General features: G+C 41.0%; 6 protein-coding genes and 1 long non-coding RNA gene across 14 annotated transcripts in view; 4 read left to right on the forward strand and 3 right to left on the reverse strand.

Moving 5' to 3' along the window:
- The window catches only part of nipbla (NIPBL cohesin loading factor a), a 35220-nt gene extending 24810 nt beyond the window's left edge, over positions 1–10410 (reverse strand). For both annotated transcript variants that reach the window (XM_050050552.1, XM_050050551.1), the window contains exons 1-9: positions 10030–10410; positions 8407–8478; positions 6583–6732; positions 6177–6342; positions 4256–4356; positions 4033–4144; positions 3622–3782; positions 1850–1998; positions 160–250 (exon numbers count right to left, since the gene is read on the reverse strand). In XM_050050552.1, coding sequence (XP_049906509.1) covers positions 160–250; positions 1850–1998; positions 3622–3782; positions 4033–4144; positions 4256–4356; positions 6177–6342; positions 6583–6646 — 844 coding nt within the window. In that variant the 5' untranslated portion in view covers positions 6647–6732; positions 8407–8478; positions 10030–10410. The remainder of the gene's footprint in view (positions 1–159; positions 251–1849; positions 1999–3621; positions 3783–4032; positions 4145–4255; positions 4357–6176; positions 6343–6582; positions 6733–8406; positions 8479–10029) is intronic.
- A 6503-nt stretch (positions 10411–16913) lies between these two features.
- On the reverse strand, positions 16914–36737 carry slc1a3a (solute carrier family 1 member 3a). Of its 2 annotated transcripts, none has more exons than XM_050050577.1 (10): positions 36580–36737; positions 35753–36084; positions 34540–34677; positions 25560–25764; positions 25349–25391; positions 23393–23661; positions 23061–23294; positions 22483–22677; positions 21917–22051; positions 16914–19444 (listed from the first exon to the last, which is right to left on the reverse strand). In XM_050050577.1, exons 2-10 carry the CDS (start codon positions 35934–35936, stop codon positions 19240–19242), a joined length of 1608 nt encoding a protein of 535 aa, XP_049906534.1. In that variant the 5' UTR covers positions 35937–36084; positions 36580–36737; the 3' UTR covers positions 16914–19239. The 2 variants fall into 2 exon arrangements, with proteins under 2 accessions (XP_049906534.1, XP_049906535.1); XM_050050578.1 differs by having other exon boundaries at positions 35753–36079; positions 36580–36733.
- Positions 36738–47757: 11020 nt separating this feature from the next.
- Positions 47758–49251, forward strand: LOC126394037 (uncharacterized). The gene is made up of 2 exons (XR_007570327.1): positions 47758–48344; positions 48650–49251. It is a non-coding gene; the product is annotated as an uncharacterized LOC126394037 (long non-coding RNA).
- Positions 49252–50736: 1485 nt separating this feature from the next.
- Positions 50737–61951, forward strand: LOC126394029 (G-protein coupled receptor-associated protein LMBRD2B-like). Of its 2 annotated transcripts, XM_050050569.1 has the most exons (18): positions 50737–50860; positions 52904–53121; positions 53384–53493; positions 54583–54681; positions 54823–54990; positions 55113–55323; positions 55412–55486; positions 56287–56391; positions 56495–56678; positions 57577–57758; positions 57980–58113; positions 58315–58420; positions 58539–58636; positions 59232–59335; positions 59682–59728; positions 60802–60910; positions 61120–61213; positions 61304–61951. In XM_050050569.1, the coding sequence occupies exons 2-18, from the start codon at positions 52948–52950 to the stop codon at positions 61365–61367; spliced, it is 2064 nt and encodes a 687-aa protein (XP_049906526.1). In that variant the 5' UTR covers positions 50737–50860; positions 52904–52947; the 3' UTR covers positions 61368–61951. The 2 variants fall into 2 exon arrangements, with proteins under 2 accessions (XP_049906526.1, XP_049906527.1); XM_050050570.1 differs by lacking the exons at positions 59682–59728; positions 61304–61951.
- A 2307-nt stretch (positions 61952–64258) lies between these two features.
- golm1 (golgi membrane protein 1) lies at positions 64259–74779 on the forward strand. 2 transcript variants are annotated; one of them, XM_050050579.1, is made up of 11 exons: positions 64259–64443; positions 65908–66049; positions 66676–66855; positions 67058–67112; positions 67207–67309; positions 67483–67606; positions 68870–69032; positions 69238–69465; positions 69582–69746; positions 69921–70019; positions 71477–74779. In XM_050050579.1, the coding sequence occupies exons 2-10, from the start codon at positions 65921–65923 to the stop codon at positions 70016–70018; spliced, it is 1245 nt and encodes a 414-aa protein (XP_049906536.1). In that variant the 5' UTR covers positions 64259–64443; positions 65908–65920; the 3' UTR covers position 70019; positions 71477–74779. The 2 variants fall into 2 exon arrangements, with proteins under 2 accessions (XP_049906536.1, XP_049906537.1); XM_050050580.1 differs by having other exon boundaries at positions 68873–69032.
- A 207-nt stretch (positions 74780–74986) lies between these two features.
- Positions 74987–86763, reverse strand: naa35 (N-alpha-acetyltransferase 35, NatC auxiliary subunit). Its single transcript, XM_050050568.1, has 23 exons — positions 86506–86763; positions 84719–84847; positions 84575–84608; positions 84038–84152; positions 83820–83894; positions 83103–83270; positions 82812–82878; positions 82642–82685; positions 82477–82527; positions 81860–81943; positions 81530–81644; positions 80696–80874; positions 80506–80565; positions 80202–80308; positions 79980–80046; positions 79560–79658; positions 79209–79387; positions 78803–78939; positions 78612–78679; positions 78378–78518; positions 78039–78161; positions 77607–77687; positions 74987–76464 (listed from the first exon to the last, which is right to left on the reverse strand). Exons 2-23 carry the CDS (start codon positions 84837–84839, stop codon positions 76405–76407), a joined length of 2175 nt encoding a protein of 724 aa, XP_049906525.1. The 5' UTR covers positions 84840–84847; positions 86506–86763; the 3' UTR covers positions 74987–76404.
- A 65-nt stretch (positions 86764–86828) lies between these two features.
- Positions 86829–121547, forward strand: agtpbp1 (ATP/GTP binding carboxypeptidase 1). Of its 4 annotated transcripts, none has more exons than XM_050050554.1 (27): positions 86829–86943; positions 88342–88400; positions 90045–90175; positions 96089–96156; positions 96505–96568; positions 96940–97086; positions 98588–98719; positions 98845–98938; positions 99059–99096; positions 99381–99589; positions 99708–99885; positions 100126–100167; positions 101264–101364; positions 102013–102129; positions 103078–103853; positions 104515–104598; positions 104768–104857; positions 105055–105203; positions 105409–105496; positions 106622–106766; positions 107348–107498; positions 108974–109154; positions 109364–109493; positions 110351–110482; positions 111426–111602; positions 112918–113069; positions 119265–121547. In XM_050050554.1, exons 2-27 carry the CDS (start codon positions 88369–88371, stop codon positions 119434–119436), a joined length of 3780 nt encoding a protein of 1259 aa, XP_049906511.1. In that variant the 5' UTR covers positions 86829–86943; positions 88342–88368; the 3' UTR covers positions 119437–121547. The 4 variants fall into 4 exon arrangements, with proteins under 4 accessions (XP_049906511.1, XP_049906512.1, XP_049906513.1 ...); XM_050050555.1 differs by having other exon boundaries at positions 119268–121547; XM_050050556.1 differs by lacking the exon at positions 100126–100167.
- Positions 121548–129989: the final 8442 nt, after the last annotated feature.

The raw sequence follows: 129989 nt of genomic DNA on the forward strand, positions 1-129989 counted from the left end.
TAATGTGCAACGCTATATACAAAGATGGTCCCTAAGACTGAGATGAAAATCGTGGCTTTGTATCTCTTTGAGGGATAATGGTTGCTGTTAGATTGTATTTATGAGCCAGAGACGGCTTTTTCCTAAATGTATGCACTGTTCCTCTTCCAGTGTCCTTACGTTTGGGCGTTCCCTCACTCCCTGCTGGTGAGCAGCCAGACTGAGGAGACCTCAGGGCGAAAGAAGGATTCCTCATGGCGGAGTCACCCTCCTGGACAACACACAGACAAGACAGGTGTAAGCAACCAGATATGAGGTTTACATTAGACTTTCAACCAAGTTTTTGTCCAACTGTTGACACTAAAGCCAGGCCTATCAAGACAACTACTGTTGGCAATAAATTTTCCCAGAAAAAAAATGCAATTAACAATATCATTGTCATTGTAAGATCATTTTATGCCACTTATGTAATGATAGTAGCATAATAATGCAAGTACACCAGAGCTGGAAATTGGCACCTGCCACCAGCCAAATGGTAGTAAAATATTCAAATGGCTGCTAAATTTGGTTCACCCACAGCCTACAGTACAAAGGTAATCTATTGCAGTAGCAGGTGGACAAAAAAGTTAATTTCCAACCATGACGTACACCCTTTAAAAGAGCAATGAAATTTTAATTCCTAAAAATATTCAGACAACATAAATAAATGTGTGTGCATGTGTGTGTGTGTGTGTGTGTGTGTGTGTAGGAGCTGAGCCAAGCCTAAGGGGAAACTCCGACAGATAGCAGAGAAGAGGACAGAAGCAAGGCAACCAGCAACGACAGGAAAACATGTCTCAGCATAGTATTTTCTCTGTTCTTTCGGCTCAGGAGGTGCGAAAAAAAAAACTTAGACTCTACGTCAAAGTCTTGTAATTGTAAGGAAAGCTGTGCTGTTTATTCTGGTATCATGTTGGCTAAATTTTGGCGACATTATTATGTAAGTAAGTGCAAATACAGAAGGGTGATATCATATGATACATGGATATGACCTCAATCATTTTTGCTAATCTTGATTAAGTCAACATCATATTATTGTGACAGGCTTAAATAAAGCTTCTCTAATGAGAAAGCACTGACTCCACTGTACAGGTTCATTATATTTACACAACTAATTTTGCAACCAAAATAACCAGAATTCGGCACGATTATTTCTCACAATTCAGAACCATAATGCTGATTTAATTTAATACAAACACTGCAGCAGTGTACATATTATTCAGCATCTGTTACACGTTTTCCTTAATATCTTCTGGACATCAAATAAACCAAAAAAGATTTCACCTCAAAACCAGTGTCAATTTGGAAACTTGCAAATTGAAAATATTTAAAGAAATTGAATGCCCGTAGCCATTTAAGACTGACTTATTAAAACCTTATTAAAACAAACACACAAATATAACCACACATATGTGGCTCGACAGGTTTAATGCAGAAACCCATGTGCCTGGTTGGTTAACATTACGTAACCACTCATTAGTACCTAAGAAATACGTGTCTTCTCTTTAGCCTTAGGCATTTTGTGAAATCTTGCACCTGAATTCTTTCCAAATCTGCTCTACTGCACAGCAGAAATTTATAATTTAGCTATTTCCATGTTTTTTCCCTGATGTGCACGCTCACTGTTGCCTGTTTACTACCCGAGCAGTGACAGTGGGGACTTTCATGTACAGTGACATCAAATAAACTACATGCTGCTTGAAGAAAATGTCTTTTTACTCATATAACAAAACTTCCAAACCTCATGCAAAGAAATTTTACGATTTAAAAAATAAAATTATTCAACACCCTGACTTTGTTGCTTATGAATGCCTGCCTTGGTCAGTCGTACCTCATTGCTCAGTCGGTGTACAATATTCATGTAGTCCTCAGTGCCATGTCTGTCTGAGTGGTGGTTGGCAGCGTTGGCCATCTGCCCCGCTACTTTGCCCTCATGGATATTCCGTATGCCACCTGGAACCATGGGACTGGCCACAGACACTGGCGGGTAAAAGACGACAAAGAAAAAGATTTATTTTAAATGATCCATTAGTGAGGTAATTACAACCACTGATCATGACAGAAAAAAATCTCTTAAAAATGTGTTCAAAAATTGCTGATAAAAATAATAAGTACTTTGCGAACCACTGATTTTAATAGAAATGTTTTTGGTTTAACTGCGTAAATTTGGCTTCAGTTCTTCCACGAGTCCCACAGAGGTTTCAGGTTGAAACAAACCTGTTCCTCCTGATGTTGGTTCCAGTGAACTGGGAGTGTATGATCGATTGCATCTGAGGAGGCACTCTAAATGCAAAGCTCTGGAATTTCCAACCAATTACATGTAATTGCAGAAGCCACAGTTTTTATAAAATTAAACGTGCATTCGATTTATACTTGGAGGGCATGAATGTTCTAGCCACAGCGACCCAATGCGTAAATCCATAACACAAAATTTTTATCATTATAGATGACAGTAACAATAAACACAACAGTAACTCAGGATTTTAACTCTATAAAATACATTTCTATATATATATATAACACTGATAAAATTAAGTTAAAATATACATTAACAAACAGCATAACAAACATTTGCTGCACTGCATTTCTTTTTGCACATCTGCCAACATATACAACAATGACAATATAGCGATAAGCCAAAACTGACTAATAGCATCGACTCTACTGACCGCCTGGGCTAAAATCAAAACTGACCAAATATATCTAATTAATAAACAGCAAACTATATAATTTTATAATTTTATACTTGAATTAAGAGTTAGAGATAGTTACTTTCACTTGTTATTTCAAATGTGTTACTTTCAATAACACTAGGAAATCTAAAACAAAAGTATTTTAAAGCAATAAAGCGATGAGGCAACACCTGTGAGGCAACTAAAGGAAGTGATAGGTTTGAACCAAAAGTGGCTTAACAAGGAAGGAACCAAATTCTGTCCACAAAACCACAGCTGCTAATCATGTGCAACAAACAGACACCAGCACATGCAGTGCATTTAGAAGACAAAAGTCAAAAATTGGACATTCAAATGTACTCTGTAGGCATGCACCCATTTATTGGCTGAACATCGGTATTGGCCGATATTTAATTTGTTGACTGCCATCGGCCTATCGGCACATAAATTGACATTCACCAACAGCAGTGGTGAATGTCATGGTATCAGTCAAGTGTTATCTTTTTTTTTTTTTTAAGATAGAGAGAGGGAGAGACATGCAGCAAAGGGCCACAGGCTGGAGTCGAACCCGGGCCGCTGCAGCAACAGCCTTGTACATGGGGCGCCTGCTCTATCCGCTAAGCCACCGACGCCCCGGTCAAGTGTTATTTTAAAAATTGGTATCGGCCAAGAATTTTCACAGTTGGTGCAACCCTGGTACTTTCCATTGCAATTAATATGTAGCTGATAAAATCTAGAGGGGGAATGTCAGAAAGCAATAATTAAGTTTACCAGTTTAACATGAATATCTAAAATAATCATACGAAATAGCAGACTTCACACAAAACCTTACTAAATGGGGATCTTTGGCTGCATGCACACTTTTTAGGAGACTCCATCAACCCCACACTTTTACAGTATACTTGCATACAACACACACATACACTCCTACCTTGTTGTATCTGTTGGTGTTGGTTATAGCTGGGTGGTTGTTGGTGGGGATACTGCTGTATATATCCAGGGGCAGGGCTCTGAGGAGTGTAGGGGCTGGGCACTGGACTGTTCTGGCCCATGTACCGACTACTGGAGCCAGTCTGGGGCGCCACAAACCGGCTGGAAAACAAGAGGAGAGAACATGGATAGAGAAAGTGAGCAAGCACATAGAAGGAAGCTACATGCCTAACAGTAAAATATTATAACTTGAATAATTCAAATAATCCATGAAACTAGATAATAACACCAAATGTAGTGATGCAACTGGGATAATAATTAGAGAAAGAAAATATGTTAATAACAACTACATGGTTATGTTTTATAGTGTTATGACACATCAGAATCCACTACATTTTCCAACTTGACTCACCTTGGTGGATTGGGAGAAATCGCAGCCGGCTGGAAGTTTGCAGGCTGGGCAGGGCTATGCATGGAATTTTGGGTGATCTTGTATGGTGGTACCATCGGCTGCTGCATAACATCTGTTCAGAAAAGAAAATACAGAATATTTTCATATGAATATCAAAATGTAACTGGTCTTTATGATTGTATGCTTTTGTGTCATAATGTGCAACAGGTATTTATCTCCATACTTTTCTCCCTGAAGATGCCAGGGTTCCTGGCCAGCATCGTCTGCAGCAGCAGTGGTGCATCTCCCTCTGGCTCATCGCTACCCAGGTTGTCCTTCAGCTCTCTGAGAACACACACAGAAATCAAGTTCAGTCACATTATAGGATGAGAGTAAGACAAGTGGCAGCATAATTATGAGTAGTAAGCAAAAATTCATTACTGAATAATGTTTAAAATCTAAGCATGTATGAATGCAAATATTCATTGCATTAAACATACACAGGACTAATTATGTGTTTATATTTCATGAGATGGTAGCTGTCATTTTAATATATTTTGTTGTATTCTCGAGTATTGATTTGTCGGGTATATATTTCAGTGGATTTACATGAATAAACATAAGTCAATGTCTCGATATAAAATGACATAAAACACGATAAAATTTAGCCTCATTGCACATTGCTAATACATCTAAAAAATTTCCCTGCGGGTAAAGCATTAAAGAAAATGTCTGCAACTTTTTCACCTTTCAATAACAGCTTAAAAATCCTTTCGATAGTGCACTGTAATAGTGAGAACAGCGCCTCTTTCATTCCCACTCCTCGCCTGAAAAGCCTATTCTTGCACTATGTAACTTTGTTGAGCAGGCTGGATCTCCCAAGAGGAGTTTGTAACACTTTACAGCACTATCTAGCTGGCTGTTAAGCAAAGCTTTACGTTTTGTTTTCTCAATGCTTCATCTGTATGTGCGTGATTCTGATATTTTCTTTTGATATGTCTGACGAAAGTTTGAAATTTAGATCTGATTTGTGTCATATCTTACAGGAAAAAACAGCAGAGTGTACATTTCTGCCAATGATATCTATGAAAGATTGCGACAAAGGTTGTAACTTATCAGTATCATCCCTGTCACGTAGAGGTTTGTAGTTCTTCTAAACACCACCAAAGTCACATTCAAACGCTGAGTTAACTATGTATATGGGCTGAAAATGCTAGCAGTATTTCAGCCAAACTAAAATTTTCTATCATTCTTTTTGCTTTCTTAGCATTCATCTCTGATTACACAATTAATAAAACTATACAGAGCCACATTTGTGTAAAATCCTGTAATATTATCCTCTCAGCCGACAAAATTCTTTGGCTTCTAATGTTTTATTCGCTGGTCTCAGATCTTTCAGCTTGTCAACAAATGCACGTGTACAGCTGTCCATGAGACTCCATGAAACAGGCATGACACCAACAAGGTTTCAGGCTTCTTAGCAATTTTTCATAAATAAAATTAGTAGGGATGTAAACTCTGCTGCAGGATTGTCGCTATTTTCCCATTAGCCATGATAAAAAAATTTGAATGATAAAATATAAATAAAAAAATCAACAAGCATGTAAATTTATGAAAAAAATCCTGAAAAAATAAGCATTCTCTGGTCTGAAATGCTGAGAGTATGTCCACTGACGGCGCTGAAACTAAGAACGAGTGAACGAGTGTGGCCACACAGCAACAGGCTCTCGTTCAGCAGCTAACACAGCAGCACAAAGCAAAAACCCACAGCAGTGAGCAGGAACAACCAGGCCAGGTCGCCAATTAGGACTGAAAGGTGCATTCGTGACAGCTAGTTTGCTTGTGTTTATATGATTGTGGCATTTAACAGAGTTGTTTATTCATGCATTTATTGGACTGAAAGAGCTAAGACCTCGCCGCTTACTCACAGGGGGTTAACGAAACAAACCAGGTTACTTGAGTAACAGCGTAACAGTCTAATAACTCCGCAAATCCAGTAGTATATATTTCAAAAAATATTTTCACATTATCAGACATTATTTTCCAACATGTAGAAAAAGCCATCCATTTTCAGGCAAATGTGTTGCCTCAAATCTTCAGGTAGGGTCTGTCTCTATGTGAAGGACACCATTTTGCCATATACACACTTTCACTTTAACACTCACATGTGCTCTGTGGAGACCTGGTTGAGGCCATGGGCTAGCTGGGAGGCCAGATTCTCATCCCGACAGCCCAGTAGGCAGGTAACTTCCTCTGCGATCCTCCCATTGTATAGGAGGCTCTTAGTGGTGGTGGCCGGGAGAGGGGAAGGGAGGGGCAGCTGGTTCAACACTAGAGAGATAATGTAAAGGACAGAGGTGGGAGGGTAAAGAAATAAAGATGAGACAGAAGCAGACAGTGTGAGAACCAAGCATGAGCAACACAGGACATTGAAAAGTAAAGAGAAGAAAAAAAGACAAGGCAAGAGACAGAATACCCAATCACAATTGCAAATTTTCATTTGTTCAATATTTCAGAGGAGACAACACAAACTGTGACAGTGTGTTCGGAGCATGGCTGTGTGTCACTCACAGTCTGTGAGGCTAGCGATCCCAGCGAGAGTGGTGATGGGAACATGAGGCATATCCCCATTCATGCTGAAGGTGAGGGTGGGGGAGTGTGTTGATACACAGGTAGATCAGGGGGTCGATGGACGACACCCGTCCTCACATCTCCTGACTCCTAAGAGAGACGGAGATCAGTCAGAGAGAGAGAGAGAGAAGGACAAAAAACAGCATGAGTGATAGACAGGAGAAGAAGTGGAGGAGAAAAGGCGTACATTTGTAAAATGAGTAAAAGAGGCAGAGAATAGACGGGATTGAAAAGAGATGAACAAAAATTAATATAATAAAACAATCAATATTATTCAGACAAATCCGAAACGTGGAATCAAACACCTTGAATGAGGAAAAAATTGTTGACTATACTGCTATATCTGTCCTGATGCTGATATATTTTGTAGGGGGGGACATTGTGTCTCCTGCATTATCTGTAAGCCACAAATAAAAGTGTCTTCACAGCAATCAAGACAAACTGAGATGGATCTCTCCCTTTTCATATCTAGAATATCATTATTTACATACGTTACTGATTCTCCAGGGGGGAATCCTCAGTGCTCTCTCCCTAGGTTACAGGGACACCGAATCAGGAATGTCATGCCACTACCACGAGTGCAGGTTAGGTGTCTTTCTCAAGAAATGCTCAACAGATACAAATGCACAGAGGACTGAGACCAGGCCGTACCGTTAGAGAACAAGGTCATTAAATATTAGACCATCCTGCTGCTAAGTCGTGATATGTTATTACACTGGTACATACTTTAAGAAGTGTCAAGTCAACGATAAATTATCCAAGGCCAATATACAGAGAAATAAAATCTTTACATGCTTGTTATATTTTGTTACACCTTGATGAGCAAGTCTGAGTTCAGCCTCAGTATAGTGACTGATGCTTATTATGAGTCATTTAAATGTCATGTCAGATTACTTAGATCTCCCCTAGTAGCAGATACGCAATGTACAAACATATTGGTGTCTTCTAGAGAAGTGGAAACCAACATGTTATCTGCATGGAAAATATATTGAAAAAAAAAAAAAAAAAAAGTTGTAAACACAATTGTGCATCATTAACGTTACTGTGTGGCTTATTAGGTTAAATGGCAGAAAGGGGCTTTGTAGATTGGAAAAGCATGACCATAGTTATGTATCATGCTGCAGCAAGTATACTTAGTGAATAATATACTGCCTCTGTGATAATGTACTTCATTAAATAAGTACTTTGGTAACACAGTAGATATTGTGCCGTGCATTTCAGTATAGATAACATTCCTCTATCATTACACTTAATATGGCCAGTACTATGAAACTCAATAAGTAGTTAACTGATGTAAATCTTTGTTCACAAATTTCAAACCAGCTCTGCTATGGTGGCTCTGCACAAAGTAGGACCCTGTGTCGCACTTAATTTGTCTTAAATCCTTTTGCTTGTTGGGTGTCCTTGACCTCTCAAGTAAGATCGCACAGGAGGTCAAGAAAAAGCAGAGGAAAAGCCAGCTGCAATTTTCAGAATATCAGCCCATGCTTCATGGATAAACCTGGTTGCGACAACAAGCCGATGAAAGGCCATTACGGGGCTCTCTTGTTATCCACATTTACTCTCCATGACACAAAATTATGATGAATGTGTTTACATATTATAGACTCTGAAATTAAGGACATTGATTGCATGAGCCTCAAATACACCATAAACACATTACCAACATTCTCAGTTGCCTCAATTAAGAATAAATGGACATTACTATTGATGATAATGACAAGTCAGTGAAACGATAAATGACTGAAAGCATTATAATAGTACCTTTTTGAAGAATTCTGTGCAGTCTCGGGTGGACTCACTGACATTTCAGATAAAAAGTCCTACTCCTTCAATCTGTTGAAAGAGAACACGGCTCTGCATCAGACTTTGTGACACATAACTGCATGTTATTCTTCTCTGGGGACACTAGAAACTAACCCAAAACAGCAAAGTAAGTCCAGCTGCAGCATCACAATATTGACTATCACACATGCTTTTTATTCTTGCAAAGCCCATGCACAATCTTCAAACCCAGATGCAACAGTGAGCAGCACTGACCGACCTTGTAAGAAATCTTTTTGATGACTGCTAAGAAAATGCAACATGTACAGTAACTTCTGCAGGACACTATTTTCCCTTAAATGTGTAAACACAATGTTACAACCAGACCTCGGTGCAAGCTTACCACTGAGGTCAAGTAGTAAATACGTGCAACAGCTCCTGCACGACATAGCTGTTACAGTAGCTCAACAGATGGATATTGTAAACATTACATTAGCTAGCTGCAACGTTAGCATGCCTCGTCTATGTGCTCTTCCTCAGTACGCAGGGGCTTGGCTGACAGCTGTGAGACTGACAGGCAGGAGGCAGCACAAAGGAACAGATGCACTGTGATGGTGGCGGCAGTAGTGGGGGGCTGCATCCTCCAGTAGCCGACAGCCACCGTGCGCATTCTGCACACTGGCTAACTGCAGAAAGCAATCAAACTGTGCCTGTTGTAGCCAAGAAGCAAAAATGTGCAAGACCCCGCTAACATTTACATGTCCACCAAACTCCGATAGTTGAGTAAGTGCAGCTGAGGCAACGGAGCTTGTACCCAGGCTGTAACGTTAGGCACTCAAAACATTTCAAAACAGGATAGCAACCAAAACCAACATTAGCTCCAGCAACTAACGGACAGCGTTAGAAGTAAAATTACACAAGACAATAACAACCCAACAATTAGCTAACATACAGTTGACGTTAGCATTCATTTAACTGTTTACCTTAGTTAGCTGAGATGCCAGCTGCAGCCCGCTAACGTTACATGCGAACAAAATCATCAACGCTACACTGCCAAGAAGTTGGCTGCCTGGGTCTTCCGAGCTAACCGCGAAGCTAGTGTTACCACTTATGATAGCAGCTAAGATCACTAACGCTAGCTGCCTAACATTCGCTAACAACAATAGTCGTGTTTTAATAGCTAGCTAGTTATGCTAACTAGCCCCTAACTGTTGTTGGTTAGCTTCTAATGCTGTTTCCCCGTTCAAATAAAGGGACGGCAATTCAAATAATACAAGGAAGCGCTTGTCGGGGTTGATGAATGTTCGTCAATTTCCCGTGAGCTCGGGAAAATGCGATGTGTTGGTGTGAGTAGATGTAAAAGCAACGGGTCGGAATTCAATTCCGTGGCAACGGCCCAATCCTCGGGCTCGACAAATGACATCCAGTTGAGGCCGTGCGCCTTGGCGGAGCAAAAACACACCTAGCTAGCTTGGCTGGCTAGTTCGCTAGCTTCCGTTACCTCCCGGTCAACGATTAACGACGCCGTAGGTGGTCTTGCAGCAGAACATTCATTACTGTTATAATTAATAATCGCAATTTAAAAAGTTTGTTGCATAAAGATAGATAGGTGATTATATTTACCTTCGGATGTTGCGTTCAAAGGGAGGGGAATGTTTTAGCTTGGTTTGTGTCCGTGTCCGTATCTCTAGCTCCCCCTTTCTTCTCTCTCGCAGCTCCTCCAGAAGGAACTCGATTGGCTTGCCAGCTAGCTGGTTAGCTAGCTTGCTAGCTATCAACAATAATCCGGGTCGGACTGATTCGTTCTTTTTCCGTCACTCAAGGGTGAATGTTTCAACGTACATTCATGGGGAAACATTCGTTCTTCGGAGTTTCAGTCGGTCTGCGCCGACATAAACAATGAGTGCAGCCAATTTCGACAGTAAATGAGAAATATGACGATTGTTGCGATCATCAAGAGGCTCTCCTCTCGTAGAACAAAATGCCGACCGGAAGTTCTGCCGTCTGACTGACCAAAGATCTCAGGAGTGACTCCCTCCATCGGCGCCAAACAAAATGCCATGCAACGTTTCGTGTTTCAGCCGCAAGGCAGCGCTGTAACACAACCTAAACTCCTCTAGTACAGAATATTTACTTTTAGTTTTAAATAAATAAATATATAAAGAATTAATTTATTTTTCTGGTGATTAAATAAGCCATGGAATTACCAAAAATATCAATTAAATCACTATAAATATCTTAAACTTTCTTCTTGCATACACTAACATACAGTACAAATATTTGTAAGATAAATTATGCTTTTTTATTATTATTATTATTTGTTATTATACACACTCATATCCAAGTATTTTCTGTTATGTGTGCTGTGGTGGAGGAAATACTCAGGTAGGCTACTTAAATAGGTCTAACTGTGAAATAAAACTGAACGTGAAATTGAAAGTGTATGTTAAACAAAATTTTTAGGTGTAATTATAGATTATAAACTATGTTGGAAGCCACACATTGAACAGATTAAATGGAAATTATTTAAATTTATTGCTGTTCTTTATAAGACAAGGGAGTTGTTTAAATAGAAATGTTTATATTATATTGTTCACATGTAATGCCGAACCTTAGAAAACAGCCCTTAGAATAACACATAAAGCAAGTTATTGTGAATTTACTAATCAACTGTTCAAAGCATCCTGCACCTTAAAACTTCCGGACATTGTGTATTTAAAAACACTGGAAATACTTTTTCGAGTTGTGAACAAAAGCCTTCTTGTCTTTATTCAAAAATGTTTCAAATTAAGAGAGGGTATTATAATTTAAGAGGTTAGTTTACATGTTAAGTGAGAACCATGTAAAATACAGATGTGTTTCAGTTTTGAGAGTCAAGTTATAATGGACTCAGTGCTGGTTTGAAACTGTGTTGCTCTCTGGTGAGTTTTTAAAAAGCCTTGAAATGTAAAATGATTACGGATTATGATGCAATGTAATTTATTTATTTCCTTTCTTTGGTATTGTTGTCATTCTGGGTTATCCTATGGGTGATATAGGATAAGCAAAAATAAACCTGGGGCTTCGGCCTATTCCTTTTTTGGTTATTGAGTGTGAGAAAATTTGTGTGAAATAAATATGTAACTGAAATTGAAATTATTCATTCATTCATTTAAGTGAAGTACCACTGCTATTTACAACCCCAGTTCCAAAATAATTGGGACAGTGTGTGTAAAACGTAAATAAAAACAGAATACAATCATTTGCAAATCCTTCTTGACCTATATACAGTCCAAAGACAAGATATTTCATGCTCTTACTCATAAAAGGTATTTATTTTTTCAGTAAAAATACACTCAGTCTGAATTTGATGCCTGCAATATGTTTTAAAGAAGCTGGGACAGGGACATGTTTACCACTGGGTTGCATCACCTTTCCTTTTAACACTCAGTAAACGTTTGGCAACTGAGGACACTGTTGAAGTTTTGAAAATAAAATTCTTTCCCCCTCTTGCTTTATATGCCACTTCAGTGCTCAACAGTTCAGGGTCTCCACTGTCGTATTTTGTGCTTCATAATATGTCACACATTTTTAATGGAAGACAGGTCTGTACTGCAAACAGGCCGGTCTAGTACTTGCACTCTAACTATGAAGCTACGCTATTGTAACAAATGCAGAATGTGACTCATTGTCTCGTTAGAAAAGATGTCGTCTGGATGGCAGCATATGTTGCTCTTAAACCTGTACGTGCCTTTCAGCATTAACAGAGCCTTCACAGATGTGCAAGATGCCATGGGCATTAACACACCCCCATACCATCATGGATGCTGGCTTCTGAACTTTGGGTTGGTAACAATCTGGATGGTCCTTTTCCTCTTGATTACCATCCAGTCCATCTCAGACGAGCTCAGGCCCAGAGAAGTCGGAACAGTTTCTGGATGCTGTTGATTATGGCTTTCACTTTGCATGGTGGAGTCTTAACTTGCATTTGTAGCTGTGTTTATCAGCAATGGTTTTCCAAAGTGTTTCTGAGCCCATGCAGTAATATCCTTTATACAGTCATGTTGGTTTTTAATGCAGTGCTGCCTGGGAGGTCAAAGGTCACAGCCAGTCAGTGCTGGTTTTCTGCCTTGCCAGATTTCTTCAGATTCTCTAAATCTTTTGATATCATGAATTGTAGATGGTTAAATCTCTAAATTACTTGCAATTGTGCATTGAGGTTGTTTTCAAACAGTTGGACTGTTTGCCCACACAGTTTTTCACAAGTGACCATCCTCCCTTGTGAACAGCTGAGCCTTAGGAGAATGCCTCTTTCAAACCCAGTAATGATACTTTCATTTGTTACCAATTAACCTGTCTACCTGTGGAATGTTCCAAACAGGTGTCTTTTGAGCATTCCACAACTTTCCCAGTCATTTGTTGCTTCTGTCCCAACTTTTTGGGAATGTGTTGCCAGCATCAAATTCAGAATGAGGGTATATTTTACAAAGATCAATCATGTTTATCAGTTTGAACATTAAATATCTTGTTTTTGTAATTCAGTTGGTGAAAATGGATTAGCAAATTATTGCATTCTGTTGCATCCCAACTTTTTTGGAATTGGCATTGTAAATAAACATACTCAATTACCAGTAAAAGTCGCTAATAATGCATAGTATTTTAAAGGCTGTTCTTACCATTAAATCTTGATCTGCAAAGTAACTAGTAACACACTGTCATATAGAGGAGTTATACTTATAATATGAAATGTAGTGGAGTAGAAACATAAGGACCATTCTTGGGTAAAGGTACTACATACCACATCTATCTATCTATCTATCTATCTATCTATCTATCTATCCTGACTGTTTATGGTAAATGCACTCTGCAAAAGTTTTTATATTTGCCAAATTTACAAGCTATTTTTTCCAGGAAGTGTGAAGCATGGTGTTTTGAAGGAGATCTCTGTTTGACCTCAAGGTGTCAGCATCTGCATTTGTTAAACATGATGGTGATTGGTTTTCTGAGATATACCCACTGAAGCTACTTCAAAAGTAAACTACAACTCTGCAAGCTATTACTTCACACTGGAAGAAGCTGAACTACGGCCCAGGGAGACATTTAATTTGGTTAACTAAAGCTATGTACAAAACAAACAACTTTGTGACTGTTTACATGTGATTTGAAATTCTAACAAAAATGCCACTCAATTGAGTTTTTGTGGAAAATGCCCACTTTTTTACAGGTCATACATAAGCTAGAAAATAAGAAATAAAAAATACCCACTACACATGGGAACGTGTAAGGAATCCAGGAGTCCAGATGAGCACCAAGCAGGATTAACCAGTTCACTAAGTAACTTCTAGCAACAGCATGCAGCAATTAATAAAGTTAGTGCAATAATTAATACTTCTGAATAACTGACAACTAATAAAGAAAATCATTCCTGATTTTTTTATGGCCCCAAAATCTTTGTAATTTCAGTAACCTGCCCAAAAAATGAGTTAAAAACTCTTTAAGTGCTTGAATCACTCTGCAGATATTAATTTAGTTGAACTATCAGCAAGTTACTGCAAAATGTAAATAACCTACCATCTTAAATACATTTATTTCACTACTCTCCAACTATGCTGCTGTGTTATCCTGTTTTATTTTGTGTTTCTTTAACACTACATTTCTACATATCATATGAGACCATATGGATGTTCTCAGAATATCATATAAACCAGAGAAGAGAAGACTATAAAGACTCCTCTGCTAAAACAAGGCGTTAAAAAAAAGCCAAATAAAATGAATTGCCATGACTGAATTTTATGTCTTCTTAAGCCCTATTATGTACTTTTGAAAAACATCAGAAACTGTTTTCTCACAATCTGAATTTAAATCTCCCAAAGCTTGGATTTATCAAATTACAAAAGAATATCTAATTGTAGAAACTACACAGATGTATTGTTGCTCTACTTACTGAGTGTGTTTTCTACAGATCTCTGATAGAAACAAAGATTTAGCTGCACAATAGCGTTGTAGATAAATAAGTTTTCTGAAATGTTAAAAATCTTTCTTCTACATATATATATAGACATATATATTACACAGTTAGTATTACACTGTTAGTACTACTAAAACCATTACCAATATAGATATAGTATGTAGCTCAGCAGCTGACTGACTCCTGTCAGTGGAGTGCTGCTGCCACCACGTGTTTTATGGTAAGTCCTGCACACAGAAGTAGATGATTAAGCTGCTAATCTGCTTGTAAAGGTTCACAGTGTACAGTGTTTGGGAAGCTACTCTGAACACAAAGTTCTGCAGGCTACCAATAACCTCACACTGGAAGAAGCTGAACTACAGCAAAGCTCCCCTAATGGAGAAATGCAGTTCGGCTAACTAAAGCTACTTAGAGAAAGTAGTTCAGACTATTTTGTAAAAACTATAATCAAATTGGCAGTGTATATGTGATATGAAATCATAACAAAACATGTTTAAAAAAATTACCTGTCAGCAAAAAATGCCACTCAAATACCCCACTACTGGGGAAGTGTAAGGAATGTGAGCTTTGGTTTTGTATACAGTGTTCATAAGTCAGACACCTGCCTTCCAGAAAATAGTGTCCAGGTGGGGGTATCACACCAAGCGGGATTACTCAGTTAGACATGTAACTTCTAAAATAGCATGATAGCAAGCAAAAGGCAAGCAACGTCTGTCAACATTTGTTCAACAACCAAAACATATGCCTAATGGTTATAGCAATATCAACATTTAAATGAAAAAAAAAATCATTCCTGTCCTTTTATGGACCAAAATTGGTTGCAACTACAAAAACAGGGCAATCAACTACTGGAATCACTATGCAAATATTAATATAGTTAAGCTACTAGTTTTATTACATGTCCTACTCCCCAGCACTGGAAATAGTGCAGTGTTTGTTACAGAAGCAACAGTCTGACAGAAGACAGACTGCAGATAAGAGGACTTGGTTTGAAAAACCAATTCCAGCCATCAGGGTTGGTGAAGGAAATCAAGAACTGCCTTCAGTACCAACAACCACTAATGTTACCTTAAAGCAACCTCCTGCCTCCACCCACACTCACTGCCAGGTATCGGTACATTACATCCATCTGGGCAGCTCTTTGGTATGAATATGGGTAGTTCACAGGCCGCTCCTCCTTATGCCTGGAAACAGGTATGGGCGGATAATGAGACAAATGGCCCCTGGGCACAGATATGGAAAAGGCCCCACAACCTCTCCTACACAGGAGCAGGACACACAGATTTTGTGGTGGTTTTGTCATTTTGGTTGTGTGTCACCTTGAGGTAGTGTTGTGCCTCTTTTTTGGTCATTATGTGTCTGTTTGAGGTGATTTTGTGTATTTTTTGGTTGTTTTGTGTCTGCCTAAGGTAGTGTTGTGCCTTTTTTTGGTCATTTTGGGTCTCTTTGTTGTAGTTTTGTGTCTGTCGGAGGTGATTTTGTGTTTTTTTTAGTTGTTTTTTGTCTTTTTGAGGTTACTTTGTGTATTTTTTGGTTGTTTTGTGTCTTTTTGAGGCAATTTTGTGTCTGTTTTAGTCGTTTTGTGTCTTTTTGAGGTAACTTTGTATTTTTTTAGTCGTTTTGTGTCTTTTTGAGGTAACTCTGTGTCTGTTTTGGTCATTTTGTGTCTGCTTTAGGTCACTTTGTGTCTGTTTTGGTCATTTTGTGTCTGCTGTAGGTCACTTTGTGTCTGTTTTGGTCGTTTTGCGTCTTTTTGAGGTAACTGTGTATTTTTTGGTTGTTTTATGTCCGCTTGACGTCATTTTGTGTCTGTTTTTGGTCTTTTTGTGTCTGCTTGAGGTAATTTTGTATTTCCTTTAGTCATTTTGTGTCTTTTTGAGGTAACTTTGAGTATTTTTTGGTCATTTTGTGCCTGCTTGAGGTAATTTTGTGTCTGTTTTGGTTGTTTTGTGTCTGCTTGAGGTAAGTTTGTGTATATTTTGGTCGTTTTATGTCTGTTTGAGGTAATTTTGTATCTCTTTGTGTTAGTTTTGCCCCTTTTGTAGTTATTTTGTGTCTATTTGCAGTTCCTTTGCATCTCTTTGTGGTCTTTTCGTGTCTCTCTGTGGTCATTTTGAGTCTCTTCCTGGTCGGTACTTGTCCATGTTGGTGACATATTGTAGGTAAGGCCGGGGGGAGTGGAATGTGACACTTTGGGCCCCTGGGCCTGTGCCTAGTAAGCCCGTTCAGTAATCTATCCATGCTTAAGGGGCTTTACAATTTGTACAACATGCTACATCCTCTTTCCTTCGACCCCTTCACAAAGAGCAAAAGAGGAGGGATCCCTCTCCCTGGACAACCAGACCAACAAAATAAAACTACAGACAATCAGGATGACAGAATTATGGAGAGAATGTAAATATATAAGAATATAGATCTGGGAAGATGTCAAACAACAATTAAATGAGAATTTAAGACATTTAAGGACATCTGTTCATCAACACATGGTGGCTTAGTTTAGAATCCACATATTATACATTTGGTCTTTCAGATGTTCATAATAAAACAATAACTACACAACAACTGATTTCATTTTTTATTCATAAAAATCCATGCAAGATAAAACTACAACTATTGTTCACTCATGTGTGTGTGTTTGTGTGTGCGTGTGTGTGCAGTCTCATGTGAATTGACGAGAGAAACAGTCATATTAAGAGAGACACCAGCAACTGTAAACAAAGGAACTATTCCATTTCCTCAAGTGTGTAAAGAAAAAAAACAACATTTGGTCCTTTAAATCAGACAGTTTTGTGTTCGTAAGAGGAACTAGAGGGATTGTTAGTTTGGTCTTCAGGTTTGATAAGAGCATGGCTACAACATCTTTACATATGCAATCCTCAAGTAACCCTTTACAGTTTCAATCTACAATTAATGTACACATTTATCTACAGTTCTCTATACAAGTACAGTATATTCAGAGGAATCTTCTATACAAAGCCACTTGTGTTATATAATTTATTAAATCAAGCACAAGCTAGTGAAACTAAAAGACAGGGAGTTAACCGAAATTTGTTGCAAAACATATCTGTATTAAATCAAATGAAATAAACATTACAGTTTATTACCTATAGAAAGCTAAATTGACAATTTGAAATTATATATCCAACCTACTGACTATCATTTTACTAATTCAATATCAAACAAATATTTCATACAGACATGTGAATCTTTCAACCAAGTAATTTGTAGTTACAAGCCCATATCAGAGGGCTTATGTGAAGGAACAACTCACAATCATTAGAATGTATCAAAAATAAAATCATGATTTTTTTTTCCTATTGAAGCATCACTGTATTACTGTTAGCGAGTTAGCGAGTTGTTTGGGCATTGGTGGGGAAAGTTTTAAAGGAACACTTCACCCACAAAATAATAATTTGTCGTGCTTAATTCGTAACAAAAGCTTTTTTTCTCGTATGAGCACTGAAAATGGTTACCATATTGATTTACTGATTGACTGGGAAACACATGTAACAACAGCAGAACTCATCAAAACATCAGTTAACAAACTCTTGTTAACAACTTGTGCAGTATAATCCAAGTCTCATTTATCCTGTCGTAGGCTCAGTACTTCCCAAACTCAAGCATTTTCACTAAAACCTTACTTTTCAGAACCGAACTGAAACTGAAACTTATCTATGCTTTCTTCAAAGACAGACTCCAACACTGAGGTTTTGTTTTTTAGCAAAATATACATGTGTTTTGGAAGCACTGAGCATACGACTGGATAAATGAGACTTGGATTATACTGCGAGAGTTGTGTCAGAGTTTCTAAGTGGATGTTTTATTTGTTTGTTGACGTTAAATGTGGACCCCAATCAATCAATAAATCATTTTTTGTGGTGATTTTCCGTGGAGGCATGCAAAAAACCCCCAAAGTTTTCTTCACAAATTCAAGGTAACACAGCACGACTAACTGATTTATGAATTGTCATTTACTGGGTGAAGTGCTCCTTTAATTAAATTGTAGAGAAATTTAGACAATATTTTTGGTGTTTTTGTTTTTGGTTGAAATATATAATAGCTTAAATTTCTGATTTGATTAAGGTTCAGATTCTCAGCTGGGCAAATTTACGGGTAAAAACATGGCTGAGGGATTTTGGTTACTCAGGCTTAAAGATTGTTATGATTGGTTTGAGGAACTTATGTAACAAAAACAAAAGGTTTGATATTTGCCAAGTTATTCTGTCAGCTTCGAATAGCACTTCCTGGTTTGGACAGTTAGGGGACAAAGGTAAATGACATCATTCATTCGTTTAGTTGTTGAAGTCTGTGTACTAATGCAGAAGCGTTTGTAAATAAACAGCCCTTTTTTCCCCAAAGAGGTCAGCCTGGTCAAACCAGTGTATGTGCATGATATCCAACACTTTCCCCATCCATCTCCAAAGTGACTGTTACAATCATATCACTCACATTTTTTACATACAGTACCACTCAAACAATAGCAACAACTTTAAAGCCAGAAAAAGTCTTTGTAAGTATAGCCTGTAACTTGCTGTGGTAGTAAGACTCACAGCAATACTGGCCTCTAGTGGGTGAGATTAGTCATCACAGTTCTGAGAGAAGGTGAGTATGGCATACAGGCCATTGACTGCTGGGCTCTAGAGATGTTCATTCTGAATAGTAAACAGCTGCCACCTTATGGTGGATACATCATAGTGCTCTTAGGAAGCATCATAGCACAAACTCAAAAACAATACAAAAACGAACCATTTCAAGTCTACAGTGTGTCAGGAACGCCCACACAAGACCTCACACATTAGTGGAACTCATCTTGGCTGAAATATATTCTAGCTGTAGATCAATTTAATTTGGACCCTCCAAACTCGCAACCTCGGACAAAAAAAAATCTACATCTTGGTCTCGCTGTCCGCAGGCCTCTCATTCTCGTACTCGTTCTCCTGGCAGATGAGCTGGTACGGCTTCTTGTCTGCCTCCTCCACCACTGAGTTGCCCACCTCGGGGTCCTTCTGTAACTCGTGGCGAGACAGGTGTTCCACTATGCCCGCGCCGATGGAGTCTCCGAGGACATTGGTGGTGGTGCGCAATCGGTCCCTGAAGAAAGACAGAGGACAAGTGAGGACGAGGTGACAAGACAGGACAAGATGAAACAAGATAAAAAAGACAAACAAGAGACGGCAAAACAAAATTAGAGAAGATTTAAAGACTAAGATTAGGTACATCTCCAGTGAAATGCAATCAATTTAAATGCAATATTAAAATCACTGCATGAAACTTGTGCATTACAATTTAGTCCCTCTCTGCCTCTTTGTAGGCTCCTGTTTTATAATTGCTCATGTTTCCAGTCTGCAGCCCAAAGTTGCAGGCTGCAGTGCACGCATTCATGGCACCCTGGATGGTTCTGGTAATAACAGTTTCATTAAAGACATTAAAAATTAATTCAACATGGACTGTTTGTAAATGTGCGTTAATAAAAAAAAATAGCACGAGAATACTGGAAGCATAGTTTTAATCGCCGCAGGCTATCTTCAAAGCACAAGAAACACAGCCAGCAGATAATGAGGAAGTTGGGCTTCATGCTGGCTTTGGACACCGACGGAATAAAAACCAGATGGACTGAGGGACAAGGAATGTGCAGGGAGTGTCTCTGGAAGCTGTCCTATAATCCACTCAAGAGCGTGCAGCACACCAAATTGATCTCTTTTAACCTCTTAAAATCCCCCTGGGTGAAGCCTAATTGAATTCATACCACACTACAGTTGTACTACTATGATGTAACAATATCTCCTCATGATTTAACCCTTGTTATTTGTCTCTAAAGAAAAAGAAGAGGAAGGAGAAGAATAATCACCTTTATGTCCAAGTTTGTGTTCACATGCAAGGAATCTGATTCTGATTTTTTTTTTATTTCTCTCAGTGTACAATAGAGAGGATTATATGTTCTGTAACATGCCAGGCCGGGGCAAAGTGCCTGTTGTGTTTCTTCCCCCTGCTTTTCTTCCTCTCTCCTTCCTGTTTTTTTCTCAAGGTGCCAACAACCTGACGGACTTCCATCTGTGCAGTTCAGTCAGTATGCTCTCCTACCTCGCCTGTCATCATTCAGGGTCCTCAATAAAAGGAGCACACCTAAATTTGAGCCTGAGTACAGCTAAAAACCTGAATTTCCATTGTTAAAAATAAATAAATAAATACAGAGATAACAGAGATGTGTGACACAGGATGCATTTGTAAATAGTCACTCAGAGTGCACCACACTCTCAGAGCGGCAGAGCGTACTCTGGGCATTCTGTTCGGCCTGGAGCCAGGTCCAGCCCTCATGATGCTCTCTGCTACCTTTTTTTCCATTATCATTTCCTGTTAGCCTATATCTTGGGCCATCACAAGCTGATAACGAACACCACCAACTGGGATCTGTTTGGTCTCAGAGGGGCCAAACCCCCTTTTTCTCTGACATGGCTAAATGATGTAAATGCAAATATTAGGGCACTACGATGGCATGAATAGTCATACAAGTATGACATTTGGCAACGAGTATCCTGACACAAAGGGGAAAGTAGCAAAATGAGATTCTGGGGCTTGCTCCCATTTTGTTTCAAAATATCACACACAAAAAGACAAACAAAAAACATGACTGTCCGTTTGACAAATTCTCACCAAAAATGATTATTTTTAATCAATTCTTGTTTAATTTTATTGCTTCACTTGTATGTACAAAGCTTCCCTTTTAAATAAGCTTCAATTTGAGCCTAGGTTGACCTTTCTATCATGAAAATTACACTTGCTTTGGCCTAAATTCATCACTATACCTCAAATCTGAATAGATAGACTGGCAGAGTGCCAAGTGCGGTAAAAGTGAACCTTAACAGTTGAAAATAAATCATTTTCATTTTTCACTTTTCCAATCAGACACAGGGTTGTCAATGTAAAATATTTCTTTGCTATGAATTTTAAAATCTAAATACTTTTGTTTCTGTTTTGTCAACATGTACACAAGTATGTGCAAGAATAGGTGTTCATATAAATATTGTATGAATATAAATAAAGCACAAATGACCAACAATAAAAAAATAAATAAAAACAAAAATGTATATACACTCAAAGTTTTCTGTAAGCTGTAAATGATATGAATAGTGCAAGAAATTTGAATGGATATTCATAGATTTATAGGATTTATAAAACCATAATTTTCCATCATTTATCAGAGTGCTGGTGCAACTTGAGGAAAAGTCTTCACGTTTTTCAAAATCAGGTTTTTCATGTTTTTTTTTTTAAATAATATTATCATATATTAAGTTTTTCAAAGATGTTGCATAGTCAATATTTAATGGAGACACACACATATGGTGACTTGCACCGATGGTGACTTTATGATGAATATTTTATACCTAATATTCACAAATACAATTTCTGTCTAGTCATTTTATTAACATTTAGTGTATAGTATGGAATTGTTTGTTTTTATGATCTATGGATACATTGCTGCTTTTTTTTTTTAACTGTGTCTAGTAGGGTGTCCTTGAGTGCTTTGAAATAAAATGCATAATTATTATTAATATTAATACTTACAGAAACCAATCAACTGCAATGATGAGTGTGATGTCATCAGTGGGCAGGCCTACAGACGTTAGCACTATCACCATGGTGACCAATCCTGCCTGAGGGATTCCAGCTGCTCCGATACTGGCTGCCGTGGCCGTGATACTGAGGGGGAAAAGTGCACATCTAATCATTCACCGCAGTGTGACACTGACAGACGCGTCCTTGTTATGACCTTTCAGTCATTCCTTGGTAATAGCTTTGAGGAGGGTCTCTTCAAATTCATAACCCTGGCTGGAATACATCTATCCTTAGTCACAAAGCGAGTCTGGTGGTTAGAGAGTCATTTATAAATCTGCAACCAGTGGTTTTGAGGCTTGGAGATACTTTGTTTGGGTTAAACAGCATTTCCTGCCATGATGAAAGACAAATGTGATAGAAATATTTTCCAGTACATCCACAATTGATTCAACTCTCTCAGAGCAGGCGAGGTTTACAGAATCAAATCCTTTTGGGTCCTTTAAAGTCATAGAATTACTTTATAATGGATTTTTTAAGAGCAAACATTGTAAAGCAAGTGTCTGTGTGTCACATACCTGATGGTGAGAATCTGTCCAAAGTTAAGGTCATAATCGTTGACCTGAGCGATAAAGATGGCAGCCAGGGCTTCATACAGAGCAGTGCCATCCATGTTGATAGTGGCTCCGACAGGGAGCACGAAACGGGTCACGCGCTTGTCCAATTTGTTGTTTTCCTCCAGGCATTTGAAAGTGATGGGCAATGTGGCAGAACTGAGAGACGACAGACGGAGACGGAGGGTGGAAAAAAAAACAGCAAAACACAGACATAGGGAAAAATCAGCCCAGACTCCTACAATCATTATCTTATTGTGTTTTGTGCCTGTTTCTTTTTTGTGTGTTTGTTTCTAAGAGACTTTATTCATCCTGAGGGAAGTTTATCTTGGAAATAAAGGCTGCCACAAAAAAATACATATTGCAGAAACAGACATAAAGTGCACTCAAATACATGCAACACTGCCCTAAGTTTCGTTTCCCTTAACTGTTTCTTAAACACTGAAGCAAAGTCATTTAATTTCCCTGTACGCTGAGTGCTGTACCTTCACCTTCCTTATCAGTCTGTGAGATTTTGAGTTAGACATAACGCAAACACAAACCTTGAGGACGTTCCCAGGGCCGTGATGAGTGCCTGCAAAATCCCAGCAATGAAAACGAAGGGGTTCTTCCTGGTGATGACGAAGTAGAGCGTTGGCAGGACGAAGATGGCGTGGATGAGCAGGCCACAAATGACTGTTACTGTGTACATTCCCAGCTGGCCCCCCATGGCTGTGATGTCATCCATCTCCACGATCTTACCAGCAATCAGGAACAGAATACCGATAGGAGCATACCTGGGGATCCATGAGTGTGAGTATATAATCCAGATCCAACACTTTATTCTGTCCTCACTCTATCCATCAATCCTTAATCTATCCCTCCTGGTTCTTACCACATGATAATGGCGACCAGCCTCATGATGGCTTCGTTGAGACAGTCGAAGAAGTCCTTGAGGGGCAGCCCCTGCTCCCCCATGCTCCCAATAATCAGACCGAAGCAAATGGAGAACACCACCAGGCCGAGAGCGTTGATTCCATTAACCGCCCCTGGCACTGGGATCATCTCCTCCCGGGTGATCTCCTGGCTACCATTGAGTGTGAATATGGATTCATTCACTGTCATCGTCACATGGACTACTTTCTTGGCGTACTGCGTCTTGAACTGAATTCAGAAAAGGGAAAGAGGATGGGTTAAATAAGGATTAAAGCCCAGGGCAATGATATTTTTTTTATAAATACTTCCATTCAAGAATAACACCTGAGATTCAGGGTCACTGAAGAGTCTAGCAAGAATATGTTGCTTGTTGAACGTGAAAAAAATGTGTCCCCAACATTCAGAAATTCGCAGGCGAACATGTCAAACACAAAAATGTACATTTGGCTCAAAACTCAGTTGTTTGTGCTGTCAACTCCGTATATAACCATCTGGTACACAAAAATAAGTCACATCCCACCAGAGTACCCATCTGTCCAAAATGAGTTGGAATGAGGAAGTGAAAGTGACACTGAGACAAGGGCCTCAGTTAAAAACTTTGCTGTGTCAGGCATAAGCATCTGCTGTGTTTTTATATAGGCATGGCATATTTAGATTTAATTGCTGAGGAATTTCATTTCCAGTCAGTAGTAAAATGTCCACAGGAATGACAATTGCAATACGAGCATAAAAAAACAGAATCATAGCCTCATGGTTATATGCCTCTGGGAACCAGACAAGTTGTAGTTACAGTTTACAGTCCTGTCCATCCAGACTCATACAGTATGTGGCCAGTGCTTTAAATATGGATGTTGCTGCAAAGAAGGTAAAAAATTCTAAAACTGGTTCACACACGTATGTTCAATACAGCAGCGCAGAAGATCTGAACAACTGGCACAGTTTCAAGACAGAAGATAGACTTGATTTTAAAGTTGTTTTACTTGTTTATAAAGCTTTAATTTTGCATTTTTTTTTAGCTTTCTGTCATTTTATGTTCCAGCCAGATCACTAAGGTCCTCCACTGCTTTACTTTTAAATGTTCCTCATGTGTCCCATGTTAGTCCTGGTGAGAGCGCTTTCTGTTTTCATGGCCCTAAACTGTGGAATTCACTACCTCTGGATATTAGGATGCCTCTCTCTATATCTTTAAACGTGAATTAAAGACCTATCTTTTTAATCCTGCTTTTAATCTGGCGGAACATTACAGTCTTGATTTTTAAGTTTTAACCATTGGTTTTTACCTGTTTGTTTTTTTTTTCTATTGGATTCATTTATTTACTGTCTTTTTATTCCATTGAGTTTTACTCATATTTTTTGTTAGTTTGTTCTGTTTTGGTTGGTTTGCCTTTTTAATATTTTATGTGTCATTCCAATTTTGCCATATGAAGCACTTTGGGCTGCATGTTTGTATAAAATGTGCTATATAAATAAAGTTGAGTTGAGTCACCAGTGCAGTATCTGGCCAAATGTCTCCCCTTGTGTTCCTGAGGTATGACGTTGAATTATGGCCAGAAAAGTGTTTTTACAGAACATTGTGATGCCAAAGTGAAGCTGACCTTTGACCTTTTGAAAAGTCATCACTTCATGATTTAATCCTATCAGACATTTGTGTGAAATGTTGTCAAAATTAGCATAAGTATACTTAAGTGGTGGCCAAAAACATGTTTTGTGAGATCACAGTAAACTTAACCTTTGGACACCAAATTCTTATCAGTTTATCCTTGAGTAAAAGTGAATGTTCGCACCAAAGTTGAAGAAATTCCCTCAAGGTGTTCTTGAGGGAAAAATGTTCACTTGGGTACATATGCTCAAGTCAAAAGAACATGTCACATAGCTGCAGCACAAAGAAAGAGGCAGGATGTGGTGGCAGAGTTACCTGTTTGGTGCACGCCTCCACAAGGTTAGGAGGAAACATGTTTCTAGGAAACAACAAAAGAAACACACTTTTGTCACAAATGACTGCAAATTACAAACACACATCGCTTAAAAACAGCCAAGCAATGAATAAAATATTCAGAATCAGTGTGCTGGAGTGCTCATGTGAGTGTATGTGGATACTGAAGCTGCGTACATGTGTGTTTAGGTACCTGATAAGGTCCAGGAAGGCATCAGCGGGGCTGACCTGCTCTATCTGCGGCTGCTTGGAGAACTCATCCTTCGATCCTTTTCCAGGATGAATTATAAGCACCATGACGATACCGATGAACACAGCAATGACGGTGGTGGTGGTGTAGTAGATCACTGCCCTCATTCCCATTTTACCAGAGGCACGGCTGTCCAGAGCGGCCATACCTGGAAAGGACATGTTCATAAATGTAGGTGTTTCCTCCAAAGAGTTTCTTATTAGTATTTATCCACTGGTATTAACAGAAACATGGATCAACTTTCAGTCCCAAGCAGCTCCTGTAGAGGGAGCAGCAGTGTAGCAACAGTGCTGTACACAGCTTCATCTGGCATCCTGTACCAGTCACTGAGCAGTGTTTCATTCAATTGCTTTACAATTACACACAACTGGCTTTCAGTCACATGCACAAAACCAAACGTTGCCTCATATAGTTGCATCAAGAGAATAAAAATAACAGGCTGCAATAGTATCAGAATTAAATGAATAAGAAATACTGTGTCTTTGCTGCTGTTTCTGTGCATGGAAAAACACATCCCTTTCATGTTTTGTCATGCTACCCCGTGACCTTACAGTCTGCATTGATGTGCCACTAACTTCTGTTCCTATGAGCATACAGTTAGCCTGGGAAAAGGTGCTGTAATTATAGGTGGAATACACCCATCTGGATTATCTGACTAACTATCTGTAACAACAAAGAGCAGCAGGAAACACAATCTGACTCTGACCTTTGCTGGTGGGAAAGCAACACCTACTGTACAGCAGCAAGGGGCAGATCTAACAACAAAACCTGTTTATGCACTGTATATTCATATACAGATAGTAAATGTTAAATTATGTCTGCAGGAAGAAACTAAAAAACAGGGAGCAAAAAGTTTCACCCCACAGTATACATCATTGTGTCAGATTTGGTCATACGACAGTGCTGCATGTCCTAAGTGCGACATTTGTTTGTTGTGAACACACAGAGCAGATAGAGTGTCAGTTACAGATTAACAGTCTGACCTCAGTTGAATATTTGTGCGAATAACCTGAGAAAATACAAAGAGTGGCGATTTAAACAGGAAAAAAATGTGTTGCAGCACGATTCAGAAGAAAACAGACGATGGTTTCTTACAAAGAAAATGCTCCCTGCTACGTCTGGCAATCACTCCTGCAACGAACCCTGAATGCTATCTAATTATACAGTACACACAACCTTGAATATGTGGTGAGTTTTATTTTACAGGCCTACTGGAAAGCCACAAATCAATTTCAGGTTTTGTGAGAAATAGTTTTGAGAAAGCTGGTTCTCGGTTAAGAAATGATAAACCACTGCTGGGGGAGGGAAAATGTTTTATATGAGAGTTTGAGGGCGTCACAGAGCCTGGAGGCTAAACTGTCCTCCACCGCTCTAATAGCATTAAACAGACTTTGTCAGGATAATGGTAGCAAAAAGAAATACAGCCATTGAGAGAACTGGATTTGGAAACAGACATGCTGCCTCAATAGACGTGAGAGTGACGTTGTATTTTCAAAGTGTCAGCTCCTATTATGGCCATTATCTTCATTCAGAGCTGTACAAGGCAAAGCAGGCTTTGTGTGATGGGAGATGTATGTGTTCCTTTCATAGGTGGCACTTTGGGACTGTGTGTGTGTGCCTATGTGTGTGTGTATGTACCCTCTGCCCCTGCTTTGGCCCTCTCTGTTCCTCTTGTCTCAACATGCCCAGGACTTAAGCTTTTATCCAGTTCTTTTTGATCCTCTTCCTCCCCTCCTCATCCTTCCCTCCCTCATTCTCTTCACCCAAATTCTTCACCTCCTCTCTCCACCACCCCTCCATCCCCACCTCTTGTTTCAGGGTGCCCCCTTGTGCCCCTTCCCCTGCTCTTCCTCCTCTCCCACCCCCCACATCTTTGCCTCCCTCCTCTCTTTTTCTTGTACGCTGATCTTATTGCTGCAATCCTCTTTCACTGCCACCCTTTTCCTCCCAACCCCCTGTTACTTCTCCTGCTCTCCTCCTATTCCTTTTCTGACAGCCCTGGGAAAACTTGTTGACTTAGTCAGCCCCGCACGCACACAATGATCCCCAGCCTGTTGTCCAGGCAACAACGGACGCAGCCTCACCAATTCCATCCTTTCAAAAGAACGAAAGGACCAAGATTGAAGGAAAGCAGGGAGAATGACTTTCTTTCTCATAAGGGGAATGTTCATCAAACACAAAAGTAGGCCTACTTCAGGGGGCGGGGGGTGAGTTGAAGCGCAGGACACAGCTATTGCAAGAGGTCTGACCAGAGGGCAATTAACATCCACGGATGCTGAGCAAAGATTGACTTCATGGTTCTAGCAAGAGTTTACCTGCAGTCAGAAATATCTCAACACGTCAGTCTGTGGAGTTTAAAAGTTTAGAGTTGAATAGATCTAACAGAAAATGAGTTGCTTCTGATGATTGATTTTTATTGGTTTCACCCTCCTAAATTGTTTCATTTGGTTCTTTTCTTTGTCTCATGTGATACTACGCTGAATAGCTTGGATTTTGAAGAGCTGGTTGGACCAAACAGGCACTTTGAACATCTAACCTTAGATAACTAAGATTAGTTATGTTGGCACTGGAGGCCAGGGCAATGCCATCTAGAGCAGTGGTTCCCAACTGGTCCAGCCATGCGGTTCAGATTTATCCATGGCCATTTGTTGAAGGTCCACACAGTTTAATACATTCAGCATCATACTTGCTTCAGCCATGTCGTCAAGACAGTTTGCTGTCATTTTTAAGTAGCTGTCTGTTATTCACTCACTCTACAGCAGGAAACCACACTTCAAAACAAAAGCTCTGTGCCAGATATTCACTGTACTTCAAAATAAAGTGTGATTTTTTTGACAAATTTGGCACGTTTATGAGTCACTTGCGGTCCATTCAGAATGGACCTGCGACCCACTTTTGGACCGCGACCCACCAGTTGGGAACCACTGACCTAGAGTGACTTTATCTTTAGATAATGTGTTTCAGAGGTGTTTGAGGCCAAGTACAATACCACTTTTGCCAGTGTTTAACATCAGGAAATTGCAGGTCATCCTGGTTTTATGTACTTAAAGGCCCAGACACACCAAACTGACATCAAAGAACTGGCAGGGGTGAAGGCTGACTGTTGTATCACCTCACATTGCCTGTGTCTTTGCCAAAAAGTTGCACTTAAACACACTGTAAGACTAAAGCCAACAGTCAACTAGCACCTGCGTTCTGCAACTGCGTGAAAGGAAATAACTCTCCACACCAGTAGGGGGCAGTAGTCTGTATTCGTCATTCAAAAAGAGAAACCAGTCAGCCAGTTAGCACATTAACAACACAACCTGGTGTTGAAAGAACAAAGGATATTCACCATGCACTAGTGAACAATGACATGAACATTTACAAACCGTTTCTGCAAAAGAACTCAAGTACCTTATATAACAAGTTTGTTTTGATCTCACACTATCTTGACTTTAGTTGTTTGTTTACTTTCCTCACTTCCATTTCTCTTCTCTTACACTGATCTGAACTGCCAATCAAAGTGATTTCTCTCACCGACAGGCTCCGCCACCTCTGACACCAATTCAATATGCTGAATCAGCCGACAAAAAACCAACAGTGGTTGCAACGGTGCAGGACAAACTGCAAAAACTAGGGTGACAGGCACTAACCAAAAGCCCAGCACTGACCTATAGCCAACCATCAGCTGGGTGTGGCAGGCCTTGGGGCATGCTTGAAGTTTAGCTAAATGATTGGCTTTATTTAGCTTGATCGACAGATATAACTGGGTATCATCTGTATAACAATAAATTGAATTGATTAACCAAGAAATGTCTATAAAGTGAATTATTGTTAGATGCAGCAGTACAATAGCTACAGCATAGCACAGATACTGGGTAAGACGAGGATTTAAACAATGATCCTTTTGAAATAAATATATATATTGCACATTGTAACGACACAAACTTGTGTGTAGTCTGTGCTAAAATGCACACAAGACTAAGCTACACTGGACTCATAAAGATGATGAACATTTCTCTCTGAAGGCTATACTTGATTTTAGACACTGACTGATGTTTAAATAAGGTTTTACATGAAATACATATCATAAAATCATGGTAATGTAACACTGCAAGGGACTTTTTCACCGAGGGAGAACATATGCTTTACATTTTTCTTCATGTTTCTTACATACTTTTACATATTCTAAGTGAAATACTCAATTCATCAGTTGACATTTATCAGACAGTTCTTGTGACTTCTTCAATCATTTATACCATTACATTCCTGCTTTTATTCAACGAACTTACAAAGAATCCGTCCAGTTATTTACTACAAGAGCTGCCCCCATCCTCCTCTCCATTCGTGTCCTGTCTTTACTCCTTGTCCTTGGCTTCCCCTTGACTCCCTCCCCCTTCTACATTTAAGCTCCCCTTCCAGCAACCTCCTCTGTGATCATCCTCCTTTTCCTCTTTTTACTGCCCACATCCCCTCTCTCTGTCCAACCCCTGTCTTGGCTCTGTTAATACTCTGTGGTGGACTCCCAGGTTCCCCGAATGAAATGCCTGGAGACAATATGGATTTTTGGACCACATGTCGAGTGGTTTGTTCGAAGTCTCTCATAATTTCTGATCCTTGGTTCTCCTGACTGTCTGTCCACTAGTCTTGCTTTCCTTCATTTCCTACCTTCCAGGGCGCCTCAGGACACTGCTCAAACTGATTCCCAATTCAACCTCGCTTTTAGACAGGATCAAAATTCAGAGGCAGGTCCCTTTCTGGGACAACCCCTTTCACATAGAGGCACAATTCAGCATTAGGAGCATGACAGCCCGTTTACTGAGGGGCCTCGTGTTTGCAGAAAAGAAGTCATATGATCATAGCTCTGGATCCTCTTACTCTCAAAGTCGTGCTCCAAGTCATGAATGTAAAGATATCACTGCTCTAGAAATAGAGTTTAGTTACATTCATGCAGTGATTCTTATGGGGAAGTAGGTGAATCCAGCCTGTGCTATGGGGTAGAAATGCAGCCAAACATACAGCTAAAGTGTGTCAAGACATTCTGTAAGATCAAGAGAAGCTGTTGTCCTCTAAAGTTACCTAAGACCATGACTGAGGTCATAGTTTCCGCAAAAATCTGAAAAGTTATGGGAGAAAAGAGGGACTTTCAATGATGAGTCAAACTTTTCATAAACTTGAGAGCTGTGCTGCAGGGTTTCAAACACGTATATCATAACCTTTTCTTTCCCAGTGAATAAAGCTAATCTAATAATCTATTGATTCTCCTGTTTTATTGCTTTGAAAGTCAAAATTCTTTCAAGACCGCGAGTTTAAGAGTCACCATTTGAGGGTGTGTGTATTTGTGAGTTATTTCTTTCAGCCACAGTAGTTGCTCTGACCCCTGACCTCAGTCTACTCTATTAAATCTTTAAAAGCTAGCTGATGATATCTCCATAGGAGCTGTAAAATCACTTGTACATTTTAGCGCTGTAATAATTCTATCAAGGAGGAGTTTGTTTGCATTCAGTGTGCTTACATTCCTGCAGGGTGGAACCAGATCACCTCAACCCAAAAGCACATGCTGTGTGCTCTGTTTTGCTGTGGCAAACTGACATGACTCAAGCATCATTAGCAAAAGAACTTTTGCTTGCTTTTGACCTGACCGTTGAAAAGAAACTTAATCACCAACTGTTTTGATAACTGACTGATTGTTTCAGTCATTTTTCAAGCAAAAATGTCAAAAATTTGCTGATTCCAGCTTCTTAACTGTGAGAATTTGTTGCTTTTCTTTGTCATTTTTGATAGTAAATGAAGAGTCTTTGGGTTTTAGACTTTTGGTTGTACATAAGAAGCAATTTGATTACATCACTTGGGCTCTCTGTAACTGTGGCAAACATTTTTCACAACTTCTTGACATCTTAAAGTCTAAATGATAATCAATTAATCGGGAAAATAATTGGCAGATTAATCAACACTATAATAATATAATGATAACAATATTTATTTGTATAGCACTTATCTAAATAAGCTACAAAGTGCTTCACATGGGGCATAGAAATAAGAAAGCAAAACAATCCAAAGGAAATAAAACACAAAAGTTACAAATCACAAAAGTACAAATCAGGCATTAAAAGGAAAAGCTTTCCTATCAAAACACGTTTTAAGCAATGATTTAAAAACAGGTAATTCCCTCAGACAGGCAGAGAATTCCAGAGCCTTAGGGCCTTGCTGGCAAAAGCCTGGTCACCTTTCCTTACCAGCCTTGACCTAGGGATGACTGGTGAGGGCAGGCTTGAGGATCTCAGGTCACGACTTGGAGCATAGGTAGTATTAAAAGAATTCTAATTTTTTGGAAGAGTTTGTGTTTATACAAAACAATGAAGTATGGAATGTGTTGTATTCAGACCCTTGCTCACGCAATAAAAATAATTATATAAAAAAAATATAAGTTATTAAAAGAATCTTAAAATCAATTCTAATATAGATAATGGTTGCAGTCCTAATGCGGTGTGGACTTTTTAAGTGGCACAACCAAACTACCACTCCATAACAACACAAAATAAACATGACATTCCCTGCAATAGATGGTTTCAAGTCTCTTCCTGGCAACAACAGTGTGTTGCTTGTGACTTATTTGTTGTCCCATAGCAGATGACTTTCTAGTGTAATGATTATCAGCTTGGCATCTGATAACTTCATAACTTGGCTAAAAGCACACACACAAACGAGAGCCATGTGCTGGATGACTTGGCTACAGAACAGCCCTCTTTGTTGGTTTCCACATGTTGTGGCTGCGGTCATGTGACATGATGTCAGAGGATGCTGATGTTACGCCCCACTGCAGCACAAAGCAGGTTATTATCGTACAGCGTGGCTCTGTCATCCCTTCGGGAGACGGGCCTCTTCCCCTGTCGATCACTGCTCAGGGACTGGACATTTGGTCTCAGTATGCCCCGCCTGCCTTTGTCAGTCAGTGCTGCTGACCAGTGTTTTTGGAAACTCACATGTTCCATGACTCTATCTATACCTCTACCTCAATAACAAGTGGAGGCTCTACTCAGTAATAAACCTACACGCCTCTGCCCCTGGAAGAAAACATCCCTACGTGTCTGACTGGGTTTATGAAGCATATCAACAGTGACGAATGAACATCCCTGGATTAGGACTGAAAATCTCAGTGTCATATGTTTGTGATTGTCCTCAAACACAGCCCCAAATACATGTGAGCTGCAGAGGGTACAAGACGTACTGAAAGCACAAAGTGATCCACTCCATAAATATCTGAATTGCTTGTACAATTAAAACACAATAAAGCTGAGATTGCGTTGGGCGTATTGTATCAAGATCAAAACCATTACAACACAGGTCAAATATGTGAATGAGACCAGCAGTGTAAGTTCAAAACATATCTCTCTTTCTCTGTCTCTCTGTCTCTCTATCTCGCTCATGAGGTCATCCTTACCCTGTCCGCCACTTGGCCCAAAACCAACAACCAGTGTCGACTGAACAAACAGCTGGCTCACTCTGCCACTCATGATGTACATGTCGGTCATTGGAGCCACAAAACAACAAACAACACTATCAACACATGCTGCGTGCAAAACATGTAACTAAAATCTCAAACAGTGTCAGAGAGTGGTCCCACTTTCCCATATGTGCACACTGATGCTGTGCTATACTTTCACTTCAGGCCAGGAGAGACACAATATCAGGGGGCACAGTGGTAAAAGGTGGATGGGTTTTTGTCTGGTGTATTTTTATAGTGACTGCCAGAAAGTTGTGGAGCCATTCTGAACACAGAGGCTTACAAACATGTTGCAGATGTGCTGATACAAGAAAATATTCAGGGTTTTTCTGGTATTAGGAGATACAGTAGTGAGCTGTGGGTGGTGACTAAGTTACATATTTAGAACAAAACAGTGTCATACAGGCTTGAACCGTAAGTGTTATCTGAGGAACATTTGAACTAAAAATAGCTGACACATTTTACAGTAACCACTGATACAACCACATAGGAGTGCGGTGTGTAAGCCTTGGGTATGCAATGTTGCCATATCTATTTTGTTAAAGGGACAGTTCACCCCAAAGTCAGAAACACACATTTTCTCTCTTACCCATAGCACTATATATCAGTCTAGATTGTTTTGGTGTGAGTTGTCAAGTGTTGAAGATATCAGCCCTGGAGATGTCTGCTTTCTCTCCAATATAATGGAACTATGTGGCACTCGGCTTGTGGTGCTCAAAGTGCTTAAAAAATAAATTTGAGAAACCCAGCAGCAATGTCGCTTTTCAGAAATCATGACCTGGTTACTCAAGATAATCCACAGACCTTGTTGTGACTGTGAGCAGTTTCATGTAGGAGCTATGCACTACATCCACCAACTGTATCGCTAAAGACAACATGCATCTACTGCTAGCTCACCTAGCACCACTGAGCTAGCTAACGTTACCACTCAGCTGAGGAGGATTTATTAATGTTTACATTCCACACTGTCACGGGCATGAGGCTTTCATGCTAGAGTAGATGCATCCTTTCTTCTGCATGGTGATAGAGTTGGCAGGTGTAGTTCGGCAGAAAAAAAATAGTTCCGACATGAAACTGCTCACAACAAGGTCTGTGGATTATCTTGAGTAACCGGATCATGATTTCTGGAAAGATACATTGCTGTTGAGTTTTTCAAATGTATGTTTTTGATGCTAGTTTCAATATATTCAAGAGATGGCAGACATCTCTATACGCTATATCTCCAGTACTCCACTACAAGCATGAGAAATATTTGAGTTTGATTATGAGTGACGGAAAATAAATGGTTTCGGCCTTTAGAAAAGTAGGAATATTATAATGTCTGTGTGGCTGGATAGAAGGATACAAGAGTAAGAGGTAAAATCAACTGATTGAATGAACTAACATTTGGGGGGGATGTCCCGATGGAACTGAAATGACCTGACGCTCAGCTCATACCTGTGATGAGGCTGGAAACCAGCAGGGGCAGCACCAGCATCTGAAGCATTCTCATCAGCAGCTCTCCGGGGAAAGAGAAGAACTTCACCTCCCGGTAAGACATGTTATATGGCCGCAAGGCAAATCCCAGGATAATGCCTGCAATGGGGATCAGATGTGGAGGCAAAGTCAAAACTTTATTAGAACATTTAAACTTTTGTTGTGTCAACATGACCAGACCTTAAGAGAGTCCCAGATTTGACACCTATACTTGGATATAATCATGTTCAAGCAAAATTTATGAATGGATATCAACAAAAGTCTCAAAGATGACTGCACTGTAGACTCTTGAGTAAGTACACTAGTACTGTTTACTTACATGTCCCAAAATAAAACACACTGGGCTGATGGTTATTAGTAAAGATGCAGGAGAGGTGTGACTACACCGATAAAGATTAAAGGCAGGGAGGTTAAAGAATGTGGTGACATCATCATTGCTGGGAAGACTTATTGTGCAATGATATTCATGGTAGGCATTAGCATTTACTGGTATTTTGAGGGAGGAGGTGTAGTTTATAGACTCCTCAAAATACCACTGATTGTGCAATGATTGTCACTTCTGCTGTGGTCATTTTTCTAACTTGATTTAATTGTGAAAATGTGTGCAAAAGTTCTTTGCTTCAGTGTCGGGGGAGTCTATTCTCTCGACAAGCAGTTTGTCCACTGCAGCACTAATCCACCAACAGGGCCCAGGTGGCTGACCCAGCAGCCTGAAGTGAACAATATCCTGAATTCAACAATCAGTCAAATGTGTTTGTCATGGCATGGTGTAATTCTAGCCAGGCTGCAGATGTGCAGGCAGTGGGTGGGCCTGGCTCACTTCCTACTGGGCCAGTTTCAAAGGTTAATGGCAACAGGTCAGGGGTCAGCTACAGGGTCAGATAAAGGCCTGTCCGCTAAGTTCATCCAAGGTCCCTCTCATCCGGTGAGTTTGTTTCAGTTCTTTTCCTTCTTCCTTCCCGCTGCGGGGGTGTTGATCACACCAGATTGATGGACTGTTGGGTTAAGGCAGAAAATCTGCTGCCCTTTTCTTTACAAGCTTGAAAAGAGGAGGGGTCAAGATGGAGAGGAGCAAAGTCTTCTCCAATAATCATCAGTTTTAAATCAGCTAAATCACCGATAAAGTGCGGTGTTTGACAGTGTCATGTGTGATAAAGAGCAAGTTCCCACTCACCAATAATGACAGCAGCGATGGTTAAGATCACAAAGGCATTTCTTAAGAAGAACTTTTTCATATCATCCTTCGTGATGCTCTGCACTCTCTTCTTGGCCTGCAGAGATCGAGACTGGATCCCAGCACGGATCTGGTGGAGACCACTCCGGCTCCTCTGCGGGTTTTCCCCGTTGCTCTGAGTCATGGCGTTTCTTGGAATCTTCAAAGTTGCTTTTAACGTGCAGGAACTTGATCTCCAGGTAAATGTTGAGGTAACACCTTAATCGTGCTGCTAAGCCACTTATTACCTGTTGCTCCGTGTCCTCTCTGTCACACCTCTCCAGACAACTGTCCTGAATGAAAGGGAAGGACATATCATGAGAGTTAGATAGATACTTGAGCGCAAAAAGACAACTGATGAAAGGTAGGCAACTACTCTGTCGCACTCTTAGTTCAGTCTGATGATAAAGGTTTGTTGTGCTGGACTCCACAGCTACTGTCATGTAAAACCTCTACATATAATGTGCAGCACATGCAGAGTAGACGATGAAATAATCAAGCAACCTCCCAAAATGCATTATAAAACATAAAATACATCAACTCTTTTATCAATGAAATGCGGTGAAGAGCACATGTGTTGCACTAACAAGGCACGCAGACTTCCTCATACGTACACTGGAGTAACTACAACGCCACATGTGTGGTTCTACTGTCACTGATTACAGCCTCACACTCATATGCATGCAGACATACACAGACACACACAGACATAGTCAATGCTGAAATGGTAAAATGCATTTTGAGACGTATCAAATGGTAAAATACCGAGATAGAAGTTGTTTCTGTACCTTTACACTTGAGCAATAACTTCTTCTGGAGTAATGTCTCAGTTATTTTGGGAAAAAGTTGTGGTTTAAAGCCCGATCGGTGTGAGAGGGACAGAGGAGCTCTTTGGCTGTGAGCTGGTTGGTGTGAGCAACCAGCAATGAAGGGAAAGAGCAGAAAAAGAGGAGAGGGCGGAGGAGAAAAGAAAGGAGGGAGCAGTGGCGGGGATGAGGGAATAAAAGAGCCAGTGAGAGAATGGAGGCGGTGCCATAGTAGAAGAAAAACTAGAGTTAGTCCCTCACACAGCGTGGGCTTGTGGGGAGGTGAGGCGGGAACTAAAAAAGTGAAGTAATTTAGAGAAGGTGGGGGCGAGGGGGTGCTTTTCAGACAGAAGGGAGCGGGAGGAATAATGAGCTTTCCAAGCAGGAAAAAGAGAAAGGACCTTCTTGTTTTCTTCTGTCCCTCTCAGCCTGCCTTTCAAATAGTTCTTCACGCTTGATAAGTTCAGCCTGATTGGAGATGCCTGTGGAGAGTGAGTCAACAGAAAAATGGAAGTCCTCCATCCATCAAAACATATATGGAAGTGGATTAGCCATTCATACATTTATTTTGGCACATCTTCAATAGACACACTCACCAATCCATCAATCAGTGTTAGTTTACTACATATTTACACCAGACAAAGGAAGTCTTTTTTTCTTCATGAAAAAACTGTGCAGTCTTTAGTTGGCTAAGCTAAACAGAGTAGGTAAATGTTTACCAAGTGCCAGTGGTGCAACTGGGACTCCGCAACTTTTGGTGTTGAAACAAACAATTTGCGCAAATAGTGACGCATGTTTTAAATCTAGAGGTTTATGGCAAACTGCCTACTATGCTACTTGGACAGTCAGCTATATCTGGGCCATTTAAAAGTAGTGAGCGTTAGCACAAGAGACACAGTGGTTAGGAGGCAAAACGCTTCCAGTGAGGATGATGCGAACACAAGCAGGCCGATGACCGCGAGTTTAGTTTGGCAGCAGAGCTCAGGAATTCACAGCGTGGCATGTGCGATGTGATGAGGGCAAGGGTATGTGCGGAAATGTGCGCGTGTGAATGTGTCTGGGAGAAAAGTGGAGGAGAGAAGTAGAGCTGAAGGCACCCTTTCTGTCTCATACTAGGGGAATCCGTGTTTGGCAGGGATATTGTCCATACACACAGACATTCACACACACTCACAGTTCTTCATGCTGCATATGACCTCAGTAAAATTATATAACCCCAGATTCTGGCATGGGTCTTATATGCAGATAAATCTGAAGGATGACTCCGCCAAAGAGTTTTAAAGGTTTTAACAGTAGCTGCACTGGCATGTGTGTAAGGGAACTCAAAGAGGCAATGAAACATTTTTAGCTTACGTCATTTAAAGCTTCAACTCAGCAGTAACATAATGACAATGTTACTCACAATAGTCCACAGACCTTGTCATGGACTGCTCTTTCACTTTGTGTCAAGATAAATAGTGCAATACTTTAATGCAGTATAACGATGTTCTCGATGAAGGAATTCAAAAGGTCTGTGGGTTATTGTTTGTAAATGCGCCAGTCTGTTTGGAAAGAGAATTTGCTGTTGAGCTTAGTGCTTTGATCACTGCAGACCCAATGCAACTGAGGTCCAGGTTTATGCAAGTTAAAGTGAAACTATCATAACGGAAAGACAAGTTAAAAGAAAAAATGTAAAAGATATGAAACTAGCATTCGTGAGCTCACGCTGCAGGTCAACATGTTTGCAATCAGGGAGCAAATATTTTCAGACTGTAATCACTTTTCATAACATAACGGAGCAGCAAAGGAAAGCAAAGAGTTGTCTGTGAAATCATCGTTCCTCTGAGATGCTTGAATAACCATCATTAGCTCTGAACAAACAGGCAATTACTGTCTGAATTGCAGGGAGAGAGAATATGTACAGTGTTATCTTCCTCTGTCATCCCCTGGGCCTCAGAGACACTGAACAGTTTCTCTCAACACTTCAGTCTGAGGAGTTTAGACTGAGTTGCTAACTTATTAGTGCACAGACCGGCTATCATTGTCAGCGGTGGCAAATCCCCCTACACAACTACTGTTACAACTTTTATTCAGAAGATGCAAAGAGGCTGGACATCCATGTTGGCTCAGCCTGGCAACTTACTATCAGAGTTGTTTGATATATGATACCGTTATAATAGAGAATAACAGATGTAATATTCAATGCTGCTCATGCAGCAAGTAAATATTCTTGCTTCAGTGTAAGAATCCTGTGGGTGTGGTGAAATCTGGAAGATCATTTAATTGAATAACTGATATATTAGGCCGAATTAAGAAAATGTGCACAGCCTGGCCACTTTATTACAATGAATGCAATCCAATTCAACAGATCTGCAACAAATTCTACATTTAGGAAGATTATAATGTTCAGTTATTGCTGACACTGGCAGAAAGGACACTTTACTGTGGTTATTATTAAGGTTGTAGCTAGAGGTGATGCTACATATGTCTGTATCAGGCCAGTGATTCCCAGCGAGGGCTACTTGTTCCCTATGGGGTAACGTTACTGCAACAGTTACTGGGGTATACATAGAAACATAAAAAATTCAAATACTAAATGGATTTAAAATTTTTATATATGTTATTTCAACTGTAACTTAAGCACAATTATGTTACAACTAAAATTGCAAGAAATGTAGCATCTGAGCACAGAGGTCTAAACTGTCAGCTAAAATTAATATGAAAATACAGAAAAGTAGCTAAAATAATGAATGTACAGTTCATATAGTTAGCTAACTAAAATAAATGGATAAATGGCTGAAAGAGTTCACTAAAAATAATAATAATGCAGCTGAAATAGTTAGATAAAAGTAGTAGCTAAATGGTCGAAATAGCTCGATGTCCAGCCTCTGCCGCTAGTAACGTTAGCTAGGTAGCTAACGCTACATTAACAGGCTAACTACACAGTTAACAACAAGCATACAGCGCGCACAGTGATAAAAGCACAACACTCACCTTCAACATTCAGCATCTGGCCGAGAAATTGGCTTCCCGTCTTTGTTGCGATAGTTTCTAAATGACATATAATACAGGTCATGATAGACAGAAGCTAAAGGAGCGCCAGTGACGACGCCAGCACCTTTTTGAAAAGTTCACAGGTTTTCAACTAACGTTAGCGCTCAGAGTGACCACACAAATAAGCTAGGGTGTTGTGAAAAAAGATGTGCGGTGCATGTTGTCGCATATTACAAAAGACATTTGAGCTCAGAATAAAAAGCTATGTGGACTCAGGCTTTGAAGGGGTAGCCTACTATCCGGAAAATGAAAAATAGATGGACCTGGTACCAAAACTGAGTCGATCCAAGCTGAGTCGTGCAGTGGAAATGAGGCAAAAGAGATGGACGGCCTTGACAGTGGAGATCAGCAGGGCAGGAATTCAGGTGAGTAGCCTGGGGACTGAACAGCAGAGATGAAGGAGACATCAGGTGGGGGGTGCAGCTAGCTCAGGTACAGGCTGCAGAATAGCAGGCCCAACACTAGCAAGCAGAGAGAGCTAGCTGGCGAACTGTCTGGCTTCTTCGGGGATGTGCTAGGAGGTCCCAGGGATGCGTGTGAGACATGTGAGTTCGCCAAGCAGGATCTGGAAGATGCAGGGGATACTGGAGTGATGGTAAAGTTCTCTGCCAATCCATGTAGCTTCACCAAAACAAGGCTTGGAAGACACAAGGTCCCAGCCAACAGTTGTATGTGGGGCCCATGTTGGTACTACATGGGCTGAAAAATGGGCCCTATATGGGACTTATTGGGTTCCATATTGACCCCGTGCCAATTGCCCACATGGGTGGGTTTACCCAAGTGCGCTATAGGTGGGTTATACAAGGGTTACCTGGGTATGGGTCCAAAATGGGCACCTTATGTGGGGCTCACTTAGGTAAACCCACCCTTGTGGTTAATTGGCATGGGGCCATTATGGAACCCATCAACAATCCCATATAGGTTTTCAGCCCATTTACTACTCATATGGGCCCTACATACAAATGTTGGCTGGGGTGGAGCACCAATGAAAGAGCTGCGTCCTTCTGCTCTATACTGGAGGTATTTTGGCAGTAGATTTGATAGTAGAGGAGGAGGATAGTAGACATAGGACCATTTTTTTTTCGGTTTGTACTGTCATTGAGGTCAAATGTAGACACTAAGGCAGAACTGGTGGGGAAAAAAAAGGCTGACAGGCAGATTATAAACAGGCAGCAGATCCAAAACATGGGTGGCAGGTAAATCAATGATTGAACCATGATTTGGGAATGTGAACAGATGGAGCAGGTGGATGCATGGATGTGGGAGTCAGGTGATCCAGGATTGGAGGGAAAGTTCGAGGGCATCTGGTGGACAGGTGGAGAATGGCAGGTCTAGAAAGTTCACCAGAAATGTATAAGCATGCGGAAATTGAGAAATACCTGGAGGCAGAGACATCTCCCCTCTGAGATGCAGAAACACTCACTGGCTCTTCTCATCAGTTGATGTGAAATGGCTAATAACGCTGTACAAATAGCGTATATCATAGCTCTCCTGTGTACCAGTAACAGTATTATTTCAGCAGTAAATAATCTACAAGTCATCAATTTCACTAACCTTTTCTTTTCATACTGTAATTTGGTCAGAGGACATTGGTCCATATGTGTGTGTTTTTCAGGAATAACTGATATAAAAATATTGATTCGTCACCACAGCCTTAAAGCTGATGATGCCTTGCAATGAATTTCCAGAAAAATATTGCAAAATCATCCCTAAACATTGTGTGTGTGGTGCGAGACTACTACTGACAACCTAAATCCCTGTCTTTCCAACATTAAACCTCAGCTCATCTGGATAGCTTTAAATCACCATTCCTCACCCTCACCGCAGCGACCCACATGGCATCCATCGCACAGCCATCCCAACAAGCAACAACAGACAACAGCCTCCTTTGTCCCGCTGTCCCTGTGCGAAGCAAGGGATCGGCTGATGGGGTCAGCTGAAGAGCAGAACTTGTAAACTGAAGAAAGGCAAAGAGAGTCAGGCATCCTGCCGTAAACTGTACAGAAACAACAGAGAAACACGTGAATGGGACACATCGCCATGGACGCTGGGTAGAAAATGTGACGCCTTTAGACTGTGTTTGTGTGTGTACTTGTGTTAATCACACTGTGGGGACAAAAATCAGTTCATCATGGGGACCCACCTCACATTTGTGGACAAAAAGCTGTTAGTCCCCACATGGTTAAAGTCCCCCTGCAATCAGGAATGTGTTTGACTATTGGGTGACATCAGAGTGCTGTTTTCACATTCATCTGTTCAGTTTCTCTGGGCTCACCATAGTTTGACATTTTGGGAGACATGTTCATGCACTTTCCTGCTGCAACTTAGATGAGAAGATTGAAACCACTTTCATATGTGTATGTTGATTATGAAACTACAGCACTGATGGATGCTGTATACAAAACCAAAGCTGACATTCCTGCACTTTCCTACTATAGTGGGGTATTTTACTGGTTTATGTATGACCTGAAAACAAGTTTTAATTTTAATTTACTTTACTAATCCCCAAGAAATTATACATTTTTACACTCTGTTGTCATATACATATACACACAGGCCCGAAATACACACACATGCACAAACAGGACCTATACATGCATTAAATGGAGAGATGTCAGAGTGAGGGGGCTGCCCATGGACAGGCGTCCCAAGCAGTTGGGGTTTGGTGCCTTGCTCCAGGGCACCTCAGCAGTGCCCAGGAGGTGAACTGGCACCTCTCCAGCTACCAGTTCGGACTGGAACTTGAACTGGCAACCTTCCGGTTCCCAACCCAAGTCTCTAAGGACTGAGCTACTCCCGCAAGTGAGCAATCTTTGCAATAAACTTGACTGAATGGAATTTTTGCTGGCATGTGAGTGTTTTGTATCATATTAGTAGTTCAACTTCTTCCAGTGCAAAGCTTTGCTTTCAAAGTCATTTCCCCAACACTGCTAATATACATAACATCAATCCATCTATCCATACATCCATACATCCATACATTTTCATCCGATTATCTGCGGCCGGGTCATGGGGGCAGCAGGCCAAGCAAAGCACCCCAGACGTCCCTCTCCAGAGCAATGCTTTCCAGCTCCTCCTGGGGGACCCCGAGGTGTTCCCGGGCCAGATGAGATATGTAGTTCCTCCAGTGAGTTCTGGGTCTGCCCTGGGGGCCTCCTACCAGTTAGACGTCCTCAGAACACCTCTAACGGGAGGCGCCCAGGAGTCATCCTGATCAGATGCTCGAAGCACCTCAACTGACCCCTTTTGACGTAAAAGGAGCAGCAGCTCTACTCCGAGCTTCCTCCGAATGTCCAAGCTCCTTACCCTATCTCTAAGGCTGAGCTTAGAGATAGGATGACTCCTCCTAGAACTGCCACCCTAACGTGGTGGTGGGGTTTGGATGTCCATGTGAACCTGGGAGCTAATAGCTCCTGAGCTAATAGCCCCTGGTAGGGTCTTCCAAGGCAAAGTGGTCCCAGGGGAGGGGCTAGACTAAGAACGATTCAAGAAGACCTTGATTAAACAGCCTATTCAGACTTTGAGGACATCGCCCGGTATGGGGACACTGGGACCCCGCCTGGAGCCAGACTTGAGGGGGGAACCTGGCCCAGCCCGAAAAGATTAACATGGAGCCGCCGCCCTGTGGGCACATCACCTGCAGGGACAGGTTTCGGCAGGCAGGGTGGGGCCCTGGGCATGCTGATACCTGGTGTCGCGGACTATTCATAACATAATAAACATATTACATTTTGTTTGTTTAATCTGTACAGAGACCAAAGTGTAAAAACAAGGAAGAGGGAACAGATGCTAAGTATTTAAACTTATTACAGCATAAACTGTGTCCGACAGAATTTATTATTCAGAGAAGAGTCTTAAAATGTGTCTGGATAAGTTCTTTAATGATTCATTTCGAGGTCATGACTGGTAAGGGCTTGCAGAGATGGCATGTGGTGGTTATGGTTAAAGCAGTAGGAAGTCTCCAAGAAATTACACTAAAAACAATGGATTATCCTCCTAATCTCTTCACTGATCCCTTTGTTAGTGGTCACAGCGACTATATAGATAACATTTTATGTCTTTCTGTTTCAAATAAAACAATTTTTTTTTGTGTTTCTCACAAGTTTTACTGCAACGTTGTCCTCCTCTTATCCACCCAACCATAGATCAAACAACTTCTCTGCTCTGAGAATCTGTGAGTTTAAAAGACCACATACTTGAGTTAGAAGGCTGGTCTCAGTTCTGTTAAATAGATTACAGAAGGAATGTGGAACTAAATGGGTTTCTGTTTTTCCATCCTGATATGACAGTCTGTTTGTTCATTGTTGAGGGTAGTAGCCATGTGTCTTTAATGGTATCACGTTGTATTGGGATTTACTGCAAAGGGATCAAAGAGGAGAATCGGATCATGAGAGACATGCAGGCAAAGACATTAAATCCAGTGTTTGGACTTTTGTTTGTTTTAGCTTCCCTGAATGAGGAAATAATCATTGCTTGTTGTTGCTCTCTCATCACATTACATAAACATTTGGAACGAGACATCCAGGAACTTCTCTTTTGCTAGCAAATGAAGAAAAGAGGCTGATACTTTGGCAACTTCATCACCTCATCAGCTGGTTTGGTATAAGACCCAGTGTCAGAAATGCACATAAACAAATACACACAGGCAATACCCTAAATCTCAGCACCGAGTGTGTGCAAGCTGGCCCAGGCTGCTCTACCAGGCCAGTCGTTTCAGATGGGAGTGGTCCAATCCCAGGGGAGTGATGTATCCAGGACAGGTTATAAGATCTGCAGTCTACAGTGGCCCTCTGGGGACACACAGAACTGGGGCCACATTGTTCACAGGCATCATTGTGCATGAGGGTTTCCCATGCGATCAAATGTTACAGACTTCAAACCCAGGGGTCTCAGCGCACCCGTAGCTGTTGTTCAATGGGCACGATGGGAGACGAGGCTGTTCACACACCGTTTCTCACTGATCTGAATAAGGCCACACTGGACGGTGTCCCAGCGGCTCGTCGTCTGGATGTGGAGAATGAGGAGAGTGATGGCGGTGGGGAGTGAGGGGGTAGACAGGGAGATGCTAGACACATGGATAAGTGCTTGTGCTTAAGTGTGAGGAGAAAGAGAGTGAGTGAAGGCAGCGGAAGAGACAGAGGAATTCTAGACGCTCAGTAACAGTAGCAGACTGGGCTCAGAGGCAGAGTTTACCACACAGGAAAACAAACTTCCCCTCCTCATCAACAAGGAATCCCCCCTTCTCCACACCAATGTGGCACAGCAAAATGAGACACCTTTAAAAAGACAGAGAATCAAGGGATAATCATCTCTAGAGTTCAAACACATGACGTGTTTTTATGGATGAGAACATTTGGTACTCACTTGGTTCACACATTTTAATAGTTAACTCTCCTGCTGCATTCACATGCTCCTTGGATGGTCCCATTTCCCAAGGTGGGAAGTCCCTCTTCATGTTCATGAGCTTTAAGTTGTAATGTGGAAACAACATGGACACTACAAAGAAGATGTTGTATTTTACTGCTCAGAGCATTTAAACAACATGTTGATTACAGTTATCACAAAGTGATTTTGTCCCAGACTTGTTGCTGCACAAGTACATGCCCTAAACCTTTTAAAACAGTAGTTTCCAACTGGTTCAGCCACAGGGTCCAGATTACTCCTTGAACATTAGTTCAAGGTCCACACAGTTTAATTCATTCAGTGTCATACTTGTATTTGAACATGTTCGCGAGTCAATTGTGGTCCATTTAGAAAGGACCTGTGACCCACTTTTGGACCGTGACCCACCAGTTGGAAACCACTGTTATAAAATATTGCTTTCCCTGTCTAATGTTAATAAATCACTTTTTTTAAACTTACGTAGATCACTCTATGTGGACAGCAACTAACTGTAACAACCTAGTACCATGTTAAAAAATTACTCGTGAGCAAATCATTGACATACAATATGTGAACTCTTGAAGTTTAACATCAACCAAACGCTGGCTTTTGTCCATCAATTTTTCTGTATACAGGACTACAACTCAGCAACTTGTCTTTCAAAACTTTGGCCAATATTATAAGTTGCTGTTCTGACTTGAGGGGGTGTTCACATAACTAAGCAGATGTTGCTAATACAGAATACACAATAAGCGTATACGACCAGAACTCTTGCATGCTGAGAACATGCATCAGCAACATTCCGAAGTCGTCGAAATCTGGCACTTGGGCAGTGACTTGCGGCATCAGACACTGATGAAAAAGTCATCCCTAAACCTTGGCATGATGAGCGTCCGGTTGCTGTTATAGTTTAACAGTGCTCTGCAGCATCAGGGGGAAACGCAGTGAGACAAGAACAACAATTAGGGCGGCGAAAGTCTGTATAGAGCAGGCGGGAGAGATGGTGGATGGGTCCTGTAAGGTTCTAAAACCAAACCCTGTACTTTTTTCCTAAACCAAACCATGTGCGTTAGTTGTTGGAGGAAAAACTACATCAATTCGTGTTGTACTGACGTAGTGCGTTGGAACAGGCAGAACTTGACACCAGAACTTGTGCCAGAACATCAACAACCAACGCACCAAGGGTATCTTTCATGTCGTTCGGAACGTGGAAGGTCCATGACCAAACATCAATATGTGACAAGGTCGGAGTGAGAATGTGTTGGCACCAGTGCACCCTCAGACCTATATCATCTTTAATACCTGCCCTTTAAACCTTTCCAATAAATTGAAGCTGACTTGGTTGGTAAATATGTGATTGTCTTGCCACATCCAGTGTTAATCATCTTAATCAGGTTCACCTGTGTCTAATAAGTGACATTTGTACTGCAGAGTGGAGACACTGCTGAAGGCTGGATGGCTGACAAGACAAACAGTTTGTTGTCTTGTCTGCTGTGTCTTCTCACCATTGAACTCTGCTCTCTCCTATTAGCATTGAGTCTTAGACAGCAGAAGGCTTTGGTACAAGGTTTGAGTTTCCCAAATAATCATTACCCAACAGTGCCAAGGGGAGTGACCAGAAACCTGACCGAGTCTTTGTTGAAGATGTGTTTGAAGCTGTCAGAGATTTAAATATGACACCCTTCTTTTTCGTTTCATAAACAACTGGCCAAAGAGGCCCATCTCTCTGTAAATAAAGGATAACAGTGATTAATGACAGTAGAATAAAAAAGAGGAGACAATAGCATGAGGACAAGACAGCCAGTGTCGCGCCTATCACAGATCGGTTTCAGTCTCACCTCTAAACTCTCCTTGTGCTTTTTTTTTCTTCTTTTTTTCACTTTTTGTTGTGTTTTTCCCTTAATGATGTCAATCATGCCTTTATAGTACCACAACTGCATGAACTCCTCCTTTGAATTCTGAGTATCAGAACCAGAATGAGCACCATAACCATAATCAGCAATTTGATTTTAGTTAGTTATTTAAACTGATATTTATCCAGATGGTTAATTATTTAGTTAGTTAATTAGTTAATATCTAAAAACATGAACTTTTTTCTATACATATTGTAAAGACGGTGTTGCGTTTGTGAATGTTCTTGCTGAGCTGTCTGATGCTGATGATGTTTAAGGACAAATTCATTACCTCCATCTAGTGGTGGGAGTGTAAAAAACAACAACAAAAAAGTAAAAAATAAATTCAGTGTAATTATTGCTGTTTAAAATAATCTACTGGATAAATTCATTTAAACAGTAAAAAACAAAAACAGTGCTGGATCAGATGAACAGAATGGTTCCTTCCACATTCAGATTCAGATAAATGGAGATTATAGTTTCCAGTATGTATGAACATGAGTGTACCTGCCTATCTGTGTGTAAGGAACGAGAATGTGTGAATGAGAAGTGTAATCCACAGAGATTAAGACAAGGCTAAATTCAGTACTGAAGCAGAGTAATTATCTAAGAAAACAGGATTAGTATATATACTACAATAAATAAGGGACAAACCTATCTCACACAGGTTTATCAGTGAGAATGGTGAGGATAAAATTTGGGTAATAGGGTCTGAAACAGCATATAACACTAATCCAAGAGAGAGAAAGACAGAGAGACGGAGAGTGAAGGGGTTAAGGTGAGAATGTAGGCTGACAGATGGCCTCACTAAGCTGCTGGTGCTGCCAGGTTTTTATCTGCACTGTAACTGTTTGGATCAGGGCAATTAGCCTCGCACCGCAGGAACACGACAGAAGCAGAGCAAGAAGAAAACAGAGAGGAGTAATGTGACAGAGCAACACCGTCACCAGGAATGGACAACTGATCTACACTGGTCTTAATTAAACAGATTCATGACCCTCATGGAGCTGGACAATCCTCTAGAAGACTGGCCAGAGTCTCTGGACATTTTTGGGTCAGCTTGGCTGGATGCGCTCGGCATGTCCAGAGCAGGAAATAACTGGTCTGTTTGTCTGAATCTTGTAGAACATCTGTGTCTGGATCTGGTGAGCCAGATGGACTTTTTACTGGAGCACCGAGCCGTGTGTGTCAACGTGCTGGGCCCTCTGTACGCTGATGACCCATATGTCTGGATGTTCCTTCACAACTGAAACGGACTGAAGAGGTTTTTCTTCATTTGTTGCTTTTTCAGCTTTGTCAACTGGGAAACATTTGGACCACGGGGTAACTCAAAAGTCTCCATCACAACAGATGCATCTTCTGGAGTGCAGAGTGTCCACTTTACACTTTTAAGTTGCCTCTGGTTTAATGAGCAATGGACATTATAGAATGACAGCAAAGGTGACAGCACTGGCATCAGAACATCTCCACATTTTGATTCATTTTGGGGAAAATGTGAGCTAAATCAGCTCGTCTCCTTTGATCATTTTGGCAAATTTATCCAATGGATGTTTTAAATTGAAGGATTGTTAGTATTTACATCTGCAGCCAGCAATCACAGACTAAATATTGTATTTAAAAATGCAGAGGTAGCTGAAGAGAGATGTTATAAATATAAATAATTTAAAAAACTATGTACAAGATCAGTTATTTTCATTGTATAAAAATTAATCTGGAACATGACTTAATTGTATTTGGATTTACAGGACTGAATGTTCATCTCACATGGCAGAAGCAGAAGACAATCATCTGTCAAGATTCATGCATCTTTGGCCGCTAATGACAACTGGAAGCAGATCAGTTTAGCTGTTTATCTGAACTTAATGCCAGTTTGGAGCCTCACAGGATGTGTAATGTACTGTATGTTTAACTGTGTGATGTAATTCAATATGTGTGAATCTGAACGAGATGAGAAACTGAAACAATAGTTTGCACCACTGCGATGAAATATCACAATGTGATGAAATCTGAAAAACGTATTGTGTTTGAACATAATCGACTACATCCTCATTTCACAAATGTCAGTGTTCACTTCATTACCATGCAGGGCTTTAATCTTTATCTTATCTTATCATCATATCTTGCAACAATCTACACACAATATTCTTTTCACCGTTATTCGAAATGTCAGATTTCTACCTCGTCTCCTTCTCATTTATTGTTACCAATTTTACATACAGTGGCTTCAGGAAGTATTCAGACCCCTTCACTTTTTACACTTTATTGTGTTGAATATGTCATTTTTAAATGGATAAAATTGCCATCTTTACCAATCTACACTAAATAAACCATAATGTCAAAGTGAAAATGTGCTTTTTGCAATATTTTACAAATATATTAAATATGAAAAACTGAAGTCTCTCATTTACCTCTCATTTCAAGTATTCAGACCATTCAGACCTGTTGCTGTGGCACTCCAAATTGCGGTCAGGTGCATCCTGTTTCCTTTGATCGACCTTGAGAAGTGTCTACAGCTTGACTGGAGTCCACCTGTGGTAAATTACATTGATTGTACATAGTTTAGAAAGTAACAAATCACATCAGCATTATTACCAACATTTGTAACGACACTATTAAAAATCACAAAGAATAACGTCCAGGGCTGAATTAACCCTCTGTTTGATCATGGGGTAAAAAATAAGATGTGGGCCTCTATTAGCTGCCGGCGTCCTTCTGGTCCCCACAAACCACTGACTGTAGGCTCTGACACCAAATACTGTTCCTAGATGTGAATACTGCCTTTCCTCGTGTTTGATTTGTGATAACATGAGTACCATAAAACTTCAACTAAAAGCCTAGTCCCAATTAAACTCATAGTCCCTTCCACTAGCCTGGTGTGGCTACACATTTTGACAAATAATAACCTGCCTCAACCAGACGCCTGGTCTGATTGCCAGGCAATTCCTTTTTTTCTCTTTTTTCTTTTACAGAGGTTCTTTGGATGTAAAAAAAAAAAATGGGTTGTTGGCTATACCTCAAATATATGTGTCCATTCCTCAATTACCCTGTAAATTATTCCTTTAGTCTGTAAGAGTCCTCAGATTAAATTAATCAAAAGGGTTTTTCCATTAGAATTAATCCAAGTTGTGAATATTGTTTTAACAGGATAAGGTGGTGTTGTGTCGGTACACCGGGTGCCATAACTCTCTCTGTCTCTGATGTGCTGTCTGTTGGAGCAAGATCAAATGAATGATTCATAATTGATATGTTATCTAGAGCATCATTTTTATACAGGTGTACTGAGCAACAGTTTTGTGTGACAGGAATTAAAGGCCTGTCACAGAAAGACTTCTGACCCAAATATACATTCAAGCAAATAATAGCCCAGGCTATTAATTGAAGTTCATTATATCAAATAAATATAATGGGTATCAATTAAATTAAATTAATACATCATGGTGTATTTGTTGATTATATTTTGTAGCATTAATCTGAATTTGGAAAGTAGCATGACTTATCAAAAAAATTCAGTGATGTTAAAAAAGTACAATATTTGCCTCTGAATTGTATAGTGCAGTAAAAAGTAAAATGTGAGCAGAAAATAAAAAAATAAAGTGGTTACATGACAATAAGGAGACTATACATGTCCCTCAAAATCTGAGCAAGATGCACTAACCTTCCATCAGTGAAGGAGCTGAAAGTTACACTGAGACAATATTTAGCAATATGTTTGTGAAATAGCACGGTGCCAGTGAGGGTCCCCGTGCCTGGTTTCCTGTTTGAGACGTCATGACTTGCCTACGTTACCCAGAACTCCTCGCTGCGCAGAGAGAGCGCACGCCGTGTGGATATTACGTAATGTAGTTTCAAAGGTTGTGTACAGTTGTCGACTCCACGTCTGAGGAACACGATGTGACAGAAGATTCAGACAGTTTTTCTGCTTCACAAGCTTCAGTGTGAGAGGATAAACTTATCAGGTAAGAGCTGCTGCCTGTGGATAATGTAGTCTGAGACTGTTTGTTTACCGAGTGGATCTGAACACACGAGCTGAACAAGAATGAGAGCGTCCTGCTTTGTTAGTAGGAATTAAACATGACCACAGGGCATGGATGACAGAAATTATGAAAAATATTTAGCAGTTACCTCAATTCAGCTCTTGAATGTAAAAATAAATGAGATGGTTACTAGAAAAAAAAGCACAATAATATAGAGTCGACATTTGTAGGAACATTTTGAACCACACCTTTTTTATTATCACTGAATTAATGTCATTTTCTATCACTGTGTGACCACACTGTTTGTTTTCATTGTTTGAACGTCCAGGTACTAGATTACAAAGGAACTGCCCCACCTGTGTGTTTGCAAAGATTGGGCTGTCTTTTTTTATGTAGCATGCTTTTCAGTTTTAGAATTGTGGAAATACATTTCTGATCATTACAGACGCATCTTGATAATAGTTTATTTTTTTTCCTCATGAAAATTGATAACACTGCTTCAGCTTTGTACTTCAATACAGTCTGCATCAGTTGTTGTTACACAGTTACATTATTGTTGTTTGGCACTGAACTTTAAAATGCTAATTTAAAAAGCTTGCATGACATTAAGGATCCAGTGTGAAGGGCTTATGAAGATATTTTGGCAGAAATTGAATGTAATATAGTAAGTGTATTTTCGTTAGTGTCTAATCACCTAAAATAAGAATTGTTGTGTTTTCCTACCTCGGAATGAGCTGTTTATGTCTAACCCAGAGTGGACAAAGCCAAACACTGGCTCCAGATTGGGCCATCCACCTTTTCCCGTTTGCTGTCATAGTTAGAGGCCCATCTGCAATGAGCAGCGTTGAAAAAACATCGATTTGTGACATGAAACTTTGTTTTATTCAGTGTTTTTACCAGTGTAAATCACTAGTCTGTTTTGGAGAAGAGGAGACCTCTGCGGATAACTCAGCTCCTGGTAAAACCTCCTCAATGTCTGAATCTCAAGTTATCAGAGATAAAAAAAAAAAAGTGAGCACACATTGGCATGCCTTTGGCGAGCCGTTTGTCATCGACATGCCAAATAGCATTGGATTGGAGAAACACCAATTTGTAAGGTGAAATGGCTTTATTCTGTTTTTTGTACCGGTTTTATTCAGCTGGTCCGATCATTCCAGAGAGGTAGACACCTCTGCGGATAATTTGGCTCCTGGTAACACACACCTGAACGATGAACGTTGAAGAAATTCTAACCAGGAGATGTTTCAGCTGGTTGCAGTGTGCAATCCTCACCACTAGATGCTACTAAACCCCCCTAAATCTTACACACTTAACCTTTAAGCTAGAACATACAAGAGTCTGCTAACAGATTTCCAAATTTAAGAGATATTAATGAAAAGTCTGTAACAATAGAAATATATTCAAATTTCTAAAAAAAAAACATGCATTATTTGCAGAATGCTGATGTATAATGTGAAATACATGTGATTTGTAGAACATGGGCTAAAACAGAGATACTCAGCTTGCTTTGCATGGGGGCCACTTCTGCAAAATGGCCAGTTAAGCCACAGACATTAATAATGTTTATCAGTATGATAAATGAATTGCCAGTTTTGATCATCTCAATGCTTGCTCTCTTCACTCATCTTGCCAAGAGGTAAATCAAATCAAGCAGCCCTACGCAGCCTGTCACATCAGCCCCGCACGGGTCAGGTCAGGTCAGGCAGGGGTGATTCTAGCATTATGTGGCTAGCAGGCAGCTCAGCAGCCTGTGGCATGCCAGATTTAAGTTGAGTATCACTGTGCTAAACATGCAAAAACACTGGTATGGTCCTTTAATTTTTTGACTGTCTCACTTTATCTGTCTTCTTTATTTTTATTCTTTACCTCTTTTCCTCAATCCTCCTGCTCTCTCCCTGCTCACCTCCTAACCTCATCGTTGTATCATGTCTGTGTTCTGAGTGTTGAGGTCAAACTGTTTCTTGTTATCCAGCAGATAAGAGCTGCTGTCCAATCAGTTTGTCTCTGTTTATCTCTCTCCTCCAGTCTGTCATCATGAGGCCTTGACGTTTGTCTGTTCATTCATCACTATGAGTGGCACTGCGTTGGCTGTTGTGGTCGTGGTCATTTTCCTCTTGGCCCTCTACCTCCTCCAGCGCTATGGAGATTTGCGGAAGCAGCAGCGGATGGTCCTGTTGGGGACGCTGCTCTCCTGGTACCTCTGCTTCCTCATCGTCTTCATCCTGCCGCTCGATGTTAGCACGGTATGCAACCATCGCAGCTGTTTAAATGTGTCAGCATGAGGTCATTTTGCCTTGGTAACCATAGCTGTTAGGATCCTCTCAGGATAAAAACAGGATCAATGGGATGTGAATGTGTTTGTGTTTTTGAGAATATTCTGTGTCCAAGTGATTTCAAGCGCTGCGTGATTATTTATCTTGCCTCTGGCGTCTTACCTGCCCCAGTGTGATGTGCTTCACATTGGAGTGTGTGTGCCTGACTGTGTAAACTCTGCTCCTCTTTCAGACCATCTACAAGCAGTGTATCCATGACAATGCAGACCACCCTACTCCTGTAACTCGAGCAAGAGGCGCTAATCAGACAGATGACAGCTCCTCTGTTTATCCACCTGTCAGGTAAATAAGATAACGTTTGATTTATTGGCACTGTTTGCTCAATGAATCATTTATCAACAGCCAAGCTCCACATGGGTCTGGATTGATTTACCATAGTTGACCTAAGTGAAGTTCATTTTCCATTGCTATGGTAATAACTAACTTATTCTTATTCGTTATCTAGCCATGCAAATAGTGGTGTTATCATGTGTCCAAGTTTTCAGACATTCTTGTCTGAGATTTCTGCCTCCACCCTAATAGAATAAAGTTTTATGGAATTCCATTCATGAAGCTCACAGTAGTGAAAGATAACATTTATGAGACTGTCTTTCCATAATCAGTACTCCTTTTAAACTGGGTCTACTCAGTTTTCATTGATTCATCCATCCATCCATTTTCATCCGCTTATCCGGGGCCAGGTTGCAGGGGCAGCAGACCAAGCAAAGCACCTCGGATATCCCTCTACCCAGCAATGCTTTCCAGCTCCTCCTGGGGGAACCCAAGGTGTTCCCAGGCCAGATGAGATATGTAATCCCTCCAGCGTGTTCTGGGTCTGCCCCGGGGCCTCCTACCAGTTGGATGTGCCTGGAACACCTCTAACAGGAAGTGCCCAGGAAGCATCCTGATCAGATGCCCAAACCACCTCAAGTGACCCCTTTCAACATGAAGGAGCAGCAGCTCTACTCCGAGCTCCCTCCAGATGTCCGAGCTCCTTACCCTATCTCTAAGGCTGAGCCCAGCCACCCCACGGAGGAAACTCATTTCGGCCGCTTGTATCCATAATCACGTTCTTTCGATTACTACCCAGAGCTCATGACCATAGGTGAGGGTTGGGACGTAGATGAACCAGTAAATCAAAAGCTTTGCCTCCACATTTTTATTGATACAACTTCATACTGAAAAAAAGTATCTCTCACACACACACACAGACACATGCACAGGATCTATAGACATGCTTTAATGGAGAGATGTCAGAGCACGGATGCTGCCCATGGACAGGCGCCCCCCAGCAGTTGGAGGACATTACTGCAGTTCAGAGTGTGTTTTTGCACTGTAATGACACTGTGTGTGTGCATTGTGTGCTCACATTCTTTGGTGTGTGTGTTACAGTACACTAAAGGTTTGTGAGGAGCCATGGAGTTACATCCCAGATGGCGTCCTACCAGTGTTCTGGAGAGTTGTATACTGGACCTCCCAGTTTCTTACTTGGTATGATACTCACACACAACCTCTCAGTCACTTACTCTAACCTCGATTTTACGTACTGTATGTTCCACCTTTGCTGTGAAGATAACTGTGTTTTGGTATACTGACCCTCTCTTCTGTGTGTGTGTGTGTGTGTGTACACAGGCTGCTGTTGCCTTTCATGCAGTCGTACGCACGGTCAGGAGCTTTCTCCAGAGTTGGGAAGATTAAAACAGCTCTTATAGAAAATGCAATCTATTATGGCACCTACCTCCTTATCTTCATCTCTCTGCTCATCTACGTGGCTGCTCACCCACGGTGGGAACTGTCATGGTGAGTCAAATGTGCCTCAGCTCAGCAAGCATTAGATGACCTGTTGGAGAAAGTTGTTCTGTGGTTGTGTTTCTAAGCTGGTGTCATGTCAGTGCATTGATTTATCTGTATGACTCATGCAGGAGACAACTCCAGACCATCGGCATTACAGCTGCCAACACCTGGGGTCTCTTCCTGCTGGTGCTGTTGCTGGGCTACGGCCTGGTGGAGATCCCCCGTTCTTATTGGCTGTCGTCTTCCCGCGGTTACCTGCTGACCAAGACCTACTTCAAGGCAGCAAAAATGGCGACTGAGAAGGCGTCAGCTGAAGAGAACTTAGCAGATGTTATGGAGGTGAGTTCTTATGAACAGTTTTGTGCTGGCTTTTATAAGAATCTGTTTTTCTTACTTTAACAAGAACAATAATATTTTGTATTATCAGGAGGTGGCAGGCGTCCATGAATCTGTCAGGTACAACCACTCTTTCAGGAAGTGTGTGGACACCATTATAACAAAGGTGAGAAATACATGAGGGTGACTTTACCAAGTTTTCCTTTATGTGTGAGGGACTGTTCGTCATTTATCAGAGGAGAGAGGTGGCTGGGGTGTGATTTCCCCAGATACAAATATTTTTCCTTGATCCTCCTTGAGTGACTGGAGGGGAATGCATGTATACACTCACTGGCCACTTTATTAGGTACACCTTGTTAGTACCAGGTTGGACCCCTTTTGCCTCCAGAGCTGCCTTAATTCTTGGTGGCAAAGATTCAACAAGGTGCTGGAAACATTCCTCAAAGATTTTGGTCCATATTGACATCATATTGAGCATCACACAGTTGCTGCAGATTTGTCAGCTGCACATCCATGATGTGAATCTCCCGTTCCACCACNAATATCCCCCACACCATTACACCACCACCACCAGCCTGAACCGTTGATACAAGGCAGGATGGATCCATGCTTTCATGTTGTTTACACCAAATTCTGATCCTACCATCTGAATGTCGCAGCAGGAATCAAGACTCATCAGACCAGACAACATTTTTCCAATCTTCTATTGTCCCGTTTTGGTGAGCCTGTGTGAATTGTTTCCTGTTCAAGCCTGTCTGGCACCAACAACCATGCCACATTCAAAGTCACTTAAATCACTTTTCCTACCCATCCTGATGCTCAGAAAACAGAATAATAAACACCCACCCCACCTTCCTCTTTCATAAATAATGAACAGTCCCTAAATCCAAAGTTTAATGTAGCATTTACAGTTTTTACAGTCAGGCTCTGTGGGACAGTTTCCATCTGAGTGTCGTTTCATTTCAGTGTCCCGCTGAGTACCAAGAAGAGTTGGGAAGAAACATGGAGCGTTCCTGTGGTGAACAGAATGTCCTCCCCACCAAATGGAGCCTGATTAAACTTCATAAAAAAGTGACTATTATTTTCAACATTGCACTGTGGTTTTAAAGGAAACAATGCAATAATATGACAGTGCATGTAAACATGAATACTTATTTAAGTGCTTGTGTTTCAGGTAATCTCTGCAGTGCAGAGACACGGTCAGACTGAGGTTCAGTGGTCTATCTTGTTGGACCAGGCCTTTCATCTAGAAGATGTGGCTAAAAGCCAGAGCAGCCCGGTCCGACAGTTGATCCACAGCTTCCCCTCAGCACACCAACACAGCTGGATCCATCGGTTCATCTACACTCCTACTGTGGGTGAGTTCAGTCTGTTCTCAGACTTACAGATGGAAAGTAATTACAGTTACTCAACTAATTCATTTAGGTACAAAATTAAGGTACTATTGATTAAATATGTCTATTTTGTGATACGTTGTTTACTCTACTATATTTTAGAGAGACACTTTGTTCTTTACCAGACTTTTAACACTCAGCTAGTGTTTCTTTGACTTTTTTAAAATCTATTTTCTGTGACTGGTGACCTCTAATCAACAGCTGTTCCTTGGTAGCCTGAATGCTGCTATTGTTTCACTCCAGTATGAATGTACACCCAGTTTGCCAGATAAATGCCCTGAGCTACCTGTTTATAGAAAGGTGTACTCTCTTAAATGTCTTTTTCAACCAGCTACAGCTTCATCTTCAAGCAGCTAATTTCAATGTCCAAGCTACTTCTGGAACTACAAACTTTTTTTAATTTAGTTTTAAGTTTTACTTTTTTGCACATTCGGAATTAAAAACAATCCTAGATTTTTCCAGTTAAGTTGAATTAGTGTGGTGGGTGTCACTACCTTGAAAAAAACTGCCAAACGTATATATATTTTGTCAGTCTCTGTCAAAGTTTTGAGTTTTAGTGGTGTTAAAATACTGTTTTAAAGGCTTTTCAACCCTCTGAAAACTCATCTTAGCGAAATACATTACAATTAATCTGTTTGGGATATCTCTGCATGAAATGTCAGTTATTGGCAGCTTCAAACAAACTATTGATACTGTGTTTAGTGCTTAGTTTTAAAACAGAAAATATGTAATGTACGTTAAATATGAAGTACTGTTGTTTCTGTGTATGAATAAAATACTTGTGTGATGTGTGGACTATTATGTACAACAGGAATGTCAGTTTGTAATCATGCATTTGTGTTTGTGTGTTTGTCCATCTCAGAGTGGTACTGGGAGTGTGTGTTCAGGCAGGGTTTCTACAGGCTGCTGGCGGTCCTCCTGTGTCTCCTCTCAGCAGCAGTCGTCTGGTCCGAGTGCACCTTCTTCAGCACACACCCTGTCCTCTCCCTCTTCGCTGTTTTTGTCCAGACGGCTGAAAAACAACATAACTACATCTGTATCGAGGTGGGCATGCATCAGTGAGGCTTACAGAAATGCACACACCCAGCAAACGGAAGCTTCATTAAGGAAAACAGGAAAACACTCAACAAAAACACACAGCGCCCATAGGCTGCAAAAGTTTGCAGAAGTTTTGACCACAGCTCTGACGTGTATATTCTTAACACTGAGCACTGTATTAAAATAGTTAACCTCCCCTCTCTTCTTGTTTTGTTTCTCTCCACCAGATGGTGTGTTTTGTCAGTATCCTCTTCCTGTGTGTGTGTGTCTACTCCACGGTGTTCAGGATACGAGTTTTCAACTACTATTACTTGGTGCCACATCACCAGACTGATGCTTACAGCCTGCAGTTCAGCGGCATGTACGTCCCTCATAAAGTCTTAATATAAGATTTTTATTTCACATTATAGGGGTAAGAGGCGTTCTGAAACATAGTCGTTAGTTTGGCCTAAACTAGGGCACAGTTTCTGTTGAGGAAGCACAGTTCAGTCTGGTCCTCTCACATTGTGTTAAACTCCTGTATTCTGATTATCAGGTTGCTTTAATTTATTTTTCCTCTCAGGTTGTTTTGTCGTCTGACCCCTCCTTTGTGCCTCAACTTCCTGGGCCTGATTCACATGGACTCCGCCATCTCACACCAAGACAGAATACAGACATCCTACACCTCAGTGGGTCCCACGCACCAACAAAGACATATTAATGCATACTTATTTAATGCATGATCATATAAGTATCTTTGCATTCAAACCAAATGATCTGATGTCCCTCTTTCCTTCCCTCTGTCAGATTATGGGCTCCATGCATGTGCTGTATTTCATATCTGATGGCTTCTACATCTACTATCCCATGCTGGTGTTGCTGCTCTGCTTTGCCACTTATTACAGGTAAAACATGAACAGTTAAATTATATTTTAATCAATTTGATGCACTCAAGTGGAGTTGTGGTTGCTTGCCATTGTTGGACTGAACACTTGGCCAGATACCAGATTATTGCAGATATATTGGTATTGATTTTACTAGGTTTAGTTAATTAAGCAGGTTAGATATTTTAAAAACAGTGAGTATTTTGCCTGTGTTGAGAGAATTTTCATGCAAATGTGTTACAGTTTCTTATACAGTCATATTCACAATTTTGCCAAAGTTTTTTGAAAATATTTTTCAGTTGTATCTATATGGTTAATAGATCATTTAGCAATTATTTAATCTCTAAAAAGAGATTTAAAAAATAAATAATAATAATAATAATAATGATATAAATAATAATGTTAAATAAATAAAAATGAAAGAATAGAATACATTTAAGAAATTAAATAATATTGATAATAAATATAAAAAAATAATTCTTCAACTTTAATTACTAATTGTAATGTTTGAGTAGAATAGAGAAACAAATAAGAAACAAATGATGGCAAATAATACAAAAAAAAAAGATTATGTGTTTAAGAGTATATTTGTAATTGTATGCGTCTGTGTTTGTAGCCTGGGCTCTCGCTGTTTGAACCTCCTAGGCTTCCATCAGTACATCACTGACGACGGCTTGACCTCTGACCTGGTGGAAGAAGGAAAGGAACTAATCAGAAGAGGTAGTTTCATCACACATTCAGTCAATAACTGTGTCTGATGTATCTGCTCAAAGTGTAGTGTTTATATGGCTCTTTTATTAAGTTTACATTAGTGAGCCGCACTATTGCAGACATGATTAATTCATTCTTCCTCTGGTTTCCAGTAAGATTAATTCTTAGTTATGAGATTCAGCAGGTTAATTCATTGGTTTATTATTTAACTTTTACTTTTTATTTCTTATTCCTTGGTTAACATTAAGTTGTATATCTGAACGTCATCATTTATTAACTCACTGTAATTTTAGTGAAAAAAAAAAACAACTTGCATGCTTTTTAACAGTATGCACTACATTTTGTTCTTTTGTAGAAAGAAGAAAAAGACAGAAAGCTGAGGATGGAGAAAATCGAAGATGGGTTAGAAATGTTTATTCTATCAAATTGTTTCTCTTACAGTTTTCCCAACCCTGGTACACCCCAATATAAGTATCAACAACCATTACAACCAACACATAGCCTCAAAGCTGCCAAATGGCACACTGGCCCTGTCTGGTTGTCTCTCCTGGTCTTTTAAAGGAATATTTTACCCATTTTCATCTAGCTTTGTATCATAACAATGTGGGTAATATGTGTAAATGCACTATGGTAAATTCCCTCCATCTTGCCAGCAACCTGATCTCCCTGCTCATTAACAGCAAAAAACCATGGGATGATGCCAAACGCACAGGATTATTGCTCCAACTACAGATAATACTTCCTCACTTTTGTACACCTGCCACCACCACAGACACAAAGAATATGAAACTGGATCAAGAGGGAGGCCTGCCCCTCTCTAGCTCTCTCTCAAACACAAACCAAACTCAGATCAAACAGTAAAATTAGGCAGTGCCGATCAAATTTAAAGCTAGATTCTGTGACTGTATTGTCTCTCACCTAAGAGTCTTCACAAACATATTTTATTGCACTATGTGGCTGTAATACGAGAGTTTGTGAACAGGAAGTGGAACTGTTTCCTGTATTGTGTAAAAAAAGGCTAGAAAAACTGCGATCAAACGGGATAACTAAGCAGTGCTTATCAAATATGAACCACGATTCTATTAATGAATTGCCTATTTCTTGCCAAGAATGTTTTAGAAACATTAGAAAAAACAGGGCAATGCATTCTGGTAGTTGTAGGTTTTTGACCTCTTGAACAAAACCGAATGCCACAGCCGTTTTCTCTAGTCATGCAGCACAAATTTCAAAAGTATTTGCATCTTTCTCCTGCATAGACAGCCCAGTTTTGTGAGAGAACCATCTCTGCAGTGAAGCACTTCTTTAACTGCTACGTCCTTAATCAGCAAGTGAACACCTGTGTGCTCACCCTCCCACGGCAACTGTAAGGATGAGCTGGCAGCAGAGCATAGGGAGACACAGGGGAGAAAATAGGAACATAAACACGCAGCACTAACACAAGATATGCATGTGGCTGTTTTGTTTTTCTGTTACAGGCCTGGAGGGAGCGGTATGGAGTCCAGGGGGCTACTGGGCGGACCAGAGCTGGTTACACTGAGTTGAAGGATAACCACAGCAGTGCAACAGCAGAGATCAAGAACAGTGGTAGGGATTAAAAAAAACCCAGTATAACCATGATGAAAATATTTTTCTGTGTAGCCCACAGCCACTGAAACTGAACATGATCAGAGGTCTCGATGATAGGCTACATTTCATTCTTCATGCTCGTGTGTATTAGAGTTTGTTTCTAATTAATGTACCACTAGACCCTGCTTACAGTACACTGTGTATACATTGGTGTCTGTCTTTCTCAGTTATCACATTCAGCAGAGGAGATGGGGAGATGGAGGAGCAGCAGAGAGGCTTACTGCAGGATAATTCCAGTGATGAAGGTTCACCAAACAGACGGTGTGTGTTGCAAAATGAGTTTAACGTAGTGTTTAATTGGAACACGTCGCCTTAATCACTTACTCTGTCTCCCTTTGTGTGAGACTGTAGATCCAAAGGAGGACGTTACCTGTCTCTGTCACCTTCTCGGTCGGGGATCTTTGATGATGTTTGATGACAGAAGACATGGAGGGAGAGCAATGACACTAGCATATGGTGGTACTCAAACTGGAACTGAAAAAAGGACATAAAACTTATCTAGGGAAGTCTGAATAGAAAAGATATTATATTGTAATGTATCTCAGGAAATAAAGAGGAAGATCATGTATCTGAAACATGGACATACAATCAGGTACAGTCATTATACACTGAAAGAGATCACTAACTATGGTTAAACTTTTGTGCACAGCCAAACCCTTTTGAATGTATTTTTGATATTGTCCTTTAAAAAATAATGTTTTACAAGCATGATTGGTGGATAAAAGAGACAAATACACACCAAAAATAACTATTTGTTGTTGTCTGACTATTTCATCACTTATTTTTGAACTGAATAGCTCACTTTGGAAACTGTGAAACAAAAACAAAATGAAAACTGACTCGTGTACTCAAAGACAAGACATCAACAACCAAACTTGTTGGATATTTTTTGTTTAGAAAAACATGACTTGTTTGTATTTAATGTAGTCTACAGCCAATTATTTTCTGTATGTTTTGTATTTATGTCTTGCATTAAAGTCTGATAATGTTACCCATTTATGTAATCATCATGAGACCATAATTGATGTAAATTTACCAGCACATATGAAGCACTGTCTTAATGGTCTAGTGTGGCATCTGTGGGCAGAAATTGTATAAAATATTCATAACTATGTTTTTATGAGTTTATAATCACCTAAAAATAAGACTTGTGTTTTCATTACCTTAAAATGAGCCATTTATATCTATATATGGAGCGGGTCCTCCTCCATGGAGTCTGCCATCATGATCTACAGTAGCTCTAGCATTTTTGCAGAGGCCACCGTAGTTCTCCGATACGCTTGGCACACTGGAAAGGTTTTAGTTCTGCTCACTGCTAGATGCCACTAAACACATCACACTTGACCTTTGAGCTCTTCACTTGTTGCATCATTAAATGTTTTCTGATATTATAAAAAGTAGTCAGGCCAACAGAATCAAAAGCTAGTGTAAATGTCATCTTCAAGTTCAGGCAACACTAAAAGTCTTGCAATTGTTCATAGCTCTAATGTCTTTCCAGAAGTCATTATAACTATTATTTTGCAACTTTTTAGCCAATGAGTCAGATCTCATAGAGTTTTCATTCCTTTTAATAAATCTAAGAGCGTATTTAAATTTTGCATTTGCCCGTTTCCTCTGTTCATCAGAGGCCCTTGTCTGTCTCTGCCTGAGTCTACCCATGCTTTAAATGCTTCTTTAGCTTCAGCATGGAGCTCTGCCACATGCTCATTCCAGCCAGGCTTGATATTATACCTCTTCGGCAGAGGTTTATAAAAAGGCTTACTAGAGATATGAAGTGACTTCACAATAGACGCATATAAAACACATAAATCAATACTATGTTGTGGGTTACAACAGTTCACATTACCACATCTTATAGCATATTTAGGCAGTTCAATATTTCTCAGCAAAGTGTCTGTGAGAGAAGTGTATTTCTGAACATCTTCATTAGTTAAATTAGACCACTCCAGTTTCCCTGTATCCATGCTATTTGCAACTGTTGTTATCATTGGCAGCTTTTCTACAATGAGTGATATTGAAAAGGGTATGTGATCTACAATGGCATTTTCATAGTAGCCTAAATATCCATGGCACCCAGAGAGGCATGTGCGTCAGCTGTGCAAATACAATTATCAAGCCGTGAAGTGGTACGCCATGCTTCACTGATGTAAGTATAACTGCTGGCAGGCATAAGCACCTTGCTAGAGAGTATTAACCCACCATCAGAGCAGAAGTGTATTAGGTGATTAGCAAAAGGAGAATTTTCTTCAGAAATGTCAGTGTTCAAGTCTCCTACAACATAGATACAGGTGGAGGCATTATCTTGAATGAAGGCGCTAACAAAGGCTAATCTACTGAGAAAAAGATAAGATAATCCTTTGTTCGCCCCACAGCGGGGAAATTTGTCACATTACAGCAGCAAAGGGATAGTGCAAACAGGAAGCATCAGTAGAAAAAAAATACAAAGCAATTTATTAATGTGTAAAGTAAGTAAACTACAAAAACAAAGAGCAGTACAATAAGCAAACAGTATAAAAACAAAGCAATATGATAAGGAAGCATCAAAAAGAAGCAGACTATAATAAAGAGACAGACTGAATGGCTGATTTTAAATTAATGGCCAATGGAAATATAAATATTGCACAGTTTAACAATACTGATATTGCACCTGAGTGATTGACTGTAAGCAGTAAAAAACCAAAGCAAGATATAATAATAAAAAGACAGGCTGAGTAGCAGAATTTACATCATTACACGTATCAAGTGTAGATATTTTGCAGATAGTATATAAAGATACAGATCAATTTTTTCATTATAATTTTTGGTAATGTCTGGTTTATTTGTTTCTGTTTTTATGTGAGTTAAGATCAAATATATAAAGGAACAGGTAGGCCTACAGTGGCTCTGTGCTGAACACAATTATTACTATATTATTAATATTATTTAGTTATGATAATAGTAATAATAATATTAATCATCATAGTAATAATAACAAGTATGTTTATTTATTGTTTATATGTTTATTTATTACTATTATTAATATGTGTATTTATACAGTTCATAGTTGAACAGTGCCAGTGCTGCCTTCCAATGCTCCTCGTAAACTATAAATTCTCTAATCAGTAGTTGACAAATAGAACAATTATAAGATGGACTGTAACATAAATGTCATGTTGTTATTTGACTCTAGATATCAATCTTACTGAAGCTCTTTGTGCGCTAAATGTATGGGATTAGATTATTATTTTATTTCTACCAGTTAACCAATGGTCCACCCCAAACACCGTTTTCCTACAGCAAGCAGAGGCAGCACCTGACGGTCCCAGACCTTAGCCAAGCATAACACAGTGGGACTCTGCTGTTTGTATGGCAAAGATGGATACTAGCTAACTGCCAAGCTGTAATGTGCTGTTAATAGCTGGAGAAACGCGTTGTCAAATATATGTCCGAGTATCACTCAGTATACTGGACTCAACATTAATTTCCTGTTTTGCGACTCTCGAGTCTACCGGGTAAGTTAAGGAGATTGTTTTGCTGCTAGCGTTAACGTTAGCTAACTGCTAACCTACAGCTAAAGGCAACTGGGGACAAGCTACAACGCTAACGACCGTTATCTTGCAATGTAGAATCGGTGCTTTTAGCGTTGACTCGGAAAGTAAAGCTGGTCAAATTATGCTCAGTTCATAAACCGTCTTTGATAATTTGGCTGCCATTTTGTTGATAAGTTATTCTACAACATATATCCTCTACAAGCCACTGTTATGACTGTTGCCGTTAGCTCATTCCTGACCTGATGTTATACTGTATGACTGACCTTTTAACGTTAGCTTGTGTTAGCAGTTGATTTAAGTTATAAGCTGCTGTCAGGCCTGTGCTGTGATTTAGCAAACGCCAGATTTTATTCTACCAGCGTTATTTGTTTGTCTTGTAGAGCTGGGGTTGACTCCCTTTAGCCACCCTTTCCTGTAACGATACTGCTGCTGTGTGACAACACACTGAGTCAAGCGTCGACGGTAATATCAACATCATTAACCAGCTACGTTAATACGAGGCATCTCTTTCTTCTCTGTTAAATAAATCACAACTAATTTTACCCTTGACGTTATCTCTTTGCGCTGTTTGATTTTTTGATTTATAGCCACTGTTTTATGATTTCACTATGGCATCTTGTTATTTTACTATTTCTTAGTTTAGTCTAAATGTGCGTTAGGTAAATTATGAGTAGATCACTGAACAAATCCATGCACCTGGTCTGCCTGCATTTGCATGATGGGAGAAACCCATGCATAGTAGGGCTGAGTGTATTAGTTTGCATGTTGCGTTGCCACCATCAGATGACATGATACTGTACCAGTGAATATCAGACTTTGGATCTTTGCACGGGTAAATACCTTTTATAAACAACTACGGGTTCATGGGAATGTTGATGTGTGCTGTCACAGCATTTTGCAGGCATTTTAACAGAATCAGCACTGTTAGGAACAAACTGAGATCCACTTGTTGCACAAGGTTGAGTATTAGGCAATACAGTGTGCATGTGTGTGTCATGTCATGCTCTTAATATTTGTGCACTTAAAACAAAATTGCATGTATATAGTATGTCTACCGGAGTTGCTATCATACTATGATGTCTACATGATCAGATTACATCCCTGTATTCTGTGTTTTTGCTAAAACAGTAGACATGAATTTGGTGAGGCATTAGCTTGATGCAAGCAGAAGTAGCTCACTGCATCTTGCAGGACTGACAGTGAGCTTTTTACACGTCTGTAAGGAACCTTCAAAACCAAAACACCTGTAGATTCCTTCAGTGACCTTTGCCATATTATCAGTTAAAGCTAGCCTCATGTCAGCTGACCACTTTCAAATAAAAGGTGTTATTCAGGGCTCACAGACAGGCTGTACTTGTTTAAAACTTGTTATTATGAAACGATTGGAAAGAGTGTTAACTCTGACTGTGGTGTGTGTGTGCACAGTTTGTAGACAGCTATGGGTGGGCTGGGAAATGGACGTCGAGGAGGAAGATCACCCCCTCTAATGATTGGTGCCCTAATTGCCTGTATCCTCGTTCTGGGCTTTAACTACTGGGTGTCAAGCTCCCGCAACCTGGAGCTACAGGTAGGTTAATCTATATGTGTTTGTGTGTGTGTGTTTCTGTGGTTTTCTGGCCATAGCTGACTGTGCAAATACCACCTTTTTAAATAAAGCTGTAAAACCTTAAGTTATTTAAAGGCTGCCCTGTGCTCTTACATGAACACTGCATGGATTATAAGTTAACTGAAAAGTCATTTGTTGGAAATCATCAGCAATCAATTCATATTTTGTCTCAGACTAGATCTTGAAAGATCAAATCCGAGCATTTGCCTAAACTTTATGTGTTTACAGTTTACATGATGAAACAGATTGTTAATATGACCTGACTTTTTTTTGCGCAAATCTGCAAGACCAGTGCATGATCCCCTTCTGTGGATGTTAGATACTGTAGGTCTCATCAGTTCCTCATTTGGTCTGCATTTTTTTTTTGGGTTTTGGGGTTTTGGTTGTGAGAAAGTCTCTTTGAACGTTGTGCAATTTCCTTTTGACAACTGCAGTCAACATAGGCAACTAACATAACCCAGAACCTTTCTTGTTTGCATTGTGGAACAGGAAGCTACTTAAGTTTGATTGTTGTTACAAGATTGTAATAAGATGGTTGTTATCGTTACCTGTGCCACTTTCCCTTTGTCTTTGCATGTGTGATACAGACTAAGCTGTATGAGTTAGAAGGCCAGGTGCGCCGTGTGGCAGCAGAGCGAGGGGTAGTTGAGATGAAGAAGACTGAGTTCCAGGAGGAGATCCAGAGGCAGAAGGAGCAGATCAGCCACATAGAAAGCCTCTTCAAGAGACAGCTGGAAGGATCTCAGAACACCTGCAGCCAAGAGAAGGTGCACACAAACACCACTGGTAGTTGTATTGGTGACAAAGTAAAATAGGGACGAATTTATTGTCTATAAACCTTTGCCACAGAGGAATTTTGGGGCCTTAATTTGCTCACTGTTTTGGTTTACACCAAACTCGCACATTATCAAAGGAAAAGTACAAACGTGAACTGTGAATACTGATAGTCTCTGTGTTTTTGGTTTCTAGGGCACACTGCAGCAGAACATTTCCTCTAGTACCAAAACCATACAGGAACTCAAAGGTAACTGTTGACCTCAAACTAAAAATTGCATTGTGTTAGCAGCCAGTGGATCTCTTGTGTGGCTCTTATTGTCTGGTGTGTATCTGTGCTGTAGGTCAGTTGAATCAGCTGAATGACGACCTGGGGATGTTTCAGAAGGAGCTGCAGAGTTGCCAAGGCAGCATCAAAACCCTCAACAACAAACTCACTTACGACATGTAAGAAAAGATTCCTTTAATCAGTTATATTTGCACAGGTCTGTTTGAAAGAAGATCAAGATGAATCTTTATTTATGTTAATTGCCCATTAGCCCAGATTTATGAATTGCCTTAGTGTAGTGAATCTGTTCTTGTCCTATTTAACGTTTCTGTCTCTGTGTGTTTGTACACAGGACCCACTGTCACTCCCAGGTTCTTTCCCAGAAGGAGTTGTGTGATGAGAGAGTGGCAGCTGCTAAACTTGAAGTACAGAAGAAAATGGAGAAGCTTATCCCTCCTCCAGGTGCCTCCTCACAGGTTAGTTGGCTTTTCTGTTTGACAGAAGGGTGTAAATCTTGTTTACCCTAGAGTCTTTCTACAGGATCGGAATCAGGACAAAGGGCCAGGGCCAATCAAGCCATTTTGTAAATTGATAAATATTGGACACACTAAGACTGAACCACCTTTGATCCCTCGCTCATTATAACCCACAACTAACTAACTGGCTAACTTTCTGCTCTTTGTTTTATTGTTATTTTTCTTGCTTGTGTGTCCTTGTGTGTCAGTCTGTGTCCCCTCTCTTAATTGGAGGTTTTTGGGGGTCCGTGAATGCAGCATAGGCAAAAATCTTTCTTTTTCTCCTCAGCAGCAGTTTGTGGAGTCTTGCGTCATGGGGTGGATAATTGAGCCGATCAGAGCTTATCAGTTCATATCGATAAATGGGAGGAACAGATTTGAGTGAAAGCAAACTTCTAGACCCAGCACAATGAATGGTTAAGTGTCATTTCTAATGCGTGTGATGTTCTACTGCTCCTTATGTGCCCAGAGAAAGCTCTGTGCAGTGAAATTGTGGAGCAATGAATAACTTAACGGTATGTATATTCCAACAGCACACCTTATGAACAGTGCAGCCTGACAAAAAAAAAAATCATAATGTGGTGGCAGATGCCACCAATAAATAAATGTGTGGGAAAGCGAGTCACCGGTTTCGTTCACCAGCACTTTGTCCTCTGTCCTGTTTGTGTAGTTTTTATTGGTTTTATTGTTTTGTGTGTTTCACTTCTGTGTGTTTTTTTATTGTTTGTACTGTACAACGCTTTGTAATTCAGGTTTCGGAAGGCGCTCTCTAAATGAAGGTGACTTCCTTACTTACTTGCACCAGTCGTCATAAACACATTTTGTTCTTTTGAAACCCTCAAACTTTTTGTCACAAATATGGTACATTTGCATTTGATGTAACACATCAAAACAGCAACTCGTCAGGCTTGGTGATGCTCTAACGTGGGCTTCTTGACGCCCACAACTAATAATTTTTCTAAGTCTGTTCGAAGTCATTCTCTGTAGTCTGTTTACATGCATATTTGGAAATGGAGTTGATGTTGCTAATGTTTATGTAGTAAAATCAAAAGGAAAGGACTGGCTCGCTTGCAGTAGATGCAGGTCCAGGGTCTCTAATTTTCTGGTCACCAAGTGTATATAATAAAAAGATCTAATAGCATTAACTGGCTTTGACATTTCTTTAGTTTGCAGTCATTATCCACCCAGCTGTTTTGATGACGTTTGATGATGTTTACTCTTCAGCAGGAAAATGCAGTGGATGGACCAGCAAAAGACGATGGACCAGTCATGACTGTGGCTGATGCTGTGAAGACCGCAACTGTTGTAAGCCACACACCAAGCATCTCTCAGTCCAAAGGAAATGATCCACCCGAGCTACTGACCAATGACATCATTGTGGACAAAGGTAATAGATGTTGATGTCCGGGCGGCTCAGTGAACTTAACTGAAATTTAACTCATAAAAGCATGCAATGACAGGCATATTTATGTGTGTATGCACATACTATACACATAGTGCATTTTGTGCATGTCTACATATCTTTGTGTAGACTTTTAATAACAAATGTACACCCCCACACTGCACTTGCTTTCTGCCTTGTTGCTCTATAGGTCCTGATGCCCCAGTATACCTGCCTCCAGAGAAGGATCTCTCCAAAGTAGAGTCTCAGCCTGTTCCCTCAGCGACTGCAGCCAAGCAGGACATTTTGTCACCACCAGAGGGAGCTGTTGAAGGAGAGAAGGGTGAGGCAGAGACCAGTAAACCTGTGAAGAATAACCTGACTGAGGACAACGAGTTGGAAGTGATGGATGTTCATGAAGAGGGTGCTCAGACAGAAGGTAGAATGCCTGGTTCACTGAAAGCAGTGAACTAGTTTCTTATTCCTATCCAGGCGTGCTCAGTGAAGAGCTTGTGAGATTTTAGTAAAGATATAACAGTCCACTTATGTCTCCAGAGGCAGACCCTGGGATGGAAGGCATGCTGATTGGCCGGGCGAAGGCAGACGAGACACCTAATGGTCAGAAACTTGAGGATCCAGATGAATATGAAACAGATGATCAAGTCGTGGGTGGAGTCAGTATGGAGAAACAACAGCAGAGTAAACTGGCTGAAAATATAGGTATGTGAAAGAGTACATCCTTAGTCTCCAAGTCGGAGTTTGTCTAAGTGCAGTTGACCAGTTATAGGCCAGAGCTTAATCTTGAGTGAGGGATTATTTACTGGTAAAGATTAAAAAAATGAAAGCATTGTGCTAAAAAGGGGTTTGTGTGTATTTATGTTACCAACCTGATAGACAAGGACATGGAGGATGAGCTGGCTGACTATAACGGAGACGATGAGAACGAAGGCGAGTTTGAAGCAGACAAACAAGCTGAGCTTGCTCAAATCTAAGGTATACACTGAAACACACCGATGTCTTCCTCACTGACACCACATTGACACCTCGCATTAAAATGTGTCTTGTATCCAGATTCTATCTAGATGTGATTTAACCTGATTACATTTACACCTGGTGTTAATATGAATCTCCAGTGTCCACATTGAGATCTGATCACTGTGTCAGGCTCAAACAACTGAACTGTATTTAGCCGTTCTCCATCGTTTGCTAGGCCTTAGTTTCATAAATGGCTCGGTTGCGATATGAATTGCTTGTATACCTTTGTTGGACCAAACTGAAAGCAGACACTTGGTCTGGTGTTGACTTCATCCATGAATGACTTAAGTATCTGTAAGCTTTCTTGCTGCTTTCTTGCTAGTTAGTATAGCTCGCTAACTGGCTAATGGCTGCTGTCTCGCTGGTTTGGAGCAGTTGAGTGCGATACACGTAGTTGTTTTATGTGGATTAAAAACACAATTTACATTTACACTTACGTTCAATGAGGTCTCAAGATCCCATTGGATCACAGTCGGTCCTCAATGTGGTTTGGATGCATTTACACCTGTACTTTCATGCTGTCAAAGTATGATAACATCAGCTCAACATGTCACACATTGAAATTGCTAAAAAGTACATCAACATCGATATGAAGTTGTTTTAGCTCAAGACATTTGTTCAGTAATGGTCATTTTTCATGTCATGGCAGCAGATTAAAAACAGTTAAACATCAATTATCATGGGGCTGTTGTTGTGTCAGTTTCACTTCTGAGTATCTGAGCTGTGTTTTAAAACATGTTCAATTAAACCGGTGCTTATATTAAACACACCATGTGCAAAGATCTGATGTCTGTTAAGTAGGGTTGGGTACCGAAACTCGGTACTTTTTGTACTTGGTACCGATTCACGTAGGTACTACCGAGTACCGATTCACTTAAAATGAATCGGTGCCAAATTTCGGTACCTGAGGTGGAGGCGGAGCGAGAGTGCATGACTCGCACCTCAGACTCAGCAACAATGGCGACAAAAAAAATGTGCAGACAAAAGTTAACGTGCAGCACTGTTCCTAAATGTTCTCAATAAAATGTTGAAACTGAGAAGTTTAGACTTTAAAAAGTACCGAAATAAGGTACCGTTTGGTACCGGTACCGAATTCCAGATACCGGTACCAGTACCGTATCGGTTCAATTATGAACGGTACCCAACCCTACTGTTAAGTGAGCACAGGTAGATCTGAAGTGCCGCTACCTGTAGCTAAGCCAGCTATTACCCTCTGGAACTGCCAATAAAGGAAATTATTTGGTTTCAGATTTCTACTTTTCCACACCTTTTTTCCTTGATCACAGTGTTCGAATGGACATACATTTTCTTTATGAGAGGTTTTTAGAGCTTTTATGAGTTTTAATGTAAGCTTGCTATAGACACTGTGCAGCTATATTACATGTTATTTACACAATGCTGAATTTTTCTTGCAGTGCTGGAGCTGGAGAAGGAGCCTGCACACCACATAAGGAAGCAGGATCCCTTATACACCTCAGCACAACCACACCATACAGGTTAATGCAGCCCTCCCAACACAGTAAACACAAACAAACCCAGATGGAAATCTATAAGAAAGACTTGTGACATCACATTGGGTTAGATCATAACCATTTGTTTCCTGGAATGTCTTTTATTTGTCATCGTAATTGGATGCTGTATATTTGATTACATGTTGTCAGATATTTTATCAGTCGGGATCATCACGTTTTAAATTTTGGAAATGAATGAAAATATGCAAATATCAGCCAGGCATGTACACTCACGTTTTGTATTCATATGCATCTCACTGTATACAAAAAGCCCTGTGGTGACTGTGCTTACATTCATTTCATTATGGTGACATACTTATCAGTACTTTCACCTGCTTAGTTGTTCGTGTTGTATGCAAATTTAACATGTCAGCGTCCTCAGAAATCAGTAGATTTTAATTAGATGTGTTGTTCATGTTCATACTGTAATGACTGTAACTAAACAAGAGAAGTGATGATAATGTGCAGACCCTTATAGGGTAACTGTATGAGGTGTGATATATTGTAGAAAGTGTAAATAATCTCAGTGATCCCAGTGACAGAACTCTGCAGCAGCATCTTAAACGACGCCTTAAGTTCTTCATGTACGCAGCCTCTCATATGAAGGACTCTGATTTTGGGTTAATGGCCAGGACGTTTTGCTGTACAACATGTCTGCCAGTGATCACAGATGAGGTTTTCCATAACTGTAGTAAATGAAGGAAATGTGTGGAGGTTCTTGTTAGACAGCTGTAGGGCTGCAGCCAATGGTTATTTTCATTGTTGATTATTTTTTCGATGAAATCTATTAGTTGTTTGGTCTATAAAGTGTCGATCAGTGTTTCCCAAGGCCCAAGGTAATGTCCTCAAATGTCTTGCTTTGTCCACAATCCAAACATATTCAGTGTACCGTCACAGAGGAGCAAAGAAACCAGAACATATTCACGTGTAAGAAACTGGAATCAGAGACTTTTTAAAAATTTTCTTAGAAAATTACTCAAATCAGTTATTATTATTGATTACCAAATTAGTTGGTGATTAATTTGATAGTTAACACGTTGCACCTCGAGGCTGCTGAGTCCAATTGTGTTTTGACATAGGCAAAACGCAGCTAAACAGGAAAATAAAATCAGCTGCTTTTTTGATTCCCATGTGACCTAAAATGCTGTAAAAAATAAGGTTGGCTTAAGAGACATGGCGCATAATAAACAGGCAAATTCATCATCTGGATTATATGCTGATGTAACTTTGTCAGGTTTTAAACATACTATATCATAATGTCTGTAACTGGACATATTTTATCAATGGACAATTTCTAAAGCGTTACTTTGTTTTTTTGCTTTGTCATGAGGTTGGATGTGTGCTGTGCTCATTTGGGATCAGTTAGATAGAAAAACAGTTTTAGATTTTAATGAACAAAACATCTGGATCATATTAGTAGATCAACAATCCTTTGTATTTCAACGCATGCCTTATAAATTGTGTGTACACCAGTTTTTCCCTATGGTCAGTTGCTTCTGACACAGTGGAGATCAGATGCTCATGTTTACCAGTTTTAGACCTTTGTGGATGCTGCCTCTGTTCTGCTGGGTTAAAATGACTGTATAGTTTATGGGAAGGAACTTTCCTTGAAGTGGGAACCTTGTGTTGTGCTTTAGGGTTCCTGCGTACCAGCAGATGTGAATCACTCCCTAGCTGTGTTAAACTGTATTAGTCCATTCTGCGTCAAGCTGCACTAATGACTGAACTAATATTAGGGATCAGAAATAACAACAAATTAGTACAATGTTGTGGGGAGATTTTTTGTTGCCTTGTGTTTTATACAGGACAGATGATATACTTTATTTTCCAGGTACTTATTTATAAGTAGTGACTTTAACTAAATACCAACAGTTACACAGTATGTTGTCATTTTAACTGCCATAAATTCCTTAATGTTTTGACATATCATCAAGAGTCCATTCCTAAATCACGTCGTTTTTCCAACATCTTCAACCCCACTGTTTCAAGATGAGGTTTACGCTACCCAGCTGCTTCCATGTCAGTCATAGAGAGGTGGAGTCTCCTCACTTCTGCTGGACCACCATGGCATTTTTAAGGGGAAAAAATACGTTCAGTAGTGAAGGACAGTTTCTACAATGATAAAATAGAAAAGACCTGTAGAGTTTAATTTTGAATGTAAAGGTGCAGCCATTGAAAAACCTTTGTTTTGACTTAATAATGGCATACATGAAAAGGCATTTACAGAATATATATGGAGCATTAAGAATAACAAGAGGAATATAGATTACAGAACCCTATGAGCAAAAGCATTTAGGTGTTATCAAACTTCATTAAGCTTATTCAAGTAAACTATTTAAAACAAAAATACCTTTTTACACTAAAGACTCACTGAAGATTCCTTAAGATGGTAAAGTACAGTCTTTTCATGTTTATTTCCTTATAAAAAAAAAACAGTGTGATTTCTTGGAAACTTGACTTTGATTTGCAAATTCTTGTTCCTTTTATTTCACTAGATGAAGACTGTATGAAGTATTCCGAACAACATCTCAGTCCTTTAACAAGTAACTTTTCCTTTTGAGGAACACAAATTAAAGAAACAGTGAATCAATTCAGTTATTTCCAATGAGTTGATATTATCATCTCAATTTTCAAATAATTTCACATCCTAAATAGTGTTGATTATGTTAACTTATTTTTTATTTATATTATGATCATATTAAATCTGCGCCTGGCCATAATGTTTCAAAGTAACTATAAAAATGCAGGAGTGCTGGTGACAAATTCATGGAAACACTTCAACACTGAGAGTGTCCACAGCAGTTAATGAACATGGACACTCATTTATATCAAAGTGTCTTTTGTCTGCCTGTCTGTCTCCCTTTGGTCAGTGTCACAGGGGAAACATGGTACCAGATTTGTATCATGTCGTTTTATTTTCAAAGTTGCTGTAAGTTGTTGTGGGTTTTGTTGTCTGACACTGCTGCTTTGTTATGTCTGAAAGCTTCGTATGCCTGTTTGTGTAAAAAGTCCCATTTTTGAACCAGAGTTCTGTTTACCTGGAGATGAAATGTTTTTTTATTTTTTTTATAAATTGGATTAACTTTTGTTGATTTCATTTGATTGAATTTTTATTTTATTCTGAACTGTTGAACAAATTTGTGAAAGATTTAAATGATCATAGACTTTATTGATGATAGAGAATAAAAATTGTTTTTATTACCACTATTGAGACATGGTTTCATTTGGGATATATTGACCACACCAGGTGCCACTCCTGTCAGCTAAGAACAGGAAACTGAGGCTTCAGTTCACACAGGCTCACCAAAACGGGACAACAGAAGATTGGAAAAACATTGCCTGGTCTGATGAGTCTGGATTTCTGCTGCGACATTCAGATGGTAGGGTCAGAATTTGGTGTAAACAACNCTCCATAGTCACCAGATCTCAATCCAGTAGAGCACCTTTGGGATGTGGTGGAACGGGAGATTCACATCATGGATGTGCAGCCGACAAATCTGCAGCAACTGTGTGATGCTATCATGTCAATATGGACCAACATCTGAGTTTCCAGCACCTTGTTGAATCTCTGCTACGAAAAATTAAGGAAGCTCTGAAGGCAAAAGGTGTCCAACCTGGTACTAACAAGGTGTCCCTAATATTGTACAAAAGGAGCTGAAATTTAGTCAGCTGTACATGTATATTCATTTTTAATGATGTCACTCAGTTTACTAGATGTCTAAATAAAATCAGAGGACAACAAAGACGTGAAGCCTGATCATCATGTTTAAGCGTACTTTATGAACACACTTAAAATAAGTTAACTCATATACCTTATCTTTTTTATGTACCTCACACACGTCAAGGTTTTCACGTTGAATTTTCTTAAAATGTAATTTTGAGTAAGTTAAACAGATTTTTATTGTCTTAAAAAAAGCGTGAAATTCTGTTCCAGCAAGGAGTTAAACATCAAAATAAGTAAAGATGTTTTCTGATGTTCTTTATATGTGTGACGGTTGTTGGTACTGGTTTGAGGAAGCAGTGCAGATGGTTCCCTGGCCTTGAAAGCATCTTTCCTACTGCTGTTAGTTAGTTATTCTGCACTTACAACAATGTAAACCCTGTGAATGGTTCTTCTCTGCAGACTGTCCTGTCTAGGTTTCACAATGCAGATGCCACAGTATTCACATGAAACTGCCATATGAGGTAAAACAAGATGCTGTAGACTTTTCCATCCAAATGTTTTCATTCAGATAAGCACATAAATACATAGAAAGGTTTCCATATGATCAGATGATATGCACTCGTTGTTACAGCTCTTCTTTTAAAGCCTTCACAAAACTGTTCAGAAGGCAGCTTAGAAAATTTTCCATTGGCCAGTTCTTCTTGCAAAAGCACCTCCACTTGTGTCTGACTCTCGTGCGCGCGCACACAGACACAGACACAGACACAGACACAGACACAGACACAGACACACACAGACACACACAGACACACACAGACACACACAGACACACAGACACACACACACACACACACACACACACACACACACACACACACACACACACACACAAACAGACTGTCACAGATGCAGATGTGGATATTGTCAGTCATTTAGGTCCAGTTGTGAATTCTCTGGTCTGGTTTCATCTCATTCAGGTGAAAAAAAGAATTGGGTGTATCAAACACTCCTTTGCACAACTTTACAGTCAGGTGTATCACATACACACGTTGTTCAGACTTGGACTGGATCAGGGCCATTGCACACTTGTTCAAGTGAGGGTACAGTCTTTGCGGCTGATGGTCTTTTTGATTACGCTCTCATAATCAACCGGCGGTGCAGAGCAGCATCAGATAATCTTGACCACAGGAAAGTACTTGTGAGCTGAGAAGTCAAATTCTGGGAGCACCTGGGGATACAGAGAGGCATTTTACTTTAACAAAGTTTTCACAATATGGAACATTAACAACATTAAGATTAATCTATCACAATGCACAGTGATTAAGCACAATTCGTACAAGAGGAATACTTCGCCCACAAAATGATCGTCCATCCACTTTCAACCACTTATCCAAAGCCGGGTCACGGGGACAGCAGGCCAAACAAAGCAATCGAGCATTCCCTCTCCCTAGCAACGCTTTCCTGCTCCTCCTGAGGGACCCCAAGGTGTTCCCAGGCCAGATGAGACATGTAATCCCTCCAGCATGTTCTGGGTCTGCCCCGGGGCCTCCTACCAGTGGGACGTGCCCAGAACACCTAACGGGAGGTGCCTGATCAGATGCCTGAACCACCTCAACTGACCCCCTTAGACATGAAGGAGCAGCGGCTCTACTCTGAGCTCCCTCCGGATGCCCAAGCTCCTTACCCTATCTCTAAGGCTGAGCCCAGCCACCCCACAGAGGAAACTCATTTCGGCCACTTGTATCCACGACCTCATTCCTTCGGTCATTACCCGGAGCTCACAACTATAGGTGAGGGTTGGGACGTAGATGGACCATTTGTTTATTAACTACTCGCCCCATGTTGCATTAAAATTCATGAAGTTTTCTGTCATGTCTCTAAGGTGAAAGGAGAATCCAAAAACAGAAAATTCTTGATAAATTATTTGCATTTACAAACTCTCACACAACTCTTGCAGGATAATCAAAGTCTCATTTCTCCAGTCGTCTGCTCAGTACTTCACAAACACGGGCAATTTGCTAAAACCTCACTATTTGAAATACTTCTGCATAAACAGTCTCACACAAGGATGAGTAGCGCGCCTGGGCATGCGTTTGACCTCTGCTCAGTGGAATGCACGAGCAGGGTTAAATGCATGCTCTCACCCAGACACGCTACGTGCATGCCTAAGTGTTTTCAAAAGTAAGGCTGTAGCGAAAATACACGCGTTTGTAAAGTACCAAGGATACGACTGGATAAATGAGACTTGGATTATACTGTATGAGTTGTGTGAATTTGTAAACTGATGTTTTAATATAGTAGTAATAAGTATTCCCTTAACTGCAACCGGTAAAGCAAATGATAACTCAGGATATGTGTATGTTGTGTTACCTTGGTCTCCTTCTTGTGCCCTCCAGCCAGGAGCTTCATAACTACGATGTTGGGCTTGGCCACCTTCAGTATACGGTTCACCTGTTATCAATCATTAACTGGTTATTGACAACATTTAAAAAAGGTGAAACTTTGATTACAAACAAACCATTTAACACTAGTTTAGAGCAATACAGCAGAAACTATCATGACACCATAAAACTGAGGCTGCTATGCTTCTGAATGATGTTTGAGTGCTATCATCCTAACTACCAAAAAGAAGCTCAGGGCTAGATGAGAAACCCTTTCAGGAATAAACTTTGATAACTGAATTTGTGCTCAAGAATCTTAGGACTCGTAGCTCCTTAGCAAAACGAAATCAAACAACCTAAAACACAAAAAAGGTTTCCTTTAACAGCAGGCAGTTATTTTACAATAGTTAAATTTTCTGACCTCAGGGTCGGGGCTGGGCACATTTTCTAGGATGAGCTTGGCCTGCTGGAAGTGTTTGCTGGCGGCCATGTAGAGGTCAGCGGAGCCTGGCGGAGGATTGTACTTCTTCAGATCTGACATCTCCTGGAGAGGGCAAAGAGGGCAAATTCAGAGAGGGCAGGAAGATTGGAGTGCATGTCGGACAAAAGGTTAAAAAGGAAACCATTCAAAGTGGAAAGGTAGTGGGAATATGATCAGGGACAGGGGGATTAAAAGAAGAGTGAAGGAGAAAAGTCAAGAAAATGGGTTCAAAGGTCAGGGAACAGAGAGTTTGGAGAGCCTGCTCCACATCAACAGTACCTTGAACTGGATGTAGTGCACTGGTGGGGGCGTGACCACACTGTTGAAGGGGGCAAAGCGATGCTCGTAGCGAACCTGCTCGCTGTCCAACTCAAACTGAGGCTTACGCACCTTCCCGTCCATATCCAAAGCTACCATAGTCTGAGGAGAGACGCAGAGCATGAATAATACTGCAGTGACTGTGTCACCTGGGAGAGAGGAGGGGTCAAAAGTGCATCTGTACTGATGTCCTACCTTGTACATGCCGGCACACATGTTCTGGTACGCTTGGCTCATGGTGATCTCTTTGCTCAGAGGGCGAACTGCAGAGGAAACCCAAACATTACATCATTACGAGGACAAGCACAGACAGAAAAATCACAAGAGTATGGTGTGGTCACACTGTGAGAATCCACCTCAGCCACAGAGGCTGCAACAGAGCGTACCTTTTTTCTTCTTCTTGGTCTTTTTGCTGCTGCGTCCTTTCACCTGCTCCTCCATAATCCGCTCCTCTGCCATCTGAGAGGAGTCGGCTCTGCTCAGAGTGGACATCAGCCAGGCGTAAAGGAACTCCGACAGATACCTACAGTCAAAAACAAACACATAGTCATTCAGAGATGATTAAAAGTGCACCTGCGCATACTTTGGAGAGATTTAGGGTACATCCACACATGTTTTCATTTCAAAATAACGTTTTAAAATGGGGTCTGAATATGCCGGAGTAGTGTGGCCGCGTTTGTGCATGTAGCAATAGTGTGTAACGTGTATTAAAACAAAAATGTATAAGTGTGGATGTAGCCTTGGAGCCAGCAACAGCTACAGCAACACACAAACAAACTTGTGCACTCTCACCAGTAGATGTAGTAGTACTCATGCATGCTGTACAGCTCCAGTTCAAAGCCGCTCAGCAGGTACTGGATCATAATCCTCAGGTTATGGTAGAGGATCCAGGTCCCGAGACAGGCTAGATGCTGTCGCTGAGGCTCAAGTTTCATGAGCAAGCTGTGCAGAGCTGCATCCACCTTCTCCGCCTGCAGAGCACAAAAGATTAATTTAGCAGTTGGTTTATAATTTATAAAATCACATCTGCTCCCAGAGTAGGTGAGGTATCTCTTGTGTGTCGCGAAATATGAAAACAGTAGTGTTCTGTTTAAATACTGTGAAAAAGAAAATACGACTGGGCAAACAGCTTTAACCCTTCACCTCATCCTGCAGTGTGGCAAACTCTTCAAGAATGTGACCCAGCTTGTCTCTCTGTCGAGCTCGGTTGTGTCCATGGATCTGGATCAGACTGCAGAACGGCTGCAGGGAGAAAAGAGAAGACACACAAACACACACAAATAAACATACAGCTTAAACACTTGACCCATTCATGTCAAAGGGCTGATGATAGATTTGCCCTTATGTTCAGTGTTTGACCCAACCTCTAAACATAGCAAAAAATTCCTATAACTCATGACATTAACATTTCCTGTGTCATCTTTACGTCCCACTTGATCCCACGGCTCTCATCAAACTCAAACATCTGTCCTCCTAAACTATGCAGAAGTGAAAGCAGCCCATAAAGTTTGCTAAGCGACTGAACACACCAGGCCATAACTTTGAACAGTAAAGGTAACATACCCTGGAGCAGTGTGTAACAAAGGAGTCAATGTAGTCCTTGGCTTGGTGGTTGTTGAACAGACAGCACCTGGAGATAGACAGATGCACACACACACAAACAGTCACAAAAAAAGCTTGAAACAGCTCAACTTGAGACGTTTCCAAATCAACCCTATAAATAACTAAATAACCTAAATGACTGAGATGTGAAGGGTTTAATCATTCAACCATCAACAGACTTACTTGTAGGAGAGGACAGGTGGGCTGACGAAGTATCTCAGAGCATCTTTAATCATGTCCTGCATCAAGTGGGTCCCAAACACTTTTTTGTTATCTATCAGGAACGTTGTCTAGATTCAGGAAAAACAATACATTTAGCTCTCATACACAGGGTTTTAAACTGACATGTTTTTAATTATGAGATAATACGAAATCATCTACAGGTTTTATACATTGTCACGTGTATACAAACTACAATAACACAGATTTTAAGAATCCCTTTGCAGGCATCAGACACTTCAGAGTCAAAATGACATTATTAACTCACCTGGAGTAGAGATCTGGAGAGCACACACGGAGACTGTTCACTGAACTCACAGAAGAAGTCCTGAAAAATGTGGGGATAACCACTTAAAAAAAACTCTGATAGAGATTCACTTCGAACTGAACAATCCAACAAAAGCAGAAAAGGGCAAATCAGGTTCTGAATGTAAACTAAGATCTGTATATGTGTGTACCAGTATGCCGTGCAGGTTGGTGGTGTTGATCACGTCACAGACAGTCTTGATGCGCTCTATAAGTTTGCTGAAGTAGGCCACCATGTCCTCCCTCTTAATGATCTTGGCGTAGCGAGGAAAGGTGGGTGGCAGCAGTCTCTGGTTTACCAAGGGCTCAAAGCCCATCATGATGGGGTGGTCTGAAAAATGCACAACATACAACATTTAAAGAGTATACTATAAAATATTTTCTTATTTTGCTGTTTTTTGGGAAATGTCTGGGCGCAGAGCTCACAGCCAATAACAGCAGACAGGTGAGGTTGCAACTTTCGACAAAGGAAGCAATCAAGTAGTAGCACACGTCCAAGAGGAAATCGAGGACATGGTGCAGAAAAATTGCAAATATAGGGAGGCGAACACCAAGCGGGCAGAGCTTGTTCAAAAGCAAGAGTGCCTATTTTCTGTTGGACAGGTAGGTGCCGGTGATTTGCTTGGTAGAAGGTTTAAAAGACTTTCTTCAGCTCTGTGTGGAAAGTTAAGGCAGCAGAGCTACATTCAGTGCATTGTCACTGTCTCTGTTGCCATGACGACTACTTAACTGGATGGCTGGGGAGCAAGAATGCATGTAATGTATGCACAGTGTCATGTATGTGTGACACTTTCTTCACTTGAGTTGCCCTGGATACCTTCCAAACTGAACCTAAGCATGCGTGGGGTGTGTGTTTGTTTGTGTGTGTGTGGGGGGGTCCTTTAGAGCTGTGGGTTTGTAAACTCATGCCAAGCGAAACTATGGGCTCGACACTATAACTGAAAGGTGTGTGTGTGTGTGTGTGTGTGTGTGTGTGTGTGTGTTACCTCCTTTAGTGGTGTCATTCTGTGACTGGATGCCGTGCTGAATACTGGAATGAATGGCTGATAAGAGGTCAGCTGCCTGAGCCACGAGCTTCTGGGCCTCACCCACTGAGCTGGTCTGATAAAAATACAACCATAAACAAAAACACACACCCACATACACACATACAAAACCAAAGAGGTAAATGACCAATTTAACATATAAGCATCCATAAGTGCACTTTAATACAATCCTCTTCACAGCTCAGTAATAAGTAGAAGAACATGATTAAATCGATGTGGTAGTTAAAAACTCATTCATTGTCTGATCGTGTGTGTTTGTGTGTGTTTTACCTCTTTCTTGGTAAAGGTGATCAGTGCGGTCAGTAGGAGGCGTGTGAACTTGATTCTGTTGAAAAGTGCCAAAAACTGCTGATGCTGTAAAAATAAAGCATGAGAACATTAAACAGGCTCACGTGTACATCCCAAACTATTAATACACATATCTCCTAATTTGTCTTTGAAGCTTTACAAGGCACAAGAAATCACAAAGGCTGACTCTTTGTTTTGTTTTGACCACCCCAGACCAAGGCCATGTTTGGGTCTTATTTCTTCCTCCTTCATTATTATTATTATTACAGTAATCAAACAGCTAGAAATTCCAGAGCAGAGTCTCCAAAGGTCATACGAGTCCCACAGGCTGACAGAGAGCAGATGGGAAATAAATTGTAACAGGCCAAGGTTGAGAAGGAGCATTTGAGGCTTAGTTTTTGGCTGAGATGTTGGGGTACTAGGCTTAATCAATGAAGAACAGTGAGGCAATCTGGTTGTCTACTTGTAGTCATATGTATTTTATGTCAAAACTGCAACCACATCGGTCAGAAACACCTTGTGTGCAGCTTCAGGTTTGGTAAATGCTATTCCAAAAACATGGCTTTAGCAAAAAGAAAAACTCCACAGACCCAACTCACCTCTCGCTCAACCTCTGGGTCACGTTGCTCACCCTGTCGACTGCGTGTGCTCTGAGGCAATTGGAGAAAAAACATAATATAACCGATATAATATTTAGCATTGACATCAGCAGTATTTCATTGTAATGGCAAACGCTGTGGCTTAAACTAGCCGAGAACAAATACCTTGACTTTCCTCTGTAACTCGTCCTCCACATCTTTCAGCATACCTAAAACAAAGGACAGAAAGACTACCTTGGCTTTGTTTTCTCTGAACCAACAGTATGCATTATTCTGTGATGGCCTCAGCATATGTGAAGCAGTGGACTTAAACTATCACTATGCAGTCCTCGTACCTGTCACCCGCAGGTCTGTGACATTGTTGGCCATCTTGAAGCCATAGGTCATTGCCTGGAAATCCTCCTACAGGAAACATTCACATATAAATACGACACAGAGTTATAAAAAAGCCAACTGCAATTTTAACTTTTTAAAATACATTTCTACATAAATCCCAGCAGAGGAAGCAGAAACAACAAGCATAAAAACATCCCCTAACCCCCAGGGAGTGTAAAAGCCTGAGCAGTGGCTCAAATATTGCGACACACACACAAACACACACTGACAGCCTGCAGGACATTGTTTACCTCCTCGAACACAGCAGCCTTGTTGACTTTCTCCCGGGCGATGTCACACACCTTCAGGATGCCCAGGGCGAAGGCTTTGAGGGCTGGCTCTTCAATCAGGTCGGGATTGTGGACGTACAGACAGGTGAATACAGTCTGCGCTAGAGAATGACCCTCCAGCCACGTGATCTAGGAGAACATAAACATGAGCACTGGGTTTAATGCATGTCAAAACATCTTTGTGACTTTATAATTCTTTTTTTCATAGTTTGTCAGTTCAGACAAAAAGAAAATAGTTTGGTATACACCACAAATTGGTTTGTCATTTATCATTTATATTGTCATTCTTGTCTTTTCTTTTAAAGTGACAAGTTAAGTCAGTCAAGTCAATTCTATTTATAGCCCATATCATAAATCAGAAATTAGCCTTAAGGGGCTTTACCATATGTACAGCATATGATACCCTATGTCCTTTCAACCCTCTCTGGGTCAGCATCTTAAATTCCCTGTGACATCCCATGATATAAATCAAAATCCCTGATGTTTTCAGTCCGTGCTTCATCTCTCAAAACCCAACTTTCGAGAAAATCTTTGACCGGTGGGAATGACTTGACCAGTGACCTTGGATCTGTACCCACTCTTTCTTCTTTTCCCTGTGGGTGGACGCTAAAATGCAAAACCTCTGGAGTCATATTACACACAGAAGCACAACATTATATATGAGAAACTGACACTCACCAAACAGCAAAAACATGTGTCTATGATTCCGATGAGTTCAGGGAGACTGAGGTCCTTCACCTTAATGGCACCTTCCTAAAATGAACACAAAGGTAGGTACTGTTATATTAAATACTAGTTGAACTAGACGATGCAATCAGAGTTGTAAATTTAAATTAAGAAAATCAGGTAGTTCACTCTTTTCATTGTAAGGCAGTGAGAGGTCAGCAGCACTGTACCTTGATAGCTTGTTCAAAGTTGAGCACTTTCCTGTTGACCTGGTTTCCAATCATTCCTGCATCCATCTTAGGATCCATCATCTCTATGGCTGACATGGCCTCAAACAGGCCAAACCTGCCACCATAGCAAAATGTTTAGTGTCTCTTTTGTAGGTGTGTTTACAAAGGTTTAAAAAACTCTACTGACCCAATAACTCATGCAGATAGATTCAAACATGTTCATGACAAAAATGATGACAAGAATTCCTTGATTTATTGTAATTACTCAGTCTTGTCAATGCTATAGCGTCTCCTAAACAGTGTTTAGACGTAGTGACATATAAACTCAATATATATATATATCAATTTTTTGGGAGGGTTGAAACAGAACAGAAAAGATTGTACAATATCTACATTGTCCAGCTGGGTGGAATTTGTCTTTGGCTCTCCAACCACAAGAGACAACAATATAAGACAGTGTTTGTGTTTATTTTGTTTAATTTAAGAGAACTGAATCTTCTACATGCGAGTATGCACAAAGCATTTTGTCCTACTCACAGTTTGTCATGAAGCAACTCTCCGAGGTTCAACTCTGCATAAATAAATGATGAGGACAAGGGAAGAGAAAAGGAGGAACACGTCAGTACCTGTCATAACTGCACGCACACGACCCTCACACACAATCACTGGCAGAGCCTGTACCTTTGCATGCGCCCTTAAATTCATGTGTGATATCAACCCAGTTGGCATTGTTCTTCATCTTTTCTGGGATGCCCAGCCCCCAGCCAGCATCATCATCCTCAACTGCTGACTTCATCACCATGGTGACTACTAAAGAGAAACACAAAGACAAGTAAGGAAATGACATTCTTAACAAGGGTAAAATGTCAAAATAATTTGCATCTGACTGCAACAGTAATTTAGGGTCATTCACTGTTCACACCCCTCTCTTGTCAGACGTTTGGCTTTACAGTAGCTAGAACAATAGGTGTATAAGGCCCAAAAACTTTAATGATAGCTCTGATGTGGGTGTGACAGTAAACCACGTCAGTGTGTCAGCATGAACAATAACTCAAGAGCAGGCACACCTAAATAAAATGCACCCCTACAAGTCAAACTGTCAACAGTAAGAAAAACCTGCATTATATGAAGAGCCTCGGGACTCGAAGCACTGTAAGTATTCAGCAGCTGGCTGTCTTTACATATTTATTAACTGTGAACTAAGATACATATTTACATTCACACAATCATTTACTACATTCATCCATCTTCTCCACTGTACAATCCAAAGTTTAGTTGGCAAATACTCTGCCCCCTGTTCAGGTTTAGGCTATATCTCTGTATGTACACTGAGCAGGTGTGGGTGTTGTAATAATTCAATGTGGTACAGTGTGACAACATTTTCAAAGCTCCTTAATATATTACCCTTTCTTCATGGCACCTACACACCATTCAGCAACATTACATATTACATAATTTATTAAATCAAACTTAAATGGTTGTTTGTGTCACAAAGGTTGCTGTATGTTCTACAAAGCCTTTACACATTCATGTTTATACGTGACCTCTACTCCTGGAAAGCTGGAAAGGAAGTATACTATGCTGTCAGGGCAAAAGTGGAGGATTAACATCATGCTCTGTGAACTGAATTGAGAAGCTTAAATAAAGCCTAAAAAGGTGTAAACGGCACACATGAGTGCACCGCAAAGTCTCAGCCTTTCAAACCAAGAACATATCAGTGTTATGACAGCTAAGAGCAAGTTAAACCACCTCCCCATTCCTATGACTGATTTACAGCAACTGAAGCCAGTGATATTTGTGAGACATATGAACATACTGACATAGATTTTACCTCATTACATACAGGGGAAATAATTACAGGTCAAAGAAGATATTTATGCATTTCCTTCAGTCTGACATTTGGAGAAATCTCATTGAGAGAAACTGGATAACTTGGGTAGCTATATGCCAAACACATACACACAAGGGAACAGTATGTCATGTTATTTGGCTATTTTAGCACTATGATCAATACCAGTGTCATGACTTAACCTTAATTTGTACGTAACAATTTACAGAGTAACACCAAGTGTGTGACTCACTACAACACTCCCTTTAAAAATCGTTGAATTGTGAGAGTTGTTGAGTGGTTATGTTTAGCTTTAGAGGCTGGGTCACGGTATTGACGGGTCACAGAATCCAGTGCAACAACAGAAACGACGTACATTACAAAAACACCAAGAATAGGATGCTGTTCAGGTTACCCCTGCAAGGTATTAAAAGACGTGAGATGCATAGGACATGTTAGCTAGCTATCATCAACGTCAAAGTAGCCTGTAAAACCGTGTGCTAACAAGCTAATGTTGCCCACTGTGGGCGTTTCTTGTGAACAATATCGTCAGTTTAACACATTATACAGTTTAATCATATATACAAAACAAGAATGCTATTATTAGAAAGCCATACTGTCGTTGTAAATTAGCACGTACCTTAGTATATTGTATCAACCATGTAGCTAATAGAGATCTCCTCAACGGTTGTAAAGACCGGCGCAAAAATTCAACGTCATAGGGCCACAGTCAACACGGGAAATGTAGTCTTTATATGTCAGGATAGAGAAGCGTAAGTGTGTAGATATAAAACTATATTCATGTTATATTTTAGAGAAGGTTGTGGTGTATTTTGCTCATTCGAGAGCTTTCTATCCTTATATGGCAGCGCCTAAAGCCAAGATGCTCTGCTCTGCTGTCTCCACTGAGCAGAGCAACGAACTCTCGCGTTACTTAGCGATAGCCCCGTGACAGTTGGGGCTGGTCTCATCACAACATCATCAGGGCGTTTTAGGCAACGCTCAGACACACAGCAACGGTACCCCTTATCTTAGATTTGATCCACCCTGAATGGGACAGCAGTTCCTTTCCATACAGGTTTGTAAAGTCCTATTTCTTGTTAGCAACACGAAGGTTTATTGCTTTAGCTGCTACGCCTGTTAGCGCTTTATTGTTAGCATATTCCTCCGTTAGCTAGCCTGCTGGCGCAGACAGGCGGCCGTTAATGAGTGACTAGTCCAGCAGGTGCAGTGGGGGGCAACAGTCTCAGCTAGGTTTATCCCACTTAGCATCTTGTAAAACAGCGTTGCTTAGTTGTTTACCTTACTAACAATAGCCTAATGACAGTGACTTGCCCAAATGTCCCTGCCGGCTGCTGTTATGACGGTGGCTTTTCGCGTTTTCTAAATGGTTGTGGAAGGAAGCAGCCCTGTGGGGTTATTGTGGCCAGGCCACCATCTGTCCTGAGTAAGCTGGCCTCCGCAACATGTCAGTTTACAATTGCTGTGTAAAACGCTTCAGATAGATTATCCCAAACACAGGGCTTTTATGGTCGGATGTAGCTGCTCATATGCTCACAAGGCGCGACCTGGGATGCTCATCTCGTTGTACCTGTGTAGTAAGACAGGTTGGTGGGCTTTGCAGTCTCACTCTGCAAGCTTTGGCAAAGCCTGATGAGGAGTTAGCCAGCTTTGTGAAAAGCTTATTTTTAATTGAAAAATACTACTAACATCTTATTGTTTATGTGTTGCTATTAATTTATTTTTTGTCTTTGTTTTATGGGTTAAAAATGTAATATGTCATTGTTATTTTAAGCATGTTAAATCCCTTATTAAACCATCTGACACTATGATGACTGATAGCCTTAGATTTACAACTGCATCGTTTATGACTCATCCTATCTCGCCTCCTGAATGCTTCTGTATTCACTGTCTGACCTAATCTAATCCAGGGCTCTTGGGAGACCTGTGAAAATGCAATTCACTCAACTGAAGTGTAGTCACTTGCTCGACTTTTCTGCTGAATGATGCCATTTTTTTGTCTGTTTTGAAACACAGTTTGTTGTTTGGTGTAATGCAGCTGAACTGAGTATGCTTCGGTCAAACCTGGTCTTCAGATTACCTTGTCTACAGTTCTTTTGTCTCCAGACATTTGAGATCTGCAGCATGAAGTGCAGCCCCTTTTGTTTTTTGTACCATCAGTCAGAAGGTTCTGGTGTAGTCAATATGAGCCATCTGTCTGCAGCTGTACGTGTCCCAGCACATCCTGGACAGGTCACTAGTTTGTTCATTCACAGCTATGAGCAGTTTAGGTTGATCATCATCTGGTTTTGGCACAGCTGCAGGGCTGACTACAGTGTGAGATAACAACAGAGGGAATTCAGTGGGATTTCTTTTGCCACACAAGGCAAAGTTTTCATGTTAATTTCTAAAATTGCTGAGTGTGTTTATACGTCCTTTTTTATCAGTAATGTCTTTATTTTTCTTTCTCTTGCAGACGACATGAAATGCTGAAGTGGTAAAAATGAATAAACCCAAAATGGCCACAGAGAAAGGGTGAGTTGCTTTGATATTTTAGTGTTTATACACAAACGCACACGTGGGCTGTGATTTGTAGTATGCTTGTGTTTCTGTGTTGTGTGAAAGCTGGTCTGTCACAACCATCTGTTCACATAGTGGACTCTTTCTCACCGAGCGCTTACCTTTTCCCTCCCTGGTGTGATCACACTCTTGCACTATTCTACCTTGTAAATGTATGTGTACCAGTGTTTTTCCCTGCTTCTTGTCGCACTGTCTGTGTCTGTTTGTCCAACACAGCAGATAATCAGTTGATCCTTCTTGAGCCGTCCATATGTATTTGTCATGATGACTAAAAGCTGCAACGCTCGTCATTAATGCAGCAGAAACGACCTTGGAATAAACCTTTCAGTCTGTTTGTCCTGATCAGGGTTGAACATTTATAATCTGTTCAATTATGTGACTTATGCAGCATGTTTATTGAGGCTTTACTTCTCCTGCAGTATGTTTCCCTTTGTCCAGACTTTTTTCATAATTTTTTTCCAGTTTTCTTTTTCTCTCTGCAGCATGCACACACACACACACACACACACACACACACACACACACACACACACACACACAGAGTCTCTCTCAGTCTCTCTGTCTTTATAAGGACATATGAGAAACTCAGCTCCACTGGGCACTATCACAGAGTTTTGATTCTGTCTCCCATGTTTGCTGTTGCTGTACCAACAACTGAACTCTGACCTTGTTTCCAGCTGAGCGCCACTGAGCTAAGATTATAAAAAGGGGGATGGGTCACTATCCCAGAAATAGTGAAGCCCTAAGAGACCATCTCAGCACTCAGCTTTATCAAAATGAATGAAACAGAGATCTAAAAGTCGGTATTTAAACACAGCCTGCCAATTTGTCATTTTTCTAGCATTGCACTATGTTACAGAAAGGCTATTTTTGTTGCTGAGACATATTTGACTCACTTTGGGCATATAAGGGCATATGTGCATGTGAAGGGCTGCTTTATGTTTGCTCTCCAGTGTCACCCAGTGCTGCATAAACTGACAGTGAGCCATCACTGTAATCCTTATAATCTGAGACATGGATCAGGAAATCATGACAGATTTTCCTTTTAACACAGACTCATGTATTAAAGCTGTAACTCACTGGTTTTATATATCTATATTTATCCTTTCTCGAAATACTTACACAGGAATTAATTTGTGATTGAAGTTATCCCGTTACATATATTCTTTAGGGGTGTAAATCACAAGTTTATATTGATTCTGTGGACAACGATACAATATTTGCATTTGTCATAAAGTCTGCGAAAGTACGAGTCCGTTGAATTCAGGCGCCTGTGATTGATATGAGGCATAATCAGTAAATATCCTCATCGTCTTATTCTTGGCTGCTTGTTGTTGCCTTCGTGGCGCTAGGCTGCTAGCACTGTTTAAATGTTGAGAAGGAGTTGTGCTTGTACACAAATGGTGACACACACATGTGCCATTGGAATTTCAAAATAAAGGCATATCTTAAAGATGACAATATGTATCAATGTTTTCACTTTGCATCAATATTATTGAATCATTGATCATTGAACTGATATATCGATCAAGATCAATGTGTTGTTACACTCCCAATATTCCTTCCTAAAAGTGAAAATGTGTGTGCGTGTGTTTCCAGCGTTCCCAGTAACTCCAGGGTACTGATGCTCCTGGGCCAACTGGAGAGGATGAACAGAGAGGCCATGATGAAAGATGTGGAGACGGCAAGACAGGTCACCGCAAAGATATTTCATCTCATACAGACACAGGGTGAGAGAGCACACACACACACACACACACACTCACACACACACACAAAATAATGTGCAATGGGCTCAAACTGAAACTACAGAAAAGATAAATCCAACGTTTATGTGTTTCTATAGAAACGTGAATTGTGTATGGTGGTGTCATCTCCAAGTGTGATAACTGACCAGTGCTGCCACCTCTTGGTACTTTCTTGGTACTTGCCGCTGTAATGACGAACAGTATCAGCCCTAAATTTCACCGTTGACAGCACATCATACCTTCATTATAATATGCTGATACAAAAAATGTTTATTTTAACGGTAATTCTCAAAACAATAAGTTCAAGCATAAGGAAACGGAAAGGAGTAACAACCACCACCACCACCACACACACACACACACACACACACACCTGTCCACAAGTAAATATGCTGTAACCCACACCATATTCCCCTTCATGGTGACTGGTCAGAGCAATGATGGTTTCAGGTTGATATTGGCTAACCTACCTGGCATAAAGCACAGACACTGATAGGCACAGTCTGCATGTTGATTTAAAATAGCACTCCACTGGTTTTCACAACTATACTTTTGGACTCACAATAGACACTTTTAAAAAATATCAAAATTCAGCAGAACCTGAGATGATATTTCTGTTACACACATTCTTCTCCCTCATCAAAACTTGGTACCTCCATTACCTGCAATGAGACTTAACCGACGGCAGTTTGATCAGAGATTTGGGTGTGTTATCTCCTCAGTACTATGTTCCCCTTTATAGAGACAGTTCACCCAAAATCAAAAATACATATTTTACCTCTTACATGCAGTGGTATTTATCAGTCTAGAGTGGAGGTATCAGCCGGAGAGATGTCTGCCCTCTCTCGAATATACTAAGTAGATGGCACTCAGCTTCGGGTGCTCAAAGTACTGATGAAATACATTTGAAAAACTCAACAGCAATGTCTCTTTCCTGAAATCATGACCCGGTTACTCAAGATAATCCGCAGACCTTGTTGTGAGCAGTTTCATGTAGGAACTATTTTCTTTCTACCGAACTACACCTGCCAACTGTATAACCAAGGCAGGAGTGCATCTACTGCTAGCTCACCTAGCACCACTGAGCTACCTAACGTTACAGCTCAGCCAAGGAGGACCCCATTAATGTTTACACTGTGCGCTATCACCAGTACGAGCCTATCGTCCATGAGTAGATGCACTCTTCCTTCTGCCTGGTGATACAATTGCCGGATGTGGTGCAGTAGAGAGAAAATAGTTCCTACATAAAACTGCTCACAGCAAGGTCTGTGGATTACCTTGAGTAACTGGGTCATGATTGACATGATGAGACATTGCTGTTCAGGTGGAGCTCTGTTCACACAGCAGTTGCTGTGTAAACAGAGCTGGGTTAGTTTACCGGTAGTCAAAGTGTGGATGGATTGATACAGTGTCTCCGGATCTGGTTCTCTGATTACTCTTTTGAAAAAGGAGAGCAGAAGAGAAGACCTGACAGTGAAAGAAGGAGGCATTGTGCTGCGTCGCTTTGTAGAACAGACTGAAACATGAGTGCGTCTCTGTTAGCAGGGTGCCTCTCTGCCATCCTGAAGAGCTGGGATGAATAGAAATCCCTGATGCAAGCATCTTTGCTCCGGTGCTTTAACAATTTGTTGATTAATGTATTATGTCACACTGATGGAAAATTACAACAGTTCTGTTACTTGTTAATGTCAAGCGAATTGCCAAACACTCTCTGTTGCGGCTTCTCAAATGTGAGGATTTGCTGCCTTTGTCTGTTTTACATTTCAGAAATGACTGTCTTTATGTATTGGTTTTACAAAACAAGCAATTTTAACACATAATAGACTAAACAATTAATCAGTTAAAGGTACATTGTTCAAGATTCAGTGGGATATTTTGGCAGAAATGGAAAATCATATAATAAGTATGTTTTCTTTAGTTTATAAACACCTGAAAATAAGATGTGTTGTTTTTTGTTACTTTAGAATGAGCTGTTTATATCTACATAGGGAACGGGTCCTCATCCATGGAGTCCGCCATGTTGCACTGCCATGATTCTGCAGTAGCAGAACAGACAAACCAAACACTGGCTCTGTCATTTTCACGTTTCCAACATAGTTCATAGCCCATCCACGACCAGCTGAAACTGATTTGTAACTTGAAACTGCTTTAGTTAGTGTTGTTACCAGTTTAAATACCTGGTGCATTTGTTTAGGAGAGGAAGAGACCTGTGTGGATGATTAGGCTCCCACTGAAAGTCTCTTGAACATCTGGTTTTTCAGTTATCAGAGAAAAATGGTGAGCACTCATTAGCAGGTGCGGGGCTAGTGGCCCTTCTGCGATGATCCGAGCAGCATTAGAGAAACACAGATTTGTAATGTGGGCGGCACCATGGTGAAGTGGATAGCACTGTTGCCTCACAGCAAGACGGTTCCTGGTTTGAACCCCAGGGTGGGGGAGCCCTTCCTTGTGTCAGTGTGGGTTTTCTCCAGGTACTCCGGCTTCCTCCCACAGTCCAAAGACATGCAGGTTAATTGGTGACTCTAAATTGGCCGTAGGTGTGAATCTGAGTGTGAATGGTTATCTGTCTGATAGTATGGCGACCTGTCCAGGGTGTACCCCACCTCTCAACCAGTGTCAGCTGGGATAGGCTCCAACCCCCCGCCACCACTTACAAGAAGTGGTTATGAAAAATGAATGAATGAATGAAATGAGATGTGTAACGTGAAACCGTGTCAGTGTTTTTACTGGTTTTAATCACCAGGGGTCTCATTTATAAACATTGTGTACGCACAAAACGAGACCTGAAGGAGACGTTCGCCTCTTCCCACGCAAAAGTTGTGATCTATAAAAACAGACTTGGTGAGAGAAACTTTGACACATACTGGCGAACATTGTAGACACAGGAAATTGACGATGCAGATGGTGAGGTGAGAGCCTGACTGTAGAAATTGTTGAATATTTTTTGGTTCATGCTTTTTTCTGTAGGTACATTTTTAGTATGCATCCTAAGCATAATTTTATAAATGAGATCCCTGGTCCATTTGTTTTGGAGAGGAGGAGATCTCTGCAAATAATTCAGCTCCTGGTGAAAACCAGTGATCACTGAATGAGTCATAACCAGGAGTCATGCTTTGACATGGGAGAAGTTTTCCTCCCCATTAGATGCCACAAAATCCTACACACTGCTCTTAGTATTGAAAGAAATTATCAGATATCAACAGATAAATCAGTGCTGAAAATAGCTGATACCTACAGCCATTACTTAAAACACTGAATAAGAAAAGTTAACCACAATACTGGAGATGTGTTTGCTGTTTCACAATGTGTGTACTAACCTACAAACTCCATTTTTTTGTCGGTGGCTCTTACATTACCTTTGCCCTGGAGCTAGGTTTTCATTTAGTGGCTTTTTCATTGTGGATTTTTTAAATGAGGGCAACTTGTGATCACTCGGGTCAAGCCTTAATGGAGCCTTTATGTGAAGGTGAAGAATCCTGCTGAATCATCACCTCATATTTTGAGCCTGCTGGCATACTTTGAACCCGCTCTGAACTTCTTCCCTCTCGCTTTTCTTAAATTTCATCTGTCCTCTTCCCTTAATTCCCTACTTCCTCCCACTCCCCACTTCAAAGTAAACTTGTGGTTAATCCATCATGACGTATGCGCACAGTGGAGAGGCTTCTGTCTGTGACCCTGTCAATCAGTATATATCAGCTGTTCCTCTCTCATCTGCTGCTTGGCTGTCTGTCACACCCTGACTGCAGCCTCAACCTGAAATGTGTATGAACATGACGTCTGTTAGGGGGATGGAGGGGGTCCATGACCCTGTTTGCAGTAACTATACACCCCGAGACAGACTTTGCTGTACTCTTGTCTCATGTTCAGAATTTTAGGAGCTTAGGAGACAGTAAAGAGATACCAAGAGAAAGAGCAGGGATTATAGGGAGGAATGAGAGCCAGGAGTTGTCAGTTGGTTGTAAACTCATGCATGTGATGAAAAGATGCATTAAAAAAAACTCCACCAGGGGTGTTATTGTTCAGTTTAGTGGAGAATGAATTCAGCTTTAGAGACAACAGTTCTCTCTTTACTTTCTCATTTGCTGTCAGAAACTGTTTATTTAAGCGTAAAGCAGCTGTCCCTATAGTGCTGACAGGGGGGGTCAGAGAAAGAGGAGAGGACGCATGAGGAGAGGTATCCTATACAGCTGTCAGTTTTCTAGGACTAGTTGGTGGTTTAGTTTCTAGTAGCGTGCAAGGGGAGGTGCTGAGCGCAAGATTCATCATGACCTGCCCCTAAGCTCAGTGTGTTGGTTCACAGCTGGAGGACTGGCCAGCTAAGCAGTCTACCTCTCGCCTCAGAGGGATAGAGAACTACCAGTGTAACATTCAGAGAGCCTTCATGCTTCATATGACCATCAAGCTCCGAGGCATTTGATTCACAGCAGACCTGCACTGTAAACATCCAGGACTCAAGAGGCCGCCAACCTGGGATTTTGGAAACATATTTTCTCCCACAGCTTCGGTGAACTTTGAGACTGTTAGGAAATGGAGTACCGCTACACAAGGAGATACTATCAATCTTTGGTCGCCCCGGAGCCACCATATAGGGTGCAGTATGATGAAAATGCTTCAGGTATTTTGACTCCGGCTCTTAAAAATCCTCCGAGGCATAGATTTTCACAGCTGCATTATCTATGATGGCACTCATGTTACAGATATATTTTAAATATTCCACTTTGCTCAGGCCAACAGGTTAGAACAACCAGTATGACTTCTGCAATCTTCACCATTCATGTTCAGCACTTTAAACAGTCTGCCACAGCTTACTACTATCTACAGTCACTGGAAAAGACATAAATGATGGTAAATGTGCAGATAACAAAAAGCTGACTGGCTGCTTTACTTGAGTGCAATCATAAAGCTTCGTAAATTCTTATTAGACCGCACATTGTACAAGCAAAATAAAATCATTGAGCAGTAAATAGATAAAGCAGCAAATCATTGTTATGCCTTATTGTTTTTTTTATTTGATATCTTATTATTTTTTAGAGATGCTCCTATGTGTAACCCCTAGTGATGTTTGTTATTCGAGGATTAGTGCTGAAATGTTGTTTTGGAGCGTTTTCAAAAAGTCTGGCATGACAGAAATGTTTTCAGAGGTCACTGCTCTTTAAGGCACTGAACTGTGTGTATGCGTGTGTGTGTGTGTGTGCATGTTTGCATTCTCAGCATTGTTAATTGAAAGGGAAGTCTTTATGATATTGTATGTGTTTATATATACGTCGGCAGTCCACTATAAACTAATGCGGGTTTATATAAGTCATTTTGAAAAGGTCGAAGGACTTCAGTGTCTGTTCCATACTCTCTGTCCTGTATTTGTGTTTGGAGAGTTTGTTCCAGGACAAGACAGGATCAAACACAGAGACCTCTCTAAAGAGGTCGGGAATTTGTCAGCTCCTAAATTACAGGGCAGGTGGAGGGTGTGATTCAAAGAGGTGGACAGGTGGAAAAAGAGAGACAAAAGATAGAGGTGAAGCAGGAGTTGTAGCCAAAGCTTTTATTTTTACATCTTGAGCGGGGCAGTTTTTAAGAGGAGAGAATGTAAAGCTCATGTGTGCAGAAGCTAAGATTTAACACAATGTAAAAAAAGGAGCTTTGATGATATGAAATATATGCAGTAGAATCTTTGTAACTACAAGTCCCCGGGAGAGCATTCTTCACACCTTCCAGCATAATCCTCTGTGACATTGTGACTTGTCTGTAATTGTTGACCTAACATTTACAGGACAACCGGCTGTACTTGAATAACAGCCCCCACTTTGCTTGTGGGAGAAGCCCATGAGTTGTTTTGCACAAATGCAGCACTGTTTGTCTTCACATCACTGATCCTTTTTGTTTTGTTGTGTGTTGCAGAGAAGAGCGGCAAAGAGGTGATGTCCAAAGGCTCCAGTGGCATGGAGGTCTTACTGGCTTCACTGGAGGTCAGCTTACTCACCAACACAACTGGACACCGCAGCTTGTGACATGACAAACCTGTAACACAAAGCTTGTTCTGAAGCTTTTACTTGTGTCTGCACAAATGGAGTGGTTTCCTTATAAGTCTGACTAGCAGATACTTACTCATCTTTGTGCTAGGCTAAGCTAAACGGCTGCTGGTGCTAGCTTCACGTTTATCCGACAGCCGTCAAAGTGGTAACAGTCTAACTGATGCATTGTTTGATTTGAGATTAGACTGCGCACATAGGAGAGAGAACATCAAGTAAAAATGTCTATAACCCACTTTACACACCTGTATATTGTTTAACAAGTGTACCATGTGGCTCCGACAGAATACCCGGGATGTCCAGACCACTCTGAACATCTTGTACATTCTCAGTGAGCTGCTGACTGTGGGTGAGTGGCGGTTTCGTTTCCTTTTTTCCAGACTTGATGAGCAGTTTATGCCCTGATTTTGAGAGCTGATGACATTTATTTCCCTGCTGGATAGTCACTTAGTGGGCAATTTAACTGTCATTTCTAATTTAGAGAAAGTATTTGGAAAAGCATTTACTGTTTCATGACTGTGAGAAGTATTTTAAAAGCATAAACTATTAATATTGCCACTCTAATAAATGACAAATGATATTAAATTGGAAATGTAGCTAGGATTGATAAAGCAGTAATGTTTTAAGGTTTGTGCTATCCAGGACTTCAACTGCATATCCCCATCGTAATTGATGTTGTATCACATTTAATGCTGTTTTGTTGTTGTTTTCTGTCTTTAGGCAGAGGTCGCAGAGTGGGAGTATTTGTGTCTAAAGGAGGAACAGGAATATTATTCCAGATTCTGATCACTGCCAGTAAGGAGCTGCCTCCCAGTGAAGAACTCATGCTGCAGCTTCACTCACTGCTCGCCAAGGTTGGCCCAAAAGGTAGGCTTAATGTCACCCTGTTAAACAAACAAACACAGTACAGAGTACACCAATATATCAGGGTAGCCAGGTTCTAATGTTATTTTTTATTCCTGTGTTATTGAATTTGCTCTTCTTTCTGTTTCCTTGTTTTACTTTGTTATGTGAACCATGTCCTGTCACTTAATGTCAGCTAAAGTCTGGTCTGTGTTGTTAAAGGTGCTCTGTTTAGTTTCCTTGTAAATAAATAAAAGTTACATTTACTTTGATATTTCTCACCAAAATGCATTGTGTGTTGAGGTCTAACAAACGTTGGGTGCATTTCCTTGCTTTAAAGACATTTTAGCATGTTTTCACACCTGCCTTGTTTGGTTCGGTTCAAGCGAACTCAAGTTTGTTTGCCCTCTAAGTGTGGTTTGTTTGGGCAGGTGTGAACACAGCAATCGCACTCGGATGTGAACAAAACAACCAGACCGAGACCTTCTTGAAGAGGTGGTCTCAGCCTAGTTACAAACAAACTCTGGTGCAGTTCGTTTGTGGTGAGAACGTGTTCCGACCTCAATCTGAACCAACTGCAGTCACATGACACATTGTTTGGGTTAAACATGAGCATGTTACAGTCCTGGAGGATTATTAATGTGCACCTCCTCCTGTACTGCCTTAATATGCACATTCAGCACATCCAATGCATCAACACATTGTTTTCTAGTTGGAGCCGCACCTCGTTTTCAAACTGTATGGTTTGACTAAAATGAACAATGACAGCAATATAGTCCACGATGACCAGCGCTAAAATCAACCTGCGTAGTTGTCCCTCCATTGTGACATTAGAAAGTGTCACATTTATCTTGCAAGTGTACTCTTCTTCAACGTTTTGTTTACTTCCTCGATTTTTCCCGCATGGAAATTCTGACCAATCAAGAGCAGCTTTCTTGTGCAAGGCATTTGATCTGGTCCGCTTGTAAATGCTACCGTGAGAACACGAACCTACTCTCGGCAATTATTCAACTTTCTAACAAAATTAAATCCTGATTCAGACCAAAGCAAGACAACTCTAGGTCTGAGAGCACCCTGAAATATTTTAAATTGCCAGCAGGGATGATGTCTTCTTCTTCACTGCCTTTGCGGGTGAATTGCTACATTTCTTGGCTTGTTACTGCCAACTGTAGATCAGTAGAATACTGTGAAACCATTGGCAAGATGTGAAACACACCATCTGAGTGGAAGAAGAATAGGTTTAGCTTGCCTCAAAGGCCTTACAAGGAATGGCAGGCCTGTCCCTTGCTCTCACAGTCAGGCAGTCTTATATCAGGAGAGACTTCAGAGACCATCTGAGTGTTTACATGCATGCATGCATGCATGCATCTGCTGCGTCCGAGTGTGTGTGTGTGTGTGCACTATACAACACAACATAGTGGTCAAAAATTCTCTCTCAAGACTGTACTGTTATTTAATTAAATCACTGAGAATCTACTGATGATACTCTGCATAATATCTGACCTTACAACCTCTGTATGTTCAGACAGAAAGTTTGGAGTGAAGGCCCGACTGAGCGGAGCGCTGAACGTCACAGTCAACTTAATGAAACAGAACCTACAGAACACCAAACTGCTTCTGCCCTGCCTGCAGGTTCTCAGGGTTTACTCCACCAACTGTAAGCCATTTCTTTGAAGATAGAGAGAAGTTTAAGTCGCAAGCAGATGAAGTGTCAGTGGTATTGGATGTCTGCTTCTACCTTTGCCTGATGTCTCTTCATGTATGTGTTTGTTTTTGCAAAAGCTGTGAATGCTATTTCTTTGGGCAAGAATGGAGTGGTGGAACTCATGTTCAAGATTGCCGCGCCGTACAGCAAGAAGAACACCAGCCTGCTGAAGTAAGCAGACGACTGAGTGTTGTGTTCTAAGAAACTAGCGACAGCCACAAGCTTCAGCATCTTTACTTCTTTCAGTTTTGTTTTCCATGTAACTAATTTGTCATGTTTCTTATTCAACAGGGTCGCTCTGGATGCACTGGGAGCACTGCTGAAATCCAGTGAGTAATTTGCTTTGTAGCGATGACTTGACTCTTCAGTAGTGTAGTGATCCTTCATTAGTGCTTGTGTCCATGCTGTATCACCTTCCTCTGCCTCTCTAACCTCCATGTTCATCAACCCCTTGCCTGGCCTTGACTAATTTTCTGATTCTGTTGATGATCAATCAACATGGATTTCAACTTCCCCTTCTTACCTCTCCCATGCTTCTCTTCATCCCATCCCTCAGTGGCAAAGTACAGATTATCACTGCTGTCTCTCCTCCTTCCTTCTCTTTCCTGTGCAGAAACAAACGCTCGCCGTGCAGTAGATGGTGGACACGTGCCTGTCTTGCTGGCTCTGTACCTGGACTGGCATCGCAATGACACACGCCATCGCCACATGCTAATTCGCAAAGGGCTGCTGGTCTGCCTCAGGAACATCACCAACATCAAGCTCGGCAGGAAAGCATTCATAGACGCTGATGGCATGAGGATTCTCTACAACTCATCCACTGTGAGCGAGAATGTGACACACACGTGGCAGATAATTAAAGCATGCAACACATACATTCTGCACCACACACACACTCACTCTCACCTACTCTTTACTTTCTGTGTGGTTTTATTTCTAGGAGTGTCTTCCAGTGCGGACTCTGGATCCTCTTGTCAACACGTCGAGTCTCATCATGAGGAAGTGTTTCCCTAAGAACCGCCTGCCTCTGCCCACCATCAAATCAGCCTTCCACTACCAGCTGCCACATGTACCTGCTGTAGGACCTGTGGCGCAGCTGTACAGCCAGCCACCTGGGGGTGAGAACACAGGACACACTCACAAACACACATCCAATTCACTTAGAGAGTGCCTGAGCATTACACTGTGTTTGTGCATGCCTGTCATTGATGATTATGCAGTACAGACAAACATATAGACATTTATTTGCTCCTAGATTCAGTCATGCATAACACACAGACACATAGATGATGATGAATACATCCATGGAGCACATAAATGGTTAATGGCAACACTGCTGCGCACAATGTGCCTTACAGGAAGAAAGATTCATCAGCTCTGCAGCAGGCCCTTAAAGAAGGGTAAGACGTACGTAAGACACAACTCCATCCTCAGAATACATAGACTCACTCACTGCTGCTTTCTCATTCACCTCACATCAAACTCTAACTCCACTGAACTAACACATGACATGTGTTAGCTATAAACATGTGATAGAGATGCTTAGTTCACGTCGCTTAGTGCTTGCTTTGCTCACCAGTGGACATTGTACTCAGCTTATTTGCCTCCTTGCATCCACAGGCTGCCGGGTGAAACATTCGATCCCCTTTGCTTTTCTCTTAAACTGATCTTAAATAAAACATGTACGATCAGAATATTATTTTTCGTGTAGCCCTATGCTTAATTGAATCTGCTTGGTGATGTAGATGAATACATATCTTAGTTAATTTCTTGTAGAATGCCAAAGCCAACAGGAAGTCCATAAAACAATAATATACATCACAAATGTGACAACTGGCAGCAGCAACCCAGTAACTCCCTCAGCCTGAGCACAAAGTTGTGTGGACGCATCTATTTTCATAAAAAAAAACGAACTCAAGATTCTCTGATTCCAGCCTCTTCAATGTGAATATTTTCTGGTTTCTTTACTCCTCTATGACAGTAAACTGAATGTATTTGGGTTGTGGACAAAACAAGACATTTGAGGACGTCACCCTGAGCTTTGGGAAGCAGGGATTGACATTTTTCACAATTTTCTGACATTTTATAAACCAAACATCAAATCGATTGATTGAGAAAATAATGGACACATTAATCGACAATGAAAATTATCATTAGTTGCAGCCTTAATCACCAGCTCAGTGTATTTGAAGAAATATTCTCAACATTTCTTCTGTCCTCTAAATCTCACACTCATCTCTGAATCATGGCTGCTCACATCTTTTTGTTAACATTTCCTCTGTTCCTCTCATAGCAATTAAACTCAATGACCGAAATCAGTTGAGTTCTGCCAGTCTGGTTACGTGCCAGCCTTACACACACTTTGGAAAATAATAAACTCCTAGCTTGGGCGAAAAGAAGGAAAATGTTCATTTTAAGGACAGTCACCTTATATATCTTTGTGTGTGTGTGTGTGTGTGTGTGTGTGTGTGTGTGTGTGTGTGTGTGTGTACCCAGTGGATGATGTGGTGGATGAAAGCGACGATAACGAGGAGACAGACGCAGACACAGAGAACGAAACTGAGAATGAAGAGGACGAGAAGGATCAGCGCGCTCTGGTAATATTCAGCACTCGCATGCACACACCGTATTTCACACGGCAACGTTACGTGTTGCACTTAGTGTTCAAAAAGTTGAGTATATTTTCTATGTATGACCGTGGTGCAACAGAGACAGTGTACACTGTAGTGATTTACATATTTACAACATTTTTGCAGCGTGATTGAACTTAACAAAGGGTTGTGATGTCATGTAATTTGAGGATACAATCTCTTACAGCTGTATCCCTTCCTCTGCACTCCTCTTTACTTCCAGCAGAGGCCAGTCATAACTCACCAACGTCAGCTCACCAGACCGTGCCAAACACTCCCGTATCTCTTTGTCAAACATGTCAACCGTGTCTGATATGCATTTACAATTGCTGATTTAATCAAAACATTGCTCTGGCCTTACAGTGTGTGACGAAGCAATCCAGCGAGGCACTCAACATTTCTAAGCGCTGCAAAATCCCCTTAAAATTAAACAGCTGCATTATGTCACTTTTATTGTTTTCTCATTAGCCGTAGTTCTTCTTTCCCTCGTTTTCGTATCTCTTAATCCTTAGATAGCAGCAACAGATTAAGTAATAGCCCAGACACAGCCAGACAGCACACAGTCTGAGGTTTTACATTTAGATGTGTATTTTCCTTTTGTTTGTTTTTAATCAGAATGATGACATAGAGACGGACCTGAACAAGCTGCATCCCAAAAAGGGCCCTGGTCGTCCCTTCGAGGAGTTGAGGGTCTATGAGAGGTTTTTCTTGGAGCTTTCTGAAGACTTCCAGGTCAGTAATTTGTGCCCACAAGAGGGTTCCAGGGTGGGGGGTTCGAACCCCAGGATGGGGGAGCCCTTCTGTGTGGAGTTTGCATGTTCTCCCCGTGTCAGCATGGGTTTTCTCCAGGTACTCCAGCTTCCTCCCACAGTCCAAAGACATGCAGGTTAATTGGTGACTCTAAATTGACCGCAGGTGTGAATGTGAGTCTGAATGGTTGTCTGTCTCTATGTGTCAGTCCTGTGATAGTCTGGTGACCTGTCCAGGGTGTACCCCGCCTCTCACCCAATGTCAGCTGGGATAGGCTCCAGTTAGGCAGTGTGTTGGCACAGTACTCTCAGTTATGTAGGTATATTTTTAACATTAAAATTTCATCCTCCTGGCTCAATGTCAGCAGCACTGTTATGTCAGAATGAATTAATATGAGACATAAATTGTCAGAAATATTTGATTAAGACATCGGTGTACCTTGTTTTTCTTTCTTTTTCTTTTTGTGTTTTTCTTTTCCTAATTTAATTCTATTTTTTCCATTCTATTATTTTCATTATTCATTTTATCTTTTTTTCTCCTTCATTTATTATATTATTATAATGTCATATTATTAAGATGAATTTACCTGAATTTTAATTTATTTTCTTCCCATTACTCTTTTCCTCATTTGGCTTAATTTTCAGTGTGTGTTGCTCCTGGGTATTTTTGTATTTTGATTTAATCAGTGTTTCCACTTATTTATTTTAAATGTCTGAGATGGTAAAACCTATTTCACACACCTGCATGTCGTTATTAATTTCAACAAAAATGAAAGCCTTTGTCCCATTGCATATGTTATGAGCCTGATGAGGCGCTCAGCATTGCTTTTATCAGAGGTTATAAAATATCCTTTATTATATTTCTTACAGTGGATGTGGGTCTCTACCACTAATACTTGTCTGTTTTTTCTGATTGATCTTATTCCTACAGGGTTATAACTTTGAATCCTCAAAGAGTGCCTCTACCACATCTTCATCATCATCTTTCTCCTCATCATCAGCCCCAGCTCGATCCACTCGACCAATCATAGTGCCCACAGCTCAAGCCCTGTCCCCAAAGCATGTCCCCATCTCGAGCTCTCAGGAGGATTGCACCCCTACCAAAGGACAACACACCCTGCCATCTCCTCCTGCACCCACTCCTGCTCCCCCGACACCTCTAGAACTGGACAGCATCCACCTCACCAAGGACCAACACAAGAAAGAGGAGGCCCACATTCCTTCCCCAGACACACATATGACATTGTCCTCCCTCGCCAGGCCTCCCTCTCAGGGGCATAAGTTAGACCAGGACCTTGCACATGTGTTGGAGTGTGTCTCTCTAGAAGAGGAGAGGCCTCTGAACACAGGAGAAGAAGGAGGAAGGGGAGTCAAACAGGAAGGATCCCCAGTCAACGCCACCAGACACATCCAGTCTCCTCTGCTCTTGGGGGGCATTGCTACTCGTCGGGTGGGAGGAGGAGGCAGCAACTGGGGTTCAGATTGTGGCTCAGAGGGTGCTGAGGATGAGATAGGGGAAGGAGCAGTTCTGGAGGTGCCAGACACGGCCCTGCTCCTCCCGCTGCATGACCCCGACCTGTACGTGGAGATGGTGAAGGGAACACGCTCCGTTCCCCAGTACGCTGAAGTGGCTTACCCAGACTACTTTGGCCATGTAGCACCGACATTTAGGGAGCCCCTTCAGGAGAGAGTTTACGGTGTACAGAGGTGAGACATTTCTATTAAAACTGTGGTTTGCAGAAATCATTTCACATACAAAATAAAGAGGGTGCACAGATTATAAAAGCGAGGAATAGAAGTTGTTTTGATAAAGCACTGTAGTTCATCTCTAGTGCAAAGAAAGAGAGAAGAGAAAAAGAAACAAGCAATAAAACAAGCATAAACCATTACAACAGCGCACACAACTGCAGTTTACTGTGGTGTTTTTCATGCCAGAAAGATTTTACATAAGCAAATATTTTGTGCTTAGAATATTTTGAAACGTTTTGACATACCCTGCAGATATGAGTGTGACCTTAGGCTGACTTGTGGGGCTCCAGTCAGTCCTTTTGGAGCCTCAGTAATAGTGATGTTTTTGTAATGCTTTTTCCAAGGACAAGCTGTGACTCAAAACTCCAGGCACCATTTTACAAAAGTTAAATGCAATCATGTGGTTACATTCTGGGGTTTTGCACTTGGTTTTGCAGTTCAAATTGTCAGTGTAAATCTGAGATAGTTTATATTTTTAATTTTGTTGTCATGGTGGTGGGGAGAGGCATTTCCTTTCCTTTAGTTTTTCACATCCGTGTGAATTATTATATTTTAATGGAAAACATGTTGGTCATGTATTGTGTTAATCATGAGTTTGTTTGCGGGTCTAACTCTGCAGGTCTAAGATATTCCAGGACATCGAGAGGTTGATTCATCCTAATGATATCGTGGATAAAGTAGTTTACGACCTGGACAATCCCAGGTGAGTCCCTGTTACAGAGTCTGTTAACCTAAAACACACTTTACAGGCTAAATGGAGCTAACATTTGAAGACAGCTACAGTTTGTGTCCTTTTTCCGCTGTTGTTGAGAGCTGTGACATTCACAAATCTGATTAGCTCAATCGGTCATCGACATTTTGTTGTGTTTCAGCTGTCCTGTGATTGAAGACGATGGCGAATCACTGAAGTTCAACTCTCAGTTTGAGTCTGGAAACCTCAGGAAGGCAGTCCAAGTCAGGAAGTAAGTATTGTCACATCAGTCACAGGGTAATGAGCAACTGTTCCACAATAGGATAGTCAGTGTTAAATCAACTTTTATCACGTTTACAGCTCTTAAAGCCATGGCCGACTATATTCATCCTAGTGTTACATCAGTATTATTTGTTGTTGATGGTGTTTGGGTCCACATTTATAGTTTATGTTGCTATGTTTCTCCAGATACGAGTATGACCTTGTGCTGAATTCAGACATCAACAGTAATCACTACCACCAGTGGTTCTACTTTGAGGTGAGCGGCATGCGTGTTGGAACTGCCTACCGCTTCAACATCATCAACTCTGAGAAGTCAAACAGCCAGTTCAACTACGGTGAGATACACAAGAACATCTGGATAAAAACAGTCATTCTTCATCTGTTCTACAGAAGATTTGTGTGTTTTCTTAAATATTAAATTACTCTGTAGTGAGTTTAAAGAACTTTTGACCCACAGTTAGTCTTTATAAGGTCACTTGAGTATCAGATGGCACACATTGTTAGTTAGTGTGTTTGTGTTTTCTCCTTGTGTGTGTGCAGGCATGCAGGTGTTGATGTACTCGGTGCAGGAGGCGATCAGTGGAAGGCCACACTGGGTCAGAACAGGAACAGACATCTGTTACTACAAGTAGGTGCACTCAGAGGGGGAGAGGCTATCTTTTTGATAAGTGTTTCAGTCACAGTTTTCGTGCAGCATACCAATTTTGCCATACTGAAGCTACTGTCAAGAATATTTATACATTTTATAGACAATAGCTATAAAGCTTAAATACTTTGACGTTCTTAATACTGCAACATCTTCAAGAAGGGAATTCTCACCTTTACATCTTTTTAAATTGTACCGCATACTTAAAACATGTAGTGCATGTATGATGTAATGTACACTTAGTGGCCATTTTATGATCAACATGCACAATCTAATGGACTTCAGAATAGTAAAAAACTTTTGATGATGCCTATAATGTTTAGTTTTAGGGTTTAGTCTTAGTTCTTAGACATGGTTAACATAAACCAAGGGGGCAAATAATTAGAAACACATCTCAGTATAATGTAGTCCAGTACAACACCATTTTAAAGGGACAGTTCACCTGAAAACTAAAAACAACAACACCGAGTGTTGGAGATATTGGCCATAGAGATGTCTGCCTTCTCTGGAAGACATGAAACTAGATGGCACACTTCCTTCTGCCTGGTTATACAGTTGGTGGGTATAGTTCAGCTGAAAGAAAATAGTTCCTACATTAAACTGCTCACAACAAGGTTTGTGGATTATCTTGAGTAACCGGGTCATGATTTCTGGAAAGAGACATTGCTGTTGAGGTTTTTGTTTGTTTTTTTTTTGCACTTTAAGCACCATAAGATGAGTGCCATCTGGTTCCATTATATTAAGAGCGAAGGCAGACATCTCTACCGTCAGTATCTCCAACATTCTGCAACTCACACCAAATAATTTGGACTGATAAATAGCACTACAGGTAAGAAGAAATATATGCAATTTTGATTTTTGGATGAGCTGTCCCTTTAAAACAATTACCTGCGAAATAACATATAACTGAATTCTCACATTACCAACAGTGTTAATAAATGTGAACATCAGCATAAAGCTTCTTGACAAGTAGCTGTGTGTCACAACTGCTGTATTGGATTGTAATAGATTGTGTAGGTGTACCTAATAAAGTGGCCATTGAGTCAAAGTGTTATGAGTGCTGTATTGTGCAACACTTACCCATGAAACGTTCGTGCTTCTCCACAGGAATCACTTTGCAAGGAGTTCCATAGCAGCTGGTGGTCAGAAAGGGAAGTCTTATTATACGATGACCTTCAGCACAACCTTCAGCCATAAGGATGATGTCTGCTACTTCGCCTATCATTACCCATATACATACTCCACTCTTAAGGTACTGTTACAATACCATTGTTTACTGTCATCTAAAGAACATTAGCATGTAGTAGTATACATATCTCTGACCCCCCTCTTGACCATATTGTCTAGTTGTAATGGTTTTGCTCCCTATGATTCTCAGCACACTCTTGTCTCCTATGGTAATTATTACTCTCTTCTCCTACTGCGAAACCTCCCAGACCCCCAGTGACTCCAGATGCAGCTGCCTCTTGATGGAGTTCACTGTTTTTTCCCTTGTTGTATCATTTATACGTCCTTCAAATCTGAGCTCAGATAACTGCTGTGCTCTCTAACTACTGTACACTCATTATGTTGATAGTTATGTTTATATAATTACATTTTGTCTGCCTTTATCGAGAGCGACTATGCAGAATTGCTTATAATACAAGCCACAAAAGAGAAGCTCAAACTGAATCACTTAATCACAAAATGGCCTCATAAACAGCCAGTGAAACAATACAGCCGTAAAATGTTGAAGCGAGGAGGGATTAGGTTTTAAATGGAAGCTGTAGATAATAATGTTAGCGGGCAAAATGTGAAAACTTTAATTTCTTACTCCTTTAATTGTGTCCTCAGATGCACCTGTCCAAACTGGAGGCTTTGAGGACCCCTCAGATCTACCTGAGACAGGACGTCCTCTGTGAAACACTGGGGGGAAACAGCTGCCCCCTTCTCACCATCACTGCCTTGCCTGAGTCCAACTCCAATGATCACATCTGTCAGTTTAGTAAGTAAAGTAGTAGTAAGTAGGATATACTTTTTATAGTTTTGTTTGTATCCACAAGCTGTCGAAGCTTTTGACTTACTGGTCCGTCTACGTCCCAACCCATACCCATGGTCATGAACTCTGGGTAGTGACCGAAAGAATGAGATAGTGGATACTAGTGACTGAAATGAGTTTCCCCCATGGGGTGGCTGGGCTCAGCCTTAGAGATAGGGTCAGGAGCTCGGATATCCAGAGGGAGCCGCCTTTCACGTTGAAAGGGGTCAGTTGAGGTTGTTCAGGCATCTGATCAGGATGGTAGGAGGCCCCGGGGCAGAGCCAGAACACACTGGAGGGATTACATATTTCATCTGGCCTGGGAACGACATGGGGTCCCCCAGGAGGAGCTTGAAAGCGTTGCTGGGGAGAGGGGCATCTGGGGTGCTTTGCTCGGCCTGCTGCCCCGCAACACAGCCCCAGATAAGCAAATGAAAATGGATGGATGTTTGTATCCAGGATTCCCATTGTCATCTTTGATACTGAGTGGTTGCCTGGGTCCAAACCTTTCAAGTGTAGTTCAAGTTGACAAATCTGTCTGATATCAGGCAAACTGAGTGGATTATCCTGGTGAAATTAAGTCCTGGATGTTCAAACATAGGTGAAAATGGCCCTGGAATCATTTAGTTGTTCTGGAAAAATGTTAAGTGTGCAACAAAATTATGATTGCATCATATCAAACTAGCAAAGGGGTCTTAAATGTATGTTTGCCAGATGTCCTGGTAACAGCCGGCATCTTGAAGCCACTGGGCCATAATATCCAAATATTTAATGGCTGTTGTGTTGTCACCTTAGACAAATCTTACTGACAAATCTAATCTGCCATTTTGAAGATGGACTTTCGTTTCTCGTTGTCTGTGTTACAGAATCTTAAAGGTCACACTTGCTAGCTTTTTTAAGTTTTAACTGCATCTCATTGACTTCTTCAGCAAATGGAGCTCTGAGATTATTTTGTCCCAAATAATCTATAATTAGTACCTTCACAGCGCTTATGTGAGATAGCAGCTTTATAGGAGCTTTATAAGAAGGTAGCGACCAGGTGTCAGACAGTAAGCAACAGGCAGCAAAGAAGCACAAACGTATAGCAAGGTGAATTGCCAAACAAGAGTGAATCTGGGCTTTTACGTTCACTTTTGCTGGGAAGCATGTTTACAGATAGTAACTGACAATCCTGCATGGTAAAAATACGATAGTACAGTATAAAGATTCTCCGGGCCTTTGTAAAAGATTTGTGCTTCTTCATGCTTGGCTCCTGGACAGTTCTCTAAAATGTTCTCTAAGAAAAGACGGGAATGTGCCGTTCTTTCTAATGCTTGCAAGAACATAAGGATGAATATCGGTGCTTCCAAAATAGGTTTTCCCTCCACTGTAGTTTACTGAGTCTGTTTGTTTTTTCTCATTCCTCTGTTTGTACTGTGCACTTCTTCTTTCTCAATCTTTAGGGAATCGTCCGTTGATCTTCCTGTCAGCCAGAGTGCACCCTGGAGAGACCAACGCCAGCTGGGTAATGAAGGGCACGCTGGAGTTCCTGATGGGCACCAGCCCACTTGCAGCCAGCCTGAGAGAGGCCTACATCTTCAAGATCGTCCCCATGCTCAACCCTGACGGAGTTGTAAATGGAAAGTGAGTAAGAAGAATCTCGAAAGAAATTAACACAAATTCACAGCTTTCAAGTAGATGCAAACATCTGCTGACCCTGGGCCTGCACGTTGGTCACAGCTTTATTTACATTAACACACACACAGTCTTGTCTTGAAGGATTCTCCAGCTGTTGCTCTCTTCTCTTCCACTCTGTATCCTTCCCCTCTTCTGCCGTCTCCTTTCTGCTGTAGTCACCGTTGTTCTCTGAGTGGAGAGGATTTGAATCGCCAGTGGCAGAACCCCAATCCTGAGCTCCACCCCACCATCTACCACACTAAGAGCCTGCTGCAGTACCTTGCACACATACAAAGGGCACCGCTGGTATGACCTCTAATTAAGTGGACTTAAATTACTTTGGGGGCATTTTGCACTTTGCCGCATCATCTTTCATTTGGGAAGTATAAAGAGTCTCTCCTAACGTCTTATTAATGTCGGTGCCATTCCTCCTGTTCAGCTGCACACTCTGTTTGGCTGCATGTTCACTAAATTTCATGTGGATAAATCACCACATTAGTTTTAGGACATTAATGCAGTTACCATAAACAACAGCCTCTACTGGCCTCTGTGCTACACTGTGTGTCAGCAAGTTAGATATAATGGAATATTGCTTTTATGGGAGATTTGTTTACTGTATAAAGAGTAATGGCTTTACAGCACAAAGCAAGGTGAGGCCGCTGTCCTTCCTCTGAAAACACACCGGAGAAAATGTCGCAGTATATATGTATGAACAGATATCTGCATATGTGTGCAGAATCTGTAGGCAACAGGACAGAATTTTGGTATCAGAAGCATTCTGGCCTCTGTTTGTAGTCCCGATAGTACTGACCAGTCAGGTTTGAGTGGGCTTTGGTTGCCTGCAGGTAAACAGTTCATGTGGAGAGCAAAGGACGCAGAACATCTGGCCAAAATGCATTCTCCCATCGGCTATCATCTGATGACGATTTATCTGTTTGTTCTAATTTGTCTGCCTTTATATGCAGATAGCTGTTTTATAGAGGTTAGCCCAAATGTTTAAATTTGCTGATCAAACTGTGAACTTCATCTTGGCATTATTGTCATCAGACCACCAGCCAATGGGTTCCAAGATCTCATTTGATGATGATACGATGAGTTAATTTGAGTAACTGTCTCTGTGTTTGAGTGTGTGTGTGTGTGTGCACGCGTGCATCTGTGCACAGGTGTTTTGCGACTACCACGGTCATTCCAGGAAGAAGAATGTGTTTATGTACGGCTGCAGTGTGAAGGAGACAGTCTGGCAGTCCAATATCAGCGCGACATCCAGTGACTTACAGGAGGACCTTGGATACAGGGTGAGCACACACACACACACACACACACACACACACACACACACACACACACACACACACACACTCACACTCACACTCACACTCAGTCTGCCTGTAGTGCATACAAACACTCATCCTTACAGTGTCACTCTCTCTGTCTGTCTGTCTGTTTCAGATTAGTCTTCTCACCTCACTGAATAATAACTGCATGAACTCAGAACAAAAAGATAATCTTCATAAAGTTTTAGCATCTTATATTTACGTCATCACATACCTGTCCTGTACAGTGTATGCACTGCAATTCACTTCCTGTGTCCCAACTTAATACCAGATTGTAGCACCATTTTAACTTGTTATACTTTGGCACTTAAAACTGTCAGTAATTGAGTTTGACTTCCTCTCTATTTGTAAATATGCTAACATGAGGTACCATTTCCAGTTTTGAGATACCTGCATCCTGTGTCATTGCTATGGATATCCTTATTGTGTTCATTTTAGATGCCTAATCTATTAGTTTTCTGTCTTTTTAGTCAGTGCCATGTTTCAGCAGCAGCTTTTATCTGACAGACACATTCAGATTTGTTTTACTCAGGCAATTTTAGTATAATTGACCTTGAATTTGACTCTGCATCAGTGCAGGACTTTTTCTCTCTACTCACCAGTCAAGCTGGTCAGGTCAAGATCAGTTTGTTGTTTCTCTCTGCATTTGGGAATGCAACAAAAATATTTTTCACTCAGCAGAATGCTAATAAAGATGGCAGACTTTCCTAGTGGACATGTCGCCTCAGGCTACGAGCCCACAGCAAACATTTTGGAAAGCAGCATCAGCTGCTCTGTACATAAGCCAGTTGGACACAGTTATTTGTCCCGACTATAAAACATACTTTATCATCTGCCCCCCCGACGCACTAACGCACACACACCTACGCATAAACGCTCAAACAGCTTCATGTGTGTCTCTCAGGCGCTGCCTAAGATCCTGTCCCAGATCGCCCCGGCCTTCAGCATGGCGAGCTGTAGTTTTGTTGTGGAGCGCTCCAAAGAGTCAACTGCCCGCGTTGTTGTGTGGAGGGAGATAGGAGTGCAGCGCAGCTACACCATGGAGAGCACGCTCTGTGGCTGCGACCAGGGCAAATATAAGGTAAGACAGACTCAGTGTCATTGAGTTTAGCACAATAACCCTGCTGTTAAATTCCTTGGTGCTACTTCTAATATTCTTCTGATGTCAAATAAGGGGAGAGGCAGTAATGGGGAATCACTTGGCTGAACTCAAACTGGGGGTGTTGTGGTTTATGGTCGGAGCTTTAAAGGTGCAGTCAGCGATTCTGGAGAAAGATTGTTGATATTGGAACTCGGCACCCAAACAAATAAACAAATAAACTCCCTCCCGTCAGTTCTCCTTAAGAGGCTCCATCTTTGTACATCCATGGCTATGGTAGTGTTGCGTGGCTCACTTTGACAGCTTTGTTTGTTTCCCATTTACAGAGCCAGGCCTGTGTATGAAGCTGGAATCAGAGAATTTTAACTTATTTTCCGAAAGAAAAAAAAAAAAAAAAAATACCAGTTGGAAATTAATTCAATAGCTGACAACTAATTAATTAATCGTTGCAGCTCTAATTTTATTGCATTTTACATGTGTTTTATTGTGTCTCTCCCCCCCCCCACGGGTGAGAGGGAGGTGCCCCTATAAATCTCAAAGTGTCCACCAGGTGGCAGTGCAGCCCTTGTCTCCACTCTCTCCTCGCTCTGCGTCGTCTTTTCTCCTCCTTTCCTTTGACCCTTCTATGTCCCTTTCTTCTCCCTCACTGTCTTTGCACCCCAGCTGATTTCCTTCCTACTGGATTCTGCCAATGTCAACATCTTACACATCCAGAGGCAGTCTAGGGATGCCATTTTGGCACTGATTAGCACCCCCACTGCTTTGCGTGAAAGTGTTTGTCCAGATGTGCAGGAACTAATGTCCTCTGAATTGAGGCTGCATATCTCTGTGGCCAGGCCAAATTTAAATGTTCCTTAGCTCTGCTCTGGGGAAATAGGAACATGAAAGTTTTGTAGTTGAGTCGGGGGGTAAGCTCTCTGTGTGTGTGTCCCTGAGTGAGTATTCATTTACGTGTGTGATTGAACAGCACTGTGAAGACTTTGTTGGGGTTGCAGGTGTGAGTGCACATGCTTTTGAATGCGTGCCTTCTGCAAATGAAATATATTATCATGTTTCTACATGAAAAGTTTCCTTGGCAACCGCTTTCCAGCATTGAGAATTGGGGTGTTTGAAGATGGACAACGGCCCCAGAGTAGCTATTGAAACCCACAGCAGCCATTTTAAAGCAGATTTCTGTTGGAGCTTTGAAATTATGTTTAAATCTAGCTGTATGTTGGAAGTGTGTTCCTCCTGGTGAACATATTAGTATCTATTTATCAGTATGTGTCTTTGATGTGCATGTACATGTTCTCCTCAGGGTCTTCAGATTGGCACCCGAGAGCTGGAGGAGATGGGAGCTCAGTTCTGCGTGGCCCTGCTGAGGCTGAAGAGGCTGACGGGGCTCCGCAATCACCAACACCTGCTGGATTTAGAGAGCGATATTATTGGGACACAGTCTAAAGTGGTCAGGTTAGTAATGTGCACAGTTCATGCAGGCGCACACACTTGCTGTGAAGCTATTTAGAGATGGAGAGTGTTGCTGTAAAGGTTAGAAACTCACACAGTGTACACAGTTGAGGAATATAGTCTGTGGTCTCATAGAAACAAGACAGCAGGCTAACGCCACAGATGTCATGAACTAGGCTTCAGAATTTTTTATTTCTCAGCATTGTAACCTTCCCAAGATATCTCAGATGAGAACCACTTTCTTTTGCCCAAAAATTCTGCCTGGGAAAAAACCCCCCAAAAAAACAGTAAAGTTGTTACAGGCTGTTTTCCTTTATATCTGTACAAATCCCCCTCCTTACTGCCAGACACGTTCCCCCCTTGGCACTGATACTCAACGGTGTGACTGTCACTCCGGATCCCCTCTGAAGCACTACTCAAGAAACACATGAAGGCTTGCATTTATGCAGGGCTGCTGTGAGCATCATTGAAATTCTATCAATGATCATGTGTGATGAATATAATGAAAAGTCTGGAGTGAGAGGGGAGTGGGTATGAATAATTGTCAGCAGTGTCATTATTCCTCCAAGAGAGCGTAAAACAGCCACAAGATCTTTTAAACCATTTCCACCTACTCCTCAGGCCGCAGTGAACAGGATGGTACTGTATGGATTAAATGCACATGGAACACACACACTAGTACACTGTCGCACAGTCGCTTGCAGCTGGAATATATTTGCACAAAGCAGGAAAGAAATACATTAAAGATATCATTGTCAGAGCATGTCTTCATCCACTTAAATGCCGGTGCGTTCAGGGGACAGCAGCATTGAATATGTTCAACTGTGGGATAAACACTAATCTCACTAGTCAAAGCAGTACAATGTATTATATCTTCATATTGTTTATAGCTCTGGACTCACTGCAGTGATTCATTAGAAAGTTTATCTTGATTATTGTCTTGGAGTTCACAACTTAATGCTCTGGCCTCTCTTCTCTCTCCTCTCTGTGTTGCCAACTGCATTATATAGACAGCTTAAACAAAAGTAATCATATTTTTATGCCCTCAGCGTTTGGTGCAAAGATGAGTCTATTAATCATTCATCAGAAAATGATGAAATATTGGTGTTTATCCTGGAAAAATGCCAAATATTCTCTGATTTAAGTGTCTTGAGAGTGCAAATTTGCTGCTTTTCTCTGTTTTATATGATTGTAAATTAAATATCTTTTGGGATTTAGACGGCTGATTAAATAAGAAAAGTCATCTGGGAACTTGCCACCTACTGTACATTGTCCATTATTTTCGACATTTTTTAAGAAATTAAGCTGTTTTTTGCAAAAAAAATAGTTGATAGACTATCAAGTAATGAAGTGAATTGTTACTTGGAGCCCTATGTCAGATTTTTCTGACTGTATGCAGAACCTATAGAGTGCCCAAAGAATGAGTCCTAAAACCCGGAAATAAGTTAGCATTTTACCATTCCTGGTTCCCTTGTTTCAAAGTCAGTGGGTTTTTTTGAATGGGTTTTTGGTTAGATGCCTCAAAGAAGGTTTGAAAGAGACTTTCATGTTTTGTTCTACGACATAAAATACATCAGTAAATACCCCACTCGTGAATTTTGAAGCTTTTTTGCATCTCAGAAAAGGTGGTTGCTAACAAGTAGCTAATTGAGAATCATCTACAGAACATCATCGTGCCGATCATGACTTTAGAGCTGTGCTCTGGGGGCGACGTTTAGACATGCAACCATGGTGTAGTTTGTTTATAGCTCAGTGTTAGCTTTCTACTTCTGGCGATTTCATTCAGGCTTTAAAAATGATAAAAGTGATGTTCATTCTTGAACATTGTCATGCTGAAGAAAACGTGCAAATATCATAAATATTTGTTCATCATAGAGCTTGTTTTCGGCAATAATCCAAAATCCAACAAAAAAAGTCAATAGGCTTTTTGAACCAGGGAGCCAAGAAGATGCTAACTTCCTGGTTGCACCTTATAAATGGAAAGGTACTTAAGTCATGACCATGCCCTTTGCCACACATAGCCTTTTTCTCACCAACATGGAACGGGTTCCATTACGGTTTCCACGCCCAAATTTGACCAGCGCTAATTACGTGTTACATAATAATAATAATAATAATACTACTACTAATAATAATAAATCGGTTTTATATAGCGCTTTTCTAGATACTCAAAGACGCTTTACAAAAGAATACGCACAGAAACAGGCACTCAAACAAAACACTCAAACAAAAGGCAAATAAACAACACTATACACTACACTACAAAGGGACCACATATTAAGACAGAGAGCGGGCGGAGGATGAACGGGGGAGGATTTTTTTAGATGCTGTAGGTGATCCTGAAGAGATGGGACTTAAGCTGGCTCTTGAATGAGGGGAGTGTGTCATAGATGACAATGTGCTCGCTAAAGTTCTGAAAATCATGAAATATCAGGTTGATAAACCAATGTGTTTTTGGGGCTTTTTAAAAAGGGCGTAGGCTACTGTTTATAAACAGTATCACCAGTGAGAGTGAAAGCCAACTCCAAATTTGCAGTATTTGCGTGTCAGATTTCGGCACTGTGACCGAGATTGTAAGCTTCCTCTCAGACACATGCTGCTCACAGTCTGGCACCCTTACCTTTTTATAAAGTCCCAACCTCAACTGCTTTGTGCCCAAGAATGTCCCAACCATTTGGTCTTCCACTGATCGAAAGTACGGCTGTTTGATCCTGGTCTGAAATATGCTTGGCAAGATACTGAGCCCCTAATTGCTCCTGATGGCTGTGCCATCGGTGTATGAGTGTGTGCGAATGGTTAACTGAGTAGACGGCGGCATCTTGTACGGTAGCCTCGGCCACCAATGTTTGAATGTGTGTGTGATTGGTTGAATGCAGCGTGTGGTGTAAAAGCACTTTTTTAAGAATAAAAAGGGGCTATACTAATGCAGACTAATCTAACAGTCCATTTCCACAACAACATAAGAAGAAAATAAGAAGATACAGGCAGAGGGCAGAGTCTGTGCAAAAAAATATACTGCCACACACTTCTAACGGGTCATAAGTGATGATTAAGAGGGATTACTTCTGTATTGAGTCTGTACATTGACTTTTTAGGAACATCCTGCATGGCTTATCTTTAAAGATTAATCAAGAAAATCAAGTTTTAGCTCTAAAATCATGAACATGAAGTCATTCAACATTCAAAGTTGCACTGAAGTTTCTTCACTCATAGTCTTCATTTATATTTTAAGAAATGGCTTCAGACCATGAGCCAGCGTTACCCTTGTACGTCCTAACAAATGACCACATAGCTTAACTGCGTGTCACATCAACTCTATTAAAAGTCCCTTTTCGGAACTGTGAGGTCCACACAGATTAAATTGTACTTCAGCTCAACACCGCAAATAAATTATTAAATTTTGCCAAACCCAAGCTTTGACCACCAAGGTTATCTTAATTTCTTTTTCTTTTCTTTTTTTTAACATCAGCGTTCTCTCCTCCACCGATTTGTTAAAGCAGTTGATTTGGAAGAACGGCTTTAAACTCAAAACCACTTAATGCTCGCGTCTCGGCATCTCTCTGTGTCTCCCATTCTCTCTCCCCTACTAACCGACTCTACTCTAATATTGATATATTCATTCATCATTTATGTGTCTGATCATTAAGGGACTCCAAAAGTGTTTTTGTGTGCTGGTGTGTGTGTGTGTGTTTGTGTGAGTGTCCTTTGGGATTAGTTGCTCTCATCCAGGGTTTATGGTTTTATGCGTGGGGCTTGGTATGGTACCACTTACCGTTTAATAGGTCATCACAACAATGATATTGTGGCCATTGGGAGGCGTCTGCAAATAACTGGGTGTCTCGGAGTGAGTAAATGGGTGGATACGGGCATGGGTGTGTTTTTGTATGCGTGTCAGGAAGACAGAAAGAGATGTACAGATGTAAGATGTGGTGGTTTATCCAAGTAAAATGATGGTAATTTGGGGTTTTAATGTGCATACATGAGCTGTACTGTATATAAAGATGGCTGCAGCTGGTGGATGGAGAAAATGTAACCCAAAGAAAGAAGAGATTGGGTATGGTACTTCTATAATGGCCTGTAATGGTTGACTCACAACTCCCATTATCTGTTTGGACAATATTCTGTCCATCCACATCATTACCCACACGTGCACACACATTTACTGTACATATACTGACGCACAATTTCTCCGTCTCTCTCTCTCCTGCACTCACACTGGTGAACTTGGTGGGAGATCATTGTCTGAGCCCCCCTGATCGACTGTCTCCCTGGGATCACATTTCAGACCATTAACACCATTAAAAACCCACTAAAGCCACTAAAACCTCAAAGAACCACCAACCATTTAACCATTAAGACCGACAGGGAGGAAAAAAACACAGCCTCATCAGTCAGAGCACACTTTGTGTCCTGCTTCTGTTCTATTGAGATTTTAAAATCTGTTTTAATATGTATAATGTATTTTCACTTTGCATTCATTTATCAAGCCAAAAAATGCAAAACATTCCCCGGTTCTAGCTTCTTAAATTAATGATGTGCTGTTTTTTAAACTGAATATCCTTGAATTCTTGATTGTTAGTCAGAGAAAAAAAGAACTTAAAGGACATCACCTTGGGCTCTTGGGAGTTTGTGCTGGGCTTTTGTCATATTTTATAAACAAAACAGTTAATTAATTATTTTTTAATAATCAGTATTGAGTCTTGGGGAATAAGATCCTGCACACTGCTTTTGCTCAGCATCATAGTTTATAGGTTATACTAATGTTTCAATCCCTGTGGATCTTCATTGAGACTACACAGTTTTTACAATACGGTGATTAGCACCGTCGCCTCACAGCAAGGGGGTTCCTGGTTTGAACTCCAGGGTGGGGGAGCCCCTTTGTGTGGAGTTTGCATGTTCTCCCCGTGTCAGCATGGGCCTTCTCCAGGTACTCCAGCTTCCTCCCACAGTCTAAAGACATGCAGGTTAATTGGTGACACTAAATCACCAGTAGGTGTGAATGTGAGTGTGAATGGTTGTCTGTCTCTATGTGTCAGCCCTGTGATAGTCTGGTGACCTGTCCAGGGTGTCCAGTGTCAGCTAGGATAGGCTCCAGCGGTTACAGAAAATGAATGAATGATCTTAAATAGATTGTGCTCCACCCATTCCATGTGCATAGGTGTGGGACAATTAATCTCCTGTCTGACAGCGACGTGTACCATCTGTCACATTATATTACACATTTTAAGAAGAAAAAAGAGAAAAGAAAGAACTTGACAAATCACTCTACACGGTTAAGTCTTTTTACAGGATTATTTACAGAAAAAGCTGATCTTTTGAATAAACACATCGGCCTTGCAGCTTTCATAAATCATTCAGAATTGTTGAACATTGTATATTTGTATGTACTACGAGTACACAATGTTTAACAATTTGTAAAAACTGTGTGAAATAATTTTAAAGAAGATCCAGAGGGACCGAAACATTAGTATAACCAATAAATTGTGATGCGGGATCTTCTTTTCTTATCACTCAAGTGACACTTTCCAACACACCTGCATCTGAGAAAGTTGGATGTGCGAATATGTTCTTTTAAAGAAATGCAATAATCAAAACAGACATGCTGTGACATGGTCAGGCAGAGTTTAGTGTATAATGACAGAAGGTAAGATGACAGGCGTCATTTCTTTTTGTTTGCCATTTTCTTTTAACTTAACACATCATATAGCAAAGATGATATTTATCCAGATAAACCAGCATATTGATAATCCTACATTCTGTACAAATGCCCCATGCTGTGTTTGGTTTTTGCTGTCAAGAAATTGGTTTCTCAAAAGTACATTTTCAAGGGCCATGAAACCCATTTCAGATGTTTCACTCTGTGAAATCAGAGAGCTCTTAGCTGCCTCCAGTGCCTCTGAGTTCAGCTCAGAGTGAAGCACAGTAATATGACAGTTATGTTCTACACTGTATACACAAGTGAAGATAAGGCTTTGTTTTAAAGAAGAGCTGCACAAATGTTTGTTTATAATATATTTTCTCAGAGTAATGCGTGCAGATATATATATTTTTTTAACTATCCATGAGCGTTAATGGTGCAGTGTGCCTGCTTTTCCAAAGCCCTGACACAATGTAGATGAGGCGTTGTGACCGTGACAGGCTCACTTACATCATTAACTTTCAGAGAAAAATTAATGACACTTTTATTTTGTTACCTAGCAGCAGCCCCACCACCTATGTGATGGAGGAGGACGAGCCGTCCTTTCTGGAGGCGATAGACTATAGCGCAGAGAGCAACGACGAGGACGCCGAGCCTGAGAACGAGCACGCCAGCGAAGCCCCGGAGATTCCCGATCAACTGTCGGACTCTGAGACAAATCACAGGGACTGATTTTATCTCCTCAATACCTGGCAACGTGAGCGTATAACCAGCCAGTGCTTGGATTGTCAGCTGATCTAAAAGATTTCACAGGTGGAGTAGTCAGAACCCACTCTCGTCACGCTGGTGAATAAATAGCTTAGATTTACACCTGATCCAGTTATATAGACACTTTACGATGGTATGTCAGCTGCATTGAGGTGCTCCTCTCCCAGATGGATTGATTTGTCGGCCCACTGGAGCCGATTGTGTTGCTCAATGAATGTTCTCACCTTTCACTGTCATCCTATAACCTTCATGAACTGTAACCCCTGACCTCAGACACCATATAGCCTCTGAGATTCACTTATAGCTAGCCAGAGCAGCAAACAGCAGGCACCGCCGATCCTTAACTTGAACCCTTGTCACTCATTTCCCACAGCCGACCTTACGCTGAAGCTACCTGACAAGGCTGTGGTAGTGTAATAAAGCCAATGGCTTCTCTAGGTACTGTTTCTGAAACTCCTCTCACCTGTCACTCTGTGTTTGGTGAAAACACTCCCAGTGACGGAGGGAAACTGGATCTCCTCCACTGACCAGCTTAGAGATCCAACCAACCTGCCTTCTTATTTCCATCTTCTCCGTAGGCTCACCCTGCACTTTAACTTTTTACTGCTTTTACCTGACACTTCCTTGTGTCCTTCCTTGCTTGCCTCCTTCCTTTTTTCCGACAAGCCAAGGTTGCGGTGTCTAAATGGGATGCGGGGATGACCAAACAGCTCTGTCATAGCTTAGCTGCAGGTTAACATCCGTCATCCCAAGCGTCTCGTGTAGAAAAACCCACTCAGATGTAACCTCACTTCCTCTATGTAACCCCTCCTTCTTCGGCCGCAGTGCACGTGGTCCACCAATGTGCTGTTTGCCTCGCTTTATCCAAAAGTCAAACTATTTATATCACTCAAATGTAGAATGTTCACGTCTTTATCAAGACAAACCTTGTACTATACATGAATGCAGATATAAACACGTACCACAAACTAACAAACACAGGTCTGGTTTGAGTTTCTCAGTCAGCAGTCAGAGCATAAAGACGGAATGTAAAATATCCACACGCACTGTTGGTGTTTTCATTGTTTTTAATAATAGACAGTATTATAACGTTAGACGAAGCAGTAACGAACAAGACGCATGAGCTGCAGAGAACAAAAAGAAACACCTTTTGCACTTTGGATAAACTCTATAAAAGCAAAACCAAGAGAAACAAACTGAATGAAACATCACTTCACAACATGTCACAGTTTGCAAACCTCAACTTCAGTCACCTCATTAGTTTTGAAGCTCTCAGCCCAACGCTGGTGGTAACATTGCTGTGATGTTTTAAAAAATTATACTGGAATTTAGTTTCCTTTTTATCCTCAAATCTGTGTGCACATTTTGTGGATTTGCTGAGGAGAGACCCATGCATACAAACAGATGGTGCTTTGTAACGAGAGTTTAAAGTAGTTTGTTTGATTATTTCTTTATTTGTTCGTGGAGATGAGGTATGATTCTGTTGCATTTGTACAGCTAGCGCATGGCTACTTTCTGTTGTTTTTACTTTGTAATTTATTGAGTATTGTTTTCTGGGATGCAAACCTGTATGTATATGAGGCATTTTAAGTGTGTGAGTGCTAGTGTGTGTGTGTGTGTTCGCAGGAGTTTAAGTTATTCCATTATTCAGCTCAGCTAATGCTCTTACAGTTTGTTTCTTCTTTCAATTTGATTATCCTCTCACTCTCCTTCACTCCCCTCAATCATTCTCTCCTCTTCCCTCTAACCTCTTCCATTCTCTTGTTTTCTGTCTTTTAGTTCTACTTCCTTTCAGATTTTACTCAAGAACTTACAAACCCAGGGAGGTCATTGTTCTGGGCGTCTGCGTGTGTGTATGTGTGTGTATGTAAAGGATAGATGATGTGAAAAAATGTCCCTATGAGAATTGTGTGTGCTGTTATGTTTGTTTCTCTGTAGCAGTTTATGTTGGGGCGACTTTTGTTTTATGTTTATTTTGAGGTAAACAAGCAGCGATAGCGACTCATTTTAAGTTGATTGTAATGCAGAAAATTGACGAGTGAAGACATGGGAAATAAAATGTGAATGTGGTGAAACGTCTGCTGTATTTTATTCTTCTGAAACTCTTAAATTTGGTCAGATAACTGTAATGGATCCTAACTGAGTTATGGGGAGAATGTGCTGTGATTGGCAGACACAGCCAGAAATATAAACAAGGAAAAATGTTTTCTTACTTTCTTTCTGGGTCATTTTTTGCTTTGGCTTAAATTTCACCCTCTGACGTTGGTTTGGATAATTCGGCTAAACTCGACTTTGACAAACAATCACTTGTGTTTTCAATACCCCGTCCTCTCCATTGTAAGTTTGTCCACAGTAACCTGGCGAGGGAAATGTCAGCATGACTGGGTTGAATGAACTATGACAATAATAATTTACGCATACTTTGAGTTTAGGCGTACAGGGAACATGTTTATGTTTAGATACGGTATAAACAATGTGATGGCTACGTTTACTGAACTCATCGGTATCGCATGCTCAAAGGGACAGTTCAGATTTTGTGGAGTGAGATGAGGTACTAAATCATCGTCAGTGTATTATCTAGAATAGACAGTGATTGGCACGCCCCCAGTTTGGAGAAGCAGACAGGATTACTGCCACAGAGGTTAAGTAATGTACTGCTGATTTTTCCTTGCTGCTGGTCTACCGCTGCCTCACTAAGTTAGTATGTTTGTGTTATTGTGTGACTTAAGTGTTCTAAAGGGTTAGTTTAGCTTTACCAAAGTCACATTATAACATGATCTAACTAGACAGTCGAGGCAGTGGTAGACCAGCAGCTCCAGTGTTCTGCGAGGTAAAATCACTGTTTTTGTCAAAGGAGTCTGGTGGCTTTGAAGACAGCATAGATAACAGCTTAAGTTCTTCATTGGAAAGGGCTGTCTGACAGCAAGGTAAAGCAGAAGTTGCTGCCCCTGTCCACAGCAGTACATGGCCTAGCTTCCATGTTGGTACTCCCGTCTGCTTCTCCAAACTGGGGCATGTGGACTGCCACCTACTGTAGGTAATACACTGACTATGGTTAAGTTCCTCATACAACCTCCTTTTAATGAGGGATTATTGTTGTAGTGTTTGTTATGATAGCTTTATTGGAATGAATGTCTTGTGGGTGTGGTATAGGCAGGTGGTAGGGTCAGCACTGACGTCACACTTGGGGGTTGGTGGTAATGACTCATTAGTCGCTATTAGCCGCACCTGGAGGAAGACCTGGAGAGGCCTTTGAGACACCAGAGGCAAGACATTCTGAAGACAAAAGAGACTGAGAAAGCGTTTGACACACCACCACAAATTATTCATGTGAATACACGTACACTCTAAACCATGGGGAAGAGCGAGCTGGCCAGCCGACTGGTTCAACGGAACGGCTTCCGAAGGGTGTCCAGTGGAGTCGTCCAGTCAGAGCAAGCTGGTCGCTAGGAGCAAGAGTGGTGGCCTGGTGGTGAGTCAACCACACACACCCCAGATAGGAGATGTCACACTCACCCAGGGAAGTCCAGGCGCATGGCTCACATCTAATGCAACACGTAGGCAGAGGCACTTAGTTAAGGGCTTGCTAGCCTTAGCTGAGCTTCAAGAGCCACGTTTAGCATAGCAGCGTAACATGTTGCAAAGCAGGGAGTTGGTCACAGTACTCACATGGCTATTTGAAGCACTGCTGGTCACTGTAATTGCTCTTCCTCTCCATCATGAAAAGATCCTTCCTAAAGCCATTTCAGTCTAAATGATCAGGGACAAAATCCCAAATCCTCATTTCTAGGCAAAAGTTCATTTCAAAGTTCAACCAAATCTAACGTGAGTCAGACATTAACAAACAGTGATAGGAAATAAATGTAACCACTTACATGTAATTAAATTACAAAATAAATGTAATTGTAATCAGTTACAGTTTCTGAGAAAAAATATGTAATTAATACAGTTAGTAATCTTTTTCCTTTTCCCACCAAAATTAGCATTTTTATGCCATTTTTATTTGTTTTTTATAAACGCCGGACAGCCTGCTTAAACAATGGCAGTCATTTCCAATGATTGTTTGTAACCTCTCTCAGTGACAGCTTACCAGCTCTGAACCGTAGTTGGGAACACACTGGCTTACTGACATTTGTTTTGCTTGGCTTGTTATTAGCTGGTAACTAGCTTCTAGCGGTCCAGACCACTCTGCAGAAGGAAGGATGGCGAGGCGTTCAGGTGCTGTTCACCAACAATAGCTTTTTTTGCAGTCTTCACCACAACATAATAGACATGGCCTTCTCATGAGGTTGAACAGTAGCAGAAAAGAAGCAACAATTTGCACGTTCACCCAATTATCATGTTTCCATCACTGACGATCGGAGCTGCAGCAGATAAATGCCTGTGAGTACGGCAAAGTTATTTGTCCCGGGAATGAATGCCTATTGTAATCTTTCCCACTGAAGACAAAAGCCAGATATTAGTGGGTGTAGAGGGTGCCACTGCTTCACGAGGAAATAATGTCCCTGGAAACAAAGCAGAAATCTGATTCAGAAACACTTACCATGCGAGCTGTTTGCTCCCCTGGACTGAGAAGTTGAGACACTCTGTTAAAGAATGACCTGTTGCAAATGTGGTCAGAAATAAATGTGGCGCTCAAAGAACCCTTGAAGTAAATGTGTCCTGTGTGGCATCTAATTCCACGGGCTACATATTCAATTGATTTGAAGGCTCCTGTTAGCTTCTGCCAAAATTGACATTGACATTACTTGAGAATTTCTGAGTGGACAAGAGGAACAATTACAGTAACCAATAACTCTTTCTATGTACATAAGGACATGAGTATTCTTTGAAGACAGACTTGAAAAAATGTGAATCTGTCCTTTAATAATGTCTCATGTACAGTCACTTATTCACTGTCAGTAGAGTAGGGTTTGAGAAACATTTACATCCACATATCTGTACAGCAAAATCAGCAACTCTTCAGTACTTTAAGGATTATCTATCTATCTATCTATCTATCTATCTCCATTTCTCTCTCTCTCTCTCTCTCTCTCTCTCTAGAGGCAGAAGGGGAAATTATTTTCCTTTATGCAAATGTGTTTTTGCGGGTGATAAAAAGATAATGTTCCTGTTTCCAGGCAAACGCAGCAGTTACACCGAGAGGGAAGAGGCTTCGAAAATCTGGTGATGTAATGTTTTGTCCTCAATCAACCTCCTGGCGTGCAGCAGCTCTCAGTTCAGTCTTGAGGGCTAGAAAATGATTTTATTTTTCTCACAGAAGCCATCAGGAGTGGTAAAATCATCTTGTTGTGTAGTTTCTACCAAAACTATGACACGAACCTGATAATTAACCTGTGAAACCACTGGTCGTGTCTACAAAGCTCTGTCTGGGTTTGGTTTAAGTTGATTTATTCCTGGGCTAATAGAGCATAAGTACATACTCAATCACTTCATGTCAGTGGCACAGTTGTATAAGCATTTGTTTAGCAATGTACCTCCACTGCTTAAGAGCCCCCGTGTAACCTAATCTTTAGCTTTAGAGGAAATGAACAAGGCGAGAAAGCGGGTTTAAAAAAAGCCAGCACAAGCACATGTCTTTTGAAGAAAGTATTGTATGATGCTGAATAGATATAAATGGACAGAAGGATGCAGAGGAGGAGGAGGAGAGGAAGACATGGCAGGGAGAAGAGAGAGAGAGTGAAAGCAGGAGCGGAAGAAAAAGCAGAGAGGAGGACGAGAGGAATTTGGAGAGGTGGAGGAGAATGTTAATCTGAGGAAGGCAGCAGGGAGAGAAAAGCTCTTTTACTTTCTAAGCCCCACGCCCTCACTTCCTGTCCCCGCTGTCAATCAGAGCAGCTGAAGTGCATCAGACAAAAGACCCCCTCCCCCGCCCCTCCTCAATATGTCCTGCAACCAGCACGACAAACACCAGCACCAACCATCCAATTAACTGCTCTGGTCAGAGGATGCTTCTGTAGGTTTGTCATGTTCATCAGAGACCCCTAATTAGAAATCTCTCTCCCTCTGTCTCACGCATTCACGCAGGCACCGTGCCCAGCCTCCATCCTCACACTGACGAGCTCATTTCTGTAGTCTAAGTGTGGCTCTGTGGGCCTCTAATAGCGTAGCCAATTAGTGCCAGTGTCCGACTTGGCCGCTTCTCTAACTCACTGGTGGTCCCACTGTGGGACAGAATGGCTCCAATGAAAAGGTACAAGTCCACAATGAACGGCCTGACAAAGACGTGTGTGTATAGGCTGCATGTCACTGCAGCACACAAGGCTGGAAAAACTGTGTGTGTGTATGTGTGTGTGTGTGTGTGTGTGTGTATCTACTATCTAGGGCTATTCATTTGCAAAAGAGAAAAAGTGGGTCCATGTGAGTGTCTGTGAAAATGTTTGCAGGGCATCTGATTTTAACGCGATGTGTTTGCATCTGTCATCTGTGTCAAGCTGTCTTCTGTCTGTTTATCACCAGCCACACACACACACACACACACACACACACACACACACACACATGAGCGAACAAAACCCACCATGTTCGCACTGTTGTGTTTGAAGACTGTTTATAAAAAGCTGCACATGAAGGCTTGTAGCTCAACAAGAGCACAATTCAAAATGGCTCCCCCTACTGAGAGATGCTAGTGTAACCGTTTTATGGTTGTATATATAAAAAAAACAGAAACACCCCGATTCAACACATGACATCCATTTTACAGAGAGCCTGTGTTACAAACTGGAGGTGTCGCGTTTGAAACAGCTGGGCATTTAGGAAGCAGGGACGGTCTGATGAAAGAAGTTACTGTAGGATCTAGTCTTATTTGATCCTGAAGCCTTGAGTTCTGTCGCCATCTTGGTTTCTTAGATTAAGAAGTCATCATATCTGGACAAGAGGTTGGCACTGCGGAGAAATGAGGGATGGATCTGACTGAGAAACCAGGTGAACTATCGGCAGACAGGCTGTCACTCAAACTGGCCTCCCCTTAATTATGCGCAACTTTAAGCCTTAACAAAATGCAGTTCAGGCAGGTCACGGTGTCAAGCTCAGCTCACATCCCAGCTACATCAGCTGATCTCAAACAGCCCAATCAACCAATAGGCAAATCTCATTCTGGCCTGCCTACTGTCTCTGCTTCCTCTGCAAGCCGCTTTACAACCTCCCTCCACCCCAGCTCCTCTTTTTCATGCTGTGTCTGACTTACGAATGACATTTCTGTGGGTCTTTGCTGCTGTTCTCCCTGCATTAGGCTTTCCATGTAGGCGCATGGAAGGGCAGGGAGGTTTGTTCTCTGCCTCAGGCTTTCCTCGTCTGCACATGGAAGGGCAGAGAGGTGTGCTCTCTCCGCCTTAGGCTTTCCACGAAGGCGTGTGGAAGAGGCTTTCTGTGTTGGCCCGAGGAAAGGCAGAGGCCCCAGAACAGAGCCATACCGCCAAATATAATGCTGCAAATGGAAGTAAAGTTTTCTTTGACTGGTCCTGACTGAACTGCAGTTTTTGACACTTGATACCTTTACTTCATTTTTCAGTCCCCGATGATGCCGCTTGGTCTATACAGATATAGTTATATTAAGACCAAGAGAGATGAGCCTTTTTGCATTGGTTTCAAGTTAATGTAAGAACTGATTTTCAGGTTTGTTGCTTGTAAAGCACTCCATGGTTTGGCTCCCCGGTGTTGTACATTAGTCAGCTGTGCCCTTCCAGTACCTCGGGCCCTGCCAACCTCTTGTCCAAATATGATCACTTCTGGCTCTAAGAAACCACGATGGCGACAGAACTCAAGGCCGCAAAATGGGAGTCCACACACCCATAGGTGACTTCACAGTGGCTACGTCCGTTATTTTTATACAGTCTCTGGTTTAGATGTTAAAGGGGCTAAACCAACAAGTCAGCATTCTACTCCCATAAAAGTCAGGGACTCACAAGAGACTGATTTATAAAAAAAAAAAAACAATGATCAAATTTGAAGCAGCAGCCACAGAGATATCCTGACTGTGTAGTCTCCTTTATGAGTCAAGATCACATATGACTAGATCCTACAGTAACTTCTTTCATCAGACCGTCCCTGCTTCCTAAATGCCCAGTTGTTTCAGACCCGACACCTCCAGTTTGTAACACAGGCTCTCTGTAAATTGAATGTCATGTGTTGAATCGGGGTGTTTCTTTTTTGATATGTCTTACCGTACAATGGTTACACTGACTCTCTATTACACTGACTGTGTAATAGAGAGCATCTCTCAGTAGGGGGAGCCGTTTCGGATTGCGCTCTTGTTGAGCTACAAGCCTTCATGTGCTGCTTTTTGTAAACAGTCTTCAAACACAACAGTGCGAACATGGTGGGTTTTGTTCGCTCGTGTGCGTGTGTGTGTTTGTGTACGTGTGTGTGTGTGTGGCTGGTGATAAACCGACAGAAGACAGCTTGACACAGATGACAGATGCAAACACATCGCGTTAAAATCAAATGCCCTGCAAACATTTTCACAAACGCTCACATGGACCCACTTGCATATGAATAGCCCTAGATAGTAGATACACACACACACATTCACGCACACACACAGACATAATTGGTTACGTAGGGAGCAGAGCCAACTTGCACCTCGCGTTGCCATGGTAACCAGAGAGACTGATTTTTCTAGAAGCACTTACTCACATCCCGTCTGTTATTCACTTGTTTGTTCATTCATTCCTCCTTTTAGCTTTTCTTTATACAACTCTCTCTCTCTCTCTCTCTCTCTCTCTCTCTCTCTCTCTCTCTCTCTCTCTCTCTCTCTCTCTGGGTGCTTTTCAACCCATTTCCATTCCCACCTCTCCTCCAATAAGATGCCCTCTTAGCATGCACATGCAAATGAGGCGGACTTGAAACCAATTAAAAAGAATTGAATAACAAACAGCATTGTGTCCTCAGAGGTTGGACACAGAGATAGTGGCTCAGAAACACTGACACAACATCTGAGCAGCAGGTACAATGTCTGTATAATATCAGTCCAAACAGCTCCTGCTTGTTGGAGCAGCACAACGTGGACTGATTTCATCCTTTCATCTGCAAATGCTGACATTTTTTTGTTGTTGTTTGTTTGTTTATTTTTAAATGTACAAATGCAGCATTGCTTTACTCCCCATCTCTTTCCACTTCCTTCTCATGTCATCCTCTGCCTCTTTTCGTCCACTTCCCCCCTCAACGTCCCCTCAGCTCTCTCCAGGGCGTATCAGGTTATCATTGGCCAACTAAAAGGGAAACAGGAAGTATATATTGCTCCATAGACAGAACTCTGGAGATACGGGATGGACAAACACACACATGTACTGTACACACACACACACACACGCACACACACCCCTACCTCAAATCACCCCACTGTTTTGGAGCATGAATGTCTTTCCGCGAAAAAGGGAAAGAATGTCGTAACCCTGGGAACCAGGTGACTTTGCAGGCTCATGTTTTATTTTATTTGCTCTGGCAGAGATGACCGGCGTTGGAGCCAGTCTCAACTGTTTATCTCATATTGGGTGGGTGTGATGCGATGACTGACAACTTGCACAGTCTTCGCGTTGTACACAAAATACATGATGATGTGAGAATCGCCAGAGGCCCCTTGATACGATATTATCAGGATACTTAGGTCAGGATACAATATTATTGTGATTTAAAATGTTGTGCGATTTGCTGGGTATTGTGATATATTGAAAAAATCAATACTTTGTGTCCAGGTATTGATACAATATCATTGCCCAAAATATTGCAATATAATGCTTTATTGATTAGGGACACTGTGGCGAGCATAACCCTCACTTACTAAAGAAGAGTGTGTTGAGGCATTTTCAGAAACAACCAAGATGGCTGAAACTGATGTGAAACTTTCTGTTAAAGTACTTTTTCCAAATTCTGATGGCAAAACATGGCAACACACTACACCAGCACAGCTCATCTGTACATGCTGTAGTCTGTTTACACAGGGCCGTCGCAACGGGACAGGCAATCTAGGCAGTTGCCTAGGGCCCCGAGCTGGAAGGGGGCCCCCAGAGACGGCTGACATTGGTCCATATCAATGACAATATGATGGAACCCCTATAGACACTGCAACAACGACAACACGTTGGAATCCCCCCTAATGGGGCCCCCTACTAGTTGCTGCTTGCCAGTGGCTAAGTAGGGTGACCAGACATCCCGCATTGTGCAGGACTGCACAGCATTTCTGTCTCTTTTCACGCGTCACGCAAATTGAGACCATGTCCCGCATGATTGGTTGCCACCCGCGATAGCATTGTTGGAGTACTGTAGTACTACGGTACCACTACTGTGGGATAAGTTCAAAGTCCAATCGCAAGAGGGTGAGTGTCCATGTGCTGTCCAATAACGGCGTGCGCTGGCCACCTGGCACTCAATATGCTGCTGCAGTGGTTTGTATCCAGTGACATTTCAGGTATTAGCTGAGCTATTGAGTATCTTTAAGCAGTGAAAGTTGCTGTTTATTTCTTTTTACTTGTAGGTTAGATTTGTTTATATGCTACAGTGATTTGTTTTCCACAGAGCTC

This window comes from Epinephelus moara, chromosome 8, assembly GCF_006386435.1.
Source record: "Epinephelus moara isolate mb chromosome 8, YSFRI_EMoa_1.0, whole genome shotgun sequence".
NCBI classification, from domain to species: domain Eukaryota; kingdom Metazoa; phylum Chordata; class Actinopteri; order Perciformes; family Serranidae; genus Epinephelus; species Epinephelus moara.

Excerpts from the sequence above, each read along its gene's own strand:
- slc1a3a (XM_050050577.1), bottom strand. The coding sequence starts at position 35,936 with ATGACTCAGAGCAACGGGGAAAACCCGCAGAGGAGCCGGAGTGGTCTC. Across the intron at positions 25,765-34,539 it reads GGTTTCCAGCCTCATCACAG|GTATGGCCGCTCTGGACAGC; the intron begins GTATGAGCTGAG and ends TGTCCTTTCCAG. Across the intron at positions 23,295-23,392 it reads CTGGTCGCCATTATCATGTG|GTATGCTCCTATCGGTATTC; the intron begins GTAAGAACCAGG and ends ATGGATCCCCAG.
- naa35 (XM_050050568.1), bottom strand. The coding sequence starts at position 84,839 with ATGGTGATGAAGTCAGCAGTTGAGGATGATGATGCTGGCTGGGGGCTG. Across the intron at positions 79,388-79,559 it reads TTGCCACACTGCAGGATGAG|GCGGAGAAGGTGGATGCAGC; the intron begins GTGAAGGGTTAA and ends TGTGCTCTGCAG. Across the intron at positions 78,519-78,611 it reads TGTGTGCCGGCATGTACAAG|ACTATGGTAGCTTTGGATAT; the intron begins GTAGGACATCAG and ends GTCTCTCCTCAG.
- LOC126394029 (XM_050050569.1), top strand. The coding sequence starts at position 52,948 with ATGAGTGGCACTGCGTTGGCTGTTGTGGTCGTGGTCATTTTCCTCTTG. Across the intron at positions 56,392-56,494 it reads TGATTAAACTTCATAAAAAA|GTAATCTCTGCAGTGCAGAG; the intron begins GTGACTATTATT and ends CTTGTGTTTCAG. Across the intron at positions 58,637-59,231 it reads TGCTTTGCCACTTATTACAG|CCTGGGCTCTCGCTGTTTGA; the intron begins GTAAAACATGAA and ends CTGTGTTTGTAG.
- golm1 (XM_050050579.1), top strand. The coding sequence starts at position 65,921 with ATGGGTGGGCTGGGAAATGGACGTCGAGGAGGAAGATCACCCCCTCTA. Across the intron at positions 69,033-69,237 it reads TGACATCATTGTGGACAAAG|GTCCTGATGCCCCAGTATAC; the intron begins GTAATAGATGTT and ends GTTGCTCTATAG. Across the intron at positions 69,747-69,920 it reads TAAACTGGCTGAAAATATAG|ACAAGGACATGGAGGATGAG; the intron begins GTATGTGAAAGA and ends CCAACCTGATAG.
- agtpbp1 (XM_050050554.1), top strand. The coding sequence starts at position 88,369 with ATGAATAAACCCAAAATGGCCACAGAGAAAGG. Across the intron at positions 98,939-99,058 it reads AAGAACACCAGCCTGCTGAA|GGTCGCTCTGGATGCACTGG; the intron begins GTAAGCAGACGA and ends CTTATTCAACAG. Across the intron at positions 109,155-109,363 it reads GACGGAGTTGTAAATGGAAA|TCACCGTTGTTCTCTGAGTG; the intron begins GTGAGTAAGAAG and ends TTTCTGCTGTAG.